Source organism: Trachurus trachurus (assembly GCF_905171665.1).
Source record: "Trachurus trachurus genome assembly, chromosome: 7".
Lineage (NCBI taxonomy): Eukaryota > Metazoa > Chordata > Actinopteri > Carangiformes > Carangidae > Trachurus > Trachurus trachurus.
Window position 1 is genome coordinate 29,100,463 of NC_139901.1, and position 144,179 is coordinate 29,244,641.

The window sequence follows — 144,179 nt, forward strand, 5'->3', positions numbered from 1 at the left end:
CAGGTCAGGACTTGGTACAGGAAGAGGCGGCGGGGTCGGAGCTCGCTGCACACAGACAGACAGACAAGGCAGACAGACAGGTGGACAGACAGGTGGACAAGTGGAGCAGTGTGATGATCAATCAGAGGCACAGCGTCCTCCTCAGCGAAGGTGCTTCAGCACATCGTCTCACAGCAGAGACGAGCCTTCAACATGCATGATTACTTATGGCAGCTAGAACCGAAACATCACACCCACCCAGATGTGGAGGTAAATCACTCTGTACACTATCATTTAAAGGGATACGCCAAGGCCACCATTTTTTTTTTCATGTCTTGCCTCACTCCCGAGTCCATGACCAGCAGATAGACACCATCCTTTCGACTGTGCGTGCAGTAACAAGGGAGATACGGGCAGAGCTGGCGCACCGCTAATTAGCTTAGCTCAAACACTGGAAGAGTATAGGTAGTGTTAGCCTGCCTTCACCTAAAGTCATCAGAGAAACTCTTCAGCAACTCTAAACAGAAACCGGCGGGCCGATCTTCGTCTCAGAGCTGACAAAACTCTCCGGTAAGGCATCTTGAGCGGTCAAATGCCGCTAACGGGACGAGATCGGTCAAAACGGAGGGTTCAAGCAAAGACGGTTTATTTTGGTTCAAGCTAGCTACATCGAGGGTAGGTTAGCTTCCTATTTCAAAGTAAAAGCACAAATTCTATCGTCATGGTTTTCTGGATGTAAAGGGCAACGGGTGTTTTATTTTGTGAAAGTAACCCGAAGTGCGTTGGTCACAACGGCTAGCTTGAGTAGCGCCGAATTTGTCCGAACATAATTGTAAACAGCTGGTATTTAGACAAATTAACGACACACTGCTAAACGGCTACTTTCTCGCCTAAAAATGTTTGAAATGTTGATAAAGTGATATACATTTACAGAGTTTAGAGCTAAAATTAAATCAGCTTCTAACTGCTGATTTCGGCTCGGGTAGGAGGCAGGCTAGCACTACCCATACACTTCCAGCGTTTGAGCTAAGCTAATTAGCGGTGCGCCAGCTCTGCCCGTATCTCCCTTGTTACTGCACGCACAGTCGAAAGGATGGTGTCTATCTGCTGGTCATGGACTCGGGAGTGAGGCAAGACACGAAAAAAAAATGTTGGCCTATCCCTTTAAAACAACAATAACCACAGCACAGGTTCCTGATCATCATAATAAATCCTAATCAATACCCATAGCTATTCACTCATGTTGAAGGAGTCTCCTCTGCAAACGCTGCTTCTAAACCTGAAGGTGCAGGTCACAAGCAACAAACGTTTGAGTTGAATGTAAAAAAAAAAAGAAAAAGAAAAAAAAAAAGAAACAGTTGAAAATGTGATTATTATTATTATTATCATTTGTGACGAGGCTTCGGGCATTTTCATGCTGTTAGTGGGATTTTACAACATTCCTGTGGTTCTATATTTGTTTTCTGAGGTAAAAGCTAGAACAAAAAAAAAAAAAAGCAGAAAAACAGAAGAAAAAAAAAGAGATTTGTGTGTGTTTACAAGCGATCTGTTGTTGTTTTCGGGGACATGCCATCAACTCTTCTTTACTCTAACCAGAATGTTTATGTGCTGAACAAAAGCAACAGTTATGATTTTCCAATTTCCACCACCAGATGTGTTTTACACCGAACAGCTGTATTTTTCATACATGATGCGCCCACGTCACGGAGCAAAAAAGAGAAGAAAAAGGGCAACAGGACAGATGTGTAAATGAAAAATGAAACTGTACAATGATGTGGAAGTGACAGAGGGACAGCGCTGTCTGTCTGTAGTTGTACTGTATCCATACTTTGTTGTCTGAAAAATGTAAAATAGAAAAAGAAAAGAAAGAAGAATAGAATTAGCTGCAGAGTCCAGATTTCCTATAACAGAAGAGCTTTGATTGATTATTGATGGTACAGGCATGTGGCTCATTCTGGTAAAACTTTATTTTACTGGTCCATTGTTTCCTCAAAACATCCTCAGAGATAAATCTGTCATTTTGGTTCAAATATTATTATTATTATTATTATTATTATTATTGATATTATTATTAAGAGTTTATGTTACAGTCACTTTGCTTTTAGAGGTGAAATAATGTAATGAAAAATGATCTGCAGTTATCTTGATTTCAGTCATTTTTAATCAAAAATTGTGAGGGAAAATTAAAAAAAAATAGAAAAAGATGCATCATAAATCATTGTAAACTGAATATTTGCAGGATGTGGGGCGTCAATATCAGCTCAGTGACAATGTTTGACGATTTTTTTGATGTTTCATCGAGTAAACGATTGATCAATAATCAAATTTTTAAGAATAATCCTCAATTGCAGCCCAAACTGGAGCTGATTATTCAGTAGTAGTGTATTTTTTGTTTTATTTTATTTTGTTTTGTTACCTAATATGATACTAGGTGACAGATTTCTTTCTGATGAGGCGTTCATGGACCAATGAGATGAAGCTTTACCATAATTTATTTTATCAGGGTTGTTTTTCTATAGAATAGTCACAAGAGGAAAAATCAGATGTGTGTGTGTATGTGAGTGTGTATGTGTGTGAGGTCACATACCAGCATGTGTATGGGTGTGTGTCTGTCTGTGTGTGTGTGTGGGAGGTAAGTTTTGCGTTTTGCCATGTGTGTTGAAGTTAATTTAGAAGTTGTGTCACTGAGAAACGACAGTTTTGTTGTAAACTCTGTCCGTTCAGCTTTTTTTTTTTTTTTTTCTTTCCCAGATGACACTGAGATCAATGACAAGCCCACAGAGCACCGTCACCGCCCTGTCACACACACAACAAAAGGCCAAAGAGGCTTCGATTATGGTGCTAACTGTCTTGAGTCCATCACACAACAACAACAACAACCACACAGTTACGAACCATAACATGAGCTCGTGGTGGCAGGAGTCGGTCGGGGGCTGTACCTCAAACAAAGCTAGAATCAAAAAGCCTTAAACTGGTCGTGCCAGACTGTTTGCTGTTCAGAGCAAGAAAAAAAAAGCTACAAGAAAGTGAAGACAATTTCATTATGTTGGTGTTGCTACAATAAAGAGCAAAGTGTTTATCTGATGTTTCCTGTTTGCGTCTGTGAGAGTTCAGATAGCAACACTGAACTGACTGAACTGTGTCCACAAAGGCAGGGGCGGGTCCAGAGTATTTTCTGGTGGGGGGACACAAGGGGTAACAACAAACAACAGTGAATCTGGGTGGGCCGCCCAAAAGTAACAAAAATGAAGGCTGCCATTGACCGCTCTCTTGAATATTTATATTGTACAGTTACACACTGTTTACAGTATGTCTTCATCTTGCTTTTATTGGCCACATTGAATCTTTCACCTTGTAAGGAAGATGCCTATGACCTTTCCATTTTCCACTTGTAAATATTAAAATGATAACCAATCAATAATCAACCTTATCTTTATAAATAAGAAGTCTTATCAGAATAAGCAACACAATAAATTCTCAAAGTGAACATCAATATACTCTTACCCAGTAGTTAGTAGCAGTTTGTACTGTACAAACTTCTCAGTGTTTTGTGCAAGAGTCAGTCAGTTATGCAGAATAACCAGAAGAAGCATCACTCAAATGGTCAAATTGAGAACAATAACAATCTTACACAATCTCCTTTATTTCCTACACAGAACACTGGCATGTTTGCTGTACAGAGTTGAGCCGTAGTCAGAAGTTTGTGCTTATAGCTCTTTACAGTGAACATAGCAGTGGGAAAGAGCTTTACACAATGATTGACATTGCCACAAGTTAATGACCATTGGGGGGGCACACAGGGTGGCCAATCAGATTGCAGGGTGGGCAGGTGGCCCCCTGTGCCACCATGGAAGACCCGCCCCTGCACAAAGGTCAGTGATGAACTCATTGATTATCTCCAATTCCTTTTTTAAACTGTGAAGGAATTAATTACTGTACAGGAGCAGGGTTTTCTATTGATCGCTCCCAGTCAGGAGGAGAAAGAAGAATTCACACCTCAGAGAAACAAAACGCAGCCGAGCTTCGTGTTTACAAGTCAATGAAGTGTGAAACGAAAATGGAAATGTGAAAACTGTCCTGTTAACTCCTGCTGCAGTGGTGAAACGAGAAGAAGAACAAGAAGCAGCCGAGTTGTTTGTTTGCATGAGCCAGTCGTCTTTGATCACTCAGTTTCACACAGATTTGTTCTCAAATGCTAAACAGATCGCTGGTGCAGTTTTCTGGAAAGGAAAACACCCTGATGTAGAAACCACCAGAGTTTTAGGACGAATGGTGATTCAGTTGAATACAGTGAGATGAATATAAGTAGATATATAAACAACATTTATCATGTAGCATTCTGTTACAGTGCATAATTGTTAATAATGTGTCGCTAAAAATGTTCAGTATTTCACACAAGTGTTTTTTTTTTTTAAACTTCCTCTTTGAAAGACAGAGGGTGGAAAGGATTTAGAAATAGAAATGCCTAATTAGTGGTTCTTTACAACTCTGGATTCTTTGATCCATTTGTTTTTGATCAAATTCATCAAATAGTCTCTTCAAACAAGCTGTTGCAGAGTGGTTTTTGGACTAAAATTCATAAATTAAGACCTTCTCATCAATGACAACTGAGTGGATTGTTGTTTTTAAAAATAACTATCAAAGTGAGAAACCCAAAAGCTTTATTTATGAACATATAATGAACGACTGCATTATTACCAAATACAAAGTAGAAACATCAGCCAAACTGGAAACCAGAACATGACCTTATTAATGTCTTATATGTAGCCTATAAAACATTAATAAGTGATTCATTAACTGTAATAGTGTAGCACACACGCACACATATGACAAAGCTGGAGAACCCATATAACTCCGTATAAAGAATTATTGTGTTATTGATTAATAAACACAACTGACAGAAAGCCCTTCTCTTGAATCACGTTTGTTTTGCAGAACTAACGTGAATCAGTGAAGTTACTGGTTTTAAACAGGTTTTAAATGTCTCTTTGTTTCCAGGGCACCGCCCACGTCTCCCACTCAACCAATCAAATGCTGTAACCAATAATATATTTGCATATATGCCTCTTATCCAATCGCCTGCGAGTATTTACAAGGCAAGAACGTTATTCCCCGCATAATTACCACGGCAGCCAATCAGAACGCAGACGGGGCGGGGCCAACGCTCTGGTACCGGTCGCTAGTTGCCTTCGCGTTCAACAGCCACATTTCAAACTAGAATGGCGACCGCTCTCTGCGGTCTGCAGTCCACCGGCAGCAGCAGTAAACCGGCCAAGATTCACCGAGAGCAGCGGAGGAAAGCGAAGGACTCCCGGAGGAGACAGGCGGCTCTTTTATTCCTCAACAATATCTCACTAGACGGACGCCCCCAGTGTCAGTTTATCGATGGAAACGCCGACCAAACAGCGACCGAGGAGAACCGACTGCGGGACAGAGACGTTGGCGGCGGCTCGACAACGGTCGTGCTCGTGCCCCCGGCGGCGGAGAGCCACGGACCGGTCGCCGAGGTGACGGAGCCCCCCGCGGCGGCCGGTGGGGGCGGCGGCGGCGGCTCGGCGTCCAGCTGCCCCGGGGGGCTGGGGGTGGTGAGCCCGGCTCGACCTTCTTTGGTCATGTCTCCGGGGGGACCTGCCGCCGCCGCCGCCGGGGCCAGTGCTGTCGGAGCCAACGAGGTATTTTTGGAGGCCGAGACGCTGCTCACCCCGGACACCCCCCTGTCCCCGGCCCCCGGTACCGGACAGCACCAGCCCTGCGCCCGAGTCCGGTCCACACCGGCCGCCCTGAGCCCGGCCACCACGGCCGCCGGGAACCCCCAGGATTCACGGCAGAGGTGAGCCACGGTCTGTGGGCGGTGTGTCACTACCGTCACCGTGGGCCTTTAGCCGACTTCCGCATAAAATGAAAGCACCAGTTATCATCAGACAAACCCACTTTCGTTCTCTTATAGCGATATATATGTGTATTTTAAGCGAAAATATTACACACATGAACAGTTTTCTGTGGATTTACAATAAGGGATGAACACTGCTCATTTATGTTATGTATTATTACTGTTTCATTGATGAATTATTGTATTTTAAGCGAAAATATTACATATATAAACAGTTTTCTGTCGATTTACAATAAGGGATGAACACTGCTCCTTTATGTCCTCTATTATTACTGTTTCATTGATGAATTAGTGTCGTTTCCCTGCTTCAAAATCAGTAACACACCTCTCAGCAGTTGTCATATTGGTGGTGTCACTTATTAGGCAAAGCAAGGCAATTTTATTTGTATAGCCCGTTTTTACAAACAGTTTGTCTCAAAGGGCTTTACATGGCATCATAACAACATCCTCTGCCCTTAGACCCTCACATCGACTGAGGAAAAACTTGATGAAAAACCCTTTAAACAAATATTGTTTCTCTTTGATTGGCATGATTGGATTTGATCTTCTACTTTGTCCTTTACCTCCAAACCTGTGATGCTAAAGAGCAGATTTGAGATCCTTTCATTTGGTTTATGTTGTTAATGTTTTTGTTATTCTTACTCTTCACCCAGGCTGAGAAACGTGTCTGGATCTCCTGGACCCAAGGTGCCAAAGAAAGTCCACTTCATCAAGAGCATGAGGCAGTACGACACCAGAGGATGCAGGTGAGTCTCCAACATCCATCCATTCATCTATACACATACACAAACACATTTACATACAGACTGCAGAGGCTGAATACATGAATAACTCTTGAATTATTATACCAATCTTCCCACCACCCCCTGCCAAAAAAAAACAAACAAAAGGGGCTGTTTTTACTCTGGACTCTGAAACGGGCCCCTCTCTCTCTTAGCTGTGTTACACACACACACACGCACACACACACAGTCCTCTCGCTAGTATTGTAATAAGCTGCTTAACAGAGTCTTGGCAGAGACTTAGTTTGGCCTGCAGACGAATAACAGCGCTACAGCTGCTGAGTGGCGATTGCTACAGTGAAATTAATCACCCTTGGAAGCTTAGCAAAAGCCCAAAGAGGCGCAGTGTGTGGAAATGTAACACCCCTATTGCACCAACAGTGAGGTAACCCCCCCCCCCCCCCCCCCCCCCCCTACTCCCCCTCTGCAAGACTGGACTGAAATATCATCATCATCATCACACTTCTGGGTATTTGTGGAGCTTGAAGTTCGAGTGAAACAGAAAACAACAGAGTTTATTGGGATTCTTCTTGTTTTCTTCTGGAAAATCTTCCTGTGCAGAGTTTGTTATTGATGAAAACACGTCATCGATGGATTTTATTTGTTTTTTCCCCACTAGTTCTTTCTTTTTTTTTCATTTCCCCTCCACATCTCATCCTGTGATGTGACACGGCTCCATGTTCATAACCCACCCACCTACACGCTGCTGTGTGTCGATGAGTGTGTGTGTGTGTTGTGTGTATGTTCTCTGCTGGTATGTGTCAAACAATGATGTCGGGTCGACTGTCGCACAGGTGTGGCCCTCTGTTTCTATTTGAGTCACACACACACACACACACACACACATAGCTTGTGTTTGAGGCAAAGCTAACAGAGTTACATAACTAAGCTAATTAACAGCAGTAGATTATGTGTTGAGATATTGTCCCCGGTAAGAGATGTGATGTCTTTTTCCTCCAGGCCTGACCTGGATGTTTGCTGCTGCTGCTGCTGACTGGAGGTTATTGATCGGTGTTTTTGTGTAGATGATGAAGCCTCCGGTGTTTGTGCAGTCAGTGCGCTCCTCTGTAGCGGTGTTGTGTTGTTCACTGCTGGTTGTGTTGTGGTGGTGCAGCAGCAGCAGAGTTTAGTCGTTGTGTTGTAGAGTAGTGTTGTAGAGTTTTTTCTGCCAGGTCTAGTTGAATGTTTAGTTTACAGCGTTTGGCAGCAGCCGCCTGCTCCTGGTTTTTATGTGGTCCAGCCCCCGAGTCTGGGCCTCTCTCCTCTCTCTCTCTCTCTCTGTCTTGTTTTAACGCTGCAGACAAGTGGCTGAGACAAGTATCTGTGAGTTTTCTAAATAAAAACCTGTGATCACTGTGAAGGAGGCGTTTGTAGAAACCTCAAAAACTCTTACAAACTGTTCTGCATTAAAAACAAACAATCCGTCCCGTGGAAAGTAACCTTCATCCATCACATCAGTCAGTTTATCTTTTCATCCACAGAAAAAACTATTTGGATCTGGATTTTAAATTATTTATGAAGGAAAAATGGACAAAACATTAGAGCTCCAACAATAAATAAACTTGATTTTACATAACAAACTTATCAACTAATCAAGAAACAATGAGCGAATCAAACTGATATTGAAAACCTTTACATTTTATACGATATTACTCATTTATATTTTGTATTTTGATCAGTAGTCATCCATCAACCTGGATTATGAGAATCTATTTCATGATCTAGATGATTTCAACTATTTTCTGACATTATTAGACCAAATAATAGATGTTTTAGAAAAACATTAAATGTTGGCAAGAAGTCATCTTTTTCTTAAATTTGAAAGACTGGAGAAAATAGTTTTTTATTGAGTGATTTACAGAATATTATTTTGGATCCAGAGAGTATTTGAGGATCCTGGAAACACTTCCTCCTCAAGAGCAACAATCATCTGGCTGATCAAAGAGATCAATGGTTATTATTGTTGCTACTTTCTGAAATAATCAGTTTGGTGTTTATTCTTCCAAAACCTCAGGAAATGGTGAAAATTGTCAGTTTAGTTTATTCGATCTTTTGCACAAATTATTTACAGTCAATCACAATCAATTGAAGCTTCAATAACACATTCCTTAGTTCAAACTTAGTTCATAAATATTACAATGTCCCAGTTTCTTCTATCAAACTCCTGGTCCAGCAGCAGCTACAGTCAATCATCATAGAAAAAGCTCTATAAATAAAATATTCACATTTGGAATCAGAATAAAACCAACAGACATGAAAGAATATTTCATTTTTACTGTATTGTTTCATTTTCAGATGATTATCATTATTTATATCAGTCCGTCTCCTTGTCTCAGTGACTTTGCTGTGGAGATAAAACCCGAGCAGCCTTCAGGTTCCTCTCCCTCTCGTCGGTGGAAGCTGCTCAGTCGTCCATCTTTGGTAGCGACATGAACAGAAGTGGCTCTGTGACTGATTTCGCTGTCACTGCAGCTCCGGCACTGATGCATGTCGTCTCAGCGTGTGTGTTTATGTGTGTTTATGTGTATGTGTGTGTGTGAGAGAGCAGAGCAGCAGTGACGGCCCCTTGTTGCTTGTAGACTGACACACCATCTGTTTTGTCTGCCTGTACTTGCTGTGTCCTGCAGGATCATGCTGATTTGTGCCAAGCGGTCGCTATACGCTGCTTTCTCAGTGCTGCCGTATGGAGAGAGTGCACACCTCAGGTACAAAGAAGCACCGTCCCTGGCAGAGAGCACCCACCCACCCACCCACCCACCACCCACATCCACATCCACCCACCACCACCACCACTTTGCTTTATGTTTTCATGTTCCATGTTTCCTTTATGATCCATGTCATTCTCAGCAGAGGTTACTGTGTGTGTTAGTTTGTGTGTGTGTGTGTGAGTGGCTGCAGGTGAACATGACATCAATGTGACTCTTTCTGAACAGTGATCCTAAACTGGAGGCTCAGAGACAGCGGCTGTCCTCGGTGGTGACGGCCGACCTGCTGCCCTGCCTGGAGGGCGTGGAGCTGGGCGCCAGCGGCAAGGTAAATACCTCATACACTCACCTACAGGGGGTCTATCACAATTACTCTGGAGCTTTTTAATTAAGGTAAAAATGTAGCATAGCCACAGGAGAAATCCTGCTTAGTTACTCTTTAAAGGGATAGTAGCATTTTTTAAAGTGGGGTTGTATGATCTACAAATAGCCCCTAAGTACTTTAATTGCAGTAGAAGACTCTCTGCACTCCTCCCGTTAGCAACGCCAGCCCATAGCCCTGCCCAGAACAACAGACTCAAAGAAACGGCCTTTTTTCACGGTCTAAAAGAGGTTTTACCTAGGTCCAAATAAAAACTGTGTTTTTCCTGCACTTTGAAGGGCTGGAAAAAAATGTATGATAGCGAACAATGGAACTGTGTATTTTTTTTTCAGGTAAAACCTCTTTTAGGCCGCCAAAATAGGCCGTTTCTTTGGGTCTGTCAGGGATGCAAACAGCGCGCCGAAAAGCGAAACTCGCTTTTTTCATGACCAATTAGGTGACTTGTGTGAATCGTTCAGATCCGAAGAGTTTTTGTTTTGAGAGGGCCCCCCCCCTCTCAAAACAAAAAAACAAAAAAATAGGCCGTTTCTTTGGGTCTGTTGTTCTGGGCAGGACTATGGGCTGGCGTTCTCAGCGTCTCAGCTGGGGTCAGTAAAATGTTTTTCTAACAGGCTGACAGTGACAATCACGTGAAACTGAGGCGAACTCATTCATGGTTGTCTCTGATTATACTGATAACAGCCTACCTCCACTGTGGACGCGCGACATGCGCGCTCATTAAAGCGGCGCGTAGCCGCGTGCATTCGGTGCGACGGCGACGCCGTTTTTCCCCCCGTGCACCGTGGAGCTGTGCGCCGCGGACATGCACGGTTCCCTACGTTGCTGTGTCAGGCAGGTGTTTCCTACGGCGCTCTGCCCCGTTTCAGAGGTGAAGGAAGCCCTATAAAGTGGAAAGACGTCGCCTCCGCGATGTAGAATGTGTTCAATTCAAAAAGTGAAACTAACACATTATATAGGCCTATATGTCCATTACACACTGAATGACACATCCCATGTCTTTTATTTGTTCTGTTTATTTTTATAGTAATAATTATGACTAACATTCAGTGAAGTCCTAAAAATCAGTATCTCCAAAATTGAAATATTGCAAAGGAAATTTTTTTTTTTATAAGCATTTTTAATATAGAAATGTAAAAGCCTTCTGAAAACTATGTCCATCTATATGCACTCAATACTTGGTTGGGGTTGAACTACTGGGAATTGACTTTTCCGTGATATTGTAATGTACTTATTTGTTAATGGTGAGCACCCGCCCCCCCCCCCCTCGGAAATTCCTCTCTTTTTTGGTCCTGACCCGTTTGCATCCCTGGTCTGTTCACAACACTGTATGTTGTAAATCTCTGGGCAGGGCTATTATGGGCTGGCGTTGCTAACGGGAGGAGTGCAGAGAGTCTTCTGCTGCAATTAAAATACTTAGGGGCTATTTGTAGATCATACAACCCCACTTTAAAAAAATGATACTATCCCTTTAAAGAGGAACTAAGCAGGATTTCTCCCGTGGCTATGCTACATTTTTTACCTTCATTAAAAAGCTCTGGAGTAATTGTGATCGTTAACTACATGACTTGTGACTTGTTACGAGTGAGAACGGAGCCTCTCTGCCTTCACCTGGCGTCTCACGGCTGAAAACCAACCTTGCAACATCAGTACAGTAGGCTACCTGGTCGCCGCCCCGTAGTCCCAGCTCTCGTCTCTGCACTCTGAGACACAAACGCGCTCCGTAACCCGTAATCTTTTGTTCATGACGGTTAAGACTACACAAACACACACGTCGTAACATCGTATATGTTATATAACGTTATCCGGTCGCTCCTAGGGCTGTCACTTTTTATTCGACATTCGAATATTCGTTCGAATGTGGGGGGAAAAGTTCGTATTCGAGCATTAATGACCTGCTCGATATGCAGGCTGCAGCAAAGATACTCTATTTACCGTCTTTGGCTGCAGTGCCCAGTGCCTGCATAGCGCCGCGGAACGTCCACCGGACGCGGAAGGGCCGCGAAGAGCCGAGAAACGGAGCCAGTTTACTTTCTGTGCCCATATTAACCGCTGGTGTGGTGTCGCGGCGTGCACCTCCGCGGCCGGCTCGCGCCGTGCAGCGTCTGGTCTATTTTGTGTGAGAGCCGCGAGCAATCGCGTCAAGCTGGGCAGGAAGTCAAACATGAAACAACGAGAGTATCCGGTCAATTTTCAAAATAAAACACCGCGACTGTGTGTGCTGCGGCTGCGGCGGCGCGCGGGGGGGGGGGGGGGGGGGGGGGTAATAATCGAATATATCCGAACGAATTACGGGTCATTCAATAATCGTTCGAATGTCATTTTTCTAAAAACTGACAGCCCTAGTCGCTCCATGTATTGATTTTTCGCCGGCTTCGTTGTAAACAAATGCACATGGAGGAGAGGAGCGTAACCGAAACAGCGGAAAACCGAGCGGACTTCCCCTTTAAAGGACAGTTCCAGGTAATTTCAACCTGGGGCTCTAGTTTCCTAATATTTTAGGTCTAAAAAAATGAATCTGAAGCTTTTCTTTTTAATGTCTCCTGTTCTGCAGTAGTTCTGTCTGTCCCTGCGTCGCCACAGCAGCCTTGACGGTTCACTGTGTTTACAGGTAGAATAAACAACAGACAGACTTACCGGTACTCTTAGTGCTAAGTATTTATAAAGTCAGCTGACCTGTCTTCACTCTTAGAAACAGGCTCAATACTCTGAGGCATGAACTTGTTAACAAGACGTTGTTGGTCTGAATGTGACATGAGGTGATGGAACAATATTATAATAATGCTGATAATACACCAAGACACTGTGGCAGTGTCGTTAAACCACAATTAATTAATGTTCAGGCCCAGAGAGCTTAAAGATAAACACTCCACACAGTATCTGACCGTCAGTCTGGCCCGTGGTCAAGAGGCCGCTCGGTTCCTGTGGATTCATGCTGTCGACTCCACGTTCCTCCGACTCGACCATCTGCCGCCTCAGCGCCGATCCAGACTCGTACCGGCCGTCGTCTGTCCACCGGCGACGAGCCTCAGGTTTCTGTTCTCTGCTCAGGGAAACTGAAACCTGACGTGGTCTTAGGCTGCTGTGGCTCGTCTACATGTTGATGAAGTTTTGGAGGTTATTACACCTGTAAAGAGAGTTATCTGAGTTACTGCAGCCTGACTACTGCAGTCACTGCTGTATGAGGTTGGGTATCGCTACGGATTTACTGAATCAATTTGATTCTATATTGATTCACTCGGAGATATTTCGGTTTTGATTCCAGTTTTGCTTGGTTATGAAAGAGATTTTCACAGAACTGATGCTGCAAATTGTACAAAGTTGGAACTCTAACCTGGTGCATTAGTAGAAATAATAATGTTGTTTAAGTTTAACAGTCGATCGCACGGGACTAACAGAGGAAATAGGAGATGACATGCGATAAAAGATCGATCTAAGGATTTTATGAATCGATATTGGATCTTTCAAATCAAGAGTGATATGAATCGGAAAATCGATCTTTTAAACCCAGTGCTAGCGTATGATTGGCTGTTTACACGAATAATTAGGTGTGTGGACGTTCCTAATAAATTGCTCAGCGAGAGGACGACATTGCTGTTATGATTAGAGCTGTGTTGATTTTTAGATTTAAACTCTCATAGTGTAAAGACTTCATTCACAATGAAGTTTATTGTTACAAATACAAATTACTTTATTAATCCCCAAAAGGAAATTAATTCGTCTGTCAGCTCATTTACCACTTGCAGAAGAATTAAAACGCCTGATGGCTGAAGGTACGAAGGATCTTCTATAACTGTTCAGACTCAGAGCAGTTGCATCACAGCTCCTATAATGTGACATCACAGTTCAGACTTCTTGTACGTCCTAAACATCGGTCAGAGGATAAAAATTCAACGTAAAACCGCTGTAAACTGTTGATAAAACACTGTTACGAACCTCCGATACAGTGTCACATGATAAATTATCATCATCATATTGTCTCACTTAGGGATGTCACGATTATAGATTTTCTTGGTACGATTATTGTCAGAGAAATAATCACGGTATTACGATTATCATGATTATTATGCATCAATAAATTTCACAACACTATGAATGTGTAAAATCAAATATAGTCAAAATATAATTACATGACTAATCTCTTAATATAGGACCAGTTATTAATCCACCGGGGGAAGTGTTTGAAATATTTAAGTCATTAATTGTCACCTATATCAAATGTTTATGTTTATTTTAATGATTTTTTCACAATACAAATGACACACTAACATTTAAATTCCTACTAATTCAGTGTTACTTTAGAGATAAATGGACCAGTATCTGTGCATTTACCTTTACTTTGGCGCACATCTGCAGATATGGTTCCAACATAATCTTTTTCGGAAAGTGACGGTATTTAGGAATCTTTACGATCAATTAATTGTGGCGTTTAATACCACGATTAATTGTGAAAACAAGTAATCGTGACATCCCTAGTCTCACTCCTTCTCTGACCGTCTTCTTCCTCCTCAGACGGTGTCCTACGCTCAGTTCCTGTATCCGACCAACGCCTTGGTGAGGCAGAAGGGCGGTGGCGGTGGCAGTGGCGGCGGTGGGAGTGGAGTTCCCGAGAGCTGCACGACGACTCAGACCCCGGCTCAGTCGCGTTTACGTGGCAACGGGCAGAGGAACTTCACCCTGGCTCGATCCAACAACACCGCTGCAGTGCCGGACCCTAGTGCGTCTTTAATTGAACCATAAACACACACATAAACACACACAAACACACCTGGTGCGTCACCTGTCGCTACGCTCGCTGTTTCTCACCGTGTTGTTGTTGTTTCCAGGCGCGGAGGAGGTGACGGAGTACGACCCCAACATGCTCAGCGACCCTCAGTGGCCGTGTGGGAGACACAAGAGGGTCCTGATCTTTGCATCATATGTGGTGAGAATCCATTTATTACACACAAAGTTAAAGGGATAGTTCAACATTTTGGCAAATCCATTGGTCCATTGCCATAATCCCTATAGTCATATATCAGTAGGTTCGTTACCGTTAATTGTCGGTGCAAGCTGTTTTTAGAACGGCGGAGCAGAGCCGCGAGCTGCTCAGAGCTATGCTACGGAGGCTAATGGGATTTCTTGGTTTCCCTCATCAAACTCATCAAATACACAATCCAACAACTCCAAAACGCTCTGGTGGACAAGTTGTGACCTGCACATTCACCACGCTATGAGATAATAACACAACGTTACCAGACAGAGTTGTTTTAGAGGTAAATACAGAGACTGCTTGATGAAAAACTGTGCCCCGACGGGAACGCGCATCAGTGGTTTTGCATGAATTTACCTCTAAAACAACAACTCTGTCTGGTAACGTTCTGTTATTATATATTATAATATCATATTATATTATATCAGATGAAACCTACAAACAACCTGAAGTCTCTTGATTTTTATCTGTCGGTCTAAATAATAATAAAACAGATATTTACATGAAAACAGTTCCATTTAAAACACTGAGTTTAACACTGTGATCACTGCTGCTGCTGCTGCTGTAACAACTTGGCTCATTGTCTCATAATGAGTTTGGCAAAAAATGCTAAATTAATTCAAATGAATCATTAATTTTAGCAGAATTACCCATCCATCATTCATTTAGTTAATTATATTCTCTGTATTCCCGTTATTATATTATTATGCTCGCAGGCACTGAAAAATTATCTACCGTAGATACCTGATTTTACTGAATTTTACATTCGTCAGGTGTTAGATTGTGATTCACATTTGCAGGTGTTAGTCCTGAAAGTGGCGTCAAGAAGTTTGTTTACACTGTAAAACATTTGACTGTTAAATCCAGACACGTCAACCTGAGGTTAAAACAACAGAGCCGTGTTTCCACAGTGAAGGTTGAAGCTGTGTGTGTAAACACTTTAAACCACGGCGGATCCACCTGAGCTCTGACTTCTCCCGGTCTCACTCACTCATCGTCTCTCACGTCAGGAATCAGGAGCAGGACAAGTTAATTTCACTCGTACATTGTAGTACATTGTTCTCCGGCCTCGTCTCAGAGAGAAAAATAAGTCCATTATGTTGCGTTCACATGATTTTATTGCTGCTCAGTAGATCACATCACAAGACACGAGTGTCTGTGTGTGTGTGAAATGAGCTTCATCAAAACAGTTTAGAAACAACACTGCAGGGTTCGAACCTGGATTTTTCAATGAGGGAGAAATAGTAGACGTTGAAAAAAACTCTCAAAGAGGCTAAAAACACAACTTTTCTTGTGGGAAAGCTATTCTAATAGTTTAGGCCTCTTATTAATAACAGCCTATTATTATAAAATGGATGAATAAAAACATCATATCTGAAAGTACAACTGTCAAGATGATTCTTTTTTTGTTATTAAACTCTTCATTTAAGGAAAAATAGATAGAACAATAAAAATGTTGCTCTTAAATGTGTATAGGTGTCATTAAATCTTATTATCCAAGCAGGTAATATAAGAAAAATTGATAAATAGGTAAAAAAAAAAAAATTATAGAAAGAAAGGAAAAATTCACATCATTACATCATAGTTTTATTCCTATATTTCACGCTACACTGACGGTTTAGGGGTCATGTATTCTCATGAAAACTTGCTGCCAAGTCACGGAAAATTGTTAAAATGTATTTGAACCCTGACTGTGGATCTTTATGGAGCAATAATTCACTATAATTAACTATAATTCACGCTGACACTTCTTCTCCTCCTCTCCCTCTTCTCTCCAGACGACTGTTATCGAGTACGTGAAGCCGTCGGACCTGAAGAAGGACATGAACGAGACCTTCAGGGAGAAGTTTCCTCACATTAAGCTGACGCTGAGCAAGATAAGAAGGTACACGTGGATTAAATTCAGCTCTGACTTTCAAACTTTGCTCCGAGAGACGTCTGAAGGTTGAAGCCTTCCACCTCCTCCTCCTCCTCCTCCTCCTCCTGTTTCTGTTTCCTCGTGACTTCAGTGGTCGTCATGACTTGATTTGACCTGACAAGCGTTTGTATTGTGCTGCTGTTGCTGTTGTTGTCGTGTTGTTCTGAGTCATGTCTTGTCTTGTTGATTTAATAATGTTTGTTGTGCGCCTCTTTCTAATGTTCTTTCTCTCTGCAGACAGAGCCACTTGTGTGTTTTATAACATAAACACTGTAAATATTAACTAGTTTAAAGGGATAGTTCAACATTTTGGCAAATTGGCCCATTGTCATAATCCCTATAGTCATAGCAGTGGGTTCGTTACCTTTAATTGTCGGTGCAAGCTGTTTTTAGAACGACGGAGCAGAGCCACGAGCTGCTCAGAGTTGTTTTAGAGGGAAATACATATAAAACCGCTGATGCGCGTTGCCTTCAGGGACAGTTTTTCAGCAAGCAGTCTCTGCATTTACCTCTAAAACAACTCTGTCTGGTAACGTTGTGTTATTATCTCATAGCGTGGTGAATGTGCAGGTCACAACTTGTCCACCAGAGCCTTTTGGAGTTGTTGGATTGTGTATTTGATGAGTTTGATGAGGGAAACCAAGAAATCCCATTAGCCTCCGTAGCGTAGCCCTGAGCATCCTGCTGCTCTGCTCTGCCGTTCTAAAAACAGCTTGCACCGACAAATAAAGGTAACGAACCTACTGCTATGACTATAGGGGTTATGGCAATGGGCCATTTTGCCAAAATGTTGAACTATCCCTTTAAACCTTTAACTGCTATTTGTGTTGAAAACAAGATATTCTCACAGTCGGCTCCTTCTTATCTGATCACTAACTCCTCCTCCTCCTCCTCCTCCTCCTCCTCGTCTTGCAGCCTGAAGAGGGAGATGCGGGCCGTGAGCGAGGAGTGCGGCCTGCAGCCGGTCACCATAGCGATGGCCTTTGTTTACTTTGAGAAGCTGGTGCTGCAGGGTCGCCTCAACAAGCAGAACAGGAAGCTGGTGGCGGCGGCGTGCGTGCTGCTGGCGGCGAAGATCAGCAGCGATCTGAGGAAGCCTGAAGTCAAACAGCTCATCGACGTGAGTGAAGTTTACACACAAACACAGACACACAAAAACACAGACACACAACACACTGATCTGAACAAGACGCGTCGACTTTTAACTTTGAAGTCGACCGAGTGGAAAAACCTGTAGCGCTCGCAGCATCATGTTTACCCAGAATCCTCCTCTCAACCGCCCGAGTTATACAAGATTAGAAACAGGTTCTTTGTTGTTGTTGTTCTGCAAAGTGAGAAGAGTCGGGATTAAAGCTGAATTATTCAAGATGGTTAATGAAATGAAATCTCCTGAAAAATTTAACCACACGTTTTAAATTTTAACAGTGTTTCCAGTCAACAGTTCACAACATGTCACCAAACAAAAAACATTTACTGTGAAACAAAGCTGCTCTTTACTTTAATTACTTTAATTGCAGTAGAAGACTCTCTGCACTCCTCCCGTTAGCAACGCCAGCCCGATAGCCCTGCCCAGAGATTTACAACATACAGTGTTGTGAAAGGACCCAAAGAAACGGCCTATTTTCGCGGCCTAAAAGAGGTTTTACGTGAAAAAAATACACAGTTCCATTGTTCGCTATAATATAATTTTTTCCAGCCCTTCAAAGTGCAGGAAAAACACAGTTTTTATTTGGACCTAACCAACTCACGTATTCCTCCGCCCAGGGTTAGCGCCCACCGATCAGCAGTTGGTTAGCTCCAAATAAAAACTGCGTTTTTCCTGCACTTTGAGGGGCTGGAAAAAATTATATTATAGCGAACAATGAAACTGTGTATTTTTTTCCCCTCTTTTAGGCCACAAAAATAGGCTGTTTCTTTGGGTCCATTCACAACACTGTATGTTGTAAATCTCTGAGCAGGGCTATGGGCTGGCGTTGCTAACGGGAGGAGTGCAGAGAGTCTTCTACTGCAATTATAGTACTTAGGGGCTATTTGTAGATCATACAACCCCACTTTAAAAAAATTATACTATCCCTTTAAACTCCTCATCATCACCATCAGTTTAGTTTACACACAGCAGCTCGTGGTGCCAGCGCAGGTTTATCAACTCTCTCCATCAGTTTCCTGTTGCTGCTCAACCTGTCAATCAATCACACACACACACACAAACACACACACACACACACACACACACACACACACACACACACACACACACACACACACACACACACACACACACACACACACACACACACACACACGGACCACAGACAGACACACACTGGAAAAAAACCAAACTGTTGCTCTTTGAAAACAAAACATGTTGACATTATTTTTGGCTGCAAAACAGGATGAATTCATGTGATGTAACGTCGCATAACCGCAGCTGAGCAGGTGGAGCTGCAGCATTTCCTCCTGTCTGCTTCACAATAAAAGTCCCAGCCCCACATGTTGAATAGGAATTAGAAGTGGCTTAATATTCAAGATTCAAACATATACACATAATACATAATCTTTTATAACTATAGGAGTGAACGATAAACACTGAGGCTGTTGTGTGTTGTATCAGTGAGATATAATGAGATACAGAGAGAAAGCTGGATTAAAACCACTAACTTTGGAAACTGCTACATAGAATAGATAGAAAAACCCTTTAATTTAAAGGCCGCTAATTACATGATAATGCCAAGAAATAGTCAAGAAATAACAATTAATTGTGTAGATATATCAAGAAATAGCCTAGAAATAATGGTCAATTTCATAGTAATGTCATGTTTTTCATAAAGGCAAAAGACTACACATGCTTTTCATGCTTTGAATCTTTTGAGAAAAGACCTGAATTTTTCTCCACCAAGTCCTTGCAATTGACCATTATTTCTGGTCTATTTCTAGACATTATAATGCAATTAGTTGTTATTTCTAGGCTATTTCTTGACATTATCACCTAATGAGCGGCCTGTAAATTAAAGAGTTACCAAAAATGAATAAATACTTTGAATATCTAGTATTGAATAGTATTAGAATCAGATTTACTGACAATATAACTTCAACATGAGCTGGTTCACTTCAGTCAGCAGAGACCCTGAGGTATTAGACACTGATCATTTATAATAAATAGTTGTTAAAGGTATGTACGTAGGAATTACCCCCATCTAGCGGTGCGGTTGCATATATTCTTGATGTTGCATTCACGTGAAATCGGGCAGACGTCAGACAACAGACGCTGCATCGATTTTGGGTGAAGTATCCCTACTTAATATTAGATATAATGTACATAAGTTACGTATACATATCAACACAAACTACTACATACGGAGGAGTGAGGCAGGAATTAACACCGACAGACTTGGATTATAATGTGTCGTACCACAGCTGGACATGAGACAGTTGATATGAAGCTAAAACTGTAAACGACAACTAATGCAAGAGTGACGTCAGAGCCTGAACTGAAGTCCTGCTTCATATTCACTCAGCTACAGAACTGATCATTAGTATTGATAAACTGATAAACCTTTCTCTCTGCAGGAGCATCTGAGAAACAAAACCCACTTAAACACTTAAAACATTTCACTTTGCGCGTTTCTTACTGAGTCGTAATGATCCTCTCTCCCTCTCTCTCTCTGTGTCTGTCTCTCTCTCTCCATCGATGAGCAGAAGCTGGAGGAGCGTTTCCGTATCAACAGACGGGAGCTGATTCCTCTGGAGTTCCCGGTGCTCGTTGCCTTGGAGATGGGACTTTACCTCCCGGAGAGCAAGGTCATGCCGCACTACCGCCGCCTGGTGCAGCAGGGTTAGACCGACCGACGGACCGACCGACCGACACGCCGCTGGTTTCATTAATAACACCAGCAGAGTGTGAGTGTGTACGTATGTGTGTGCATGTGTGTGTGCATAAAGGTTAATAAAAAGAAACTGTGTGTGTGTGTTGGATTGACCAGTTTATAAGCTGTCGTGTTTCAAAACCAATAATTCTGGTACTATATTTATTTCCTGTCAGTCGTGGCCGCTGTGGCGTCTATGAAGGATAAGTGGTTTACACTTGTTGGCTTGTGTGTGTGTGTGTGTGTGTGTATGTGTGTGTGTGTTTGACGTTTGTCCATGTGACGTCCTGATGTCGAGCTCTACGTTAGAGATGGTTCAATGAGCACGTTTATTGTGCTTTTTATTTCGGCTCCTTGTGAAACCTGGTATGTTTGTTTGTTTTGTTTTTTTGTACGTCCTCCTTCACTTGTTGAAATGAGTTGAAACTCTTCACGTGCACCTTCCTCTTCACTATACACACACACTCTGTATAGTTTTTATTATTACAAATGACAAAAAAAGAAAGAAAAAAAGAAAGATAGAAAAAGCACCACCACTGTTGATTTCTCTGTGAATGCCTTTCAAACCCACTGTGACATCGAAGCATTTCTAGCCATCGGACAGAAACATGAAACTGTAGAGACTGTCGGGGTTTTGAGTCTTTGTCTGTTTATAGAGGAGAAAGTGGCCTTTTTTTATTTGTTCGTAATGTAAAATTCAGCCGTTTATGTGTTTTTATATCGGTCGACAAAACAAAGAAAACGTTCATGTGGCAGCAGTGTGTGTTCAGACTTTGGTGTTGGTTGAAAAATTATGAATTTAGGAGATTTTATTTATAGTAATGTTTTTTTTGTTGTTGTTCGTTGTTATGTTTCCTTATCCAGGGAGATTTTTGTGTTTTAAAACACTGGAATTAGTTGTTTTTCAGTTCTCAGGAATTTTGCGTTTGCATCTTTTTTCAATAAGTCGTAAAATCAAAACCCAAAGAAAGTTAAAAGAAAAAAAATCTGTTTTTTTTTTTACCATAGCGATCATTGCCGAAATCACCAGTAGAAGGTAAAAACAGACAGGAAATCAAACTGTTTAATGTAATCAGTGTAAAGACCAGCTGGTATTTCTCCTAAACATTAGTGCCATTAGGTGAACGAGTGATGGAGGAGGAGGAAGAGGAGGAGAAGAAGTGCCTGGAACTACAGTGGCAGTGAAATGGTTAACCACGTCATCACATGTGATATTTAAACGTTGACATTTCTCCGTCTCGCTGCTGTAATGATTTTTTTGGGGGGTTTTTGCTCCTGTTGTGGAGACGATAATGACAAACTCTTTGTGGACGAGTCTTTGTAGTCGTGGTGATGATGATGACTCGGTTTAGTTTGTGTGTTTGATTAAAAAAAAAAAGAAAAGTGTCATAATAAACGTCCAATCAGAGCTGTGTAATTATACAAGATGGGATTTGTATGGTTGATGTCAAAAATGTCAAATTGTTCATTGTTTTCATACTGTGACATGAATGTTTCTCAAATATATTTTCACTGAAAAGAGACGAGTCTGTTTTCATTAATCAATCATTTAAAACCGTTTCCATTGATCTGTTTAAAAACAGCTGGATGAAACCAACAGAAATCTCATATTTCCATCATTATTTCTATGTCGTTTTCCATCGTTAGAGGTTTGATTGATCCTGTATTTAATCTTCTATGGTTTCATGGAGCTTCATTTCTAATATTCAATGAGCGTCTATTGACATTAGCACCATGGATTTAGTTGCAAAGCCTTAAGGCAAACAGAAATGTCATTTTTATTTATACTATGTTCCAATGTTTGAAGCCAATACATGGCTCTTCTTCTTCATCATAAGGTGTATGTGTATTATTAAAGGGATAGTTCAACATTTTGGCAAATTTGCCTATTGCCATAAGTCACAGCAGTAGGTTCATTCAATTTTAATTATCGGTGCATGTTGTTTTTAGATCCTCGGGGCAGAGATGTGAGCTGCACATTCACCACGCTATGAGATAATCACGTAACATACCTACATTACACATGAAGCAAATACTCAGAACTACTTGTGCTTTTGAAATCCCTCCGCCCAGCAGCCGCGTCTGGAATGTAGTCCCGGCTGCATTTACCTCTAAAACAACTCCGTCTTGTAATGTTACATGATTATTTCATAGCATTTCCCTCATCAAACTCATCAAATACACAATCCAACAACTCCAAAACGCTCTGGTGGACAAGTTGTGACCTGCACATTCACCACGCTATGAGATAATAACGAAATATTATGAGACAGAGTTGTTTTAGAGGCAAAAGCGCAAGTAGTTCTGAGTATTTGTGTCTTAATGTTACATAACGTTACATGATTATTTCATAGCGTGGTGAATGTGCAGGTCACAACTTGTCCACCAGAGCGTTTTGGAGTTGTTGGATTGTGTATTTGATGAGTTTGATGAGGGAAACCAAGAAATCCCATGAGCCTCCGTAGCGTAGCTCTGAGCAGCTCACAACTCTGCTCTGCCGTTCTAAAAACCACATGCACCAATAATTAATAAAGGTAATGAACCTACTGCTATGACTATAGGGATTATGGCGATATGAGTATTGGCCAAAATGTTGAACTATCCCTTTAAACTCTGTTCAGTGGCACAAAATGATCAGAAAAAGACAATTAAATCGCTAATGGCAGTAATTTGTTTGCCAATTAGTCGTCAGCTAAAATTTCATGACTGTGACACACATGTAAAAAGAAAACCCAGCAGCACACTGTTCAACTTGCAACACCCAAGCAAGTTGAACATTGTGCAGGATTTTCTTTTTACGAAGGTTTTTTTTTCTCTATGATTGTAACTGCAGCAGGTTTTTCACCAGGTGTTGAGAGACGTCTGTTAAAATGAAGCCAGAGTCGAGCGTTTGTTTCAGTCATCACTTTACTGTTCCCTCGTCATGTCAGGACAGGACGGGCTGCGAGCCGACATGCAGGAGGTTACAGGTTCATTCAGGTAAATCAGTAGATATTAAATCATCAACACACTGTGGTTGGATGAACACGGCACAATCAGCGCGGAGGAGGAGTCTTAGTCTTAGTCACAGTTTCTACATTATTAACCACAATCCTAGTCCTCAGTGTGTGAGAGAGTTACAAAACACAGGAAGCAGCTAAAACACGTTAAATAATAATCAGCGGAAACACTTTCTTATATATTAGTCCAAACTCATGTCTTCGTCGTCGTCCTTCTTGTCTTTGGAGTCTCCGTCCTGGTCGGACTTTGTCTCCGTCTCCATGGCTTTGGCAAAAGCCTCCACATCTGCAGAGAGGAAGAATAACGGTCGTGAGTTTCAGTTGTCGATTAATTGCCGTACAAATAATTGCGATTAACGATTTAATTGTCTTTTTCTGATAATTTCATGCCACTATTATAGTATAAGCCCCAAACATAGTTTAATTATACACAAACATTGGAACATGTACATAAAAATTATTTCTGTTAGTTTCATCCAGCTGTTTTTATGTAGATGGTTGGAAACGATTCTAACGATTATGCTAAATAATTGAGGTCATCTTAAAAGGGATAGTTCAACATTTTGGCAAATTGGCCCATTGCCATAATCCCTATAGTCATAGCAGTAGGTTTGTTACCTTTAATTGTCGGTGCAAGCTATTTTTAGAACGGCGGAGCAGAGCCGCAAGCTGCTCGGAGCTACGCTACGGAGGCTAATGGGATTTCTTGGTTTCCCTCATCAAACTCATCAAATATGCAGAGACTGCTTGCCGAAAGACTCCCTGAAGGCAACGTGTATCTGCGGTTTTGCATGAATTTCCCTCTAAAACAACTCTGTCTGGTAACGTTCTGTTATTATCTCATAGCGTGGTGAATGTGCAGGTCACGACTTGTCCACCAGAGCGTTTTGGAGTTGTTGGATTGTGTATTTGATGAGTTTGATGAGGAAAAACCAAGAAATCCCATGAGCCTCCGTAGCGTAGCTCTGAGCAGCTCACGGCTCTGCTCCGCCGTTCTAAAAATAGCTTGCACCGACAATTAAAGGTAACGAACCTACTGCTATGACTATAGGGATTATGGCAATGGGCCAATTTGCCAAAATGTTGAACTATCCCTTTAAATGACTGTGATCAGGCGATTATGTAATAATTGTGACAGGCCTAACGACTGTCTCCCCTATCATTTATTCCCTCAATAAAGCATCAATGGATCAGACTGATATAGTTTAAGTTGTGATAGCAAGTCAACAATTATTCTCTGGAGTCTTAATCGATAGTAAGTAACTACAAACTACAAACTGTCAATGTAGTGGATTAAAAAATTGTCAAATTCCCCGGTGCATAACGACATCTTGACTAAATCTTCTTAACACACACAGTGGCAGTGTTTTCAGCCTGACGTGGGTAAAACACTGACCTCCTTTGTTGGCGGCGTCCACGGCCTCCGCAGGCAAACCGAACTGGTTCATCAGAGGCCCCAACTGCCCCGACGCCAGGGCGCTGCTGAACATGCTCATGGCCTGAAGACGACGAGACAGGAAACACACAGAAAGACAGAGAGAAAGAGACATTAAATACCAAACAGACGATGGAAGAACGGATAATCTGATGATCCACACGCTGCTGCTGCTGCATCAGAGCTGGAGGAAAACTACAAGAACATGTTTAATGTCAAATTGCAGCAGCTGACTGGATATGAGAGCCAGAGGGGATAGTGTTTACTGTAAATGTAGAGACTGAGACTGATGCACATGAGATAACTACAGATACAGATATAATGGAGCTGTTGAATAGTTGTTTGACTTTGAATCTCATGAAGGGATAGTTCAACATTTTTGGCAAATTGGCCCATTGCCATAATCCCTATAGTCATAGCAGTAGGTTCCTTTATTACCTTTAATTGTCGGTGCAAGCTATTTTTAGAACGGCGGAGCAGAGCCGTGAGCTGTTCAGAGCTACGCTACGGAGGCTCATGGGATTTCTTGGTTTCCCTCATCAAACTCAGCAAATACACAATCCAACAACTCCACAACGCTCTGGTGGACAAGTTGTGACCTGCACATTCACCACGCTATGAGATAATAACACAACGTTACCAGACAGAGTTGTTTTAGAGGGAAATACAGAGACTGCTTGATGAAAAACTGCCCCTGATGGGACCAAGAAATCCCATGAGCCTCCGTAGCGTAGCTCTGAGCAGCTCACGGCTCTGCTCCGCCGTTCTAAAAATAGCTTGCACCGACAATTAAAGGTAACGAACCTACTGCTATGACTATAGGGGTTATGGCAATGGGCCAATTTACCAAAAATGTTGAACTATCCCTTTAAGTGAGGAATGGAAACATTTAGAAACCAAGAAAGGAAGAAACTCTGAGTATCTTAAGTTAAAATCACCAGTTTTCACATGCTCTAACTCAGTGTTTCTCAACCAGGGATACTTAAAACAATAAAATACCATTTTATTAAGTTACCTTTCAGATGTTTTTTGCCATTTTACTAAAATAGTGACTGGACCCATCCTTATTGCCTACACTGCATCACAACGTTTCTACAAATTCAACACATCCTGTGTGTTAATTTCTTAATCGGGCTTTTATTGTGAAATATCGCACAGGAAGATAGTTTAAAACTCAATAAAATGCTAAGTCCAGTGTACAGCGATACACTTTTCAATTTACATTTGTTGAAATTTGTATTTAAGGAGAGGCCATCATAAATTAACTGTTTGTGACACATCTGAATTATTTCCCTTCAGAACCGTTAATAAATATGTGATGATGTAATTAAAAAGGTGACTTCTACTTTCTGTCAAATTGATTTGGGACTTTCTTGTTTGCCTGAGAACCACTGATCTGAGTGAGCGTGAACGACATCGGGAGTCGAACTCTTCACCTGCTGGAACTGCGGAGAGCTGAGCGTGTTCTGCAGCTCCTCCGAGCTCTGAGGCAGCGACTCTCCGGACGGCAGGTACGGCATCAGCCGCTGCTGCACCTCGGGGTTGGCCAGGATGGGCGCCATGACCTCGGGGGTCAGGACGCTCGCCAGGTCGACTGCCGGCGACGGGAAACACAGAGAGAGAGAGAGAGACGGGTGAGACGAAGGGACAAAAAAACACAAACTCAGCTTCTTAGAGCTGTAAAAGCATCACTTTGTGTTTCTGTTTGAGGTTTGGCAGCTTCATTTTCACAAACACCAGTGTAATCAATCGATATTTCTAAGATACAGAACTTTAAACATATTATTTGATACAGATTTCTTTTCTATTTACACATATGGATGCACTTAGTTTATATGGATGTATATATATTTCCTTCTATCTGTGTTATATTGCTTTTTTATGCCCTTATATCATATGTCTTCGATACTGGATACTTCAATTTCCCTTGGGATCTATAAAGCACCTCCAAGTCTGAGTCTAAAACAATAAAATAGTTTCAGGAATTCACACTGACATAACTGCTCCAAACATCCACCTGTTTTTAACTTCATTAATTCACAACACATTTGCATATGCAAAAAGAAAAGCTAATACCAGAGGAACTTAGTATTTATTGTATTTTCTTGTCCTTGTCGTATTTAATACACATTACTGATATACAATATGACAAGTGAGTAAACAGCTGTAACATTAGTATTAATTTTCCTCTGTATCTAAACTCTAAATGCTCAACATTTCCCGCGCCAGCCAACACATCAAATCTCTGACACTCTGGTGTTAAATGAGCTCATTGAAGCTTTTCTCCACTGAAACCAGCTGCTGCAGAGTTTTACAGCCGTGAAACTATAATAAGACGCACGGAGCTGCGGAGTCAGGTGACGAATCTCTGTGGTTTCGTTCCCGTCCACATAACAACACAGAAACAAAGATGGCAGCACCTTTAAAGGGATAGTTCAATATTTAGTCAGATTCTCCTCTCACCATAATCTCTATAGTCATAGCAGTAGGTTCGTCACCTTTAATTATCGGTGCATGTTGTTTTGAGATCAGCGGGGCAGAGACGTGAGCTGCTCAGAACACAATGGGGGTGAACGGTACAGGTCCCTCATCAAACTCATCAAACTCATCAAATACACAATCCAACAACTCCACAACGCTCTGGTGGACAAGTTGTGACCTGCACATTCACCACGCTATGAGATAATAACAGAACGTTATGTAACATTAAGACACAAATACTAATAATAATAACTAATAAACTACTTGCGCTTTTGCCTCTAAAACGACTCTGTCTCATAATATTTCGTTATTATCTCATAGCGTGGTGAATGTGCAGGTCACAACTTGTCCACCAGAGCGTTTTGGAGTTGTTGGATTGTGTATCTGATGAGTTTGATGAGGGACAGGGGACCTGTACCGTTCACCTCCATTGTGTTCACTGAGCAGCTCACGTCTCTGCCCCGCCGATCTCAAAACAACATGCACCGATAATTAAAGGTAATGAACCTCCTGCTACGACTATAGGGATTATGGTGATAGGCAAAATGTTGAACTATCCCTTTAACTTTATCTATCTATCTATCTATCTATCTATCTATCTATCTATCTATCTATCTATCTATCTATCTATCTATCTATCTATCTATCTATCTATCTATCTATCTATCTATCTATCTATCTATCTATCACCTCCATTCATTTTGCACAGTCTTCACCTCCTCCAGCCTCCTGCTCTCTCTCTCTCTCTGTTAAACAGTTTAAATAACGCTGAGCTTCATGTCGTGAGCCACAGCGACAGACAGACGGCGGTGTGTCGGTGTCGGTGTTTTTTCAGGCAGTTTTTCTGCTTCTGTAACTCACCGACTCTGTTCTTACAGAAACTGCCGTGTTCACAGTTTTTAATTATTCGCTGCATAATTACTCCAATTTACACTAATTAGACCCTAATTATGCTCGTTTGCCTCTGGTGCTGGTTTTCAGTTCTTTGGACTTGTCTCAGCTCTGAGGCCGGAGGCGGCTTTCTCTCTCTCTCTCTCTCTCCTTTAGCATATGGCTACAGTTTCTTATTCTGAAACAGAGGAGACACAGCATTCAATTGCACGCACCAATATTGTGGCTTTAGGTAGTAAAATAATACGAAAGCTTTTATCACAGATGAAAAAAATATCCATAATATCACTGGAAATGCACAGTTTTAGATCATAATGAACTCTTCACTTCAGCCCTGTCGCTAGAAAAGCAGGGGGAATCAAAACTGGAGAGGAAGAGGGAATCTAATATCTATTGAGTGATTATGATGATGATATTAGTTACATGTCTTTTGTGAGATAATAACAGAACGTTACGAGACAGAGTTGTTTTAGAGGTAAATTCAGAGACTGCTTGATGAAAAACTGTCCCTGAAGGCAACGCACATCAGTGGTTTTGCATGAATTTACCTCTAAAACAACTCTGTCTGGTAACGTTGTGTTATTATCTCATAGCGTGGTGAATGTGCAGCTCACAACTTGTCCACCAGAGCGTTTTGGAGTTGTTGGATTGTGTATTTGATGAGTTTGATGAGGGAAACCAAGAAATCCCATGAGCCTCCGTTCATAGCGTAGCTCTGAGCAGCTCGCGGCTCTGCTCCGCCGTTCTAAAAATAGCTTGCACCGACAATTAAAGGTAACGAACCTACTGCTATGACTATAGGGATTATGGCAATGGGCCAATTTGCCAAAATGTTGAACTATCCCTTTAAAAACTATAGGTATTTCTTGTAATTTGTGACAAAAATTGTGTTAAAGGACGAACCCGTAATAAATGTATATTTTAAAAACATCTCTCACCTCCCTGCCCGCTGGCCGGTACGTTCATCGTGGCCAGGATGCTCTGCAGGTCTCGGAGCTGGATCGGCTGCGTGGGATTGGCCGCCGCCGCTGCCGCTGTTCCCCCCGAAGCCGCCGCCGCTGCAGCCCCTCCTCCTGTTCCTGTTCCTGCTCCTGCTCCAGCTCCAGCTCCCCCTGAAGCCGTCACCGCGGCCAGGGAGGTGACGGCCGGGGTGGAGGGGGTGGTGGCGGTGGGGGAGGCGGCCGAGGCGGCGGACGGCGTGATGGGGGTGGTGGGGACCTGGGAGGAGCTGAGGCGCGTGGCGGAGGAGGAGGTGGAGGTCGGGGTGACGGCGGTGGACGGGCTGAGAGGAGGAGACAGAGATAAAACACAAACACACTTCCTGTCAGTCGTTGGTCATGAAGCAAAAGGAAACTTCTGTTGGAACAAAACCTCAGAGAGGGAAGAGCGAACTTCACATTACTGAATAAATGAGGATGTGATGAACAAATAATAATTGTAACGACTTGCCTGTCATTAAAGTCGTTTGAGCACGCTGAGTCCAGGTAAGTTTCATCATCTAATAACTTAAAACAATCACAGCTACTTCAGCGGCTAGATTACACTCGCATAAAGGATGGAAAACGTGCACTGATGGCGAATATGTAACGAACCAAAACTGAACAAATGCGGTCAACAAAAATTGCGACTACCTACACTCCTCTCTCCTCCCCCAGTGCAGGTGATCCAGTTCCCTATATCACCTACGGCAATCATCCCCAGTGCCCACGTGACCCAAGCCCCGTGTATCACCGTGGCAACCAGACCAAACAAATCAAAAGACGAATAATCCGCCAGTGAAACAATACGGCTCCTACACTGAATAAATGAGGATGTGAAGAACAAATAATAATAAACAGGTTTTTCCAGTCATCTCTTGTGAAAACAACGAGACAATCAGCAGAGAAACAACATGTAAACGCTGCCCCCCCGAGGTCAAACACAGGAACTACAGGTGTGTTTGGTCAAAGCTAAGTTTTAACCTTTTTATTCATTTATTTAACCCTTCTGTTGTCAAACTGACCCAGTCTGTTTCCAATGGTCCTTCTTTCCTCCCTTCCTTCTGTCTCTCCATCCCTCCCTTCCTTCTGTCTCTCCATCCCTCCCTTCCTTCTGTCTCTCCATCCCTCCTTCCTCCCTCCCTCCTTTCTCCACTCCTTTCCTTTCTTTGTTCCTCCCTTCCTCCATCCTTCTTTCCCTCCTTTCTAACTTCCTCCCACCATCATTTCCCTTCCTTCCTTCTTCCTTCCTTCCTTGACCCAATCTGTCCCCTTTCTTTCTTTCTTTCTTTCTTTCTTTCTTTCTTTCTTTCTTTCTTTCTTTCTTTCTTTCTTTCTTTCTTTCTTTCTTTCTTTCTTTCCTCCCTCCCTTATTTCTCTCCATCCTTCCTTCTTCTTCCTTCCTTGACCCAATCTGTTCCCTTTGCCCATCCTTTTCACTTCCTTCCTCCCTTCTTTCCCTTCTTTCCCTCCATCCTTCCTTCTTCTTCCTTACTTGACCCAATCTGTTCCCTTTCTTTCTTTCTTTCTTTCTTTCTTTCTTTCTTTCTTTTTCTTTCCTCTTCTCTTCTCCCTCCCTTCTTTCCCTCCATCCTTCCTTCTTCTTCCTTCCTTGACCAAATCCGTTCCCTTTGCCCATCCTTCTTTTCCTTCCTTTCTCCCTTCCTTCTTCCACCATCCTTTTCACTTCCTTCCTCCCTTCTTTCCCTTCCTTCTTCTTCCTTCCCTGATCCAATCTGTTCCCTTCCTCCATCTTTCTTTCTTTCCTTCCTTCCTTTCTTGACCCAGGAGAGTTAATTTCCTAAAAAAATCTTATGATTTGTGTCATTTACTTTGCAGCTACTGAGAGAGAAATTTGTATTAGGCTATATTAAATTATATCAACAACTTCTTCTCTTTGTAATATGTAATGTAATCATATCATGTTGGAATAAGTGGAGAAAATGATCAATAAACTAATTGATACCAGTAGCTGCTGTGTCTCTGAGCTGACCCGTCCCAGTTTCTGCTCAGTATTTGTTTTGGTTTTAAAGGATCGATGCTGAACCCTGAGGCTCCAGATCGACTCCCTGTTGCACCGACACTAAAACGAAACGTCGACCGTCCGCGTCTGAGACAGATGATTCAGCTTATGTTCGCCCACTTTCTGTCTGTCAGAGCTGAACCTCAAACCGTTTTTGGCAGCATCTCATCTTCAAGTGTTTGGCTATTTACCAGCTGTGATGAGGAAAAAAATAAAAAAGCAGGCTCAGAAATAGAAGGTATCGTCTGTGTGCTGTGAAAACACGGTACAGAAAGTACAGAAGTGTCCGCTTTAAAACAACAAGACTGCTCAACGGTTTCTGGCTTTTTACTGCCATTTTTACTTGCACTTTAGAAGAAAATGCTCTTCATATGCTCCATCTTATACCTCATATGTATTTTATTTAGATTATTGGGTGTCTGTCACTTATTTTATATTGTAAATAAGTCTGTAATTCTTTAGATAGATAGATTTTTCTGTTGTTACAATGAATGAATGATTGAGTGCACAGCTGCTGTAACATTTGCAATTTCCTGTGAAGGATTATTAAAGTATCTATCTATCTATCTTATCTATCTATCTATCTATCTATCTATCTATCTATCTATCTATCTATCTATCTATCTATCTATCTATCTATCTATCTATCTATGAGCATATATTTTCAGCATATCTATTTATTTAGCTAATATTACAGGTGCATCTCAATAAATTATAATATCATACAAAAGTTTATTTATGTCAGTAGTTCAAGTCTGAAAAGTGAAACTAAAACTTTATATAGATCCATTAAACATTTTGTGTCTGTATTTATTTAATTTCTTTTAATTGTAATGATTATGGCTTATATGTAATGAAGACCTAAAATTCAGTATCTCAAAAAATGTGAATATTTCAAAGGACACATTATAAAAACAGCATTTTTAATATGGTAATGTTGACCTTCTGAAAAGTTTAAGTGCATTTATATGCACACCATAACTTGGTTGGGACTATTTGACTTTAACTACTGGAAATTGACTTGTCCATGATATTCTAATTTATTGAGATGCACCTGTAGTAAATCTAGCTTTGTATCCTCTTTATTCTCTCGTTTTTGGGTTTTTTTTTCCCTTTTAAGCGAAGCATTATCTCATTTTCATGTCTGCAAATGTGTAAAAATGACTATTAATCTGAGTGTGACTCTGCGTTACCTAGTTGAGGAGTTGCTGGCTGCCGGGACGCTGCTGCTGCTGCTGCTGCTGCCCAGCAGGTTGGCCAGACCGGGACCGGCCAGCGCCCCGAGGCCGCCTGAGCATCACCGAAACAGGAAACAAAGACGTCAAACAAGATATTATTTTATCACTTCAGAGTAAATACATCAGATCAGGTTTTGATGCTTCTTAATCTTCATGTTTTTATACGTACCGATCCCGCCCAGTCCGGTCGGTCCAATGAGCTGCATGAGCTGGTTGTGGCTCATGTTTCCCAGAAGGCTTTGCAGACCGCCCTCGCCTTTACATGAAAACAGAAGACATAAACATTTTCACACAGAAATTATAGTTTTGTTTTTGGTAAACCTTTAATTTACAGGCGTTAATTACGTCATAATGTCCAGAAATAGCCAAGAAATAACGGCCAATTTCATAGTAATGTCATGTTTTTCATAAAGGCAAAAGATTACACATGCTTCTCATGCTTTGAATTTTTTGCAAAAGGTGAGAATTTTTCTATTTCTACGCAATCAGTCTTTATTTCTTGGCGATATTTCTCGACATTACTATGAAATTGACCGTTATTTCTAGACATTATGATGCAATTAATTGTTATTTCTTGGCTATTTCTTGACATTTCTTAACGGCCTGTAAATTAAAGGGCTACTGTCTCTTTTCTATGTTATAAATCTGGTGCTTTAAGTGTAATGAGGAGAAGAGGAGCATGTGTCACCGCCCAGCGCCGACAGGTCGTGTCCTCCGCTGCTGCCGCTGCCCAGAGCGCCGGGCATCGGCGGGTTGTTCAAGTACTCGTTCACTTTACGGCAGAACTCCTCGTCCTTGTCGGTCTTCGGCTCCTGAGCTCAGGAAACAGAAAACACAGTCTCAGCACACAAACACTGAGCTTCGATAAACTCACCTACATGGTTATTTACAGTTTCAATGAACAAGGAAGATACAATATGAGTTGGTTATTGAAGTGTTTAAAGGATAAAGTTTAGTTATTCCACATTTTTCCTATTGTCAACTATTTTTGTTTGTCCTCCCTAGTCCCTTCACATCCTGTGTTTTATTTCATTATAAATGTCACATTTTGAGCCTGTGTTGGCTCTTGTGAACTCGTCGCTGGAGAAAATGATTTTTTGTTCACTTTCAATGATCAATGAATCAACAAATGACAAGTGAAAGGAATAATACCAACATTGTGTCTCTCAGTCCTTCTTCCCTCTCCTGCCTGTGGACGTCAGACGCCCTTTAGTTGCTACTAAAGATGCAAATACCTTAAACACTGTTCACAAATATAAAGATTTATGTTTAAAAATGCAAAAACAAAAAAGGAAGAGGACTCGTTTTTAGCACAGTGAATTTTGTCAGGGACTATTTTCAGCAGTGGATTGATGCAAATGTGGTGCTTCAGTGAGTCTATTTTCAGGAGGACAGTGTCTTTGGGCCTGAAAATAAACCACAGTTCATTGTTCATTATAATTAAGTAAGTTGTTGTTAACACTAATATTATATCTGTATTGAACTCTATTGTATCAACAGTAATAACACCGTTTGGCACAGATGAGATGATTTAGCTATGAAGTATCAGTCAGCAGATAGGAAATTCATAGTTGTTTGTTTCTGTCTTTGTTGACAGTAAGAAAAATATTGAATTTCACCAAATGTATCTGTTAATGTCTGATGTAGTAAAGTTTCTGACATAATAAAACTCATATAATGAACTTTTTAGTGGCTATACTGTTTAAAACAACCTGTCAAGACTCCTGTGAGACACACAAGTGACAATAAAAGCCACAAAAAAGACAAAGATGTCTGTATAAACCAAATGTTCATCTCCTGTAAATGAGCCTTCTATACCTGTGTCTCTTTAATTAAACATCTTAAACATCCGGCTGTTTACCTGCATCCAGAAGAAGAGTCTTTTGGAGCCGGCTTTGAACTTCAACACATAGACTCGTCCGGTGGTGCACTGGTTCACGCGTTTGAACTCACAGTCGTCAGGGAAGATGATCAGGTCCTGAGTTAAAGCGATAAAGTAAATGGTTAATATCAAAAACTCAAACACACACAGAGTCTGAGTCGCAGCTACTGCAAAAACTCAAAATCTTTCCAAGAGTATTTGTCTTATTTCTTGTCAAAAATGTCTAATTTCTAGTCAAATCTAATTAAAGTAAGACTCAACACCTAAGAATTGACTTGTTTTTAGATCATTTTCACTTGTTTCAAACAAATATTCACTTGAAATAAGTAGAATAATCTGCCAGTGAAAGCAAGTTTTTTGTGCTTGTAATAAGGAAGAAAAACTGGCTCCACTATCAGATTTTTCTACTTATTTCAAGTGAAAATATGCTTGAAAGAAGTAAAAAGTGTTTAAAAACAAGCTACTTTTTATGTTATGAGTCTTATTTTAAGTATAATGATATTTGTTTTGACTAGAAATGACATTTTGACTAGAAATTAGACATATTCTTGGTAAGATGTTTGAGTTTTTGCAGTGCACCTACATCGTCCACGTTCCCGGAGGTCCGGTCCTTCCAGCAGAAGTGGATGAGGGAGTCGTCGGTCTGCTGGATGTAGACTTGACCTTTACGCTTGTCGGGCGTCACCGTGGCGCCCTTCATGGTCATCTTACCGGCCCGAAACTCCACCAGGTATTTACTGGAGGAGCCGCGGGAGCCGGACACCATGCTGGGGAACAGAGCTCCAGACGCCATGACGATGATGAGTAGGAGGAGGAGGACGAGGAGGAAGAAGAAGAAGAAGACACAGTGCTGCAGGGAGAGAGAGAGAGGAGGAGGAGGAGGTTTGTCTGTTATTGTACCGACCTGCAAACACAAAATGCTACAAAAGAATAACTGAGATCTGAGCAAATAGATACAATTATAAACATTACACATCATGTGTCAACATTTTATGCCAATAATGCATCATAGATAAGAAAATTTACATATTTTAGTTCAGATTCTATATCTTATGAACAGCTGCATGTGTAGAGTCAACCTTTACTTTACAGTCATTTACATTGTGGAGACACAGGAAACAATAATGTTGGATTTCATGCCAAGAGGACCAGAAATAAACCAATTAAAGCCACAAAAACATGATAAAAACCTTAATATTATTAGAATATTAAAATAAAGGTGCACAGTTCAGCTTATACAGAGACATCTGGATATAAAGTGTGATGTGATTAAAGATTTAACTAGATCTGAGGGTGAAGTTGAACAAAGTTTCATGTTATTCTGCAGAAGAACTGGCTGATAAGAGCCATCATGTTATGTATTTATTTATTTCACAGCAAATCTGGTATTTGCTTCTCTCCACAGCTCGAAATCCTTTTCTTCAGTCAATAAATGAATAATTAAATAAATAAATCTAATGAATCATCAGTCACAGTTGAAGCCATCTGTCATTCTTCATCTTTCATAACAGATTAAATGACCTGTTTTTCCATCTTTACAGTCTGTACTGATGAAGCCCTGTCTCTACTGTGTCTAATGATAAATACCTGAACCACTGACCACTGACATCACCACCTTACATATGAAGCTACCCCCATTTTTTCATGTGAATTCATAAAATTAATTTACATTTCCAGGCTTATTTAACTCATTTATATTATTTTGTAACATCCTCCACATATAACGAGTCTCCTCTGAGTAGAAAATGACCGAGAAGCCGATTTTAACATGTGAAATGTAACTGGAACCAGCCTCATCCCATTGCTCCCATAATAAACCAGCTAGTGGGGCAGAGCGGAGCCGCAGACGCACCACAGATGACTGTGCATCCCGCAGCCTGCGGCCTCTTTCCGGCTCCAAACCAACACGACCGAACCGCAAAATTAACATTTTCTGATCAGCGACTAAACCCGCAGCAGATTTCTACATTTACAACCCGAAACAATTAGAAAATAACGTGTTTATACTCACATTTCGCTCTGACTTAGCACTCAGCCGCAGGACGGTCGAACACGCTGCAGATGATTCTGATTGGCTGAGCGGCGCCGGTGCTGCGCTGTGATTGGTCGAGGCGCCTGTCAGTCACGTGGCCTTTAAAGCCCCCTGCGCATGTTCGGTAGAGATGACACAGCACTGCTGGTGCTGATGAACCTGCGTGTCCTGATAGTGGACACACTTGTATATTTATATAGACAAGACTTTTAAAACAACGAGATAATAATTAAAGCAATACTTACCTTTCTGGCACTTTTGCACATTTCTTTGTCTAAGTTAAAATGCTATTAATAATCTGATGATACATTAAAATGTAAGAGAAACCCAACAGGGTTAAAAACTCATAATTTTTTCATTCTCATATAATTCTGAGAAAAGTCTGACCAATAATATTATTCGGTCCGATTAATAAGATTTGAAGAGCGACCGAACCTACTTAATATGTAATCACTTTGTGCACCCCTCTCCTCCTCTCCCCCCTCCCGACCAGGAAGAACGCTTATTGACAGAGCAGTAGCAGGACACAGAGAGCAGAGGAGACTAGAGTCACAACACACACTAGAAAGAAGGTTTTTGGAAATAAATCGTTTTTTAAAAGACCAATAACTGCAGCCGCAGCTGGTCGTGGAGTTTCATGTCTGATATTGTAACGTTGATAGTGATCAGCCCCGAGTGATACGTAAACACAGGAAGTCACATGTGTCTATAAAGCATCCAGTGCTAACGGCTAGGGGGCTAGGCTACTGTTAGCTCTGTGCTAACGGCTAGGCTACTGTTAGCTCCCTTAGCTCTGTGAGTTCTCAGCGGTCCGGACCCGGTTGAACTCCGGACCGGTGCGGCTCGACTCGGCTCGGTCTGGATTTATTTTCGGCCTGAACCAGCGCATCAGGTGGCGCTGGTACGGCCGCCAGCCCGGCTCGTTGAGAACTGTAATCTGTAACAATCACTTCCCCTGCTTCTCCAGTAGCAGTAGGCTAACAACAGTTTATTATAAAACTCATCAGTCATCATCACTGAGTCCGTTTATACGGTTTAAAACTCCGGTGTTGTGTTTGTTTGTGTTGTTCCCGTTTCACTCGCGTTCCTGTTCTGTTTACCGTTGCCATGCCAACGCATGCAGCAGGGAGGGAGGGGGCTCGTGGAGATGCGGCAGGAGTGAGAGGTGGGTGGGACTTGTGAGGGAGGTGGAGCTGTTGATTTTCAAATGTTTGTGCTGTGCTGAGTGAAATGCCAGATCGGTAAGTATTGCTTTAACCTGATAATTTATCAAATCAAATCCAAAATTATTTAAGTTAAAACACAGAAAAAAGGATTAAAATCAGTTTAAAAAAAAAAGAGTCAGTGTTTTTTCTGTGACAGTTTTGTGTCTTTATAGTTTCTGTTCATTGCGAATCTATTTAAAGGAGGTCTGTGTCTCTCTGTGGTTATTTTGTGCATCTTATTTAGTTTAGTTTAACTGTGAACTATAGGATTAGAGTCAGACCAGCCTTGAAACTAAAACAATCACTGATGTTTTTTTTCTCATTGTCAACAAAGTTTCCAAAACCGACCATTAAACAGTGATGGGAATAACGGCGTTAAAATAAACGGCGTTACTAACGGCGTTATCTTTTTCAGTAACGAGTAATCTAACTAATTACTATTTCCACCGTTACAACGCCGTTACCGTTACCGACAATTAAATGAGGCGCGTTACAAACTACTTTGAAGCCGTTGTCCTCCGACTTGGCTCATCTCAGACACAGAAGCTGCTAAACTGTTGTTGTTTTTTCCTCCTCTCCTTTGGTGAGGGGAGGGGGGAGGAGGGAGGGACGAGACAACCGCATAAGTGATGATGATTGGTTGAGGCAGAGTAAGGTTTCATGCTAAGCCAATCAGAGGCAGTGTTCAGTTTGTACACAAACCACACACGCACGCAGTTTAGCCTCAAACACGATGAAAAGGACGAAGACGCGAAGGTCCCGTCGCCATAAAAGAATCGCGTGTAGCGTCGCAAAAAAAAAAAAGTCGCGTATACCGCGTCTCGCGCCTAATCGCGTCTCGCGCCTAATCGCGTCTTTGCGTCACGGCCTTTTACACCGCGGACGTAACGAATAAACGGTGACGGTGTGAACGAACAACATAGAACAGGACCAGACGTGGCGTTGTTTCCTCTTTTCACCGACAGCTCCACTCTCCCTTACTTACACTAACTACTGTTATTGTTGAGAGCAGAGAATTGTGGGATTTGTAGTTTTTGACCAATCGTGTGCTCTTTCTTTTTGTGATTTTTCCGGTTCACACATGTTTGTTTTTTGTAGGGGCAAATGCGAGTGAAATGCTCGCCCATGGTGGGCATAAGAAAATGTAAGACCTGTCTAAAATTATTTAAGACTTGAACACAATAATTCAACAAATTTAAGACATTTTAAGACCTAAAATTTAGATTTTCACATTTTAGACTTTTTAAGACCCCGCGCGCATACCCTGTTATTTCATATAAAAGTTTAAGTGCATACATATTTTATGATGCTGTGTATTATATATTTAAGACCATCTTAGAATTTTCTAATAAATGTAATACTTTTTAAGGCCTTAATTTTAGATACATGAATTTAAGACTTTTTAAGGATCCGCAGATACCCTGTTGTGCGCTCGCAGCAGGACAGATAATCAGATGGATAATCGGTAAAGTTAATAATTTCACTTAATGTGGCCATGAATAAATTAATTTCGATGTTTCGCCTGTTATTAAACGCAAATCTTGAATAGGTCTCTGCTGTTTTCACATTTAAAAAGGTCTTTGTTGTCTTTGTACAGAGACAATATGAGATTTGCATGTAGCCACAGCACTTAAAAAACCCACTGTAACCTATTTTCATAGGCACACCAGCCTCGCTTTCAATAAAACACACACTCGCATTCCATAATTGCGATCAGTGAAATATATGAAAACAATAAAATACAATTTAAAAATGAGAGAAAAAAAATCCAAATTCTTCGACATATTTAAACTTAAAAAAAAGAAACACAATAGTTACTTTCCCTGGTAACTAGTTACTATTATAGTGAAGTAGTGGAGTTACTAACTCAGTTACTTTTTGGGAGAAGTAATTAGTAACTATAACTAATTACTTTTTAAAAGTAACGTTCCCAACACTGCCATTAAATAAATGATTACTGTTTGTCTTAGTAGCCACTCCAAGACCAGTGCATCTTATTTCTTTTAAATTTAAAGACACATACACGTCACTGCTGCACAAAGTGGGTTAATATCTAAAATCATCACAGAGAATGAAGTTTTATTTCCAGTCAGTCCCACATACACAAACCCGAGGCCGTAAATACTCAACAAAAATGGTTCACAGGAAATTCAGTTGTGTAAAAAACTTTCCGTTTGTTGTGGGAAAAATTTCAACCTGTTTAAAATGTGACCTTTTATGATTTTCGTCTATTCAAAGATCGACCAACAATGTACAATGTTTTTTTCATGATGAGAACCATAAATAAAACTCCAGCTTTATAATTCCATGCTACCATCATTTCAATTAATAGATTAAATAATTTAGTTTCTAAAATGTAAAATAAATTTCCCACTGAGCCGTAGGTGACGTTTCATGTTCTTTCATTTTGAAGTAAATCTTCACTTTTGAGAGGCTGAAATCTGCAAATACGTTTTATTTTAATCATTTAATTACCCTGAAAAAAAAAAAAAAACAGCTGGAGATCATTTCTGTATTAATTAATAATAGTTTACGCTATGCTTCTGGCTGTTCACCTGCGACCTCCTCTCACACGTTGCAACATGTCAATAAACAGAGCCATTATTCCTTATTAAACATGAATATATTCAGAGACCTAAAACAACATATTTTATTTCATTTCCTACAAATCCAAGTTGTAGAGAAGTGAATCACAGTGGAGTCGTGATGAGATGATGATTCAAACAGTGACATGATGTCTGTAATTTCAATAGCCCATAATTTATTTCTTAAATACACCTTGTTGTATGCATATGGTTATGTGTGGATAAACAGTTATGAAGAGGAGGAGCAAAAAAAAACAGATCAATGAACAAACATACAATGTAAACATTTTCAAACGGATGCCAGACAGAGAGAGAGAGAGAGAGAGAGATGGGAGGATGAAGAGGAGGAGAAACCATCAGACTGAACCTGCGCACTGCAAAAACTCAAAATCTTTCCAAGAATATTCATCTTATTTCTTGTCAAAATGTCTCAATTTTAGTCAAAACTAATCTCTTTCCACTTAAAATAAGACTCATCACCTAAAAATTAACTTGTTTTTAGACAGTTTTCACCTGAAATAAGTAGAAAAATCTGCCAGTGAAAGCAAGTTTTTTATGCTTGTAATAAGAAAGAAAAACTTGCTCCACTGTCAGATTTTTCTACTTATTTCAAATGAAAATAGACTTGAAAAAAGTAAAAAGTGTCTAAAAACAAGCTACTTTTTAATGTGATGAGTCTTATTTGAAGTATAATTAGATTTATTTTGACTAGAAATGACATTTTGACTAGAAATAAGACAAATATTCTTGGTAAGATTTTGAATTTTTGCAGTGCGTCGTCTGCAGGCGTCACAAAGTGCTTTGAATTCAGAGTAAAGTCGGAGAGGAAGAGGAGGAAGAGGGAGCAGCTGTGGGGAAGACAAGATGTCGGACATTTCACTAGACAGTATGTGCATAGGGACTGTGAGCGGTCAAATGTGCAGTTTAATGCAAAAGTTAGTGCTCAGAAACAAAGAAGGAACACGTCGTCACTGCTGCACAGAGTGAACGAAGCTTCATCACATCATCATCAGCACAACATTCATCATCATCATCATCATCAGCTGCTGCTGCCTCTGTAGTGTCTCAAGCACACGGCGGCTGCAGCGGCTCGTTCAAGAGGAATTAAGTGTTTTTATTTCTTTATTTTTCACATTTCAGGAGGGCAGACTGGATGGATCAGTTTGCATAGGTTCATGGTGTTTTTTTTTTTGTCTGTTTTGTTCGTTTTTTCTCAGCGTCCTGTCTTATTCGTTGTCTTGATTTGGTTTGGGAAAAAGAAAAAAAAATGACAGAGGAATTCAAACTGGACACGGTGGAAACAGGCAAAGTCACTCGTCCACGTGTGTGAAGACAGTCGCTGTAAGTAGGAGTCAATATGACGCAGCTTCTCTTTAACTCAGAGGTTTTCATAGTGAACCTCCACAAAGAAGGAGGAGAAACAAATAGATGCAGAGAAGAACTATTATAATTCTGCATAAATTGGCGCCAATTTGCCAAATTAGATAGATAGTTCAACATTTTGAGTTTTGCAAAATGTTGAACTATCCCTTTAAACAAAAAAACAAAGGGGAACAAGCTGTAACAACTGGAGCTGCAATGCCCCCAAAAAATCAGAGCATTATAAATGTTATTCCCCCAAATCCAAATAAGACAAGAACAATAATTAGAATTATATATATAAAAAAACAAACATTAATATGAACTATTTTCATGTTTTTCTTTATCAGACATTTCTAAAAAGGCTCAGAATATTTCACCATCATGATTCTTATATAGTGGAAACAGCGTCAGACTGTGAAAACCTCTGATTTAAACCGTTTCGCTCTGTTTTTTTTAAGTTTCATGTGAATGTATGTTACAGTATCATACTCAGTGCAGAAGGAGTTCTTATGGCTTTAAAGTGTGTGTGTGTGTGTGTGTGTGTTGTGTTGTGTAAATAATCATCTCGGTGACCATGCATGCACCAGTTATTATTATACACGTTTTTTGTTTTGTGTGTTTTTCACTATGTTACAGCGGACGACAACATAACGCACCGACAACATCAGTTTACTGTGGCAGTAAATAAGCAGCTTTACTGTTTGTCTCTAAATTCACAGAAAAAAAGTTTATCACACTTTGTGATGGTTTAGGGACGTTTTTTTTAAGTTTAGTGCTAAACTAACTAAAAAATAGACATCTAATATTCAAATAGGTTATATTTATATTATAAAAGTAGCAGATGTGTTTAAATAACCCCTGATATCTGAATGCAACTTGACAGAAGTGTGTGTGTGGAGTGTCTGCAGGTAGGATTGTGGCTGAGTACCTGAACTACACCGGGACATTTATCCTGTAGATAGAAGTCGGAGCTTTGTGACCTGCAGAGAAACATACACGTGGATTATCTAATATTATTATTATTATTATTATTATTATCATCATCAGAACATGTCTAGGGAAGATAAAGATGAAGATGTTTTGATGCACAGTAAGTAAACTTCTAAAAGTAAAATTCTCCTTATATCGCTTGTTTTTTGTTTCGTTTTGTTCCTGTGGACGACGACGACGACGACGTTCAGTCAGTTGTCAGGTAATCTGATAATAATAATAAACTGTCTGATCACATTTTTGATATCAGCGTTTCATCGATTCGACGCGGTACCAGTGAGCGTCTGAGAGATGCGACTGAGAGAAACGGTGGATCGGTGAGAGAGATGTCGACGTCGCCGCCGAGCAGCTCCTGCGTCAATAAATGTTGGGACAGTCGGTGTAGTTCCTGTCGAAGTATCCGCCGGTGTAGAGCCAGTCCTCGGCGCCCGTGTGGGGGTTCGTCCCCGCCTGGAACCACCTGCGGAGACGAGGGGACGACAAGAAGGAAGACAGGTTTTTAATGAGCACGTTGCACAACGGAGGCGCCGTAACGCTGCGGAGACTTGTTTAAATTACAGTGAGTGTGTAGGAATGTTTTCTGCCTTTAGTCAGATTGAAAATGGGAGTTATTTTTCCTTTTCCATGTCAATGTCAACTTTATTTATATAGCACTTTTCATCTGACGAGCATAAACTCAATGTGCTTCAGGATTAAAGCAAGATGGCCAATACATGTAGAGTGCATGTTAAACCAAAAGGCCAATATGTGTAAAAAAACAAAAAACAAAACAGCAACAATTAAATGCTTGAGAACAGATATGTTTTTAGTTTACATATAAAGGAACAGGGATGCAAACGGGTCAGGACCAAAAAAGAGAGGAATGTCCCGGGGGGGGGGAACGGGGCAGAGCTCCGTGGGAACACCTGCCTGACACAGCAACGTAGGGAACCGTGCGTGTCCGCGGTGCACAGCTCCACATGCACGGGGGGAAAAACGGCGTCGCCGTCGCACCGATGTACGCGGATACGCGCCGCTTTAATGAGCGCGCACGTCGCGCGTCTACATTGGAGGTAGGCTGTTATCAGTATAATCAGAGACAACCATGAATGAGTTCGCCTCAGTTTCACGTGATTGTCACTGTCAGCCTGTTAGAAAAACATTTTACTGACCCCAGCTGAGACGCTGAGACCCCCCCCCCTCTCCCAAAAACAAAAACTCTTCGGATCTGAACGATTCACACAAGTCACCTAATTGGTCATGAAAAAAGCGAGTTTCGCTTTTCGGCGCGCTGTTTGCATCCATGAAGGAAGACATTGTTGGAGTTCAATAGGCAATGTGTCGGACCAAAATAACTAAAAGCACCCTGAGCTGATGTTGAATATATGTGTGGTGCATTGAGGAGAGCTTTACATGAAGATCTTAGGTCTTACAGATGTTTTAGCACTTTTAAATTAATAAATGTTGCTGGTTTTATGTATCTATTCAAATAAAGACTCAAAATGTTCCCTATGGCTTTATTGAGATTTGACAAACCTTTATGTAAACAGAAATAATACTCGTGCAATATTTCTCTGTCTGTATACATCAATACATCTCTGTCACCACTGGTTTTGTTTTCATTCAGCCGGCAAAAACTCATTTGTAAGTCGATGATACAAGTAAATAACAGTCCGTGATTTGATAAGTGAAGAGTTAACATCACTTTATAAACTTAAGTCAACATCTTACCACTTAAAATTGATCTAAACTTATATATTCACCCATGATTTTGGTGTTAATTCAACACGAGACTGACATGTAGGCAAGGCAATTTTATTTGTACAGCCCATTTTTACCAACAGTTCGTCTCAAAGGGCTTCACATGGCATCATGACAACATCCTCTGCCCTCACATCGGCTGAGGAAAAATGTAGGGCTGCAACTAACGATTATTTTCATTATAAATTAATCTGTTGATTATTTAAATGATTAATCTATTAGTTGTTTGGTCAATAAAATGTTAAGAAATGTTGAAAAATATCAATCGGTGTTTCTCAAACCACCAGACGACGTCCTCAAATGTCTTGTTTTGTTCACAAACCAAAGAGAGACTCAGTTTATCGTCATAATGGAACAAAGAAACCAGAAATATTCACATTTAAGAAGCTGAAATCAGAGAATTTTGACTTTTTTTTCTCTAAAAACTACTCAAAATAGTTGGCGATTAATTTAATATTGGATTATTGTTTGATTAACTGATTAATTGTTGCGGCTCTACTGACATGTTTAATCACCACCACAGTTTGTAATGGGCTCTAGTTTTATGGTTTCTGACCGACACTCACCTGGTCGACCAGTCCTCGTTGTCCGTGGATCGTTCCCGACGCGACGACCGCTGTTTCTCCTCTAACCGCTCCTTCTCTAAACTCGCCGTGTCTGTAAAACACAGACGTCAGGGTCCTGGCGATGCAGTCAGGTGTGTGTGTGGATCAAACCTTTGTGTTTCTGTGACGCTGGTCTCACCCGTGTCTCCGTTCTCCATGGCTCTGATGTCGGGCCGCAGCCGGCAGTCTGTCGGCGCCATCAGCCGCTCCATGCCGGGCTCCAGCTCGTTCAGCGTCATGGCGAAGCTGGTGAAGTTGTACATCTACACACAAGATAACAGACAACGTGAAGGTGCTTTCATGAATAGTTTTTGTTTATTGATTCACTTCATTCACAGTTCAACAGAAGAAACCTAAATAAGACACTTTGCCTTTCTCCTCCAGATACCTGTGCACAGTTTTCCCAGGTTCTTGACTGGCAGGTTGTTGAATGGGATTTATTTTGGAAAAACGGGAGCGGCACAGCTATTGCCCTCTAAAAGCAGAAATCCGGCCGAACCTGCTATAGTTCTTCTGTGGATTGAGGCTCAGGTCTCAGTGTCTCTGTCTCTTCGTGTAAAGCCAGACTGACTCCATGATGTTGAGATCAGGACTCAGTCTTCGTCTTGTGGATTTAAAATAGTTATTTTTGACTCTGGCTGTCATTTTTGGGTCGTTGTCACGCTGCAGAATAAATGTGGGACCGATCAGAGGGCTCTCGGATGGTATTAGAAATAAGGATCCAAACATCTGAAGGGCCTTAAACTTTTGCAAAGTGCTGTAAATATATATATATAAAAAAAACTCTTTCTCTCTCTCTTGATTTTGCTATGTTTGGTGTTTGCTGGAAGTTTCACTGTGTAACTGGTCAGTTAAAAAGAGTTGTGTTGCCTTCACTGGGACACTGAGCTATGAATAAGAGCTATACATTATGTACTACTTATATACTATGTCGAAGGTCCTGTTTACTCTTTACCTCATGAATAAATGGAGTTTAATTTGTAATGTCCGGCGATATATTGCAAAAAAAACTCTCATAGTATAAACACAATGTTTTATGCACAAACATTATTATGGTATAAGTTAAATTCAACCTTTTCAACCACACTGTACAGCCTACACATGACACGACACATAAGTCAAGTCCTAATTGTTTTCAATTAAATATTATGTTTTCTTCTAATCATGAAATTCTACCGACAGAAATTAGCTTGGACACTTTATTGTAGTGTATCAGTATTTTCTTACACCCTGCCTGATGAAACTGAGCAAAAAACCTCGACAAGAGTCATTTAGATTCCAGCTGTACCATCATGAACCGTGTGTGTGTGTGTGTGTGTGTGTGTATGCGGTGTGTGTGTATACGGTGTGTGTGTGTTTGTGTGTATATATGCGGTATGTGTGTGTGTGTATCAGCCTCTGACCTGTGCTGACTGAGCCGGCCGCGGCGTTATCCTCCACAGTAAGGCACTTCCTGGTATCACAGTCACGGTTTCCTGAACCTCCGGCATCTCATCTGCTTCTTCACCTTCACAACTATGTTCCTACACACACACACACACGTGTATGCGCACAAAAACACGAACACAAACAACACAGAAACAGGAAACATTATCAGTCACAGACCGACAGACCGACTGACCAGATAAACCTTTAAGAGTACGTAGAGTTCAAGTGCAAACAGGTGCTTCACATAAAATACAGTCGCCACAAGTTCAACACGTCTTTCAAGCAACAATGCAAGTCATTGCAAGACATCATGGACTAGTGCTGGCAATGATCTAATCATACACTGCACTTAACATAACTCCAACTAGACAACAGCAGTAGCACACTACACAGATCAAATACACTGTCACCTTACCTTCGACTAAGCCACTGCATGTTATTGTGAAAGGAAAAGATACCGTTTTAGAGTGATGAGTAAAAAAAATAAAAAGGCACAGATTTACTTCACACGCTGTAAGACAGATAAAACATGTCAAACACAAACGTGAGAAGAACAACAGACTCCAAGCAGCGTTTCATCGTCTCAGAGCGTCGGCCGCTTCGTGTTCGGGTGAGTTTTCACCCTCACAAACCGGAGCGTCGCTCACCTGCTTCAGCTTTTTTGAGTCTCCTCCCGTCTTCTTGTCCGACTTCTTGTACGTGTCGTAAACCTTCGGGTCGACGCTGTACATGCACTCCGTCCACTTCCCGTAGATCACTCGTCGCTTCTTCTTACTGGTTCCACAGACGAGACCAGAGACAAGATGATTCATCGTGGAGAGAAGGATTCAGACAATCAGTAGGTTTACATTGCACAGCTAAATCGAGCTTATAGTTCAAGTCTTCGTTCCGTCCTTGTCCCAGTTTACTGTACATGCAACAGAGACAAAGTTGCATGTAATTATGTAATTAAAGTCCCCCTAAAATCAAATCTTAAAAGCTCAGTTATGGCGTGCATTAGCAACTTCACTGTTGAAATGTCTTGTAGCAGAACCCAAACACGACACTGGCACGTTAATCATTTCAAATAATCAATTTTTGGTTTAAGGGGACTTCAATAATTGACTGTGTTCGCCTCCTCAGGTGGCGTATGCGTCGTTTCAGAGGGTTAACACGGACCCCTGTCCAGTTCACTTTTTTGTCACCGAGTGAAAAACTGGATATAAATAACTTAGTGTTCAGGTTCAGGCTGAAAATAAATACAAATGATTCAGGTCGGGGGATGCACTGTATGAAATGCACCGACGCATCAGTGCTATTATTTTTTAGCCGGATTCAGGCCAACTTCTATCCTACACTTTGTGCCGTCTCTACTGTTGTTAAGCAAGAAGGCGTATATACGTACATGCAGGAGAAAAACAGTTTCCAATCGCATTATCTGGACATTTTAGTTAGGTTTGGGTTTAGGGATGCGGGATTCGAACTCTCTCACCTTTTGTCCTGGATATATCCTTCTACTTTGTGCAGCTCCTTCCCAAACATCCCACATGGTTTGAAGGTCAACACACACTTATCGCCCGTGCTGAAACAAAAAGGAAGAGACGTGGATGTTAATCAAATAACGCTGCTAACTGTTACACCACAGATATCACTGCATCTCACTTTAATGAACCTAACATTCATATTTAAATTTCTGTGTATATCATACATTTTGGCAGCTTTATCTGTGTTTTCTTCTTCAATGTAATTTATCTATGTTATATATTGATGTTTTCTTTGTATTTTTTGCTTTGACTTATTCCTTTTAAATTCTTTTTAAACTTTTTTAACTCAGAGATTGTCTTGTCTGTGCACAAAATAGCGAAATAAACATCTTGAATCTTGAATCTGGGTCCTAATTGTTTAAAATCCTATAATAAACTGTGTGTTTACCTGTGGTTGACGATCTCCACAGTCCCGTACTGCTCGATCCACAGTTTCCCCAGGATGATGTTATGCACGCAGCAGAACGGATTCGTCCACGTGTACGCCTCTTTATGTCTGGAAGAAGAATCAGCCTCCTCAACAAACCGTTGGACATTTTGAGACATTTTGTGCTAATTTTCTCCATCATCATCACTGACAGACAGAGCACCTTTTTTAACGCAGCGAAACTCAGCTTCAGCCGCCGCGATCCTCTAGTCTGGGGAGAGAGAACAACGACCTATCCAGGCTGAAAGGAAGAACTCTTTCTCCTTTTGTCTTTGTTTTGTGGACGGAAAAGAAAACTCACTACTTGTGGGATTGTGTTTTATAGTATACTGGTGACTTCAGTCGTTTAGTTTAAATTAAAAAGACCTGACTCCACCGACATGTGAAGATTGTGACAAGTGGAGAAATCCACATGTGCAAGATGTTGCTGCTGATGCGAGAGTCCTTTCTTTTACCCTGTGGACTGTTTCTAAGCTGCACAGAGAAGACATTTAGTTTCCCTCTATGCCAAGTAAATGTGTGTGTAAAAGGTTTTAAACACAAGTTTAAACAAAAACAGACTGGTTTGGCTCCGTCTAAAGCTAATGAAACCCTCCTAGATTTATTTATTGTATGCTTATATTTTCTTTTGTATATACTGTTGAAATGGGGGGAGCGGGAGGGGCAAATTTAGGGGGTTTATTCTTGTAGTTTTTAACTTTTGTAATTCTGGTAATATTTAACTTTGTAATTTTTTGTAATATTTAATTTGTAATTTATCTTACGTTGTTGTATTGTATCATTCTGCTATAATATTCTTCACCTTTGTACACTGGAGCGCTGTGACGAAAGAATTTCCTGCAAGGGATTAATAAAGTATATTCTATTCTATTCTAATCTATTCTATTATTTTCTATTCAATTCTACTGCTTTAAAGCTCACAAACAAATCAATTATCATTTTTACATTTACGTTTTAGGTCAAAAAAAGCTTTAACTGTGCTGGATGTACAGTAGCTTCTATCTAACAGTATTGGTATTGATCCTCTCATCTAACTCCTGCTAAGAAACCAAATAAGCGTCTTAATTAAAATGTGGAACTGTTCCTTTAACTGTTGTTGGCTCCTTTACTCTTCACATTTCCACATTTCCATGCAAAACCAACCAAGCGAGCATGAATGCAACACCTAACTTTCAGGAGATATTCCCACATGCAGACACACTGAGCGCTAACAACAAACCATCCACTAAACACACAAACCAAGAATCAAATGCAGTTACAAGTGTGTGGCCATGCAGAAAACTACACACACACTCACTTCAGTAGCTCCAGTGTCATGGTGCCTTTGGGCTCAGCCTCCACGCTCTTGCCCCAGAACTTGAGTTTCGGGTAGATGGAGCCGTGAAACTCGAACTCTTGCTTCAGCGACTGAGCGTGGAAGGCACTGACGGGCGGATGGTGGCTCACCTGCTCCGAGATCAATCTGTAGCCCTCGTCCTCCCTGGGAAGAAAAAAAACAAAACAAACATTTAAAAACTCACATGAATTAAAGAAGAGACAATAATTACTGCTTCAAAACTGCACTTTGCAACCACAACTTTGCACAGGCTTTGGCTCACAGTTTTCTCTGGTACCTTATGAGCTCAAACGTCTCGCCCAGTAAAGGGTTAAAAGGCTTTCCAGTCCGTTCCCATTGAGATGCGACAGCTGAGACAGCGAACGCAGCAACAACCTGCCACAGAGACACGAGTTTATTTATCAACTGACAGAAGATTCATCTTTAAAGGGATAGTTCAACATTTTGGCAAATTGGCCCATTGCCATAATCCCTATAGTCTTAGCAGTAGTTTGTTACCTTTAATTGTCGGTGCAGGCTATTTTTAGAACGGCGGAGCAGAGCTGCGAGCTGCTCAGAGCTACGCTACGGAGGCTCATGGGATTTCTTGGTTTCCCTCATCAAACTCATCAAATACACAATCCAACAACTCCACAACGCTCTGGTGGACAAGTTGTGACCTGCACATTCATCACGCTATGAGATAATAACACAACGTTACCAGACAGAGTTGTTTTAGAGGTAAATGCAGAGACTAATTGCTGAAAAACTGCCCCTGAAGGCAACACGCATCAACGGTTTTGCATGAATTTACCTGTAAAGCAACTCTGTCTGGTAATGTTCTGTTACATAATTATACGTGATTATCTCATAGCGTGGTGAATGTGCAGGTCACAACTTGTCCACCAGAGCGTTTTGCAACATTATGTTATTTGACAAATTTTACATAATTTGTCACATTATTTAGAAAAAAAGTGGTGTTTTTAGGATAAGTCCTGCCTGGTGTTGCTAAAATAGTAAAACTGTATTTCAATTCAATGTTTTTAGAAGAAAGTATACTTTTTATAAGTACACTTAAATCTACTGTAGGTGGATAAGATATTTAATATTAATTATTCTTTTGTGATAACAACATTTGACATTTCTAGGGGCTTCAGTTTTACTCTTGTTAAAAACCTTAAAAAAGGTTCAAATGTCGTTGAAATGACATAAAACCAATGTGAATACAAAGTGTACATTTTAACAAATCCAATGCTTTTAAAACAATAATTTATTCATTTTCATTGATCTAAAACAATTTTTATATTTATATACACTACAGTAAGAGCGTGTAAGGACTGATTTCAAAATAAAGTTGACCTTCCAAAATGGATTCAATTGCATAGTTTGCAAGGTGATGTAGATTTTCAAAGGAAAAGCCCACTAATATTTCTTATTTTCACTGTGTTCCCTGTAAATTTAGATTGACATTAAGAGGAAACTAACTGTTTTACAGAACAACACCTCATGATGTAGCACTTTTATTCTGAAATCAGTCCTCACGTTACTTGCAGGTGGGAGATTCTTACGGGATTTTGAAATCTTGTTAATTCAGGAAAAACAGAAAAATAAATTACTCTGAAAAAGCTGATTTTCTAATATTTAACATATACTACATAACATCGGAGCGGTGTTTACCTGCATGCGGTCTATGGAGTCTGATAAACCGCAGGCTCTGTGGATCAGGTGAGTGTGCTCCATGTACTCCGAGATTCTCTGGAGGAAGCTCAGCGGCTCATTAAACACGACCGGCATCGCTATTTTGGACAGCTCCTGTTAACACCACCAGAAATAAAGTACATGAATAAATAAATAAATAAAAGTCATACAAATTCAGAGCAGAAAAAAAACAAGCGGGAACTAAATGCACAGAGTTAAAACAGAAATGTAGTGTGCAGGAGAACGGAGCTCATGCATCATTATTATGTCACGTCTGAGCAACAAAAATGTAACCGTGGCGATGATAACCTGCGTTTACTGTCTGCAGCTGTTTATTCAAGGTGCAGCTCTGGAAAAAAACATAAAAGACCACTTTCACAAATGTTTCTTAAAAGCATCTCTACATGTATGACAGTCATTCTTTTCTTTTTCTTTTCTTTTTTAAACACCAACACAAACACAACTCATTCTAGTGTCCTTGGGCAAGACACCTTACCCACCTTGCTCCTGATGGGTCGTGGTTAGCGCCATCAGTGTGTGAATGTGTGTGTGAATGGGTGAATGTGATGTACTGTAAAGCGCTTTGGGTATCGTTTCAGGTAGAAAAGCGCTATATAAATACAGACCATTTACCATTTTTGCCTTTAATTGACAGGACAGTTGAGAGAGAGACAGGAAACGGGAGGCAGAGAGAGGGGGAATGACACGCAGGATAGGGCCGCTCGATGCGGGATTCGAACCGAGGCCGCCTGCAGTGAGGACTATAGCCTCAACACATGGGGCGGGTGCTCTACCAACTGAGCTAAACACCGCCCCTAAATATGATATGAACATGTTTTCTTTGCATTATTATTATTATTCAAGGTCTGAAAAGACTTAATATTTTTTTGTTATTTAGACTAGTTTAGTCATTTTCAGCCAATAAAAGCTCTAAATGGCAATTTTTTTATTTCAATTTTGGGAGAAATGTTGTCAGTAGTTGATAGAATACACATACAGTACCTATAAATAGTAAAACCAGAGAAACTGATCATTTTGGGAGTGGTCTCTTAATTTATTCCAGAGCTGCATTTTGGATCTTTAATGGTGCATTTCCCCAAAACCAACAACTACGTACAGCCACCAGAGCATTAATAAAAACAGAACAGTGAGTTCAGTCAAGACTCATCTTGTAGCAGCGAGTTCAGAGCTGACGTGTGTTACTGTAGTTACTCAATTATTTAACAACATGCACGCTACACCACCTCCGAATCCGACAACTACTGCTGCTGCTGCTGCTGCTGCTGCTGCTTGTTCAGAAAAATGTGAAGGACTCACCATGCCGATGCATTTCTTCAGTATGCTCCACACACTGTAATTGTTTCTGGAGATCATCTCCGCAGGCAGGGTTTTCCTGGAACACATTTTTGGATCAGTTTTATTATTTTTTTTAAAGTTCTTGTGAAATCAGACCATGTGTCGTTAACAGCTGCTTCCGAACGGCTGAGAACTGTTCAGTGAATGAAACAACCGAGGATCGAGGCGGCTGCTCTGATAGGAGGCGTTCGTTGTGCTGGTTAAAATCTTAAAAATGTGGTTCTCCCGCCTTGTCAGCCGCCTCCATGCGGGAGTGAGGCATGATGAACGTTAAAAAACGAACTTTAACGTGGTCGTGTGGTGACATGCAAACATACGTTCTCACATACTTACATACATGCAGTTGTATGACTGAATCCAGCTCTGACAGTCGTGTTCATTAGGAGGTATTTGGTTCATTTTTCATTTTAAATAAAGCGACTGCAGCAAACGAGACATTTAAAAGAGCCGTTCTTCAATTGTTAATGAGCTGTTACTTTTTTATTTCGTGAACCTGTAAAAGTTTGAGCTCCACACTCACTCAGTTTTTTTTTAAAGTAACGTCCCCTTTGGCACTTTTTTTTTTTTTTTTTTGCAGCCGTCGTCTTACAGTCTCTCCATTATTTAAGGACTTCTCAGCCACTCTTCCTTCCTGCAGATCATTTTGAGTTATGATATTTTTAGGCCGTCTCAGGCGCAGGCAGAATGTGTTTGATCAGCCTCCGATCTCTCACTGATCTCTCAGAAGCTTCTGGTTCTTAAAATCCTGTTTCCTCCAGTTTCAGTCGCGTTAAACTTTGTGCAAAATCAGAAACGTCTCGTCAAGAATCTCAATCAAGTTTAACTCTTAAATCCTGTTGTTCTCCTGGGTCAAGGAAGAAGGGAAGGAAGGAAGGAAGGAAGGAAGGAAGGAAGGAAGGAAGGAAGGAAGGAAGGAAGGAAGAAGGGGAAGATGGGAGGAGAGAAGGGAGGGAAAAACGAAGGAAAGATAGAAGGAGGGAAGGAACAGATTGGGTCAATTGGTTCAAAAAGGAAGGAAGAAGTAACGACGAAGGGAAGGAAGGAAGGGAGGGAAAAGGAAGGAAAGAAAAGTGGAGGGAGGGAACAGATTTGTTCAAGGAAGGAAGAAAAAAGGAAGGAAGAAGGAAGGAAGGGGAAAGGATTGTGGAAAGAAGGAAGGGAAAGATGGAGGGATAGGGAACAGATTTGTTCAAGGAAGGAAGAAGGGAAAGAAGGAAGGAAGGAAGGAAGGAAGGAAGGAAGGAAGGAAGGAAGGAAGGAAGGAAGGAAGGAAGGAAGGAAGGAAGGAAGGAAGGGAAAAGGAAGGAAAGAAAAGTGGAGGGAGGGAACAGATTTGTTCAAGGAAGGAAGAAAAAAGGAAGGAAGGAAGGAAGGAAGGAAGGAAGGAAGGAAGGAAGGAAGGAAGGAAGGAAGGAAGGAAGGAAGGAAGGGGAGGAAATAAAAATGGAGGGATAGGGAACAGATTTGTTCAGGGAAGGAAGAAGGGAAAGAAGGGAGGTCTGAAGGAAGGGGAAAAGATTGTGGAAAGAAGGAAGGGAAAGATGGAGGGATAGGGAACAAATTTGTTCAAGGGAGAAAGAAGGGAAAGAAGGGAGGAAATAAGGAAGGGGAGGAAATAAAGATGGAGGGATAGGGAACAGATTTGTTCAAGGAAGGAAGAAAGAAGGAAGGAAGGGAAGGGGAAAGGATTGTGGAAAGAAGGAAGGGAAAGATGGAGGGAGGGAACTGATTTGTTCATGGAAGGAAGAAGGGAAAGAAGGGAAGAAAGAAGGAAGGGGAAAGGGAAGGAAATAAAGACGGAGGGATAGGGAACAGATCAGGTCAATTGGATCAAAAGAGGAAGGAAGAAAAAGTAAGGATGAAGGGAAGGAATGAAGGGGAAAAGGACTGTGGAAAGAAGAAAGGGAGAAAGGAAGGAAAGAAGGAGGAAGGGAACAGATTGGGTCAATTTGACCCAGAAGGACGACGTCGGGTTAATCAATAACCTTCATGAAGCTCTAAGAGTTTCAATGACAGATTTTCATTGATGTTTATGTGAGGGAACGGTGAACTAGGTCACAGTGGAGTTTGAGGTTTGAATCCCGTCAGAAGAAGAGACACCGGCCTCTTTTCACTTCCTGCTTCCCGCCTGCAGCACATGTGAGTTTTCACTCTGAGTTTTCTCATATATACTGGAATACATTCTTCCTTTGCAATGTTTTCCTGTGTCGCTGATCGCCACATCGCCCCAAAGCAGAACATTTCCCACTCACATGATTAACAGATGGTAAATTGTTCTTTTTCCTCAAATGCTGTTCCCTTTTTCTTTTCCTTTCTTTTCTACAAAACACACCTTTACTGTAGTTTTTTTTCAGCATCCAGGCAGTTGCTTTTTATATTTTAAGATTTTATTCTTGCATGTATAGTGTCGGTCGGTGCATCAGCGCCACCGCCACCTCCTTTATCAGCTGAACTCTCCAGCAGGTCCCTTTCCTTTGTGACTTCACAGCGGGTTTGTTTTGTTCTTTCTACTCTGCATCTGTGTCGTCTCATCTGAACATTTTCTCCATCTTTCACATCTCATCTTGATTTCCATAGCTGTCATTTCTTCGTGACAGTTTAGAGACAGCTGGAATTTCAAACACGAAATACTTTGATATCTTTTTAAAACATCTCGTCTAGTTATTTAGGCATCGGTTTTTTAGATCTTCAGTATCAGTTACGACCAAGTGAGTTAATGATACCCTGAATGTTTCACCAGCAGTGACGGTGCATTAACATCTGAAGAAAGGCCGGATTGTCATGTTGTTAATGTTTGCTGCAGGGGGGTCATTCTTACTTCTTTTCACTTTATTAAAACAACTAAATAAAATAGTTTTTTTATCCAAACATATGAACATCTGTGTTATTCCTCACCTGCGCTCCCACACGCCGTTCTCCTGCGTGCTGCTGCCATCGGTCGCCTGCTTGCCGTCAAACACCAGGGCGTCTTTAAAACTGACCTCACAGGAATCATCTGACTCCAGCCCTGTCGAGGGGGAAAAGACACAGTGAAGACAAGTCAGTCGGCACAGATACAAGAGAGAAAACTATATTTAAAGGGATAGTTCAACTTTTTGGGAAAATTCTCCTATCACCATAGTCATAGCGGTAGGTTCATTACCTTTAATTATTGGTGCATGTTGTTTTTGAGATCGGTGGGGCAGAGACATGAGCTGCTCAGTGAACGGTACAGGTCCCGTGTCCCTCATCAAACTCATCAAATACACAATCCAACAACTCCACAACGCTCTGGTGGACAAGTTGTGACCTGCACGTTCACCACGCTATGAGATAATCAAGTAACATTACGAGACAGAGTTGTTTTAGAGGCAAATGCAGCCACGACTGCAGAGTAGTTCAGAGTATTTGCTTCCTGTGTCGTAATGATACATAATTATACGTGATTATCTCATAGCGTGGTGAATGTGCAGGTCACAACTTGTCCACCAGAGCGTTGTGGAGTTGTTGGATTGTGTATTTGATGAGTTTGATGAGGGACAGGGGACCTGTACCGTTCACCTCCATTGTGTTCACTGAGCAGCTCACGTCTCTGCTCCGCTGATCTCAAAACAACATGCACCAATAATTAAAGGTAACGAAACTTTTGCTTTTTTTAAAAGCAAAAAAAAAAGGTCAGTGTTTATGTGTCCTAATGCGAGAGAGAGTGCAAATTTACCTCTTTACGTTGCCATTCCCATATTCGTTACAGCAGTAAAAGGTGTTTCACTCATTCACCATGATTATTTAACAAAATGCATTTTATTTTGTTGTTGATCTATGATGACGATTAACGCATTTATTCCAACAGGACTAATGCTTATTATTAAATTATCACATCACCACTTGCCACCACTTGTGTAGCTATTTCTTAACATTTGATTTACAAGAGAAAAGGACAACAATTCACTTGCTAACTCTATTATATGACCATTACCTTTGGACAGTTGTTTCCCCCCTTTAACATATGTCAAACCAACTATTTACAATTGTTTGTTGGCCTTGTTTGTGGCTCTTTTCCTTATGTTTTTGACCAATTAAGACCAGTGTCATTGGCTGGATTACTTTTTTTTTTTGAGGGGGGTTAATAACCTCCCTAACCCCCCCTCATAAATTACGCCCTTGGTACACTACAACTACAAAAAATGAAATATAGACGCGGGCTCACCTGTCTCAGCGTCGTAAAACTCCTCCTCGCTGTTCATACTGAGCAGAGAAAGTAACTTGAGCGTTACTCAGTCAGAACAGAAGCCATGTTTCCACCACCATCGGCCTGTCCCTGCAGCCCAGCCGCTCTCCAAGCATCACAGACAGCCACACACACAGACACTACCTGCAACACGGACAGCTCGTTACACCACCGAGCAGGGCCAAAGCCACACGTTGTTCTCAGTAAATGCATGCTATGAATGAATAAAAACGAGAAAACTAAGTTAACAAAAACAACAACAAGAGCAGCTGTCAGTTAAACAGTTAACAGTTAGTTTAGTTAGTTAGTTAGTTAGTTAGCCACCTAGCCGTTAGCATCGCTGCTGCCACTGAGTTAACGTTACATTAAATCGTCAGGTTTTGAGAGTCAACAGCAGAGATTAGGTAACGTTGTCAGAACAGACAGCGACACAAACAGACGCCGACACAAAACACGGAGGTTTAAAAACACGAGTCAGTCAAATGTACCTGTGAATTAAGGTCAAATTTTAAAGCGCTACCGACATAAACAATCGAAGGAGAAGGAGGAGAAGAGATAGAAGCAGCGAGCACCAACTGACTCTGAAGCGGAGCGGAAGTGGGCGGGAAGGACACCGTGATTGACAGGCGCGTCGGCCAATCAGAGCGCAGCCAAGGACACCGTGATTGACAGGCGCGTCGGCCAATCAGAGCGCAGCCAGCAGCGTTCTAGAAATAGAAGGTAGGTAAAGCAGAGTCCAGCAGCTATTTTCAAAAGAGATTTAATAAATGTGACATTAAACAAGGACCACACAGGAGCTCAACATAAGTGTGGTTTGGCAGGTTGAAGTTAAAGAGCTTGAAAAGACCAGAAATCTAAAAAACAAAACAACAATACAGACAGAATTTGTAAAAAAGGTCAACCAAAGATTATGCAGTGCCCGTCCACCAAGTCACCACTTGATTGAACTAAACTAATAGGTAAGAGCCTCCCATTGGATAATTAGGCTACTGCATGGATGATTATGTTTCAGCTGGCAACAACTTATTTTAACATTTAACCCTATTTCTTAAATGACCATATTGGAAGACACATCCTGTGGTCGTGGAAAAAAATCTTAATCAGAAGGGTCAAATTATTGGCATGCATCAAGCAAATAAAACATCTAAAAACTGGGTTAAGAACTAACTGGAAGGATAGTGGGGAACTACCATCTTCAAGGAAGAAATGTGGTCTAATGTGACCACAGAGTCCAGACCTGAACCACATGGAGAGTCATTGAAAAATTAATGCAAATCTAGTCGGCAATAAATGTTTGGCATTGCAGAAGCTTATTGAAATGATGCCACAGCAAATGCCGTAATCAAAGCTAAAGGCGGTCCAACAAAATATTAGTGTTGTGACTTTATTTTTTGGACGGCAGTGTATTTAAGGAAGCTGAGGACTTACTCATGAACAGTGTTGGGAACGTTACTTTTAAAAAGTAATTAGTTATAGTTACTAATTACTTCTCCCAAAAAGTAACTGAGTTAGTAACTCCACTACTTCACTATAATAGTAACTAGTTACCAGGGAAAGTAACTATTGCGTTTCTTTTTTTTAAAGTTTAAATATGTCGAAGAATTTGGATTTTTTTTCTCTCATTTTTAAATTGTATTTTATTGTTTTCATATATTTCACTGATCGCAATTATGGAATGCGAGTGTGTGTTTTATTGAAAGCGAGGCTGGTGTGCCTATGAAAATAGGTTACAGTGGGTTTTTTAAGTGCTGTGGCTACATGCAAATCTCATATTGTCTCTGTACAAAGACAACAAAGACCTTTTTAAATGTGAAAACAGCGGAGACCTATTCAAGATTTGCGTTTAATAACAGGCGAAACATCGAAATTAATTTATTCATGGCCACATTAAGTGAAATTATTAACTTTACCGATTATCCATCTGATTATCTGTCCTGCTGCGAGCGCACAACAGGGTATCTGCGGATCCTTAAAAAGTCTTAAATTCATGTATCTAAAATGAAGGCCTTAAAAAGTATTACATTTATTAGAAAATTCTAAGATGGTCTTAAATATATAATACACAGCATCATAAAATATGTATGCACTTAAACTTTTATATGAAATAACAGGGTATGCGCGCGGGGTCTTAAAAAGTCTAAAATGTGAAAATCTAAATTTTAGGTCTTAAAATGTCTTAAATTTGTTGAATTATTGTGTTCAAGTCTTAAATAATTTTAGACAGGTCTTACATTTTCTTATGCCCACCATGGGCGAGCATTTCACTCGCATTTGCCCCTACAAAAAACAAACATGTGTGAACCGGAAAAATCACAAAAAGAAAGAGCACACGATTGGTCAAAAACTACAAATCCCACAATTCTCTGGCCTCAACAATAACAGTAGTTAGTGTAAGTAAGGGAGAGTGGAGCTGTAGGTGAAAAGAGGAAACAACGCCACGTCTGGTCCTGTTCTATGTTGTTCGTTCACACCGTCACCGTTTATTCGTTACGTCCGCGGTGTAAAAGGCCGTGACGCAAAAACGCGATTAGGCGCGAGACGCGATTAGGCGCGAGACGCGGTAGACGCGACTTTTTTTTTTTTTGCGACGCTACACCCGATTCTTTTATGGCGACGGGACCTTCGCGTCTTCGTCCTTTTCATCGTGTTTTTCACACGAGGAACGCTTTTTTTTCGCTCGAGTTTATACGCGCGACCAAACGCGAGATACGCGAGAAATGCGATTTATCGCTCGTTTTGACTTTGTGTAAATTCGCGTCTTCACGAGCCCGCCCATTTTCACTACAACAACAACATTTCTGCTCTCACCAACCATGGTTGAGGTCACAACGCTGCTGTAGCTGCTCTGGAAGAGTTCCAGCTGATGAGCTACAGAGACTTTAGAGGCAAAGAGGAGCAGTGCGTCGCTGTGTCGGACTGTTTGGATTTAATGAAGAAGCTGCACAGAGTCAGGTGAGCAGAAGCTCAGGACAAACACTTCGCTCCGGGACATAATGTAGCTACACCTCACATGTTCTTGTCTTTTACCTCAGGGAGATTAAAGTAGTGTCTGTTTCCACTTTCCCTCCGATCTCGGCAGCTTCCCTCTGCTAGTCTGTGTGTGTGAGGCTAAACTGCGTGCGTGTGTGGTTTGTGTACAAACTGAACACTGCCTCTGATTGGCTTAACATGAAACCTTACTCTGCCTCAACCAATCATCATCAATTATGCGGTTGTCTCGTCCCTCCCTCCTCCCCCCTCCCCTCACCAAAGGAGAGGAGGAAAAAACAACAACAGTTTAGCAGCTTCTGTGGCTGAGATGAGATGAGCCAAGTCGGAGGACAACGGCTTCAAATTAGTTTGTAACGCGCCTCATTTAATTGTCGGTAACGGTAACGGCGTTGTAACGGTGGAAATAGTAATTAGTTAGATTACTCGTTACTGAAAAAGATAACGCCGTTAGTAACGCCGTTTATTTTAACGCCGTTATTCCCATCACTGCTCATGAAAATGTTTTACTAGTCATTTGTTGAGTTCTATTCTCTATGATCTGTTGGTTTGGCAATCTCAGCCTAGTTAATAAAAACTGGCCTCGAAGTGTTGTTAGTCAGTGCCGAAGGATCATCGGTGTAAATCTAAATGATCTTAGTCAGGTCTGTCAGGTCAGGTGTATTCAGAGGGCTAAGGCCATCCTGGCAGACCCCCAGCATCCTTTAGGCCTTTGCCATCAGGAAGGAAGTTGGCCTTAGGAGGGCAAGGTCCAACAAATATCTAAGATCATTTGTTCCATCAGCTGTTAAATATCTTAATCAACTGTAGTTGTATATTATCTTAAATTATTGATGACATCTATTCATAAGCTATTTATGTTTACTGTTCTTTATGAAGATCATTTTTTGAAAAAAACCAAACAAAACCAAACAAGAGTTTTTGTGAGGTAAATTGTGAGTTTTTTGAGTTTTTATTAAGTTGTAATGGCCCTTTAACTTGCCTTAAACCATGTTTATAATCCAGATGTTGAGTCCAGCAGCTATTTTGAACACTGGCTTAATAAGGTGACATTGAAATAGGCTGGAGGGCCATGGCCATGGGCTAGATAGACAGAGTAATCTGAGTACATGTATTTTACCTTCAAATTAGATAAGCATTTTGTATGAAAATGTAAATATGAAATTATTTAAATGGCTGTGTGCTATTTTTCTCTCAGTCGACTGTTTCTACTTTTTTCATATAAAGACTCACATAGTTGAGCAGTTGGCTAAAGGATCTTTTTTTAAATATATATATATATATATATATATATATATATATATATATATATATATATATATATATATATATATATATATATATATATATATATATAACATTACACACATTTCCAGTGGGTTGAGCCTCAAGCTGTTATTGTGGCCACAGAGAAATGCATGCTCAAGCTCAAGTTATCCACAAGGTGGCAGCTTCTTCTCTCTGTGATGAGTCAAGTGAGTGAACTAAAGTTAGATAGTGGCATTTCTTTCACACATGTGATAAATACATAAACAAACCTTATAACCAAGAAGAATCCCATCCCAGTAAAGTGATATATGTGTGAATTTTCAGTGTGTTGTCATCAGAATCTATTAATCTGCAAAGAGCATAAAGTTGATCATAATGTTGTCATAATCACTAAATCAAACTGGTAAATAAACAAATAATGACTCAATAAAATATTTAATTGTGCACCAGGTTTGCAGAGCAGTGAGGGATGGAGGATGAGGATGGATCGACTCATGCTTTACAGTAAATGAGTCACAGCAAATCCGGGAAAACTGCGAGTTGTAAAATAAAAGCTTATAAATTCCCTGTGTCTCCTCGTCCACTGAGTCATGAACAGCTAATATGGGACAAAGTGGCCTTACCAAGGTAAATGGTGCTTTGAAAATACATACAATATTTAATCTCTATAATAACTTCAATCAAATAGATAAGAAATAACAGAGCATTTCCATCTAGTGCGGGTATATGGGGCTTTTATTTTGGAAATGGTGACCGGAAGTCATAGTTAAACAGCAGTTAGTCAGACGCTGGTCATAGTCTGTGGCTGTGCGTGCGTAATGGCAAAGTTTCAGTCTTCAGGATGAGGAGAGCAGCCAGTCAGATCTCTGCATGGAGTCAGTGAGTGAGCAGTGAAGGACGGACTCTGTGCTGTGAAAACATCATGGTCATCTTGAATCACAAAGCTGCATCCGCCTGAAACAAAAAAGGGTTAGGGTTAAGGTTAGAAAGAGAAAGTCAGGATGAACAGAGACGGAGACAAGAGCCTAAAGTCCGCGCTCCGGAGCCAGAAACAGCCCAAGACGCAGCAGCAGCAGCAGCAGCAGCAGCAACAAGTTTCTACCCAGAAGAAAAAGACGAAGGACCCGCCTGTTAAAGATGCTCGAAGCGGCTCCTTCTCCAAGGAGGCGCAGCCGGGTCAGACCGACTCAGAGAAGGAGCAGAAAGTCACCGGATCGCAGGGGAAACGTGCAGGGAAAGTGTCATCCAACGCCGCCGCAGCAGCAGCAGCAGCAGCAGCAGCAGAGTGCCAGAGGAGCCCTACTGGTGCTGCTGCTGCTGGTGGCGCGCAGAGGAAACTCTCCGACGCCAGCAACGCGTCGGAGGACCTGAGCAAAGACTCCGGCTGCTGCATCTCCTCCGGGAAACTCTCCACGTCGGACAGCAGCTCGGAAATATCCGACTGCCCCTCGGAGGGAAGCAATAAGCGCGACTCTCAAAGTAGCGACAATGATTTAAGCTGGATAGACGGCAAAGCTTACGTGAACCCGAGCGGCGGCGGCGAGGCGGGGAAAGCCGACGGCAGCAGACCGAGCAGCGCGCAGACAGCCGGCTGCGCTCTGCAGGCTGCTGCTGCTGCTGCTGCCGGAGGAGCAAACCCCGCGCTGTTCAGCTCCTCGGAGACGTTCATGCAGCTCATGATGGGGGAGACGACCGAGGACCTCGTCAGGGAGGTGGACGACCTGAGATCAGAGAACGAGTATCTGAAAGTAAGTTTTAATTTGATTTAATCTAAGTGCACTTGATTCAATCTGGGTGTATAATGTAATTTGCGGTTTTAATTTGGTTTGCATGATATCCTGTCCTCCTTCCAGATTTCCTCCTTACAGTACATCTCTAATGTTGGCTTTATGAGGTCTATAAGAGGGAGCACACGAGTCCCAGTGGGAGTTCATCCAGACTCACCAGAGCCGATTTTCTGTAAATGCGCTTGTCAGTCTTCATTAGTGAGCTCTCGTGCTAGAAGCAAAAGTCAAGAGTCTCTGCAGACTCAAATGACCAGTGGCATTATCAGTGGCTTTTTTCAAAGCATATTTCCAAACTTCTTCTTATTAGAAACTTTTTTTTTTATTAGAAAAAGAGGAAATATGTGGGGAAAACTAGGTCAAACTAAATCTGATATTTTCTCAGAAGTCATTGCTGACTGCCATGTTGCAGTTGAAAAAATGTGCAAAACACATGATCCATCTATACTTTTTTTTTTTTGCCAGTCATTTGAGCAGTAGATCTGATTTAGTTTATGAACTGTGAGTGCTGCTGGACACTGCTGTGCCTTTCATGTAGCCGGCTGTATGGCATGCCTTATGAATAGACAGTGGGCCAAGTATTCAGCTTCATGACTCAAGTAGAATGGATTAGGCTTTGTAATATTATAATGCATTTTTCAATAATGGATCAAAGGAATGATCCATTATACCATTCGTTGTTTGGTTTGTAAAATGTAAAATGTAAGACTTTAAATACCTTGTAAACATTTACAGACACAGAGGCAAAAAAGCAACAACAACAAAAACTTGCTGACCAGAAAGTGGGTCAGTGTTGCCCAAGACGATGGTGTTGGTCGGTTTAATAACTAGCGTGAACAAGATTTAACCCCCCATTAGCACGGCCCAGTGAAAGGCTAACCTGAGGCCTAAATTTGTTCTCTCTCTTGGGGCTACAAGAAAAGAATGAGTCATTATTTTCTTGCAGCTCTGGTTTGGGAGTTCTTGCAGCTTGCAAGACCTGGGCAGAACTTTCTTCTTGTATGGTGTCTGACAACTAGTGTGTGATTGGTCAGAAACTTGAAGTTCTGCACTTGAGTAGCAGAAGTAAGCGATCCGGTCGTTTTGGCTAACTTCTTGTCAGCAGATGGAGTTAGCAGTCCCCGCCCTCGTCCCTACGTCACCACATTCACGCGCATCCCTTGGCTGCACACACAGAGAGGACCGCCCCTTTATGCCGTTCTCTCTCCTCATTGGATAAAGGTCGTAGGATACAAGGAAAGTTTTCTCCTCGGCTTACAGCAGAGCAGAGTGACTGACAGACCCGTGTTTCAGACCAAACACTCTATATAAGTGATTGCCGTCGGAAGATATAACTATTTAAGACTTATATTAACACAAATATTCCGCTTACTTTTGCTTTAAGTATGAAATGTGTCCTGGTCAGAACTAACTTTGTTCTTGTTCTTGCCATCCCGAGAAAACCACAAACACATTTCTCTGTTCTTGCAGAGTAGCAGGCCTTAAGGCTATAATTCAGATGGTGGCCCATTAGTTAGTTAACAAGCTAAGCTAACAAGTCAGGTGAGTTTCCTGCTAATTAGCATGACATCTGCGTTCAAAACAACTCGGAAGTCGGAATTCCCAACTCAGAAATCCGACATCATTGCGTTCACACTGCAGGAATTCGGAAGAGAAAAAACATGGATACCCGAAGTTTGGCATATTGTGGCTCATCGCTGAATACGAAAAAAACATGCAGCAGCAAATTATATTTATTTTTGAGGCAAATGAAGAGGAGAGGAGACGCCGCAGATGAGTGCACATACTGTAGCCTTGATAATCGTTACACAATACACAAAAAATATGCATTAAAACCTCAACAAATAACTACAAATTTTTAAATTCTAAGGCAAGGCAAGGCAAGGCAAGGCAATTTTATTTGTATAGCCCGTTTTTACAAACAGTTTGTCTCAAAGGGCTTTACATGGCATCATAACAACATCCTCTGTCCTTAGACCCTCACATCGACTAAAGCCTGCCACACACATAAAGATAATCGGGCTGATTTTGCCCCGATTTTCCCCCTTCCGACCACGGACAGACACCGCCCGATTATCTTAAGGTCTTAAGATTATCTTATAAGATTCTCTTGTAGTGTGTGGTGTGTTAAGAGTCAAAATTCCCCCGACAATCGGCTCGGAAAACGTTCGGCGCCGATAATCGTAAGTATTAAACATGTTCAATATTTACGATTATCGGGGCCGACTTCGGTGGCCGTTTCAATCAAAAGTCATCTTGTGTGTGGAGAACCGGTGTTGTGTGGAGAAGCGCCTGCTTGCCGAGCTCTGCTGGCCGAGCTCTGCATGCTGCTCGCGGCAACAAGCCACTTCTCCACACAGCACCGGCAACCTCACAGAGAGCCACGGTGCAGCCCTGGTGTTACATGAGGTTCACACAGACATTCACGCATACACAGGAGGTTTCCTGATAGCCGATAGCAAAGACAGTAGCGCTCGTAGCCGGCAACAGCCGGCAATACAGCAGCCATGTTTAAACGATCATGTGACCGCCGCTCACAGCCCGTCATGTGACAGCGCACGGCTCCCTATTGGACAGCCGCTTGACTGCTCGGTGTCCAGAGCCACAGACACACAGACACACACAGATGGTATCGTTGTAAAGGCTGAAGTGTCCCGCTTTCATTTAAAAAAAAATTACGTCGCTCTCATTGTCCATTCTGGAAATAGACCCGAAAGAGTAGCTGCAACGATACCCCTTGTATCGCTGCTGATGCCGGATTGTTTTATGACCAGAGGGTCAAGATTCTGAAAAATCTTAATGTGTGTGGTGTGCTGTGTTTGGAATATCGCAGCACACCACACACAATACGATCAAAACTGTTCAATCACAGATTTTTTATCTTCATGTGTGGGGTCTCTCACAGATAATAAATCGGTTGAGATTTATAAAATCTTTATGTGTGTGGCAGGCATAAGATGAAGGCCGCCATGTTTTGATGTTGTTGTGAGTCAATGGGAAGGAGGGAGGGACCTGGCCGCACTCAGAGACTCGCAGTTTAAATTCTGTAAGTCTCTCTGCTTTTCCGAGCACATTGTTAGAGAGAGGACAAGTTCATCTACAACTGTGGAAAAACTCATGTGTGTAGAGTGTAAGTTGTGGCCGGGAGCAGCGTGGAAAGAAAAAAATTCAGACAATTTCAGACAACTTCTTCCACTCTAGCTGATGATGTCACCCACTCTAGCCCGAACATTCCGCGCAATACACACCCATTCAAAATTTCAAAATTTCTCCAAAAAATGATCATGGTCACTGAACAGTGATTGATCAAAAACTATAATACCTATTAAAACTTGGATTCATACAGCAATAGATGAGACTTGTGTCTACATTTTAAAGTTTAAATGGCGTCTCTAGGTGAAAGTATGCCGTAGTAGTAGATGTTTGAAAAAGTCCAATAATTTGTTCATTTTTTGACCTCCTCCCATTCATTCTCTATGGGAAATTTGAAAAATTCGTATGAGAAAAGTAAAAGCACTCTGATCCCAATCGAACCAGAGTTGCAGGACAAGTCGCAAATCGAAAACTGACATGGAAGATTAAAAATGAGAAGAAGAAAAAGAAGAAATCCACACAATAACAATGGTGCCTCACACTAATGAAATCAATGAGTTATATAACAACTTATAACAAAGGGGATTTATGGATTTTAGCCACAGGGATCAATTTGTTTCTTGGACCAGGCTGTAAACATTAGCGGTGTGTATTGGCAAGAATCTGAGGATATGATACGTATCATTAAATTAAACACAATAATAAACCACTGCTGTGAAGTTTACATGAATGTAAATCGATACAGTGCTTTTTGAATATCGATACAGCGATATTTCAGTATATAGTAGGCTACATCCTTGGTCTTCAAAGTTGTGTTTCTGTGTGGTCTGAGCCAGGATGAGGTGGAGGAGCTCCGCTGTGAGATGCTGGAGATGCGTGACATGTTCCAGGAGGAGGAGGTGTACCAGCTGCAGGATCTCCGGCAGCAGCTGGAGCAGGCCAACAAGATGTGCCGCATCCTGCACTACCGCCTCCGCAAGGCCGAGCGCCGCAGCATCCGCGTGGCTCAGACGGGGCAGGTGGACGGCGAGCTGGTGAGGGGCCTGGAGCACGACATCAAGGTCAGACATGGGGAATCTGTATGTGTATGTGTGTGTGCGTGACTATGTGGTCTTGTTTAAACTCACTTATGGCTTGATTCACTGCCATCCATCCCAGTTGCTGACATCAAAGTGAACATTTTCTGTTGGGTCCCACAAAGCATTTTTCTCATTGCAGCACACTAAACAGTGATCAGCTTATTCATACACACTGAAGGACTGTAATCAGCTGACAGCGCCATGAGTCACGACTGTTGCCTGTGCTGTTAAGTACTTCCTGCTGTTGGGTGCACACCGCAAGAAATTCATTAGGTTGAAACGTTTTCATCATCATGCGTCCTGTTTATATTTTTAACATACCATGGTGTAATTATGTGGCGGGTTGTTCGTCCACGAGCAGGAAACATAAAAAAAAGCACAGTAATCTCTATCAGAATCATGGCAGGTCAATCGCTCTGTTGTTAAAGGGAGACTCTGCGGTGCGGTGCGGCGGTGGCAGTCTGACTCTGTTTTCCTCTGAACCAACGTATTGCTGATGATGGTTTCCCAGCAGCCTCATACACTAACGTGGTGAAATTCCTGTCAGAAACGTTTCCCGGTAAAGTTTCTCACACTTAACTGCTGCAGAGAAAATGCTGCATTTGAGCCGTGGGTGGATTACGTACGGATCAGGCCTTTAGAGCACAGACCCAGTCTAGTTGAGATGCCTGTTTACATTTATTTATGTTAGAAAGTCAATCAAACAACTACAGAGAGACACAAAAACACACAGGCAATTCTCTGAATTTGGTGCATTTTACATCTATCAGGTTTACCTCAAAGATTTTCAACTAAAATAACTTTTTTATTTGCATTTTAAAGCCATATAATTGATAGATCCATGTGTCTTTGGATTATAAAACACAGAAAAACAGTAAAATCTGTTAGATTTTTTTAATGAGTCACTAAGGAGTAGATGACAGCCGAATTTGTATGTCCCTGCTAAGCAGAGCCACTTTTTCATTGAATTTAAAACAAATAAAATCTGCAATAAACATCATTTTCTTTGTTAATATAATAATTTCTCAGACTACAGAATACAAAAATCTGAAAAAATATATGAATCATTTATGAAATAGTAATATTTGATCATGTTCCCCAGTTTTTTTCAGCCCTTGTAACAATAGCCTACTTATTCCTTATGGTTAGAACAAAACCAAACAATGTTGTTGAAAAGTATTATAATTTCATGATTTCCTAAAGTCATGCGGTGCTACATGCCTTGCCTAATTATGGACTTATGGCTACTTTTCAACCCTGTAACAAAAAACACTGAGTCTTTGTTACAGGACAACCCAAAATGCAACAAATTCAGAGAATCACCACACACATAGAGGTGCAAAATGTCAACGAAGACAAAAAAAAAAGACCCAAAAGAAACACAAAGTGACTATAAAGACCCACAACCACCTTGTTTTTGTATCGTTTTCAATCTTGTTATTCTATAGGAAGGGTGGGAGCCTTTTATGTGTCTGTGCCCGGGGAGCCTTTCTCACAGTGACCCGGCCTTTGTTCTGCTTACAGGTTGCAAAGAGCGTCTCTCTGCGGCTGTACAATGAGCTGGAGGTGGTGCAGAAGAAGAATTCCCAGTTGGAGTGGGAAAACGAGGCGCTGCGTGAGAAAACGCAGGAACTGGAAGTGGCCAAGCAGGTCTTACAGACGGAGATGGAGAAAGCCCGAGAGGTGCGGCATTAAAGTTGAACATTTTTACTTGAAAACAGGTCCAGGATCAGTTTGGGGAAGGATCAGAGGCCGTATTCATCAAGCTTCTTAGAATTACTTCTAAAAACACTGCTAAGAGTTCAACTTTGAGTTAAAAAAAATCTTCGCTGAAAGCTGCACTTACAAGTTAGTTATCAAACGTCTTACTCACACTTTTAGTGAAGTGTAGGACTGAATCTTAAAGTGATAGTTCAACATTTTGGCAAATTCTCCCATTGCCATAATCCCTAGTCTTAGAAGTAGGTTTGTTACCTTTAATTGTCGGTGCAAGCTATTTTTAGATCAACGGAGCAGAGTTGTGAGCTGCTCAGAGCTACGAAAAAAATGTCAAGGTAAATGCAGAGACTGCTTGCTGAAAAACTGCCCCCGACGGGAACGCGCATCAGTGGTTTTGCATGAATTTTTGTAACGTTCTGTTATTATCTCATAGCGTGGTGAATGTGCAGGTCACAACTTGTCCACCAGAGCGTTTTGGAGTTGTTGGATTGTGTATTTGATGAGTTTGATGAGGGAAACTAAGAAATCCCATTTTAAAAATAGCTTGCACCGACAATTAAAGGTAAGGAACCGACTCCTAGGGATTATGGCAATTGGCCAATTTGCCAAAATGTTGAAGTATCCCTTTAACCATTGAGTAAAAAAAAAAATCTTCACAGAAAGCTGCATTTACAAGTTAGTTATCAAGTGTCTTAGGCCCCGTCCAGACGAATACGCGGCTTCACCAAATCCGATCTTTTTCTTAATCGTTTTGAAAAAAATCTCCGTAAACACGGCATCGTTTTCAGAAATACCTGCGTCCACACTGATCCAGTGAAAACGACCCAAAACGCTGTAGTACCTACATACTCCAGGCGTGTGTGGAGCGGGTGGAGTGTGTGTGGCGCTGTAGCGCTGCCACACACAAACACTTCAGACAGAGAAGAAGACGGGAAGTCCCCGCTGTAATTCAATAGAAGAAAAAGTCCCCCGCTGTATTCAAACTCAAACATGGATTAAATGTTGACAGGGAGTCGTGTCAGAGTAAATATTACGATCAGTGATGATTAAACAGGCGCGATTCAGCCGCAGCAGCGACCCGACGGCAGTCGGCCGTTGTTGTTGTTACGTGCATAGACTGTCAGTTTGTAGCTGCTGCAGCGGTGTGTGTGTGTGTGTGTGTGTGTGTGTGTGTGTGTGTGTGTGTCTCAGGTTACAGGTAGAGCAGCGGGGGGCATGACATCATCGTTTCTGAAAAAGTCCGTATTGGCCGTCCAGACGGATACGCTGGGGCGGCGTTTTCAAATTTTCCCACTCTGGGACCCGTTTTCAAAAAATACCGTTTTCACCCCCTGAAAACGCCGGATTCGTGTGGACGCGAGGCCAATCCGATAAAGTATTTATCCGGATTCGAAAAAAACGGATTCGTCTGGACGGGGCCTTACTCACACTTTTTGTGACTGAATCTTAAAGCAGATATCAGCTTCGCGGCCGTTTCGGCTAATGCTGCGTTCAAGGCAGGCTTTTGAAACCGTAAGTTACAGCTTCAAGTCACAACTACGACTTGGTAGCGTTCCAGGTAACCCGTAGCTCGTGTTTTTACCATCCTGTTGTCTGTGAAAGTTCCCTATAACGGCCACTCGTAACTTCCGACCCGTGAACTCGTACCAGATCGAACTGGTATGACTTCACAGGAAGGAACAACACAAAGTACGAGTTTCTTTGAACGCACCATGAGTTAGCAGCCCCCGCCCTTGTCAGGCATCAATTGGTCCTCGTGCTACGTCACCACATTCACGCGCATCCCTTGGCTGCACACACAGCCCTTCATGCCGTTCTCTCTCCTCATTGGATAACACTTGTATCCCACAAGGAAAATTTTCTCCTCGGGTTACAGCAGAGCAGAGTGACGGAGAGACTCGTGTTTAGGCTGAAATACTTCATGTAAGTGATTGCTGACGGAAAATAGGACTATTTAGGACTTATATTAACAAAAACATTCCACTGATATCTGCTTTAAGTGTCAGTCTCAGAGCTGAGTGACAACAGTACTTTGTGCCGTAAACTGAATTTTAGATGACGTCACTTCCAAATTTATAGGAATGACCAATCACTCTCAGTGAATAGTTAAATGGTCAATGGGAGTGTATATTCAACCGTATTTTGACAATAATCTACAAAATAATACTAATTAATATATAGTAGTTCACGAATTGAGCGTTATATTGTTGCATTTTTCCAGTGGCAAGAAATCGAGCCACTGTGATGACCTGTAATTCTGCCGTAAAAAGCTCTGCTGCTGCATTGAGGTTATTGGTGAGATGACGTCCCTTATTCAGTCTGTGACGAAGGATGATACCCGTTATTGTCTAAATTATATCATTTGATCAGCTGCTCGTCATCAAACAAAGCCAGTTTCATCCCCTTCTGGCAACTCGTAACCCCTTAGGAACCTCTGGAGGTCTCTTTAATAATCTGGGGGAGTAGGAGTGATTCTTAGACTTGAGAAAGTTGAGAGTACCACTGCAAAAACTCAAAATCTTTCCAAGAATATTTGTCTTATTTCTTGTCAAAATGTCTTTTTTCTTGTCAAAACTGATCTCTTTCCACTTCAAATAAGACTCATCACCTAAAAATTAACTTGTTTTTAGATAATTTTCACTTGTTTCAAACAAATTCTCACTTGAAATAAGTAGAAGAATCTGCCAGTGAAAGCAAGTTTTTTGTGCTTGTAATAAGGAAGAAAAAATTGATCCACTATCAGATTTTTCTACTTATTTCAAGTGAAAATATGCTTGAAAGAAGTTAAAAAGTGTCTAAAACAAGCTACTTTTTGTGTGACGAGTCTTATTTTAAGTATAATGAGATTAGTTTTGACTAGAAATAAGACAAATATTCTTGGTAAGATTTTTAGTTTTTGTGGCGAAGGATTAAATTCCACAAATTCTCAGCACTTAAGACTAAAATGTCACTCTAAGACGCTTGGTAAATTCGGCCCCTGATCTCATCTCAACACTCAACAGCCTAAAAACCATCGACAGAAACTTTAGCTTCTTCGACACCCACGAGGCTCCATCCCCTCTGGTGCAGGAATCCTCCTCTCCATTACATTACATTACATTACAAACCCCGACACAGCTGCACCCATCCCAGCCAGTTGTCCCCCTGATGTCAGGCGACACATGACTCTGCTGCAAGATCAGTGATATGAGCAGCGGAGAGAGAGGGCTCGGCTCGGCTCGGCTCGGCTGGGCGGCTGCAGCTGCTGGTGGGGAGAGAGAGACGCAGGCTGTGGTATGCCGAAGCCTGAACTCCTGAGGCACAGCTGACATCCTCACAGCCGAGAGAGAAGAGAAGGGAGAGGAGAGGGTGCGAGAGATTACAGAAATAGACTCTCTCTTGCTTTCTCTCTCTTTCTGCTTCTATTAAGCTAAAGCTAAATCTGGATCAGCGTGTATTATGGTATTCATAAAGGCGGCCGGGCGGGCGTTGGTACGCTGACATACTGACCTACAGTGCAACCTCACACAGTGACACATACCTCCATCACACTGAACCCACCACCACACCCTCATGCTGATTGGATTTCTGCTCCACCTTTTTTTTCTTTTTATTATTTATTCTTGCAGCCCTTTCCTAACTCTTCTCTGTTGCTTCTTGTGTTTGATGATGTTGTTGTGCGCGCTCCAGAGACACGTGTTGTTCGGTTTAATCCAGGATTCGGTGCTTTGGCACGAGCTCAGTCTGGTTGGTCCGCCCTGCTGAACCAGCTGCTAGTCCCTTTGATCCCGACCAGGAAATCCACTTAGATTACCTAATCTAGGAGGAGCGCAAAACACCGTCTAGATAGATGTGAAGGAGGATGAGTCACACACTGGTGCTGCTCGCCGTCCACGAACCTGTGTGTGGGATTGAATGTTAACTTAAAGGGATACGCCAAAATTTTTTTCGTGTCTTGCCTCACTCCCGAGTCCATGACCAGCAGATAGACACCATCCTTTCAACTGTGCGTGCAGTAACAAGGGAGATAGAGCTGTATCACCCGTACTTTGATTAGCTCAAAAGCTGGAAGTGTATAGGTAGTGTTAGCCTGCCTCCTACCCAAGACGAAATCAGCAGTCAGAAGCTGATTTAATTTTACCTCTAAACTCTGTAAATATATCACTTTATCAGCATTTCAAACATTTTTAGGCAAGAAAGTAGCCGTTTAGATCAGCAGTGTGTCATTAATTTGTCTAAATACCAGCTGTTTACAATTTTGTTCGGACGAATTCGGCGCTACTCAAGCTAGCCGTTGTGACCAACGCACTTCCGGTTACTTTCACAAAATAAAGCCCTTTACATACAGAAAACCATGACCATAGAATTTGTGCTTTTACTTTGAAATAGGAAGCTAACCTACCCTCGATGTAGCTAGCTTGAACCAAAATAAACCGTCTTTGCTTGAACTCTCCGTTTTGACCGATCTCGTCCCGTTACCGGCATTTGACCGCTCAAGATGCCTTACCGGAGAGTTTTGTCAGCTCTGAGACGAAGATCGGCCCGCCGGTTTCCGTTTAGAGTTGCTGAAGAGTTCCTCTAATGAGTTTAGGTGGAGGCAGGCTAACACTACCCATACACTTCCAGTGTTTGAGCTAAGCTAATTAGCAGTACGCCAGCTCTGCCCGTATCTCCCTTGTTACTGCACGCACAGTCAAAAGGATGGTGTCTATCTGCTGGTCATGGACTCGGGAGTGAGGCAAGACACGAAAAAAAAAGTTGGCATATCCCTTTAAGACAGCGAACACATAAGCACAAGCAAAAAGACCAAAGTTGCACATTAATTTTGAAATGCATTTATCATTTATATTCCATCTCCACAGCCTGCAGGCCCACTGACCTTGAATTGAAAAGACCACATCCATTAGCTTTGCTGCTTCTAGCCCGACTAAAAGATGACTATTATTAACACGCAGACATCCTGTCTAGTGTCTAAGAGTGAGACAATGCAGCGAGCCAGGAGCTCACATTCCTCCCATGCTCAGACTTTTACAATAAACTCACACATGTAGAGAAAGGAGGTGAGAAAAACAATGGATCTAAACACACTGTGTGTTTGTAAAAGCTGCCGAGCATTAAAATGTTGATTTATTTATTAATTTAAATGAAAAACTGTTTTTCCAAGAGTTATAATAAAATAAAGACACCACTCTCACGTCTGTCCGTCAGATATAATGCAACAGCTAACGTCCATTATCTTAGCTTTGCAAAAACCATGTAACATTGAGTTTTGTTTAAAACCGTAGAGAAACCACGACAATCATTTGTGGTCAGTTGAGGCTCCAGGGAGTCACTGCGCTCGGCCAAGAAATACTCCGCTATGTAACTTTGTAAGACCACAAATTGTTTGTATTAAACAAACGACATCTAACATTTTTATTAGTGAGCGATAGAAACGCTGCCCGGTCGGTTTTGTTTCCTCTGGACAACGACTGGCTCAGCGTTCGCCACCGTTTACAGGCTTCGTGTTAAACTGTGTTGTCCAAGATCCTGTGGTTGGTTTTTAACAGTGATGAGAATAATGTCGATCGTTTTATTGTACTCTCAGGAAGAAATGTCCAACTATTTATTTTAAAGTGAAAGTGACCAGCTGAACTTTAAAGGCATAGTTCAACATTTTGGCCAATTCTCCTCTCACCATAATCCCTATAGTCATAGCAGTAGGTTCATTATCTTTAATTATTGGTGCATGTTGTTTTGAGATCAGCGGGGCAGAGACATGAGCTGCTCAGTGAACACAATGGAGGTGAACGGTACAGGTCCCCTGTCCCTCATCAAACTCATCAAATACACAATCCAACAACTCCAAAACGCTATGGTGGACAAGTTGTGACCTGCACATTCACCACACTATGAGATAATCATGTAACGTTACGAGACAGAGTTGTTTTAGAGGGAAATGCAGCCGGAACTACATTCAGACATGGCTGCTAGGCGGATTGATTTCAAAAGCAAAAGTAGTTCAGAGTATTTGCTTCATGTGTCATAATGTTGCATACATTATACATGATTATAGAGAGCCTAAGCGGAAGCAGGAAGTGGCGCTCGCCATGGGACCTCAATTTCAAGAAAATCTCCATGTAAGTGAACGGGAGTCAAAATTTTATTTCTTGATCCAATTGAATTGTGCCATGAGAAAACTATCTGACCTCTATCTGTTTAAAACATCACGTTTCATGCAGAGAAATCAGCAGTTTGTTGTAAAACTATTATAAAATAAAATTCCGAAGAATCCATAACCAGAAAGACTACAGGTCGCGTAGGTGACGTCACACACCACATGCCGCCCTTTCCCGTGTCAGTTGGTGACGTATTTTTTGTGGGACACCAGATCTGAAGTCCGTAGAGCGTCTTCACACAAAATACATTCTTCTGCTGCCGTTTTACGACAAACTGCTGATTTTTTGGCATGAAATGTGATGTTTTAAGTAGGTTAAGGTCATATATTTTTCTCATGACACAATTTAATTGGATCACAAAATAACATTTTGACTCCTGTTCACTTACATGGAGATTTTTTCCGAATTGAGGTCCCATGGCGAGTGTCTTGCTTCTGCTTAGGCTCTCTATTTCATAGGGTGGTGAATGTGCAGGTCACAGAGCGTTTTGTAGTTGTTGGATTGTGGATTGTGCATTTGCCAAAATGTTGAACTATCCCTTTAAAGGAGATTTCAGTGAGGGAAAGTTTTTTTTTTTATGTTTGTAACCCAAACAATGTATGTAAACTAATGTGTGAGTCCCTGCTGACATTTCTTTGCCATGTTTTTAACTCTCAGATGTCTCTGAGGAAGAAAAGCATCAGATCAACGTCCAGTCGGTCGGAGAAGAGGCTCAGTCAACAAACTGAGGTTTGATGTTTTCATAATTCACGGCTGCACTCATGAAGAACATGCACGTAGGGAAATATGGAGGCTAGGGGGAAATTTACCCAGTACAAACTAATACATAGGTTTTATTTCACCCCATCTAAACTCTACAGAATGGGCCTGTTAGCTAATAATTTATGTTGGAAATGTCAAGAAGAAACAGGAACTATTTGGGAGTGTAAATTCATTAACCCATTCTGGGAAAAAGTGCTTGAATATATAGGGAAACGGGTGGGATTAACAATACCGATATCACCAAGATTGTGCCTACTGGGAGACCAAACAGAACTGCCCAATATACCAAAATGTAACCTTGTAGTGATAAAGTTAGGGGTTGTTACAGCTGCTCGAATGATTCTCCGAGTATGGAAAAGTACATCCTCTCCAGATGTTAAAAAATGGATAGAGGTAATGTTGGAGGTTGTATCATATGAACACATATTAGCCAGAATCAATGATGATGTGGATAATTTCAAGAGGTCATGGGACCGCTTTCTCAAATGTAATGATGTGACAATGTGATGACTGACTGCACTGATGTGAATGTAACTGATGAATGTTTAGATTGGTTGTTTCAAATATGAGCATTTATCATGGGCCGTTATATACCTGAAAACAATACTGTCTGTATATGTTTACATAAAAAATAAAATAAAAAACTTTAATGACAAAAAAAAAAAGAACATGCACGTTGCCGTATCCTTGGTTGTAATTGTCATTGCCGTTGTTGTTGTCCGTTTGCCCACAGGATGACAGCGCTGATCTCAAGTGCCAACTCCACTTTGCCAAAGAGGAATTAGCTCTGATGTGCAAGAAGCTCACCAAGTTGGTCTCAGAGAGCGAAGGCATGCGCGAGGAGCTCGCCAAATACCGCTCAGCCTACGGCGACGTCGACGCCACCCAATCGCCGGAAGGCAAACACAACTCCGCCCACGCCAGGGAGGCCGAGGTCAAAGTTCACCTGAAGCTGGTGGAAGAGGAGGCCACACTGCTGAGCCGGCGCATCGTGGAGCTGGAGGTGGAGAACCGAGGACTGAGAGCGGAGATGAGCGACCTGAGGGAGAAAGTAGGAGGAGGAGGAGAAGGAGGAGGAGGAGGAGAAGAGGAAGAGGAAGAGAATCGGGAAGTTGTGGAGGAGGAGAAGAAGTCGGCGATGAAGGACGAGGAGGGAAGAGCAGAGCAGCTTCAGGGCGAGGAGGCGGAAAAAGATAAAAGCGACGTCGTTGGCACATCTCTGCTTTGCAACAACACGGCACAAAGCGAAGCGATGATGATGATGACGGCAGCATGTCACATCACCAGGGAGGGTCCCGTCGGCGGCGAGTGGGACCCGGCGACGGACGCTCAGGAGGGGAAGGACAGCAACAAACCGGACAGAGGGCTGAAGGGAATGACAGTGAAGGACTTGGAGACTCTCCTCGCCCTCAGAGATCACTCCTGCATCCTGAGCTCGGCCATCCAGCTGCTGACGACTCCTGCAAAAAAACGACATTGCTCCTCCCCTTCCTGTGTGTTTAACTCCTCCTCCTCCTCCTCTTCCTGCTGCTGCAGCTCAGATGGTAAAACGCCACCGGGACCTTTAATAAACGAGGCGTTGGAGCTTCTGAAGGCCATGCTGTTGGCTTTCATCGGCCGGGTGGAGCTGCTTCTCACCGGCGGAGAGGAACTGGGCAAAAAGGACGGCCGTGTCGTTTGGTGTGACGACGCTTCTTCTCGCGCTTCTCTCTCCTCCTCCTCCTTCCTCTCTGTGAATAGTATGAAAGCAGCGCCGAAGTCACCGGGTGAGCAGGAGTGCGTGGAAGACCTGCGCACCACGGAGGTCAAGGAGAGAGCGAGGCGAGCCCCATCCCCCTCCTCCTCCTCCGTCCAGTGGGACCCGACCGACGGCTGCAGAGACCCGAAGATGCAACTTTCCCTGCAGATTCTGTGGATCCTCCATCAGTGGTGTCAAGTTAAAGGACCCGAGCTGGAGGCGAAAGAGGTAAATTAGTGACCACTAGTGCCCCCAAAGAGCAATTAGTAACTGTTTTAAAGGGATAGTTCAACATTTTTGGCAAATTGGCCCATTGCCATAATCCCTATAGTCATAGCAGTAGGTTTGTTACCTTTAATTGTCGGTGCAAGTTGTTTTTAGAACAGCGGAGCAGAGCCGCAAGCTGCTCAGAGCTACGCTACGGAGGCTCATGGGATTTCTTGGGTTTTTTTCTCATCAAACTCATCAAATACACAATCCAACAACTCCAAAACGCTCTGGTGGACAAGTTGTGACCTGCACATTCACCACACTATGAGATAATAACAGAACGTTACCAGACAGAGTTGTTTTAGAGGTAAATTCATGCAAAACCGCTGATGCGCGTTGCCTTCAGGGGCAGTTTTTCAGCAAGCAGTCTCTGTATTTACCTCTAAAACAAACAACGTCCACCAGAGCGTTTTGGAGTTGTTGGATTGTGTATTTGATGAGTTTGATGAGGGAAACCAAGAAATCCCATGAGCCTCCATAGCGTAGCTCTGAGCAGCTCACGGCTCTGCTCCACTGTTCTATAAATAGCTTGCATCGACAATTAAAGGTAACGAACCTACTGCTATGACTATAGGGATTATGGCAATGGGCCAATTTGCCAAAATGTTGAACTATCCCTTTAAAGCTATATGGTGCATAATTTCTGTCAATCCCACGAGAAATGCATTGTCTATTGTTTCTCTTAGTAGCCTATAGGTGACATTCGGTATCCCACTTAGTACTCGGCTCTATCACTTTGACGATTGAGTGTAGATCAACCCCAGGCTGCACAGATGGAGAAAAACATGCCAGGCTCGGACGATGATTCATAAAGACAGATTATAAAAATGAAATACATTAATACTAGGTGTGTAAATAATCAATAAATATATCTAAAATATCCATCTGCGTCTCTCTGACTAACTCAGGGTAAAGACAAAACCCTGAGCGTGCTGCGAGGTTTGCTGCAGGACCTCGGCGCAGAGCTTCGAGATGAGCGGATTGACTTCAGCAACGAGGCCAAGGCCGCGCTGGGCAAGGCAGCCGAGGTAAGGACGGCGCTTTTACCCTTCAGGCATGTTTCCCCCCCTGCTGTGCGTTAGATCTCTGTGTGTGTGTGTGTGCCCAGTCATCTCGGCCACGCGTCGTCCCGACTTTGGGTTCAGCGGGCATCATGAAAATACTCAATGCCAGTAGAGTATTTAGGCTAATCTCCTGCAGGGACGACGGCCAAACAGGACAGGACGGTTCAAATCCACTGCAGCAAAACCTCAGTTTTTCCTGCAGAAGCCGAGCGTTCTCCGTCCTCGGCTCCTGTTTCCACCTGATGATCAGACAAATACAAACAGAAACAGAGTTAAAATGCATTGGATAGGAAATCTAATCTAGCGTTTGACTCTTTGCCAATGAGCTGTTGGTGCATCCTCTGCACAGCATGAGGTGAGATCTGCTCTGTCGGAGCTGGATGGATTTATTCCCCCTTTTTTTTTTTTTTTTCCTCCTCCTCCTCCTCCTTACTCCACAGGGTTAGACTACTGTAATCCCTCATTTCCTCAGAGGAACATTTAGTTTGCTGTTTGGAAAACAAGACGAGGAGTCGACTGTTGCAGTAACACACAGATACCACACATAAGAGATGTTTCCCACCGGCACCGTCCATGACACATGAACATTAAGCTGCAGAGTCACAGGAGGAGAAATCTATAAAAGAAGAGAATTAGTAGAAATAACACTTGCAAAATCAGGTGTTTTTTTTCCTGCTCCTGTTTGGGAAGTGTAATGCCAGGCCATGTTTGTTTAATATGGTGCATATTGAATCTTAAAGGGATACTTCTCCCAAAATCGATAATTCACCAATTTTCTACTCACCGTCATGCCAAGGAAGAGTTTGGAGAACTTTCAGAGTCATCAAAACGCTTTAGGAGTTCCAGGGGGGGTCCGGCTGGCAACGGGTTTTCATATAATGGCGGCGGGTAGAGTTCACTTTTGAATCGTCCAAAACACACACTATGAAACATCCAGATACCTCCATACTGCTCGTCTGTACTGACCCAAGTGTCCTGAAGCCGCCACATGGAAAAGTTGTTCATAAAAAATGAACTTGATCTCTGTCTTTATCCTTATTGTAGCAGTAGCTCCCAGTGGCTCTGTTGATGTTTGTGCGAGATGTTGGTTTGTCGTTGTAAACCATTGGATGTTTCATGTAAACACTCTCACGCAGCAAATCACTGGGAGCTACTGCTAGAACAAGGCTAAAAACAGAGATCACGTTATTTTTTTCCAACAACCTTTTCATGTGGCGGCTTCAGGACACTTGGGTCAGTACAGACGAGCAGTATGGAGGTATCTGGATGTTTCATAGTGTGTGTTTTGGACCATTCAAAAGTGAACTCTATCCGCCGCCATTATATGAAAATCCGTTGCCAGCCGGACCCCCCCTGGAACTCCTAAAGCGTTTTGGTGACTCTGAAAGTTCTCCAAACACTTCCTTGGCATGACAGTGAGTAGATGATTGGTGAATTATCGATTTTGGGTGAAGTAACCCTTTAATAACATGTTTTTTTTTAGTGCATAATGCAGAAAACAGCAGGTATTTGGTCGCAAACCGAACAATCCAACCAAATATTACTGAGTTGTTTCAGTGGTGGGTTTATCTAACCCTGGAGCCTCGGTGTATTGTGGGTAAAACTTCTCAGAAGCAACACAAGTTGATTTACAAGTAAACTGTCTGTCTCTCTCTCTCTCTCTCTGCTCAGTTTGCCGTCAGCGACGTCTTTGATGATGACAGGTCAGTGTTTTCTCGCCCTAATCCTTTTTTATTCATGAGGTCCTTGAAGTTGAAAACTCATCATGCGTAGGAATGTCACGATTACACATTTTCTTGGTACGTCAAAGAAATAATCACAGTGTTACAATTATCACGATTATTATGTATTAATTAATTTCACAACACTATGAATGTGTAAAATCAAATATAGTCAAAATATAACTACATTACTCATTGTTTACACAAAATATTTCAAGTATCTATTAATATATGACCAATTATTAACCCACCAGGGGAAGTGTTTGCAATATTCAGGTCATAAATTGTCATCTACACTAAGTGTTTACGTTTCTTTTAGTCGTTTTTTGTTTTGTTTTGTTTGTTTGTTTTTAAATACAAATGACACACTAACATTTAAATTCCTACCAATTCAATGTTACAAATTCAATGTTACGTTAAATGGACCAGTATCTGAGCATTAACCTTTATTTTGGCGCACATCTGCCAATATGGTTCCGACTAGGGATGTCACAATTACTTGTTTTCACAATTAATCGTAGTATTAAACACCACAATTAATTGATCGTAAAGATTCCTAAATACCGTCACTTTCCAAAAAAGATTATGTATGAACCGTGTCGGGAGATGTGGCGCCAAAGTAAAGGTGAATGCACAGATACTGCTCCATTTAACGTAACATTGAATTGGTAGGAATTTAAATGCTAGAGTGTCATTTGTAATTTAAAAAAAAAGAGATTAAAATTAACTTGAACATTTGGTATCGATGACAATAATGACTTGAATATTTCAAACACTTCCCCTGGGGATTAATAATTGGTCATATTTTAATAGATTTTGTAATGCCGTGATTATTTCTCTGACAATAATGTGACGGTATTTAGGAATCTTTACGATTAATTAATAGTGGCATTTAATACCGCGATTAATTGTGAACACAAGTAATCGTGACATCCCTACTTATGCGTCTTCTGCTGTTCTCCAACCTGCAGCTCGAAGGAGAAAAGCCTGAGGCGACAGTTTTCCCCTCGAGGCTCCGAGAGGAAGAAGAACTGGTGCTACGTGAGCGAGGACGCGGCCGAGCTGGACCGCGACGACCCCGTCAAGACCTGGGACCATCCCATCATGCCGCTCAGCTTCCCGCATCTGGACTTGGAGCGGATGTCGGCGGAGAGAAGCCACACGGCGCCGGAGAGGTCGTCGGTCCGCATCTACTACAGCCCGCCGTCGGCTCGCCGCGTGCAGCTGGCTCAGGCGAAGCAGAGCAACAGCAGAAGCAAAAGCAAAAGCAACGTGTTCTTCGTGGACGCGAGAGAGTCGGTGAGCACGATGTCCCCCTGGTGCACGCCGCCCAGCTCCTTCTCCGCGCTCTGCCTGGTCTCGTCGGCGGCCAACCTGAGCGACGACGTGAAGGAGCTGGCGGCGGTGGCGGCGGCCGGCTGGCGGCGGGCGTCTCACAGCTCCGGGACTCAGACCCAACAGACGCGGCCGCCGCAGATGGTGAGCGTCGGGCTGCAGACGGACGGGGCGCCGCCGGCGAGGAGCAGCCCGTCCCGAGGCCCGAGCTCCTCGCTGGTCTCCGCTCGCTCCCACACACACATCTCCACCTCGCTGGACGGAGTGACGGGCCGACTGGAGAGGAGCCGAGCCGCCAGCGCCGCCGCCGCCTCCTCGCCTAAACTCTACCGCCGACACTCTGCGTCGGGCGTGTCGCCGATCCCCTCCTCCTCGGTGGGATCTGGATCGACGACCTCCAGAGACCGAGCGCTGTGGAACCTGAACCACCAGAACCACACGGCGTCCGGCCTCAGCTGGTCCCGACAGCCCAGTCCCAGAGCAGCCGGCGGCGGTGGCGGCGGCGGGCAGAACAACCACGGTCCTCTGAACGGCGCCAAACCCCCAACAAAAGGTACCTAGGCGTCCATATGGACAATACGCTTACATGGCAGGTGCACATTGACAAGCTCTGTTCCCGACTGCAGCAAAGAATGTACTTCTTGAGAAGACTCAGGCTGTATGGTGTGAACGGGAGCGTACCTACAGTATGTTCCCAGGGTCCTATGTTCCCCCATAGGGAAACATAGGACCCTCTTTTTCAACTTGGTCTCGCGCGAGACTTTGAATTAGATCTAGTTTTACAAACATGTCGGCTTGCTTGAAGTAAACAAACTTCTCGGTGCATGTTTGAGTAGCCATCTGACGCTGTCTGTGGAAAAAAATTGCAGCTTTGAGGGATGTAAACAGCCTAAGCAGCGGAACTTACATCCGTTCCCATTCATCGCTGCCGTGGCGATGCGGGGACAGACACAACTACCGCAAAACAGGAGCAATTAAACTGAAAATGTTCAGATTCCTTCTTTTAGACCTAAAATGTTAGGAAAATACAGCCCTGAGTTGAATTTGCCCAGAATTGTCCTTTAAACTACTTTTAAAATGGATTGATTAGTAAAGCTTTAACCGGGGAACATAGGACCTTATTTTAGAAAAAGGGTCTTATGTTCCCCGTTTTCCCCAAAAAGGGTCTTATGTTCCCCGGTCGCAATACATACTGGGGAACATAGGACTCTTTTTCTGAAAAAGGGTCCTATGTTCCCCACTGTTGCTGGGGAACATAGGACCTTTTTAAAAAAAAAAAAGAGTCCCCGCTGTTGCTGGTTGATGGACTCTCTCTACTTATCTGGCTTGTCTAGCCTCTATCTGGTCTTTTTACTAAACTTAACCAACTTCTTTCTTCATTGCCTAAACCCAACCAATGGTACAATTACACTTCTCACTCAAAGTCACAACTCAACTTCTCACTCAAAAATAGGCAAAAATCTGCAAAGTCACAACTCCACTTCCAGGTATGGCAAAAATTGCATATTCCCCTGGTCCTTTTGGGGGAAAGCGGGGAACATAGGACCCTTTTTCTAAAATAAGGGTCCTATGTTCCCCGGTCCCATACAAAGTGGGGAACATAGGACCCGGGGAACATAGGGATGACCCCGGTGTGAACAACAAGATTATGTTTTTATTTTACCAGCCGATTTTTGAGAGTGTCATTCGATACAGTATACAGGTTATGGTATGGCAATACCTCGGCACCGGCATGCCTGGCTCAAACCGCCATGAAAATCATAGGGAGGGAGGAGCAGAACTATCTTAAGTTGCTATATGAGAAATCACTGCTCAGAGAAGCACAAAAGATTTTTAACAACCCGACACACATCCTCAACCCAGAATTTGATGTGCTGCTCTCAGGTCGAAGGCTCAGAGTTACAAAAAGTCGACTGAATAGATATAGGAACTCATTTATCCCTTCCGCCATTAAGGCATTAAACAGTAATATGTAGCACTTTATTTCAGAACTGTAGGTTTTATTAATTTGACCAGTTTTACAATTTTTGTATGGTTTTATTGTTTTATTATTCCTATACGCAAACTGTGAATGTAGCACTTTAGTTTATTTATGAACCGTTGGTTTTATTCTATTGGTTTAGTTTTTTTTTCCCGTATTGATCCAATCCAGGTGCAGGCACCAACCGTTACGGCTTGGTCACTGAGTTCCTGCGCAGGGTGAGCGGTCGAGCAGAGAAACCGGTGCCGGCGTCGTCCGGAGGACCGAAGACGACGAAGAGCGGCCTGAAGAACCTGGAGCGCGTCCCGACGAGGCCGCCCGTCGCCTCGCTGCACCGGACCGACTCCGTGACGAGGATCGTCAACCAGAGGTTCATGAAGCAGCGGGAGGAGGCGAGCCGAGCGCAGAGGGAGGAGAGGGGCGGCGGCGTGAACCAGGGGGCGAGACAGGGAGCGACCGCCACCGCAGAGGTGAGACGACCACAGAGAAACTCTGATACCGCTTTCCAAAAAAACTGTTTAAACCCGCGAACAATCGGCTTTTGGTGGCAGCAGGGCCGTGGTATAGGGGAGAAAGGTGATGATAATTATAGGGCCCCACAAAAAACCCCAGTGGTCTAATCTTTGTATGACTGAATTATTCTGCATTAGACCCTGACTGATACTCATAGTAATGCTGCATTAGCATCAAAACAAAGTAGGCTAAATAAAAAATGATGATACGTATGTAGTCTAAGAAAAACTGGTCAGGGGCCCACTTTAGTGTTCTTTAAGGGGGCCCAGAATTCCTAGCAACGGCCCTGGGTGGCAGTGGGAACGGCAAGCAACGCGGGTTAAAGGACAATTCCGGGCAAATTCAACTGAGGGCTGTATTTTCCTAACATTTTAGGTCTAAAAGAAGGAATCTGAAGATTTTCAGTTTAATTGCTCCTGTTTTGTGGTAGTTGTGTCTGTCCCCGCATCGCCACGGCAGTAATGAATGGGAGCGGATGCAAGTTCTGCTGCTTAGGCTGTTTTCATCCTACTCAAACATGCACCGAGAAGTTTATTTACTTCAAGCAAGCCGACGACATGTTTGTAAAACTAGATCTAATTCAAAGTCTCGCACGAGACCGAAGTTGACGCTCAGTGTGTTCACGTGCAGTCGGAAGCTCCCGTTTGTGTCATAAACACAGGAATATCAACTCTTGACTTGCTTGAAGTAAACAGCAGAACTTCCATCCGCTCCCATTCATCGCTGCCGTGGCGATGCGGGGACAGACACAACTACCGCAAAACAGGAGCAATTAAAACTGAAAATCCTCAGATTCCTTCTTTTAGACCTAAAATGTTAGGAAAATACAGCCCAGAGTTGAATTTGCCTGGAATTGTCCTTTAAACTCCTTTTAAAATGGACTGATGGATTGATTAGTGAAGCTTTAATCATCTTCATCCCTCTCTCTTCTCTCTCTCTTCTCTTCTCTCTCTGGTCAGGAGGGAAACTACGACTGCAGCTCCGGCAGCACTTTGACCTTCTGCTTCGCGCGTCCGTCTCGCTCCAACCAGAGACAAACACCGAACCAGAGCAAACTCCACCGGCACCGACTCTCTCCGCCGGTGAGCGCAGACTCCTCCACCTGCGACTGAGAGAGAGAGAGAGAGAGAGAGGGAGTGGAGGAGGAGAAGCAGCAGCAGCTCTGATGATTCCTCTGGACAGCTGAGGGTTGAAGGTTGAAGAGCTGAGGAATCTGACGTGTAACATTTAACTGTAAAGCTGTTTGAAATAGGAGAAGAGTTGGAGTGTATGTGGAGTGTGTAGCTGTGAGTTAACCGGTTGATGTTTTGTTTTGGTGTTTTGGTAACCCCTTTAATTCACAGGCCGTTAATTACATGGTATAGTGTCAAGAAATAGCCTAGAAATAACGGTCGATTTCATAGTAAATTCATGTTTTACACTAAGGGCAAAAGATTACACATGCTTTTCATGCTTTGAAATTTTTGGGAAAGGCCAGAATTTTTATCCGCAAAGTCCTTGAAATACCGAAATTTCCAGCAATTATTGGCTATATTTCCAGCAATTATTGGCTATATTTCTTGTCATTACTATGAAATTTACCGTTATTTATTGAATAGAAAATACTTTATTAATACTTAATTAATCCCTAGGAGGGAAATTCAGATCGTCCAGCGGTTTACATAACAATGATATGACATAAATGACATAAAATGACAATTATGAGGCACTTAATTGTTATTTCTTGACATTATCACCTAATTAACGGCCTGTAAATAAATTAAAAGGTTACCTGTTTTTTCTGTTGGTGCAATTAATTAAAAACACTCTTGTCCTTTTGATAAATTTATGTTTATTTCATTTACTAAACGACAACAGTCCTGCAAATGTTGAATACTTTACTTTATAATTTACAATTTAAAGCTAAACTAAAACAGAATTTTGCACTTACTATATTGTGATTTAATTTTATATTATCTCTATGCTATTTTGTAGAGAATAACATGTTTTATTGAATAAACTGAGATCTGACCAAGATGCTGTGACTCTCTGACTTTTAATCATCTACATGTTTCTGTCACTGGTCCATACACTGCAAAAACTCAAAATCTTACCAAGAATATTTGTCTTATTTCTAGTCAAAATGTCATTTTGAGTCTAAACAAATCTAATTCTACTTAAAATAAGACTCATCACATAAAAAGTAGCTTGTTTTTAGACACTTTTTACTTCTTTCAAGCAGATTTTCACTTGAAACAAGTAGAAAAATCTGATAGTGGAGCAAGTTTTTCTTATTACAAGCACAAAAAACTTGCTTTCACTGGCAGATTTTTCTACTTATTTCAATTGAAAGTTTGTTTGAAACAAGTGAAAATGATCTAAAAACAAGTACATTTTTAGGTGATGAGTCTTATTTTAAGTGGAGAGAGATTAGTTTTGACTAGAAATGAGACAAATGTTCTTGGAAAGATTTTGAGTTTTTGCAGTGTAGGTTTATTTAATCTGTAGAAACGTGTTTACTGTGCAGGAATCAGCTGAATCAGGACGAGGTTTTACGTCACATGCTCAAAAAAGAAAGAGTAACTGCTAAGTAGTTAATGAGATAAGATTTCCTCGCCCTCTCTCCTTAAATCCTTCACAAATTGTGTGACTGTTTCACTGTCTGACTGACAAACTGCAGCCACATTGTGTCCTGCTCTGTGGTTTAAATAATATTAGATTTAAATCCGCTGTCGGAGGAGGAAGCTCAGATTTTCTCAGATAAAGATGAGTTTTTTTTGGTTTTTTTTACAGACAGCAGCTGCTTGAGGTCGTAGTGAAGGTCAGAGCGGGTGGAGTCGAGTCACACAATGACCAGGTGTCACGTTTCTCACAACATGTCTGCACATACTACACATTACACACACATGACAATGTAGGTTACTGCCCAGCAATTCACTGTAACCTAGTTTCACACAGGTCATCACACAAAATAGAAAAGTAGAACAAGAACAATAGGAAATGTGACTAAAGAAGTAAAAAAGATTGTAGATAATAGTGTAATTTGTTAGGAGATAAATCGATAGAAAAGTGGGACATTAATTTTCCTGCAGTGCAAAAGAAAAATAGCTAACAAACAAAGTCACAAATTGATGATCACAGTAAATTCACATTTATAACATCAGCGGTTCACTTCTAATAAAGCATTAATCTACACAGTGGCCCTGAGGTGTCAAAACTCTGCAACTTAATAGAAAACACACAAAGACACAATGGTGCTAGACATTCAGAAATAAAAAGAAACTCCCACGTACATCATATTATTCACATGTTATTACTAAAATGTACCGTCAGCCTATAGCATTATAGCCAGGTCAAGTCTTTGCAGCTCAAGTGTCGTCAAATTGATGAAGATGTTTTCTGAATTTGTGTCTTTGTGTGTATTGGCACTGTATATATTGTATATTATGTATCTTATCCTGATGGTATGGTTAAAAAAAAGTAGAAAATATAAAACATGTTTATTGAACTGAACCAAAAACCATCATGAACTGAACCGTACATTTTGTGAACTTTTCCATCCCGAGCAGAGTCAGTGGCCTTCTTAAAAAAAAAATGAAGCTGTATAAAAACTGTTCTATTTGTGATTTATTTTAAAAATGATCAACACTTGTGTAGTACATAAATATTATAGCATTTTTTATGTTCTTTCTCTTTTTTTTTGAATTAACTTAATGTAGACTATTAAACATCTTAACACCTTCACCAAACACTGCTTAGTGAATGTGAGAGCAAACTCCTCTATTCCTCCAAAACTGAGGCTATTCTCTGTTTTGTTCAGACATGCAATATATTTTTCCATGTTGATTGATATTAATATCTACATTGATATCAATCAACATGGAAAAATAGATCATGATCGCGTTTTGTTTGTACAGTGAACTGCTAAAAAAAAAGAAAGAAGTGACACTGATTAGATGAAACATCATAAGTTAACAGCTAGTTCAAAAGTTCTTGTTGAATTAATGAATACTTGCTCACAATGCATGTTTTTTTTTTTTTTTCTTTTTTTAATAATAATAATAATAATTGGTGGGAGAACCAACACACGCAGAGTTAACTGGTGTATTGATTTCCCGTTTGGTTGGAGGAATTAATCGCCTCCCTGGTTGAATCTTACTCGCTTCTTCACCGTGCCGTTAGCGGGGCGTGAGATGAGCGAGGACTGAGGTGGATGTGACTCAACAGACGTTCCAGATGTGGCTGGTAAACGTAAGAGACGTCTTGTGCGTTCAGATGCCTGGTTGACCGTAGGAGCCGATGATGTGTGCGTGTTCGTCGAGCTCTTCGCTGCCTCGGTGCAACCTGCGGTGAGTTGGCTTTCTGCAGGCTGAGACTTCCCAGATGGTAAACGTAACAGACGCCTTGTGCGCTCAGATGCCTGGTTCTTCTTGGTCAGAGCTGTTGGTGTCTGAGTTGTTTTCAGTGAGCTCTTCGCTGGCTCAGCCGTTGGGCGTTGGGTCTGAGGTTGATGTGGGTCAGTCTGAGTCGGGCCGCCGTTGGTGGTGGTGGGCTCGACCTTTGTACCAGCTGATTCCTGCATGTGCAGCGAGTTCTTTGTTTCTGCGGTGTGTCGGGGCGAAGGAGGCAGCGGCTGCAGCGGATCGTTGGGACCGACTATTTGAGGGAATCGTGGTGTTCTTGGACGAGGTGGGAAAGTGCGTTTGAGCGCGGGCAGACCATATTTGTCCTTGTGCCAGGTCATTTCTGGGTAAACGGAGCACTCTTTTGTGGGACTTTTGCTCTCAGGCAAGTGTGGCTTCTTGAAGGCCTGGCGACGTGGAGCAGGAGCTGCGGGCGTTGAAAGTTGTTCCTCACCGTCCCTTTTGGAATAGTTGTCCAAGTTAACCAGACATTTATTCACCCGCTTCTCTAAGACGCGGATGTCGCGCATTTTTAGTGGTTTGTCGTCGTCATCGTAGGGTTCGTCTTCAGATCTCTTGACTGAGAAATATATTGTTGGGCTGGGCGGTGACTCTGGTCGACCGGGAGAGAACAGTAAATGAAGCATTGATTCCTGTTCTTCGGGTTTGCCCGGTTCCTCTTGAGCCACCACTTGATCTTCCTCCTCTTCCTCTTGGGGAGGTGCTTCGGTGCCCCAAAGGTCTCTCCCAAAGAGGCCTTTGTTGCAGCCTTCATTCGTCCACAGCTGGACATTGTTGTCCAAACCTGCAGTTATGATTTCATTACAAAGGGGGTCACAAGCAACGCTCACCACCTCTGAGGGACAAGCTTTCCAACAGCCCAACAGTGGAGGTTGACACAAAGATACTTGCCAACCATCTATATTCTCAAATGGACCTTCGTCTTCCTTCGTTCTGAATCCGAATTCCTGAATGTCCCACAGATAAACCTTTCCCGTAGTGTCTCCCACCACTAGTATCGTCTCTTCGGCATCGGTTGTCATGGTGGTAATGACTGCATCTTCATCCTGAACTGCCCTGAACTTTGCAAGCAGACCTCCCTTCAACTTAGCAGACCAGGCGCTGACGTAGTCCTCTGCAAAAATCAGTATTGTGGCCGTGTTGAAGTCGACCTCCCTGGTCTTCAGACATTTTACAAAAAGACTGTTTTTATTCAGGTTTTTCAGTGAGCTTTTGGTCTTAACAGGCAAATCCCCAACCTTAACTTGGCCATTTCTGAATGCCATCATTGTTTGAGGCTTCTCTTTGGTGTTTATGTAGTATATAGCCTCTTCATTTTCTGTATTCCAGATAATGACATTGCCATTGCTGGATGCAGTAATCAATGTCTCTCCATGCACATCCATTGAGGCAATGTCATCCAGATATTCGTGCTGTAAGAATCTGTGCTCGTCTCCATCAGTGTCGAGGTTGAAAATCATCTTTGACGTCTTTGTTGACACAAAGACCCTGTCCTCGATGCAGACGATGCCGGTCACCTGCTTTGCCACGGTCGCCGAAAGCACAGAAAGCTCTTTTCCGCTGTTGAAGTTCCACAGTCTCACTTTGCCATCTTGGGAAATCGTGATTAGTATGCGCTGTGCTTCGTCGAACGTGATGGCGGTGTGTCCAACTTGCTGATCCTCAGTGGCCTTAAAGTGCGAGGTGGGGTTTCCCGTTAAGACGTCCCACACTGTCACGTCACCGTTCTGGCAGACCGAGACGACCTGCTTGAAGATGTTGTGGTAGAGTACGCCGCACAGGGGCATGTCGTGGGAGGTCAGCATATTTTCACAAAGGTTGGTTCCTCTTCCAAGAACTTTTCCAATGTTTGCATTAGCCAAGACTAACTCGTTGTTGTATATGTTGTAATACATACTGGTGATACGTCCATGTCCCATTCCATGAATCTGGAACGTTTGCCTACATTGCCAATCGCCTTCAGACCACACACAAACGTTCATGTCCTCGGATATACTGAGAAGTATTTTGTCGATATGATTGAACGTCATGTGGGTGATGGGTTTGACGTGCCTCTTCACTGCAAGTTCGCAGCATGTGGTGTTGTGCCTGAACCACACCCGCAGGATGCCGTCGGTACCACCGGTGAGCAGGCGGTCGGCCGAAGGGCAGTAGGCGACGCACGAGAAATAGTCTTGGTCTCCTTTGCTGTGAAAGGATTTCAGGCCTTTGAGGATTTTCTTCGTTTTGTGGAGATCACTCGTCAACTTGGGGAGCGGGACCACCGCCATGGTCTTGCTTCTACAGCCACAGATAGCGTACGAGTCGATGGACGGGATGTACTGGATCTGACGGCATACATCTCTCAGGACAGGGAGTCGGACACATATGTTGCCTTCTACGTGGGTCCTCAACAAGGTAGAGAGATAAACAACTGGGTACGGGTGCAGAGATAAGTCCTCAAATGCCGTCGAGCAGAAGATCCTCGTCTTGGAAACGTTCTGGGAGTAAAACACGAAGAAATTGCCTTTCGTATCCCCAAGGGAGAGCATCGCTTTTGTGCCATTGGACCAGTAGTTCATCACATTTATGATACTGTTCTCCAAGACTAAGGCGTGAGAGATGCCCATTTCTGTAGGGATGTCCTTGAAATGATAGAAAACCAGTTCCCTGCCGGTAGTGGAGACGGCCACCTCGCTGAGCTCGTAGATGTACACCATGTCAGTAACGTGGATCGTCTTCTTGTGCCCATAAGGGAGAGCGTTTGGTTTCTTGTACAATGGGATTCTATGTGGCTTGTCGAAGCCGTCGTTCCAGATGTTGAAGACGCCATCGGAGCTGATTGAGAAGTAGTGACCCTCCGTGTACATCCTGACTTTCTTCTTTTTGGGGATCTTGACCGCCTCTTTGGGGTGGAAAGCCAGAGCGGCGGTCGTTTTGTAGTGACCCACAGGTATCACTTGGAAAGCCAGAGGGAAGGGTTCGTTTCCACAGTGCTCTGACGCCGTCTGTCGGTCGATCAGGAAGCCCAGCAGCTCGCCGAGGTCCACGCTCAGGTCACAGTTGGCGTCGATCTGCATGTGGAGGACTTCGAGATGTTCGGTTTTCACAGAACCGTAGATTTCTTGCATCGCTCCAGCAAATTCGTCCACATCCAGACCTCCAGAGCCGTCCGAGTCGTACTTTTTGAATACCCGGACAATCTCTGTGATATCTGCGGCAGAAAACATTTTATCTTGTCTTTCACCCTCGGTTCTTTTCTCCATGGGAACCTCTTCGGTGACGTTTTCCGCCATGTCTGTGCTTTCCTCCATTATAACACGTATCCGTTGTCAAAATACTGTGAAAATGTTGTCCAAATTTTGTCAAAAACTTGTTCAACTTTTGTCAAAACGTTGTCCAAATATCAACACATCAACAAACTCTGGCGATTTAACTGGCAGAATGAATCCACGAGTCTCTGTGACGTCGTTTTCCTTTCAAACATCAAAGCCACAGATGGTGATGTCACAGCTATCAAAGGAAACGATGACACATCACAGAAAAGAATGGTGTGATGTCACACATCCAAACGGCTCTAAATGATGATGTCACACATCCAAACGGCTCTAAATGATGATGTCACACATCCAAACGGCTCTAAATGATGATGTCACACATCTGATGATTCTCTAGTGTGTTGACCCCTCAGAGCCACCGTAGAAAACTGTCATATGGGCAATTCTGTAGCATATGTGATGGCTTCAATATATGTATGAATGAATGAATTTATTTATTTCAGTATATCAAGCTTATATAACTGAAAGGGTGTAGGTTGAAGCCAAAGCTTATATACCCCTACCCCTTTTACCTTAAAAAAAAAATAAATAAATAAATAAAAATAATATATATATATACACATTAGCATAATACAATAGGATCAGATCACAGACATTTGAAATTAATCAGTACACTTACATTTCTGATCACAACAAAATAAAGAATTGTACACAGCGCATAACCCAAAATAGTACAAAATCATTGAACTTAATTTTCCATACTGTAACGAGAAATTATGTTGTTCTTATAAAGTTTTTTAAAGCTGACTAGAGTACAGCATAATTTAATATTTTCAGGACAATTATTCCAGATGTTAACCCCTCTAACAGAAAGACAGTGATTTTTTACAGTAGTTTGAGTCTTTGGTTTCTCAAATAATAGTGGTCTTCTCAGGTTAGAACTGGAATCCTTCATTTTAAACAGATTCTGGATATCTTGAGGAAGAAGTTTATTTTTTGCTTTGTACATGGTTTGTATTGTAATGTAATCAACTAAGTCCCTGAATTTCAAAATGTTCAGGCGACTAAATAGTGAGTTGGTCGGCTCACGGAAAGGTTTATTACTGATGATTCTTATAGCCTTTTTTTTGCAATAAAAAAATAGAATTTGTATTTGTTCTTATTTGTATCTTTAAAGATGTCATTTATTCATCTAATTTTTATTAATTTTTTTCATGGCTTTCCTGTTCCATTAGTTACTGTGTTATAATATAGCCTGTTGAAACGCTGACATGTTTTACTCAGTCCTATAATTTATTTGTTTATTTCTAGGATCCCCAATAGCTGATGTCATGACATTAGGTATTCTTCCTGGGGTCCCCAATGCAATTAAAAAAATAACATAGTACATACTGGGTAGTCACAATCATTGCTGTTACAGATCACTGTAACATCTCATCATATACAGTACACAAACAGCAAACGGTCTAGTCTAAACTACATTATTATTTACAAAGAATACATCGTACATCACATTACATTACCAAAGCAATTCAACCCACAAATAATTCCTACAATAAATTATTATGCGTTATATATTTTAATTAATTGAATTTACAATTAATTTAAATAGTCTATTACTACCTTTTTAAAAATGTGTTTTGATTTAATATTTTTTTTATGTTATTAGGTAATGTGTTCCATCCTATGGCTCTGTATATTACAGTAGGCTATGTTTTAAAAAGTTTGTTCTTGGTTTAGGTGTCAGTAAATTATCATATCTTCATTGTCTGGTTGCATATTTGTTGACATTTCTGGTGAACGCTATCTGATCTGAGAAATATTGTGGTTTTGTATTGAAAATTTGTATTGAAAATGATTCTGCTTGTTAGATTTGTATGACTAAAAAATAATTTAAAAAGGGGGGAAAAAGGAGAGTATTTTATCTGTCACCGTTTTATCTCTACTCCATAGACCAAGTGGTTCTCAACTGGTGGGTCGGGACCCAAAAGTGGGTCGCGGACCGTTCTGGATGGGTCGCGGACAGCTGGTCAAAAAAGTTAATAATATTTATATTTTGAAAAATAACTTATTTTGAAAGGCACACGAGACACGCGAACACATGCAGTTGTAATGGTCCTCCTCAGTTTCTTATTATTTGCTCCATTTGCTCTGAATGCAAAGATATCAGTTTCTTATTAATGTGGCCTGAATGCAGTGAAAATACCTTGTTTTGTGGGTCTTTATTTTGTGCAATTTGATATTTATTCACTTTTGTGAATATGCTCTGAATGCAGAGATGCATTAGAAGTCAAATATATCATTTTGCTGGTCTCCATTTTGTGCAGTTTGATATTTTTTTATTCACTTCCGTACATGCAGTTGTCATGGTCCTCCTCAGTTTCATTCATGTGCTCTGAAATGCACTTTGCTCAATAAAGAGCAAAATTAGTTTTTAACAGCTTTAAAAAAAAATCTTGGTTTGAATTCTATAAAAGTGGGCCCCGACTTAATGACCATGGGAAAATGTGGGTCCCAGAGTGAAACTAGTTGAGAACCCCTGCCATAGACTACTACTCACAGTGCCAGGCTGCAGTACCACATGCGACCTGAGGTGGCGCTGCAGCCGCCGCTCCGCGCGCTCAGTCCGGCCTGGACCTTCTTTCTTTAACAGTCGTTGTCGCCAAATACGGAAACAAACCTGGAACAAACATGTCGGACGTGTGTGTGTTTACCATGGTGTTTACATTTGTGAGTGAGTCTGTGAAGTCAAACTGAGACCTGAGGCTTCATGGAGGAGGCGGCCGTTTTCTCCCGGTTCGACTCCTACGACTTCGCCGCCGACCGGAGGTTTCAGGACGGACTGAAGGTTTTACAGCAGCGGCCGGAGAGCAGCGGCGACAGAGAGAGAGAGCTGGAGATGAAGCTGTTCTTCTACAACAGGTGAGTCTGAAAGATTACAATGTTGTGGAAGCAAGAACGATTAGAAAGCGATATTTGTCTTATCCTGTCCCTCAGAAAACAAAAGAGATCACATTTAAAATACTGAATGACATTTATCCATCAAACCACTTCCTACATATTAGATTTAATTTGGATAATAATATGTGTGGTTTTTGTGAGAATGATATTGAAATAGTAGAACATATTTTCTTTGAATGCGAGTATGTTGTACAATTTTGGACTTAATTTCAAAACGGGTTGTTATCTAAACACATTATTTTGCACCCATTAAATTGGATGTCGATCAAGGTTGGACTACATTTAAAGGAAAATAACTTGGACTTTTTGGTGAACATTTTAATTTCCCTTGGGAAACATTTCATCAACAGATGCAACCCCACTTCAATGGATGGATAAACGAACTCAGAATGTATAAAAAAATCTTTGCATTACATGAAAAGCAAAAATGCCCTAAAGTTATTTTCTTTGCTGGACTTATTTACTATTGTGGACTGAGACCCTCACGTTCTCTTTTCTTTTTGTTCTTGATTGATCAAGATAGCTGATTCAGCACTGTGAATTTATCCATTACCAATGTGCCTTTAATGTTTGTATTTGAAGTTACTTATAAAAAACAACAACAGGTGAGTCTGTCTCACTCTGCTGCTGTATATATACTGTATGTGTCTTATTGTAAAACTCTTAATAGCAAAAAAAAAAAGCAAACACCCTGACTGAACTGATTTCTCATCAACTAGATCAATAACGTTACTTTATAGTATTTCAGTTTTTATTATTTGTGTCAGTGCTGTTCCTACATTTCACAGTGCAGTTTAGGCGAAAATAGTGGGGTAATAGACCGCAGTGAAGTTTAAGTTGGATATTTGACAGACATTCGGCTCCTTCTCAATACATTAAACATTCATATAAAATATAACATGTGTTCAAATGCAATAAAAACAAGTGTGTGTCATGTGACCTGTTGGCTCAAAATCAACACAGGATGGTAGGGCTAAGCCTCCTCTATGACACACAGCTGTTTTTATTCCATTTGAACACATGCAGTGATGGGAATAACGGCGTTCAGTAACGAGTAATCTAACTAATTACTATTTCCACCGTTACAACGCCGTTACCGTTACCGACAATTAAATGAGGCGCGTTACAAACTACTCAGTGAAGCCGTTGTCCTCCGACTTGGCTCATCTCAGACACAGAAGCTGCTAAACTGTTTTTGTTTTTCTCCCTCCTCTCCTTTGGTGAGGGGAGGGGGGAGGAGGGAGGGACGAGACAACAGAGAAATGAGCAGAAATGTTGTTGTTGTAGTGAAAATGGGCGGGCTCGTGAAGACGCGAATTTACACAAAGTCAAAACGAGCGATAAATCGCATTTCTCGCGTATCTCGCGTTTGGCCGCGCGTATAAACTCGAGCGAAAAAAAAGCGTTCCTCGTGTTTGGGTGAAAAGGACGAAGACGCGAAGGTCCCGTCGCCATAAAAGAATCGCGTGTAGCGTCGCAAAAAAAAAAAAGTCGCGTCTACCGCGTCTCGCGCCTAATCGCGTCTTTGCGTCACGGCCTTTTACACCGCGGACGTAACGAATAAACGGTGACGGTGTGAACGAACAACATAGAACAGGACCAGACGTGGCGTTGTTTCCTCTTTTCACCTACAGCTCCACTCTCCCTTACTCACACTAACTACTGTTATTGTTGAGAGCAGAGGATTGTGGGATTTGTAGTTTTTGACCAATCGTGTGCTCTTTCTTTTTGTGATTTTTCCGGTTCACACATGTTTGTTTTTTTTAGGGGCAAATGCGAGTGAAATGCTCGCCCATGGCGGGCATAAGAAAATGTAAGACCTGTCTAAAATTATTTAAGACTTGAACACAATAATTCAACAAATTTAAGACATTTTAAGACCTAAAATTTAGATTTTCACATTTTAGACTTTTTAAGACCCTGCGCACATACCCTGTTATTTCATATAAAAGTTTAAGTGCATACATATTTTATGATGCTGTGTATTATATATTTAAGACCATCTTAGAATTTTCTAATAAATTTAATACTTTTTAAGGCCTTAATTTTAGATACATGAATTTAAGACTTTTTAAGGATCCGCAGATACCCTGTTGTGCGCTCGCAGCAGGACAGATAATCAGATGGATAATCGGTAAAGTTAATAATTTCACTTAATGTGGCCATGAATAAATTAATTTCGATGTTTCGCCTGTTATTAAACGCAAATCTTGAATAGGTCTCCGCTGTTTTCACATTTAAAAAGGTCTTTGTTGTCTTTGTACAGAGACAATATGAGATTTGCTTGTAGCCACAGCACTTAAAAAACCCACTGTAACCTATTTTCATAGGCACACCAGCCTCGCTTTCAATAAAACACACACTCGCATTCCATAATTGCGATCAGTGAAATATATGAAAACAATAAAATACAATTTAAAAATGAGAGAAAAAAAAATCCAAATTCTTCGACATATTTAAACTTAAAAAAAAGAAAGAAAAAGTAACGCAATAGTTACTTTCCCTGGTAACTAGTTACTATTATAGTGAAGTAGTGGAGTTACTAACTCAGTTACTTTTTGGGAGAAGTAATTAGTAACTATAACTAATTACTTTTTAAAAGTAACGTTCCCAACACTGAACACATGTAATATTTTATATGATTTTTTAATATAAAGGAGCGAATGTCTGTCAAATATCCAATTTAAAACTAACTTCACTGCGGTGAAAAGTAGTTGTTTAGACAGATTGACCTTTGATCATGTGACCTTAATATATCTTTTATTTTATTTTATTTTATTTAAAAAAAAAAAACTAGGTCTAAATGAAAGCTAGGATTGTACACTTTAAAATGCTACCAAACATTCCTTCATAATAACATATGAGTAAAAGTCTGAAAATGAGCACAAAACAGGACATGCCCCCTGCGTTTAGAGGCCTATTTATTGCAGGGGGTGGATAATAACTTTATGTGCTGATAACTGTCATAAAGCTAACACTTAGGATGGATTATTATCATACAAAAGCATAGCATCTATGGACATGTAACTTTTCAAAAAATGTTACTAGATTTTGCCACCTTGACTTGAATGGTACCAAAGTCTGGTTCGGCCCATGGACTAGGCCTATTGCTGTTTACCACCTGACACATGTTTCCTTCTCTCTGAATATCTGTGACTATTGTATTGTTACAGCTTTTGCAAATTTGAAAAAGTTCCAGCAACAGTAACATTTATATTATAACTTATATTTCAAAATGAGTCCTCACTGCAACGAATTAAGTCATAATTGTGTGATATTTTCTAACTCATTGTATGGTAGAAAAGTGATAAAAATGCATAGCCTATATTGAATGTGATGCAGCAGGAATGAAAGGTTGTTTATTTCTCAGTTGCCAAATGTAAGGTTTTATGCATTTGATTAATTAGAATTAGAATTAGAAAAACTTTATTGTCCCGTCGAGGCAGGAAATTCATCTTTGGTCTCACTTATAGACAAAACAGTCAGAACACAAACGCTTGCCAGCAAGGCTTACATGAGACAAAACAAAGTCAACAGCGGTCACATCACATACAGATAGTAAAAATAAGAATAAAATAAAATAAAATAAAATCCCCTTTACTGTGTCTTGTTTATTATGCAGATGGCATTGATTAAACTGATTTGATCAATGCTGAACATCTGCCTCAACCAGGAACAAACTCAAAACTAATACAGGAAGTTTATCAAGATTTTACCTTGGCACAAATGTTTTATATTCCTAACTTTTACCTCACTATATTTAAAGCAGAAGTGAGTGATATATTTGTGTTAATATAAGTCTTAAATAGTTATATCTTCCGACAGCAATCACTTACATAGAGTGTTTGGACTGAAACACGGGTCTCTCAGTCCCTCTGCTCTGCTCTGAGCCGAAGAGAAAACATTTATCGTATCCTACAGTTTTTATCCAATGAGGAGAGAGAACGGCATGCAGGGCTGTGTGTGCAGCCAAGGGACGCCGTGAATGTGGTGACGTAGCGACGAGGACTGTTATGGTGCGTTCAAGGAAACTCGTATTTTTCCGACCGTGAAGTCGTACCAGTTCGATCTGGTGCGAGTTCACCGGTCGGAAGTTACGAGTGGCCGTTATAGTGACTTTCACCGGTAAAACAGGTCGGAAAAACACGAGTGGGTTGCCTGGAACGCTACAAAGTCGTAAGTTGTGACTTGAAGCTGTAATTTACGATTTCAAAAGCCTGCCTGGAACGCAGCATTAGCGAAAACGACCGGATCACTCACTTCTGCTTTAATCAACAGCTATTTATTTTACATTTTGCAGACAAAGACATGTGGTCCACACTGAAAGTTGTATAAACACTTTTACTTCTGATACTTAAAATAGTTTGCAGTTGATACTTTTATTCTTAAATAATGAATGTTTTCACGCCACAGAAAATTAATTAATTTACCATTACCACCTTCTCCAGGTTTGTTGAGCCCATCGACGGTTTGAGCTACAAACAACGGAGCTCAGCGTCTCTTCAGGTGACAACGCCTTCATCCGGTCCAGGCTCTGACGTCAGTGAACATCTGGCGGCTGCTGCTGCTGCTGATGAAACGCCCTCAGAAACAGAGACCGAGGTAACGCAGCTTTCCTTTGCAGAGGTGATGCGGCTCATCCAGGAGGGAAAGGAAGTGCCCGGGGCCTTAAAACTGGACATTAAACCGAGCAACCAGAGTGCGACCCCCTCTCAGATGCAGAGGCTGCTGAAACCCTGGGAGTCTAAGTGACCTTCACCTCTTTATGACAACATGTGTATATATATATATATATAAATCATCATTTTTAATAAAAGAGAAGAAAAAAGTCCAACTAGAGCACGCCTTGACCTGTTGTCTGGTCATTAATCAGGGATGCAAACGGGTCAGGACCAAAAAAGAGAGGAATTGTCTGGCCGGGGGGGGGGGGGGGGGGCTCACCATTAACAATATCACAGAAAAGTCTATTTCCAGTAGTTCAACCCCAACCAAGTATTGAGTGCATATAGATGGACAGTTTTCAGAAGGCCAACATTTCTATATTAAAAATGCTTTAAAAAAATAAAAACCATTGCAATATTTCAATTTTGGAGATACAGATTTTTAGGTCTTCACTGAATGTTAGTCATAATTATTACTATTAAAATAAACAGAAGAAATAAAGACATGGAATTTAACATCCCATTCAGTGTGTAATGGACATATAGGCCTATATAATGTGTTAGTTTCACTTTAATTGAACACATTCTACATCGCGGAGGCGACGTCTCTCCTTCACCTCTGAAACGGGGCAGAGCTCCGTGGGAGACACCTGCCTGACACAGCAACGGACATGCACGGGGGGAAAAACGGCAGCGCCGTCGCACCGAATGCACGCGGATACGTCGCGCGTCAACATTGGAGGTCGGCAGTTATCAGTATAACCAGAGACAACCATGAATGAGTTCGCCTCAGTTTCACGTGATTGTCACTGTCAGCCTGTTAGAAAAACATTTTACTGACCCCAGCTGAGACCTAGCCTGATGCATCAGCCGCTTATTTCATTACATTTCATATAGCGTCTGAACACGAGCCATAGGGATTCGTTTGCTTCCGGGAGGCGGTTGCTTCCGTTTGCTTCGACTAATCGCTGCTGCTTGGCGGTGACGTATGCTAAAAACGTCTTTGCCCTCCAAAAAATTCGTCAAACATGCTTCTTGTTCTGGCTTTAAGTCTTCAATATCCGGAATAGTTTCAAGCACAGAGCGTATAGCTTCGCCGACATCCATCTCGTCAACTGTTTACCGCAGCTTGGGAACTACACCGGTATTTAAGTTTGGGCGCTTCAGTTCAACGTCATCGCCCGTCATCGCCACATCTGCTCGCTGATTGGTCCTACCGTTTTGGCGGACGGAGCAAACCGAAACGCATTGCTAGTTTCCTGACTACATGGTTGAGGCAAATGAAATTCGCCGGAACCAGTAGGCGGTGCCAGCCTGGCTAGCTGAGACCCCCCCCCCTCCCAAAAACAAAAACTCTTCGGATCTGAACGATTCACACAAGTCACCTAATTGGTCATGAAAAAAGCGAGTTTCGCTTTTCGGCGCGCTGTTTGCATCCCTGATTAATATTGAACCCATCTCATTTCATTCATTTGTTTATTTGTAACGGGACTCTGCATATTCATAAACACACAAAAATAGCTTGTTGTAAATATGTCAGATAAAGCTCAAGAGCTCATTTCTATCCGTAGTCTCATTGTCCCTCCATCTCTAACAGATATATGACTGTGGCAAAGGTGTTAAATTTACTTCTATGAGGTAGTAAAAAGTAGGGGTGGGAATCTTTTACTGTCTCACGATTAGATTCGATTTTGATTTTTGGGGCTATGATTCGATTCAAAATCGATTTTCGATTCAAAACGATTTGATTCATAATGATTTCTGCTTCAGTCTATCGGTGTGCAAAGGATCCTCATGATCTACTCCAGTCTGCTTTGCAAGACAGAATGAATAAAGTGTCTTTTTCACATTTATTGAGTTTTAAACATGTATCCATGCTTGTTGAAACGGTTGCATAAAAGCAATATAATGTATTGCTTAAGTAACAAAGTGCAGTTAAACATACAGCCTTTTAAATTCTAAGGAAATGGAGGCCTACAGCCAGCAGATTTGTTTCTTTTTTCTTTTAATTGATTTTGGGACATTTTATATCGATTCTGAATTGTATTAAATGAGAATTGCGATTCTTACGGGAATTGATTTTTTGGCACACCCCTAGTAAAAAGCTTTTAATCTGAAGAGCGGAGGAGAACTTCCTGTGTTTGGTTCAGTTTCACCATTTTGTCTCATGTTCACATCAGAGGCTTTAGAGAGGAAAGACCTGAGCTGCGTTCAAGAGATGTTGAACTGTGTCTGGAATCGGTTATCAACAGGTTCTTTACAGCAGTGGTTCTCAAACTTTTTTACATCAAGGATCCCTAAACTGACACAAATTAGACAACGGACCCACATTGGACAAAATTTCGAAGCAAACACACAAATATTTGTTCTGAGAATGAAGAACATTACTTTTTTTTTAGTCAATGTACGTTCAAATTGGGGCCAATGCGTGATTTTTTTGTGAATATTGAAAGAATTTTCTGGAAAAAATGGTAAGATTTCTAGAAAAAAAAGTTAAAGGTGTACAGAAAAGAAAATTGAATTTGAGCCCACTTTGGGTCATAAAATTAATGTGATAACTCATCTTTCAGACGTTGTAGGCCAAACTTTGTGCAAAATTCTATTTTTGAGTAAATCCGGGATGAAAGTGTGTATTTTTTTTTTCGCATTGGATAATGCAGGCGCACGGATTATACGTCAGCCTGTACACGATTCACCAGCCACTGATATTGGATCCGTCATCCGTCATTCAAACGTCTGAGACACACACACACACAGGGAGCTCGGTCTCGCCCCAAGCTTTGAATATCCCGCCCGCTCGATAACGACCAATCAAATTCGTTTTCCTCACTCGGGTAAACTCGTGGTGCAGCTCGTGACAACTCGTCGCGACACACAGGACAAACGGCCATTTCTGTACACCTTTAACAATTTTCTAGAAAAAAGTGGAAAAGATTCTCAAAAAAAAGTTTTTAAACAATTGTAGAAAAAGTGGTAATTTCTTAAAGAAAAAAAAAAGTTAAAAATCTTTTAGAAAATAGTGGTGAAATTTCTCAAAAACAATCCTCGAAAGAAGTGGAAAAATTTCTCCCCCCCAAAAAGAGGTTTTTTTTTTATTCTAGAAAAAGTGGTAAAAATTTCTCAAAAAAAAAAAGGAGTTTAAAATTATAGAAAAAAGTGGTAAAATTTCAAGAAAAAGTTGGAGATCCCCGTGAACCCTCTCAAGGACCCCCCCACTTTGAGAACCACTGCTTTACAGGAACAAACTGGACACCAAAACGTTTGATCAATGTATTGGATTGATTTTTTTTTTTTAATATATACTGTATATTAAGTTTTTGGTTCTTTTTTATAGACAAAGAAGGTTTCTTTACCTTGCCGACTAGTAAAGAAACCGCCTTAAAAAGAACCAAACAATAAGTATTCAGTAGACATAATGATTTTTTACAATATAAAATGTTTTCTTTCAATGTTTTTTTTTAATAAATGTGGATCAACTAATCCTGGTTAATTAATTCACTGTTGCCTTCACACTAACACCCGTTCATGTAACTGAGACAGGATGAAGCTCATTCTCTCTCTGCAGGTATCAATAGATTTACCGCAGCACAGTTGTGATCAATGTTTCCCTCTGGTGGTGAAATATGAGTTTGTGTCAGTTTTATAACATGTTCAGTGTAACTTGATTAAAAAACACCAGGAGTAACAGAAGAAACACAGTGTAGAGTTTATTCCAACAAAAAATGTTGCAGCTCCAGAACAACGTTAAACTGTCGACTACATTAGAAACAAAGTCTGTTCAGTCATGTAGATGTTTTTTAGTTTTTGACTCAGTAAATTAATCTTTTTTTTTTTTCTTTTTTTTTTTACAAAATTATTCAGAACATAATAGAAATTCAATGATTAAACACACACACACACACACCTGCTGATAGTGTGTGTGTGTGTGTGTGTGTCTATTCATTGTTTCCTGACCTGCTACTTGTTCTCACTTCCCTCGGTCACTTTTTCATTTAATTGAAAAACACATCCAACATGACAGAACATCTGGCGCCTTTCAAGAGTACAGGTTAAAAAAAAAACATAAAAAACAAAACCAAAGACACATACAGTACATGCAAAGTTAGCACCGTTAGCGTAGCACCATGAGGAAACCGAGCCCTAAAAACCGTCGTTGAGGTAAAAAGACGTCGACCACGTCTGAACAGTCTGATCCTTCACACACGGACACACAGACACGACGCACTAGTGTGAACAGGAACCAACGGTCGACTACAGGAAAGTAAACTCACACCTAAAGGCAGCACCACGATCATGAAGCTTTAAGGTAAAGTCAGACATCGCCTGTTTGAAAAATAGAAACCTGACTTCACCTGAACAGTACTGATGGTTAAACAAACTAATATAAAAAAGTATAAAGAAAAATAAAACACATGCAAAAATAACCTTGAGTTTGAGATGTGCGTGTGTGCACCTATAGTTATATATACATACAATAAACAATTAACAATAAACATCACTGCTGCTTAAAGGGATAGTTCAGCCAAAATTAAAATTTCAATCATTATCTACTCACCCTCATGTCGACTAAGGGGTGGGAGAAGTTTCAGAGTCCTCCGTGCCTTCTCGGAGTTACGGGGGGGGGGGGGGGGGGTCCGTGCAGCAGTATTTGTCCATATAATGGTTGTGAATGGTGCTCCCTTTTCTTCGTCCAAAAAGACACACCAAAAAACATCCAAATACCTCCATGCTGCTCGTTTGTAATGCACTGACACAGGCAAAGCAGTGAACTGAGACACTGGGAGCTTTCGCTACAAACAAGCTTCCAAACTGAAGGGAAAGATCTCCGCACACTTGGATCTATGCAATTTCACTTAAAAAAAAAAACTTTAAAGTGAAATTGCATAGATCCAAGTGTGCGGAGATCTTTCCCTTCAGTTTGGACACTTTTTGATACCTCCAGCACCTTGGCAGAGAGCCAGCCGGGTGAAGCGGCAGCCCCCTTTTTGCTACAAACAAGCTTAAAATATAGAGTTATTTAATTTTTTTCGGAACAATTTCTCATGTCGGGGCTTCAATACAAGAGGGACATTACAGACGAGCACTATGGAGGTATTTGGATGTTTTTTGGTGTCTTTTTGGACGAAGAAAAGTGAGCTCCGTTCGCTACCGTCATATGGACAAATACTGCTGCGCGGAGCCCCACTGTAACTCTGGAATTTGAATTTTGGGTGAACTATCCCTTTAATGTTTGTAACACTTTCTTTCCTACTGGTGGCACAGCGGGGCTAAAAATCACTATTATTATTCTCATTTCTCATTAATTTTCTGGTGCTTATAAAATATCAGGGCAGAATTAAATATTTCCATATTTTCATTACAATGTCTGGAAGCATTGAGGATCATAATCTAAAACATATTTTAATTTTAATCAACAGTCTAACATCCAATAAGGTTAAGGCTTAAAAAATTGAATCAAGGTTAACAATTTTTAATCATCTATTCTTCTAAAATTAATTTCAAATAATCCCATTATTTATTTGGTTCATGAAATGTGATAAAATACATATGCTCATCACATGAACCTGAACACGTTCAATTGAAAGCAAATCCTAAATATTCAAATTACAGTCAGTGGGTTAAAAAACAGAAAAGCAGCAAATTCTCACAACGAGAAACTGGAATCATCGGATTTTTGGTCTGTTTAGCAAACAATTGATCATTGATTATTATTGATGTAGCTGCAGATTGATTTCAGCTCAGGGCTCAGTGCTTTGTTAAAAGTGTAAAGAGTACAAACGTTTTGAAGCTTTTATCGTTACAGAGTCGGTGTGTTTGTGTTGTTGTTTGACCCTGAGGAAGACGAGTTCTTGTCTCGTGTTAAAGACACAATAATGAACGCTTTTTTAACTGTTGAACTTCAACAAAGAACTGAACCTTGAATTGTTCGACCCGGAGCTTTGAGCACACTGTGAAATATGGCTGCTTTGTTATTTCCTAGAAAACACACGTTATTATTGTTATTAAAAGGGACTGAATGTGCAAAACCATTGTTGTGTCCTGTGGCAGGAACATGTGTCCTGATATTGTATAAATAGAAACAGATAAAATGTTTGCAAAACCAGTGACGTGATTCAGACAAAGTCACTGGAGCACCACGGTAACATTAGTGTAATTTGGTTTTAAAAAAAATATTTTAAAAACCTGTTGAGTTGATTCACTGTCGAAGTAAAAAAAACACACAAAACTATTCACAGCTAAAGACAAACATGATTATTAGATCGGACTTCTGTGGTGAGATTACACAATCAAGAAATATAAAAAATCTGGTTTAAAAAAAAATTAAAGTTTTTTTTTTTTTCATTTATCATAAATTAATAAAAGATTAAAAAAGTGTAACTGCAGATTCTTAACCAGTAAGTCAGTGTTTGAGGTAGAAACCTGGAGCCTGTGACGCGAAGCAGCTGCAGCAGCTGGACGACCTGAGTCTAACGTGGCGATCCTGAATAAACCCGTTATCACGAGGCTGGTTATCAATACAGTACATATTAATATGGATTTAATATTAAACCGTTAATCAATAAAATAAATACAGTACAGAAAACAGTTGCGTCACAAAGAGATAAAAGATGCTAAAATGTTCCACCGAGCTGATGATGATTGATGACTTTCACATCCTAGGTCTTAAGTTTGATCAATTGTTAATCTCGAAATATTGATTATAGCAGATTTTTGACTTCATAAAAACGCTGTTTGTTCAGTCTCTAACGTAATTATCTATAAAATCATGATCGATAAAAACGTGTCTGTTTTGTTACGTGTCGCTTCACTGTTAGCGAATCATCATCATGATTTGAAGTGAACCAGCCTCTTGATACTGGAGGAGTGAGCTGGCGACTGTCTGAGCTGCTTCACGCTACAGGCCCGCTACTGTTTGATCACAGCACCGTCGTTTATCAAAGGAAACCTGTAAAAAAATACAAAAAAACTGAAAAGTGTCTGTGCCTGCTGGTGGTAGTTGGTGGTAGTTGTGGTGTTGGAGGGGGGATTAAAAGACGAAACGTTTCTACAAGTCAAAAAAACAGTAAAAATCCTACATGACGTCTGAACCAGCCGGTGATACGAGGAGGCAGGAGGAGAGGAGTGAGTGGATTACCGCCGACGTGACGTGACGCTGACGTGACGCTTCACCTCACAGTTGTTCACATTCACATTCGAAGTAATCCTTCAGCGGAGCGAAGAGGTGCCGGATGACGGGGACGCTCCAGGATCGGCCCAGGACTCGCTGCCGCTGCATCCGACCCATGTTGTTCACGTCCGTGTAGTGTTTGGGGAAGCCGAAGACCCTGGAAGAGGAGACAAAGGAAAAAGTTAACATACGAGTGATAAGGTAAGAGTGTGTTGAAACGTTACTCCAAAATGTTTCTCGGCATATTGTTTTAGAGAAGAGAAGAGAACAAGAGACATGAACTAACGACCCTTTTCCGCTGTACAGTGCGAGCATTTAACTCAAATATGCGCCCAAAAATAGAATAGAAAAAATAAAAAGGAGCACATGTGCGAGTACAGACTTCAACCCTTTCATTCGCATTTTGCTCCATACAAAGTGGATCAAACTAGAGAACGAAAACACAGAACTCTTGTGGAGAAAAAAACAAAAAGGTTAATTTAATCCAGAGAAACAACTGCTGATGCTGGTGCTGAATATGTTGATCTGCCTATTTTGTGATTTTTACAATCGGCCTGAGCCCATTACCTACGACGCTTTCAAGTTGTAGTGCGGGAAATTTGTTTGTGTATTTTATTTTGAAAATCAACCGGGTGTTTTATTTTGTATTTTATATTTTGTTCCAGCACATTTTCAGCTGCTACAGTCTGACGGACACGTTTATCACGCCACACACTAACACCCTCCCCGTCCCATTCATGCTTTGGAGAAGTCTTTTCGACAGCTGTAGCTTATTTTGTACATTTAACCAGTTTGTTTCTATGTTTATTCCTCTCTCATTCTCTCTCCCAGAAGTCTGATTTATTATGGCTCCAACTTATCTATGAAATAATATCTTACATGCTTAAAAACGAAGACAATTTATCATAGAACAACGCAAAAAAATGTTGTTTTCGTTTTTAAACCACGCGTAAAACAGCTCTCTGTCACTATCCATCTGGTCCAATACTGGAAACACTCATCGACTCAATGTCGCTAGTTTTCTCGTTAGGAACTTATTTGGTAAAGAAAACCCCTTAGTGGGGTCTGAAAAAGTCAAACAGATCTCTGGTAGCTGGTGTCATGATGGGATAAATAATTTTTCAGGACAACTCAAGCTTTTCCAGGACATTTGACGCACGACACAAGAATCAAACCCGCTATTTTTAAAAACACACTGATCTGTTATTATTGTTTCAGTGGGTTAAACGGCTGCTGTGTAGAAAATAACACTGTGATCTGTCGCGGAGGTGCAGATGAGAGAGTTTTTGGAGGCTGAAGAGAGGATCCAAAAAAAAAAGAGAGGTAGACGGAGCGACCCCGCCCACGTTGAGGAGGAACTATGAAGTACTCAGCTGTAATTGAAAATGACCAAAACCGAGTCGAGCTGCAACTGAAATGGAAAACATCTATACATGTGGAAATCAGCAGCAATTTTCTGTTCAGAGAAAATGTCAGCGCCGTCTGCCCCAGACTATTTCTCTTTTCTCTGTTTTGCATTTTTTCCATAAGTAGATACCAGCAGCAGCAGCAGCAGCAGCAGCAGCAGCAGCAGCAGCAGCAGCGTTCAGACAGACGGACCTGGTCTGCATATTAAACACCGACCGACCAGAGCTGCTCTGTCTGTGTTTTAGAGTCTGTTCCATTCATTCGATTATGTTTGCAAAGAAAATATTGTTTGTAGAGAAACAGAGGAGTCACCATCTGAACTTTCCTATTAGTCCTCTGCTCAGAACAGCTGCTGTCGGAGCAGGTGCTGCTGGCGGAGCGAGTGCGACCAGAACGTTTACAAGACTCTGCTCAGCTTTTTAAATATGTGACTAATTAGGCCAAACAGTTTCACACCGCCAGCTTTCATTTCGGCGTCTTTGTAGTAATTTCCGCTGGCTGTGGGTGGGGACTGTGGAGCGCAGCGGTTTGCAGACACAAAGCTTGACTTAATGAATACTAAACACGAGATTATACAAACAGTTATGTTTGCAAGAAAAATGTTAATTTCTGGAATAATTACTGTTCCATCTCGGTGCACCACAGGTAGTCCTCTTTGCCATTCATGGAGACGGGTAGTGGGCCGCTCTTCCCCTGTCGGATGGAGTTGGTCTTTGTTGTGATGGTGCGGACTTTGTCGAACTGCAGGAAGAGACGACAAATCAGACTCAGGGAGCTTCAGTTTTCACACAGTTGCTTTAACGACTTCTTGGGGCCTTTTTTTTTATTCCATGTAAAACGTTATTTAATACATGTTTAATGATCATACTGGCAAAAAGTATGATGGAAAGCCACAGGGGTGTAAAAGCCTCTGGGTTATTTGTAATTATACAGTTTTCCAGCACTTTCCAGTGATCATTTGCTAATTTTTAAGAAAATATTTTTTACATTAAAGGAATAGTTCAAGATTTTGGCAAATTGGCCCATTGCCATAATCTCTGTAGTCATAGCAGTAGGTTTGTTACCTTTATTTGTTGGTGTAAGCTATTTTTAGAACGGCGGAGCAGAGCCGTGAGCTGCTCAGAGCTACGCTACGGAGGCTCATGGAATTTCTTGGTTTCCCTCATCAAACTCATCAAATACACAATCCAACAACTCCACAACGCTCTGGTGGACAAGTTGTGACCTGCACATTCACCACGCTATGAGATAATAACACAACGTTACGAGACAAAGTCGTTTTAGAGGTAAATTCATGCAAAACCGCTGATGCACGTTGCCTTCAGGGACAGTTTTTCAGCAAGGAGTCTCTGTATTCACCTCTAAAACAACTCTGTCTGGTAACGTTCCGTTATTATCTCATAGCGTGGTGAATGTGCAGGTCACAACTTGTCCACCAGAGCGTTTTGGAGTTGTCGGATTGTGTATTTGATGAGTTTGATGAGGGAAACCAAGAAATCCCATCAGCCGACAATTACAGGTAACGAATCTACTGCTATGACTACAGCGATTATGGCAATGGGCCAATTTGACAAAATGTTGAACTATCCCTTTAACACAACTTAAACCCAAATAAAAGCATAAAAAATGAATGGCTGGATCAAAATAAAAGCTTTTACCTTTGCCATGCGCCCGACCTCCAAACAATCCTGCAGAGCCACTTTGTCGTCCAGTGACGTCGATAGAGGCCTGAAGAGAAATGTAGACAAGAAGCTGAGTGTATACTGTGTGTTTCAAAGTGAGAATCTGCAGTAATAGAGGAGAACAACAGTGTGTTAGTGTGTTAGTGTGTACCTGTTCATGCCGGGGACGTTTCCCCAGAAGTAGCGCGCTCTGTGAGCAGGACTGACTTTCACCGCATCAATAAGAATCGGATTACACTGGGGGGAAAAAAACAAAAACAAAACAAAGGGTTTAAATAACGGGCAGTAAAACCTAACGCAGCCTGATCCCTCCCACCGGGCCCCGACACGATAACACTCATCATAAATAATCAATCACCTCGAGGAACCGGCAGATGTCCGACTTGTCGTTGGCGCTCATGAAGACCACGTTCTCAAAGAGCCAGAAGAACGGACGGTCGTCGCCCTCCTTCGGCTTCAACATGGTCAGGATGCGGTAGAACTCGAAGAAAAGCCTCCCGGTTCCCTCTGCAGCACAAACAAACACAGACAAACAGAGGCAGCGACGATTATTAAAGAAGATGAATTAATTGTGTGGAGCAGAGACGCTGCGACCTGCGGTGACCTCTGATTTTATGTAGCGTGGAAGATGCATACCAAATAATCCTTTTCGAAGCGGGTTGACCATGGACAGGTCGTTACATGGGCTGCCTCCAATCAGAAGATCGAATGGACCCCACTCAGCCAGCTGCAACACACACACACACACAGCTCATTTATAGTCTCTTTGACAAACAAACTTAAAGGGATACTTCACCCAAAATCGATAATTCACCAATTTTCTATTCACCGTCATGCCAAGGAAGGGTTTGGAGAACTTTCAGAGTCATCAAAACGCTTTAGGAGTTCCAGGGGGGGTCCAGCTGGCGACGGGTTTTCATATAATGGCGGCGGACAGAGTTCACTTTTGAATCGTCCAAAACACACACTATGAAACATCCAGATACCTCCATACTGCTCGTCTGTACTGACCCAAGTGTCCTGAAGCCGTGGCATGAAATTAATTAATCTCTGTTTTTATCCTTGTTGTAGCAGCAGCTCCCAGTGGCTCTGTTGATGTTTGTGCTCATTGCTGTGAGATGTTCGTTCGTCGTTGTAAACCACTGGATGTATGATGTAAACACGGAAGAACATCTCGCAGGAAATCCACCGGGCAGCCACTGGGAGCTACTGCTACACCACCATTGGGCGGCACGGTGGCACAGTGGTTAGCACTGTTGCCTCACAGCAAGAAGGTCCTGGGTTCGAATCCCTGGCCGCCCAGGGCCTTTCTGTGTGGAGTTTGCATGTTCTCCCCGTGTCTGCGTGGGTTTCCTCCGGGTGCTCCGGTTTCCCCCACCACTAAAAACATGCCAGCTAGGTTAATCCTCCAGTCAGTGCCCCTGACCAAAGGCACTGGCTCATAATCTGGAGTTGGTCCCCGGGCGCCGCACCGTGGCTGCCCACTGCTCCTCAGGGATGGGTTAAATGCAGAGAAAGAATTTCACTGTACTAGCTGTATATGTGACAAATAAAGTACCTTTACCTTACCTTACCTTACACCAAGGATAAAAACAGAGATCAAATACATTTTTTCCGAACACCTTTTCCATGCCACGGCTTCAGGACACTTGGGTCAGTACAGACGAGCAGTATGGAGGTATCTGGATGTTTCATAGTGTGTGTTTTGGACGATTCAAAAGTGAACTCTATCCGCCACCATTATACGAAAATCCGTTACCAACCGGACCCCCCCCTGGAACTCCTAAAGCGTTTTGATGACTCTGAAAGTTCTCCAAACCCCATGACGGTGAGTAGAAAATTGGTCAATTATCGATTTTGAGTGAAATATCCCTTTAACAAGATGGGTGCAGAGTGCAGATTACTTTCAAGTAGTGTGTGTGTGTTAATATGCACGGATCAACATCAGCTTGTACTCACGTGTTTCCTCGTGATGGTGCGAACGTCGTTGACGTATTCGATCTTCCCCACGTGCTTGATCATCCCCACGGCGATCGAATCCTCACAAATCTCCGACGCGACGTAGCGCTGCATCTTGAAGCCCAGGTCTCTGAGCACCAGGTATCCTGTTGACGATGTCACAGGAGTTATAGGTTATGGATCGAAGGAATTCTGTGCACGTTTTGTACAGACAAAGCAGCACAACGACTGAAGGAGTCTTGTCTTGAACACGACGAACTAACCTGTTGCAATCCCATCAAAGAGGGAGAGCACTTTCATTGGCCGGCGCTGGTCAGCCGGGATGGAGGGATAAATTCTGTGAGGCTCCTGTTATGAAAATGTAGAGAGCAAGCAATTAATCAATCCAGAAAATAATCAGTAAATGAATCAACAATAAAAATTGAAGAAGCTTCAATTAACCCTTTAAACTTCTGATACAAGTAGGAAAAAAATGCTGCTTCGTCTCTTGCGGCTTGACGCACAGACCTCCTGAAAACACTGGCAGCTTAGCTTTATTTCAATTTGATGTAAACAACTCATTTTAACTGTAATTGGGATTTTTATCTGATATTAATATTAGATAATAATACTAATATTTTGTTAGTGACATCAACTGTCCTTACTCGGCTCCATCACTGTGGCTTCCTCATTTAGCTGTGACTGAGTTTCCAACTTATTGCAATTTTTAACAAAGTTCAGCCTCAAAATGACAGCGGAGTTGAATCAACATTTCTCTGACAATCAAGAAGACGAAGAAAGGAGTATCTAATAAACAAACAACTGAGTCTATCCCTGCTGCAGCTTTTTCAGTTACTCCAATCCAATCCATTTTATTTATAAAGCACAATTTTGCTGTACAGTAAACTAAAAACCATAACAAAAAGACAAAATACTGAAGATAAAAGACACAATAAAACATTATCTGTTCACCCCAGATAAATTATCTGTGCACAGAAAATCAACAGCCTGCGTAGTGTGAAAAGCCAAATAAAAGAGGTGAGTTTTAAGAAGAGTTTTAAAATTAGACAATGAGGAGTCCTGTCTAATGTGCAGCAGAAGTTCATTCCACAGTTTTGGAGCTGCAACAGAAACTGCAGGGATTTGTTTCTTAAAGATGAGTACAGCTGATCTAAATCTAACCTGAGCTGTCCAACATGTGAACTAGAAATATGGAGGAGGAGGAGGAGAATCATACGTACAAACTCCATGGCGCTGTTGTTGACGAACAAGTCTTGAACCTTGATGCTCCAGTCCGGTCTCAGTTTGAGGTTTCCTTCGCACTGTGCCGGGCGACACATGTAGCAGTTCCAGGGATCGATGTCTTTCATCTTGTCGAAGGTTCCCGGGCCGACCAGGATCTCCAGGCAGTCCTTACAGAAACATCTGGGAGAGACGGAGGAGGAGGACCATCACATGAATCAGGGTAAATACAGAAATCTTGAAGTTAATTCTAAGACCTTTTTAAGACTTTTTCAAGACCTTCTCAATATTTTTTTAATACCTCACCGCCACTTCAAGCTGTAACCATTTACATCAGTGACACTTTAACGTAACAGTTTTAGTTTGTGATAAAGACTACAGACCACTATGATACAACAGAATTCAAAATAGGCTAGGATAAGAAATCAAAGGCAAAGTTTATAAAAAAAACATTGCTCCACTCTCAAAAAACAAAAACAACAATCATCTTTTCTTTTTTATGTACCGGTTCATCTATGTTTTTTAATAAAATGAATAAATTCACACACTTTTCACAATGTTTTTTAGGACTCAACCTCTTGGACAGCTAATTCAGAAAAAACACCTTCAAAATGTAAGACTTTATAAAGTCGTGAAAAGACTTTTTAATACTTTTTAAGGGTCTTAATTTTCCCAAAATTGATTTATCACCTTTTAATACTTTTCAAGACCCCGCGGATACCCTGTGAATACGTGTTGTCATGGATAAAGAATGGCGCTCTGTGAGAGACCATCGGTGTTTACCTGCAGCAGCTGGCGTTGCCACACAGAATGACCTCCTGGCCGCCGCAGCACACGGTGCAGTACGACTGGTAGCCGTCTTCGTCGTAGCGATACAGCGTTTCCGTGAAGTTTCCCTGCAAACAGTGACAATGCCGTTTCGCAGCGTTGGTGGTGTTAATGGCTGCTGTGTTTTCGGATGGAGGTTAGACATTTACAAACTGGGCTGGGATGGAGTAAAGCACACGTTGATGTAGAGAAAGATAAATCATAGATTAGATTACCTTGCACCTAAGACACAGACCGCCTTCAAACAGTGGATGCGGCACTTCGATCTCGGTTGATCCACAAGACAAACAAAAATCTGAAATAACAAACCATTACCTTAGAAATCAGACATTTCTCTTTAGAAATATAAACTTTTCCCATAGTTTTGGCACAAAACATACCTTCAATCTTTCTGCCTTTCTCCTTGACCTTTGTTCTTATTGTTTCTGTGAAGGGAAATGTTAAAACAAATCACACACGGGAAAATAACAAGTGTTCACTCTCCTGCGAGTTTCTTTCCAAAATAACACTTACCTCTGTTGTAGACGATAGCGGCTTGTTGCGCCTTATTTTTTAAAACGTATTTTCTTTTAGGCGGCGGCTGGTAGTCGGACTGGGTCGAGTCAGATGTGTCCTGATGTGCAGCAGAATCTGAAAGATTGGGAAGAAAAAAACCCACATTTTTTAGAAGTAATAACACAACAGCCTCAAACGTGCAGCTCTCAACTGTCCAGATACATACAGTATGTTATTATCATCATCACAGTAAATTATGTCTCGGTAGGTGGCTGGCCTTAGCTAATAAGCATTTACCTTTGCTTTGATAACGTATCCCTAGGTTGTTGTAGGGCTTATATGATGTGGGGGTGGATGGGGTTTATTTTATATTAGTTTATTGTCCTAACGTAGACCGATTCACTATGAACTGTATGTTTTATGAGGAGCAACAGCAGGTCAGAGGAGCCAGCTAACTATCTTACCAGTTAACAGTGAATCATTAAGTTTGCTTTTCTGAACTGACACATGCTGAGAGAAGGACGAACAACATTTGTTTGTAGAAGGATGATGATTTCCGACTTGAGTAAGTGTTATAAATATGTGGAAAACCCTACTACGTTCACCTCCCAAATGACAGCTGTACTTTTAAAGCTTTTACCTGGGCTTTTAGGCGAGAGATCCTCCAGACAGGGACTGTTTTCACTGACTGATACAGCGGCGACAAAAAAAACAGCGGCGAGAGCTGTATATGGTTCACAATCGCCAAAAACTTGCAGTTTGACAACGTATCTTATTTCATGATCAGCGGGGAAATGACCAGCCCTTATTGCTGCTCTGTACAGAGTCCAGTCGTGTCGTTGAACCGATGTTTTAACCTCCAGCTGCACTGAAAACTAGGAACAATCTCTCCGACTGCTTCTCTCTGATATCTCTGAACAGTTCATCCAGAAATTGGCTGATATTTGCTTTGATATTTGCTTCAATATTGCTGAAAACTCCATATTTCTTATGCCAGGAGCTTGTCAGGCATAGCAACAGTAACCAAAGGAGGCGGGGCTTAGCATGCACTGGATCAATATGCTCATTTGGGTTCATTAACGTGTATTTACCACGAGGTGTGAATCCTTCAGGTCCTGTCGGCAGAAATCCCCCGAAAGCCCAGTCCAGCATCAACTTGAGCTCTTTTTCCTTATTTCCTTCACCGGCAGCAAAAGACTTCCCACATCGCTCGCCGGCCAACTGCACAACACAAGCGTTGGTGAAACATTTCTCTCAAGTGACTCTGAACAATCTGCTTCACACCATGATACAAGAAACGCCTTCAATGTTCGGCCCTAATCGACAAAAGCCTCTGATACCATCATGTTTAAAAGGCTTTAACACGGTCAGACAGACTTCACACCTTATTTTGTTTGTTGTCTAATGAAGCTGGAATTACCTTTGGCAAAAGATATAAAAACTGTGACATAAGATCTGATTAATACATTGTAGTTGAACAGACTGAACAGTGGAAAAGGGAAATTATATCTAAGATAATATTTTCTTGCTGAATTGATAAAAATCCCCATAGAAAGAAGTAAAAGGAGATTGAAAGACTTTGAAGAAAATTACAGGAAGAGAAACTGCACAGATAAGCAGATGTGTAAATGTATCCTGAGGTGCTGCGAGATGGTTTGATTTTTGTGACACGGTCTCTTACCTCCATAATTTGGAAGATGGCGTCCTTGTAGACGGGCAAGCTGGCAAATGAATTTTTGCAGAAGCACTTGGTAAAGGCACTGAACGAGAGGACGCCTTCTGTGTAGACCTGCAACACAAAACAATGATGATTAGGGGTGTCACGATTCTCCAAATCCTCGATTCGATTTGATTTTCGATTTTAGGGTCACGATTCGATTCGATTCTCGATTTTTTTTATTTTTCTTACAGCACAGACGCCTATGCTATTTTCAGACTAGTCTAGTCTACGATCATTGGTTTTATTCATCAAATTTTGTACAGTAAATCTTATTTCAAAAGATGGGATACATATAAGTGATTCAATTTCCATAATGTATCACATTAGGCACTAATGGTCACATTTAAATAATTTCTTTACAATATAAAGGTAACATGCCCCCAAAAATCATGATCCAAGGGCCAAAATTGCCCCCAAGGTTTTGAAACAAATATATTTATATCTGTACATTATCATAGTTTTATTTTCATTAATTTACCGTCGTGTCTCATTATTCTCCTGATGTCGGCTTAATGTAATGTAAACGAGATTGCGCTGATACGCGAGAGTCATGTGACAGCGGGGCAGAGCTGCAGCTGCTGTGCTGCCATGGACCTGATGATCAGGTCCTGATCAGACTGGCGGTGGCCCACAGTCAATCAGTCCCGGATCCTCCACCGTCACCAGATCCCCCGAAAGCCCCCGCAAATAATAGGCTACATCGACAAAAAGTGGCAAGTTGCACCTTTTCGTCGGCTTATTATTTGCGGGTTGTTTTTTTTTTTTTTTAATCTTATAACGTCACTGCAACATGCGGCTCTCAGTGCTGATCGGTGTTGTGCAGTTAGAGCTGTGTCTCCCTCCTGTTCCCCAGGTAGGAGGGGACAATAGCCCACCAGGGCTGGGTGATAAAACGCTATACATTGTGAAATAACTTTTCTTCGATAGAAATATGAGACGTGGTGGATAGTTTTCATTCATCCATGTTTTGGCAAATAGCCAATGATATTGAGAGTTGCGCCGTGCCGAACCAATCATGTGGCTGGAATAGAGCCGGTCAACATGTGCATTTGTTTGGGTTGCTGCAGACGTGCACATCAGCTGACACCGCCGGTAAAAAAAAAAAAAAAGAGAGAGAGGGAGAGAGAATGAGTGAGTGTTGTCTCGAAATAAAAAGTAAAGGAGAACTCGGACCAGTGACTGACAAGACGCTTGGTGCACAATGGGGACAACAGGCAGTTGTAGCTTTGCGGGCGGGCGGCGGGGGGGGGGGGGGGTCGTCGATCCTCTGTTTGACTTCGATGCTCGAGATCGTGACGTAATTTCGATCGATTTCGATAAAAAATCGAAATCGTGACACCCCTAATGATGATGTAAGAAAGAAAGAAACAAACCACAACTAGGGATGTGCTCGGGTACCCGAGTACCCGGGTACCCGAGTAGGCAATCTGCTACTCGGTTATGAATTTATTATCCGGTTAACCTAGGATTAAAAAAACGGCACGTTAGAGCGCAGTCTAGTGTCGGATCAAACTACATTATCATGCCGTGGTTCGGCTTTTTGTAGTGTTAAACAGTTTCGGATCAAGCAACGTGATTTTCTGCTGTGTACAAGCGTTTTTGGATCGAGCCTCGGACTTTCAAACCTTTTACAATAATCTGTGGTGGTTCCCTCGGCGTAAGGCGTCGGGAGGGAGACGACAGGTGTCATCAAGTCTGTTAGAAAATCTGCTTTCAGTTTACAAACATTCTGAAACCTTCCCAGTTATTTCCTGAAACGATGCGAGGCAGAGAGAACCGAAGGCACTAAAATGTAGTGTGGACTAATAAATAAGCACTGCTAATGATTTAAAAAAGAAAAAAGAAAAAAAAGTTTCTCCTCCTCCTCCGAGGCAGCCGCGGCATAAATGCGCTGCGCTCAGCACTCAGAGCGCATGCAGCGCCTTTGTTCCCCGGCATAAAGATGCACATCTGCCCCATATGTGCATCTTAAACTCCAGTCTCTACTCTTATTATCCACCTGATATTTAGTCTGACGACGCTGTGTGTCAGTAATGCGGACTGTCTGACGGACAGAGCGCATTTATGCACCGGTTGCGCTCTGTCCATCAGACATGACGTAATTATTCGAAATGCCCATCCCTAACCACAACTTCGAACATGTGACGTGTTTTCCAGTCATCCTCACCTCTGAGAACATCCCATCTCCGAACCACTCCACCTTGCGTATGCCGGGAGGAGACGACTTGGTTTTCCAGGGCATCACCATGCCGGGCCACCAGGAGAAGCCCTTCACTTTGCCCCAGATCAGCTCCCCCGTCAGAAAACCTTTCCCGTCCTGCAGACATCCAAACACAAGACAACCAGTCATGACACAGAACTACATTCTCACCTATAGACACAGAAGATGAACTCCTGTGACACGACGTTGAATCGTGAGCTTCTCCCTTCACCTGGTAGGCGCGCTGTTTCCTCTGTCGTCCTCTCGGTGTGGATTTACTGGACGGTGGCGACTCTTCTGGCTGAAAGGCGACCACAATTCAAACACAATGAAGGTTTAAAAAAAAATAAAGAGCTTGTGTGTGTTTATCAGTGAACAGACAGGTACGTAACCTCATTGGATGGTAAGTTTAGGGTAAAGGTTTACAAATGCGCCACCAATCACTTATCAGCAAATCATCACCGTGCATGATAATTAATTTCAGATGACATGGAGGTGAGAATTTATTAAAAACAAAAAGCAAGGCAGGGCCTCATCACTGTGAAGGAATTAACATTCACTTTGTTCACAGAGGCAAATTGGAAAAATCCAATAACAAACAAGAAAACGTCTTTTTAAACTGATTGAATTTAAACATAGACGCCAGTGTATTGTTTCTGACTTGTAGAACTTTTTTTTTGTTATTTCTAATCTGATTTGGCGCCAGGTGAACAAAGCCAATGATTAATCTGGAGTGAAGGTGTGTTAGAGTTAAGACCGGATTCTGATAGCTGGTTCAGTTTTTCGTTTTTTATGCATTGAACTTGAAGGGAACTCTCACACAAAGTGTTTTTGTCAAAGCATTTTTGACAGCTGCCACTCAGTCGACTCACACAATAGATGTGCTTCGACTGTGAATGTAAGATTAACTGTAAGAAATGCAACTAGAGGTGCCAGTAAATATTATTTTCTTTATTTAAATTAATTTTCAGATTAATATTCTGATTTGCCTGGAAAGGAAAAGTGTGAATACTCCTGTTAGAGCTTCACACATTCACACCGTTGTGCAGGAGGTTGTTTCAGAAGGCAAAGAGGCCTGTCTCGTGACAGAGTATTTTGGCAGTAAGTATACGCGAGTACACCTACCACCTCATCTTGAGACTCCCGATCATTTTTGCCGTCCTTATCAAGTACAGGTTTGGACCAGGTGTTAGCACCAGCCTGATACACTGTACGGGCCTGTGGCTTCTGGCGCAAGCTGCTCTCCCAGCCATAACATCCCCTACTGGTCCCCTGAGAGAAACACACTCCCATTACACACTGGAATACCATGCACGTGCAAATGTTACTCTAAAACACTCACATACCTCCATAAAGGCAAACTGCACCTCATCATAGCACGGGTGCAAAGAGTAAAGAAGCGAGGAAAAAGGGCTGTTAGTAGGTGGGAAGGGTGGAAGAGTGGAGGATTCATTTCACGAAAGCAGCAACTTAGAACTTTTTATGAAGCCAAATTATGATTTACGCTGGTCCCGGCTCTCAAGTCTTTAACTTTTTTAACCAAGTTGCTTGTTTTCAGTGAAGATGTAGAAGATCGAGAGACTAAAACAAAGACAGAGAGGAAAGTTTGGGAAGACTCTTACCTCTTTGGAAAGGGCACCGTTCTCTCCAGATGTACCATCATATCCATTCGGTAAATCTTTGGGGAGAGAGAGAGAGGAAACAAAGAAGCAGAGAGTAGCGTAGTGAGTTTTAGTGTAAAGAATGATAAAACTGACAGCATTTTTTTTTTAAATACAGCAAGATTTATTAAATTCATTTACAGAATGAATGAAAAAAGTACACTTCAATTGTATAAATTCTGGAAATAAAACATTGTAATAGTTTTTCTTACCTTTGATCTTTACAAGGCGAACTTCACATGGCTTCACGATATCAAGGCCGTTAAGCTCTGCAGAAGACGGATGTCAAAATAACAGTATATTATTACACAGTAGAGTGTATCATATGAAAAATAATTCATCAGATTATTACTTTAGATCAACATTTAGGGGGAACTATGCAAGTCTGGTCGCTTTTCCTCTGTTTTGCTAACCCTCCTCTCGGCCATGTGCATTTGTTTACAACGAAGCCGGAGAAAAATCAATCAATAGAGCGGTAGATAATGTTATTTATTATGTTACCATGTGTATATTTGTGTAGTCTTATCTGTCATAAACAAGAGATTGCGGGTTACGGGGCGTGTTTGCCACAGAGACGAGAGCTGGGACACCGGGGCAGCAGCTCTGATCTTACAAGGTTGGTTTTAAGCCAAGAGGTGGAAGGCAGAGAGCCGCCATTCTCCCTCGTAAAAAGTTACATGCCATTTATTAAACCATCACAATTACTCCAAAGCTGTTTAATTAAGCTAAAAATCCTGCATAGTTCCTCTTTAACTTGTTTTATTTTCTTGGTGAACCATCTCTCTTCTTCTTACCTATAGTGTCAGAGTGATTGCTGTCAGATGTGGCTTCGCCCTCACTTTCTGTTAAGGCTTCACTCTCAGACAAAAGCGCAGGGCCCTTATTCTCTAAGGCCTGACCAAACAAAATACAGAAAGTAGACAAAAATTAATTAAACATGAAACAAAAACCTGAATGCGATATAATACTCTCATCTGCTGTTGTATTTACATACCTGAGTAAAAACTTGCTGAGCGTCAAGCGAAGGACAGGGGAGCGCCAGCAGGGTCAAAACAAGCTTCCTGAAGGCTGTCGGCTTGGTGTCCTTCAGTACGCTGGACCAGTGTTTTTCCAGTGAAGCCTCTGCTGGTTGGTCCTTCTCTCCATCTCCATCTCCATCTTCACCTTCACCTTTTCCCTCCCCAGCCAGCTGATACTCAAGGAATTCCTGTGTGAGCTGTTTGACCTCCTCGGGGGAGCTGCAGATTCCCAGCTTGGCTCCGAGTTCCCCTACTGCTTTCCCTGTCACTTTGAGCCTGCTCTGGGGATTCAGCAGCTGAGCTATGCTACTCAGCAACCTGCAGTCGCTCAGAGGCAGCTCCTCTGAAATGCAACATGTGAGTGCGATGTAGAAAGGCAGCACCTCCTCTTTTAACAGTGACAGTACCTCTGCAGCCTCAGACTCCTTCATCAGGTTTTCCACTGCTTCCCCGCCCAGATAGAGTTCGGGGCTTGACAGGTGGAATTTCTTGTTCCTAAGGATTTTGGCGTCGCGTTCCTTGAGGAAGCGAGCAGCAGCTTGAGGATGTAGGAAGTATGAGGTGTACGTGCCAACCAGTTTACTGGCTTCCTCTAAGATGTGTAGCAATTCAGCTCGGGAGCCTCCCTCCTGTGTTTCCAGATGCTTTTGGAGACCTAGCAGCGGCTTTAAGGCCTGCTCCAGGAACATAAACGTTGCCCTGACTTTGGGATCCTGCAGCTGGGAGCAGATTAATTTGGCTTTGTCGTCATCCTTCTCACAAGATCTGAAGTACGATATAAGATCTGTCCATATTTCCAAGATTTTCGTCACTAATTTGCAAAAGTTAAGGCAACTGGTGTTGATAGAAAATGCCGGACTGTCCGCGGTGGTGACATCCGAGCCAAAAAGTGCCTTGAGGTTGTCATTCTTCGTGGAGCAGGAGGAGTAGTGGGCATGGATGTCTGCCATCAGCTCTTGGGCCTGATTGGAGAGTTGCTTAACCCCTGCATGGCAAGCAGCGTCGGCGGTGGTGTAAAGCCCTCCTAAGACTGTTATGTTTGGGTTGAGTTCCCTGAGCTGTGAGCAGATCTCCTCCGAGGCCACACCAGGACCGCTGAAATGTGCAGCGACCAGGTTGTCTGCTGGTAACCCAAATTTCTTCAGGGTCTCCACCACTTTTCTGGCAGTTTGGTCTCCTGCACCGTCCACTGACTGAAAAGCATCCAGAAACTGGATGCGGTGCTTGCAGGCTGCGACATCAAAAAACCCAACAAGGACCACAGAGACGGTCTCGTCCTTCCCTCCGGTTACCCCACCATAAACGTATACGCAGTAAGGAGTGTGCCGGCATACAGATGTAATATTTTTGGGGTACTGCATCCCCAGCTTGCGACGTGCAAAAAATCTAGTCACCTGTTGAACTTTGGCGGAGCCATTGTGACAGTGTTTGTGGATAAATCGAACGGCTGCATCACTACAGGACACCGGTTCAGCGCGCCGTTTTTGCTTTTTTGCTTTCTTGGCAATTTGAGAATTCTTCTTGTGTTTCTTCGTTACCCCGTGTCGCCTAACTTCTACCAGGCCTTTGTGATATGTGTTCAAGTTTCTGGCACAAGTGCGGCAGTAGGTGAAGGTATCTCCAAGGGTACTACGTTCAGCCCAGCTAAAAATGTCCTTCCACTCATCACTGTATGGGAATTTGTTGTTTGCTCCAGTGCCGTTCTCTTCCGTTTCTGAATCCAATTTAGAGCTCACTGACAAACAGAGACAAAGAGAAAAGATAATCAGTACACAAGTGCAGTAGGTGTGATGACTGACACACACTACATGGCAATATGTTGGCAGCAAATTAAGGAGGATGAGAAGTAAAACTTACCTGCTAATGAAGGAATAAAACCTGGGCTGATACCACGGCCGTTCCGAGCTTTCACAGGGTCGTATTCTGGGCTTGTCGTGTTTTCATTGCAGAAAACTTTGAACCACTTGAGCATTTCAAAGTTGCTTTTAAAATCCCCGTTTACAAGCTCCTCAACTGGGATGGTCTAAATCAAGAGATAAAGAAGAGAGAAGTTAATAAGACAACTCTGATAAACAGGAAAACAGCATTTGGATCCCAAAGGAGAAATCCACCACTTGAAAATAATACATAAATAAATAAATACACTTTCACTTGAATACACATTCTTATAGTGAAGAAGGTATCTGTGATTCAAAGGAACAGAGAGCTTTGCAATCATTTTGTTGCCATGTAAATCAGCTGATGCACCAGGAAGTCACTGCTCCTGGCACTACATTTGCATTACATCATATATCACTGTGATGTACAATTTAGTCTAAGATGTGCATGCAAAAAACATTTGACAACCCTTTTACTGCTCATCATAAATAAGACTTTGGAAACGCCTTTCTTTTTCCTAGAGAAATGTAACAGAGGTAAAACAAAATAAGAGAGCATACCCTTGTGATGCCACTCTTGCTGAAGGCTTCTTGGAGGAGACTGTAGTTGTGCTTGTAGTCATCCTCACCTTGTGCATCAAACTTCACCTTGGTCATGTCGACAGAGCCTGGTATGACCCAGTCCATAAACTGACAGTGGCATGCACCTGTGGGATCATACATACATTAAAAACCATTAAGCATGTGTGAAAATAGTTTTGTTTTTCTTTTTGCAATGGTTTTTTTTTAGTAACAGTGGGAATAATGTGAGCTGTGAGCAGCCATGGCCGTTCTAACCAAGTCCTCATTTTACAGATTACTATGGTTTTGCTTGTACAAATCATTCCTGGATTTGCTGTCTGTTGTGTCAATCATTTTACCTTGCTGCTTCACAATAAAAGTGTACTGTTTAAACACAGCTGTGTAGCCCCATATAAATTTTTTTACAGTGACTCACCTGAACCCATCTCCCGTACATCTTTGAAGTCTGTCTTCAGGGTGCTGTTAATCCAGCTCACCAAAGAAAAGCGACTAGTTTTATCCCGGGAGGAGTTTGGAGTCACAACTACTGTTGTTTCCATCTTATAGCTCTCTGGGAAAGAAAACAATAATAATCAAGTTTTTTATAAATGATGGTTAAGTTATGGTTACTTTATTCAACACTACCATGTTATTATACATTTAACACATTTTAAACACATTCCTTTGAATGTACAACAAATATAAAATCTGGATGCTTTTGTTCTGTGACTCAGGGCACAGAACAAAACAGCATTGGCTTTTGATCATCCTGTCCACACCCTGTCCACACCCAAATACACTTACTTTGAACTTCTTTGCTCAAGTGTTTTGCGTTGTAGAGCTCACGGTCACATTTTGAAGACACACAAGTCAAAAGTCCCAGACCCTTTCCTCAGACTGCTCTTGAAGCCACGCATCCCGATCCAATTGACTACGTGACATTGTACGTGATTGGATGGTGTTTTTTGATGCTTGTTCATTCCCCAGGCAAGTGATTTATTTACTTTACTTTCTAGCAGATTAGTATAAAAAATGCTCCAGAATAAGATCTCCAACCCAACCTTTAATGTTTTTATTCTGTAATGTCAGATTTATTTGTCAAAGAGCTTTGCTGGACCTTGGGTTGCAGATGTTTTCCACACCTTATGCTCTGTGACCCATTGCCACCACCACCATCACTGTAGTTATTTCACTAGTGCCTTGACAGAATTTTTCACATTTTTACTCAGGAGAAAAACACTCGTGTGTAGTAGCCCATGGCTGACTCTTCTAGGGGTGGGGGGTGGTGGATGACACCCTGCCTAATCCGCCTATTGTTTTACTGACTGTGTTGGGTCGAAGCTGGGTGTTCCCCGTCTGTCAAAATAATCTTTAGCTTTGTTTGTGTTGTTTGTGTCCAAGCGTTTTCTGATCATCAATACACGAAGACAACGAGCTGTGCTAAAGCTGACTTGCTGCAGGACACTTGCCGAGCCATGCTGCTTGCTGTCTGTCTCTCCTCCCCTTCTTCCTCTAATGTATAGAGAGAGAGTCTCAGTGAAATCTCGCGTTGCCTACATTTTTTGCCGCGAACAACTTTCACTGCAACTCCTTTAACACGCGACCCGGTTGATTAAGTAACAGGGAAACACATACTACACACACAACACGAGCGAAGTTACACCTTGACAAACTCGCACCGACCGGCATGTGCATTTTTAATATTTAATTTTCTCGGTTTACTCCAGTTTTGTCTCATTTATCATGCACCGAGCAGCAGCTGTAGCCTGTGGTTGCACATGTGGGACGCTTGCTTGCTTTCTTCTTTTTATGTGTTAATATTTGCAAAAGGAGCTATATGTCAAAGCGATACAATCACGTCGTTCGGGGGGGAAATGTAATAATTACGGTCGACTACCAGCGCATATGCACGTTATTACAATAGCCGGCAAAAAAAAACACACACACTGGAGTCAAATGCTCTGGTTACAATAGCATAGATCGGAAGCCAGACCCTATGGGGTTAGCCGAGGGTTTGTATGAGCCGGTCTTTCTCTCTCTCTCTTTGTGTTTTGCTGTATTGTGTACGGGTGCAGAGGGGTTGGTTGCATCCAACAAACCGGGATAATCACAACAGTAATAACAGATACCATCGATATCAAGTGCTATAATATGGAAAAAAAAAAAAAAAAAGTCTCGGCAGGAATATGTCAGCAGCTGGTGTTGTTGTGTAATAGTATATATACATTATGAGCGACTCACCTCGGCACAGCCGTCCCCCCTGAACAAATGAGCGTCCTGACTCTGTTCTCTTCGCTCGCTCCTTCATCAGAAAGGCAGGCCGGTTCGTGACGCCAGCGACAGTCATTGGACGACCACGCTGGGAGGCTGCCTATCCCGAAACGAGGGACTGTGTTAGCTAGTTACAGAAATATACGGTACACCAAACCCGCACGTCCTGCCGAAGAGTACAAGCACTAAAGCTGCGAATAAAAACAAAACATATATTGACGAGAAATATAGTTGCTAGCTATTCGGGTTTACCCTTAAAGTTAGCTTCATACTGATACTGAATCCCCGACCATATGACATAGCTATAAATATTATGTACATCGGCCGTATTTCATAACAACCTACAGTGTATTTGAGTAAATGCACCCATACCACTGTTTAAATGAGTATAGATACAACGATCGGTATCGATGAATAAAATCACATAAATGATATAAAAACAACAACTTGCTGCTGTTTATCGCCAATATGGCGGCGGGGAAGACGACAGCGGTGCGAACCTAAAATGGAATCAACGCCGCCGATGTTCAGTTGGCCGAATTAGCATTAACTTACACTAGTTCAGTCGAGTTAAGTTTCTTTGGGGGGAAAAATGCGAGGGGTGACTTACATGAGTAGAACATAACTTCTAGTTCGAGTTATTAATTTTATTTTTTTCCCCAGTCCATATCACTTTAGAGCCGCATAGCAGACACGGGAGGTGCCCAACTTTCACAGTTTCAGCTGGGCGACAACTTCGGGCGTTGACGCAATGCTGTCACAACAACAACAACAACATATCAGCGGTATTCCTAAACCAACCTACAGTATAATTGAGTAAACGCACCCGTGCCACTGTTTAAATTGGTGTAATATAGATATTACGATCTTTATCGACGAGTAAAATTAGATAAATTATATAAAAACAACAGCAACTTGGCTCCTGATCTTACGTTTGTCGCCAATATGGCGGCGGGTAGACTGCGGCACTGCGAACCTAAAATGGAACCAACGCCGTCGACGTTCAGTTGGCCGAATAATTAGCATTACACTAACCCAGTTCGTACACGAGTCGAAAATTAACCCGGGTTTGTCGTTTTTTTTTTTTTTTTTTTTTTATCCCAAATCACCTTAGAGCCACATTGCAGGCAGGGAAGATGCCCACCTGTCGGCCGTTAATGCAAAGCTAACGTTACTGTAGCTTGCCACGTACGCATTCTAAATCCGTTTCAACACGTCACGTTGCCACGGTGACACGTTAAATGTAACCGTTAAAATGAATATCCTCCTGTATCGAGGCGATTAAAATTTGGACATAAAACACCAACGCCACCGTAATGACATGGGAGCACCACGTTATAGGTAAGCTACCATGTACACCGGGACAATCTTAAGTTTTTATGCCAACATTTTCGTATCGTTGATAATAAGCACTGTAGAGGAAAACTGAACTTTCATTGCACTCGGTCGGTAATGGCGGCCGTATCTAAACGGCCCATGCCTGTTGGTTTCGGGCATGGTTTCGGGCCTACTTCTCCACTCCCTCTCCCACACGGTGCTATAACAGTGTAATGGCGGCTCGAGTCGGCAAACCGGCAGGTGGGAGGGGTTAGAGCACGAAATGGCTCGCAACAAAAACGAATTTGTTTCAATTAAACCGAAATGAGATCAACCACTGATGGGAACATCGCCTTGAAACCAAGTAGAGTAAATAAGTAGCAAGTACAGTTGATATCGGCCATATTGTGGCGATTTGTGAAGTTGTCTGCAGGCACCGTGAAGCGAGCCACTTCAACATAGTAGAAGGGAATAAGTGACTCTGAAGCAAAATGTTTGTCCGCCGATAAAAGCGGAAGTTCGACATAATAGTTTGCGCAAACGCAACTGTCTTTTAAAACTTCACAATTCCTCCTCAGTTGACAGAATTAATTAGACATGTCTTGTTGACATGTTTCATGACATGAAAACGACCGAGTTACAACAAATGGGCTATAACCAATGTTCCCTCTAATTTTCAAAACTCCTGAGCAGAAATTCAACTCCCCTGATGACCTGCTTGAACGACTGTGAGCGACGGCTTGAGCATACACAGTACGTCCACATGCTGGTGCTATGGCCTCTCTCCAACTCCAAATATCAATACAATTGGCTATTACTATAATGATTAATAACAGATTATTTTGACAACATTACCTATAGGCTACTCCATATCTAGATGAGTTACAGTTAATGATAACAAAATACAATATTGTTTTGGCAAAATAGAGTGCATAATTTGCATGTATTGCCATATGAACAATTATGTCAAAAAATAACTAACATCAAGTTGGTGTCATCAACTCTTGGCACTGAAGTATTCTTGATATGAACAGTAATAATAATTCTCAAGCAAAAACTTAAATCGTAGTTGCACTACAGAGTGTGCAACTTTTTTGTCTTCTGAGCAAAGAGGTGGGGAGCAGTGTGCAATTGCACAGTAAAACACCTTAGAGGGAACAGTGGCTATAACAATGCGTTGCATCTCACATTAATTGACACACATTAATGGAAAGGACAATAGCCTATTCCAATGCCCCCCAGTACCGAACTACTTGAGATCTGAGTCAGGAATTCTTGATCAGTCTCAACTGCTCGATACCAAAACACTCACACAATCAAATTATCCTCAAGTAGGAAACCACCCCACATTTAGGCCTATATGAAAAATAACAAACTTATCCCTGTGTCCTCATAAAGATTTTAACTTTATCGATTAACAGGAACAACACTCCCAATTAATAGTAGTCTTCGGCACATTCCGGCATCGGCACATCCCGGCATCGGCTCATTCTGGCATCGGCTCATTCCGGCATCGGGCACATTCCCGGTATTAAAATGTCCTTATGAATTTTAGAAGACAACCTTTAGAGGTTTTCCATGCAAGTGATGAGTTTTGCGTCTTCCAAAAACAGCTGGGCTTGGACACTTACATATTATATAAGTGTTAAAGACAACCCTTAGTGGTTTTCCATTCAAGTAATGAGTTTTACGTCTTCCAAAAACAGCTAGGCTAGGACAGTTACATATGATATAAGTTTTAAAAGACAACCCTTAGTGGTCTTAAAAACTAGGCTAGGACACTTGTTCACCATCCCTCATGTGAGGCTGTGTGTTTTAAAGGGGACATATTATCCAAAACTCTCTTTTTCATTGTTTTAGTATGTGTATTTGCGTATCCAGAGTTCCTCCTCACCCCTTAAACGTCAGTTTTGACAATACGTCAATATTTTGTAAACTGCCATAGTAAGAAAATGTGTCTCTTAACAAGCCGTTTTAATTTCACCCGGCTTATTACATCACAAGCCGGGTGATGTGAATATTCCAGCCCTGCTCCCATGGTTACCATGGTTACCTCAGCTACCAGAGCGAAGATTCTGAACCGACCGTTTAGAGCAGGGCTGTGAAACTGGTGTGTAGAGAACCAGCTGTGCTCAATCTTTTGGTTTTTCTGGCCAAAGCATGTTACTAACATTACTTATAGACATCAAGGTACCATGTCAAGAAGCAGAAATGAGCAGAATGTCCCCTTTAATACTTTATATGTGACCATTCAGTATACAACAAGACGATTCTCTTAATGGTATGAAACACAGTTTTTTTTTTTTTTTCAAAATAGTTTTAGGGATGTTAGGATTACCTTATTCAGACAATTTAATTTAGTAGTCTCCAATGTGCAGAAATTTGATAGAAAAGGTTTCCTACTTACCCTTCGTTTAGCCGGCTTGGAATTGTCTGAAAAAGTTTTCCTTCGATCCACTCTGGTGGTCCCCAGTCAGACACGGTCTCAGAGTCAACCAATCCGGGAATCCAGGAAATGGTTCATATTTATCTTCTTGGTCTGGGCCTGCCCTGTACAGAGGTTGGGTCTCATCCGACAGAATATAATTAGCCAGTTACCGGTGATGTGGACAGGCCACTGTCCACGCATGTTCTCAGAATGTGATAAGCAACATGTGTGTGTGTTGTTGTTCAGGTGTGTATCTAATGCAACAAACCTAACTGACAGACTAAGAGAACTCAGCAGTTACATTATGTCCTTGTTTATCAGGCTAGAGTCACACTATCTGGCTTCATGTTCACACACATCAGGTTATGTGCGTTCAAGTACTAAAATAGAATACGTGATATCTCAAAACATAGGCCTACATCACGTCATTCAAGTATAAAAACAGAGTCCATAACGTCCCAGAACATATCCAATTGTAACAGTTACATGCACCCCGGCTTTTTATTGTGATGAATACCCTGCAAATTTGGGTCTATTGGTAAATACATTATTAACCAATAGGTTATAGGTCATAAACCATATTAATGGGAACAGTCTGGGTTGCCAGGTAGCCTATATCCAAAGCTCTTGGCCTAACCCTCTTAATAATGTTTATTTTCTTTTATTTGTAATATATAGGCTATGTGTTAACATATAGACCCTTATGCACTTTAAGTATAATATATTGTAAAAAGAGTAATCTTCATGGCACTGTCTGATGTTTGACTGTTGATATAAAACAGCTCTTACAATGTGATTACTGTAATAGGCCTACTGAAAATCACAGACTGTCCCTGCCTGTTTTTGAATGACAACACCATTAGTTCAAGCATTTTTGATGCATGTGGTCTGTAGTCTTGTGAGTGTTCAGCCACACCAGTAGTAGCCAGCAGTGGGGTCACAGGGGTCAGGGGAGTCTTCTTTTGTCTGACCACCTCTCCCACCAGCCCTTCCTCCCAAAGCACAGAGTCACCAGATTGGAGAGAAATAAAACAAAGACGCTGGACGTTCGCTTTTCTTAGTGTCATCAATATCTAGGGATGGGTTATAGCGTTAGGGTTAGAACATGTGAATATAATATGTGGGCTCTGATCAAAAAAGTTGGGCTATTTCAGAAGAGATTGAAAGTTGATGTTGAGGTTTTTTTTTGTTTGCTTTTTTTAGGTTAAAAGGTCAGACAAAGGAATTCAGGAGTCTTAACTGCAACCATACTTTCAAAAGGAGAAAGAAACCCACCATAAATTCCACTGGTGAAAAGCTTGAATGACGGGTTTTAGTGAAGTCCAATAAGAAAGCACTGGTTCAATGCAAGTGGTGTAGGCTATACATTTTCTAGCCTGTTGTAACATTTCTTCAGGTGTTAATCTCATCATGGATAACACCTCCGATCTGAATACACTGACATGAGGCCATGAGCAAGTTGTTGGGGTTCAACTATTGCAGACATAGTTTAGCCATTTCTGTGAATAATTAACTCTGAGTAGAGAGCACATGACCCCCCAACTCAAAACACTGGAGCACTTTCATTTCTTCTTTGCTATTTGATCTGGTGTGACCGCCTATCTGGATTTGTGATTGAGTCAGTAATTGATTTTAGCTTTGCAAGTTTGCATCTCCCGACTTGATGGAAATTGGATGGAAATAGCAGCACAGTTGAGTTAATCCTATAATATCAAGGTGTAGGAAGGGAAACTGTCACTGTTTTGACATGTGGGCACAGAGGAAAGAATGAAAAGGTGGTGTAACAACAAGAAAGAGAAGTGTGAAAGGAGGAAGAAGAGAGAGATTTCTGTGATGTGTAGAAACAATGGACTGAGTGTTTGTTGTCCAGATGTTATAAGGATAAAGCTTTATTTATTTTTTACCATGAATATGAGACATTCAGTTCTTTCTAGTAAAGAAACAACAAAAAACGTGAGACCAACATTGGCCATGGAGCATTTCTACATCATCCAATGAGAGCAGTCATGTGAGTCCTGTTTCTGTTTACCTCAGAGTCAATCGGGACGAAAGACATAATATTACAAAAACCACCGTACAGTGGTTTTTGCACAAGCTTTTAAACTCGCTTGTTTGAATGGACTGTGTTTAACATTTCATTGTTGTCTGAAATACCAAGGCCACATCAGTGCAGCTCTTTGAATCTTGTCTCATTCTCTGTAGTGACTCTTTCTCTCTCCAAAAAAAAGAAAAAGAAGAAGGAATCACAGTGGCTGATCACTGGTGTTTTAATGACACATGCACATAAAACGACACGAGTGTCCAAATGAAGTTTCCACTGAAAACCTAGGTTTATTTCTTTGACTTTCTATTGTTGAAAACCAAACAAAAGACGAAATTCTTTGCAAACAAAAAGAAAACAAACACATTTCTCAAAACAATTAACAAAAAACAATACACCATGGCACAGCATAGTCAAAAACTGTGTGCTTCTGATCAGCAACATCTGCAATAGCCTACACACTGCAAACACTCAAAATCTTTCCAAGAATATTTGTCTTATTTCTTGTCAAAATGTCAAATTTCTAGTCAAAACTAAACTCTTTTCACTTAAAATAAGACTCATCACCTAAAAATGAACCTGTTTTTAGATAATTTTCATTTGTTTCAAACATATTTTCACTTGAAATAAGTAGAAAAATCTGCCAGTGAAAGCAAGATTTTTGTGCTTGTAATAAGAAAGAAAATCTTGCTCCACTATCATCATCATCATCATCATCATCATCATCATCTTTATTCATATAGAAAAGGTATTAAAATCATTAAAATATTTGTAATTTCATAGTTTCAAGTGAAAATATGCTTGAAAGAAGTAAAAAAGTGTCTAAAAACAAGCTACTTTTAATGTGGTGAGTCTTATTTTAAGTAGCCTATAATGAGATTTGTTTTGACTATAGAAATTACATTTTGACTAGAAATAAGACAAATATTCTTGGTAAGATGTTGAGTTTTTGCAGTGCACTTCACGCTAATTGTGTATGAACTCACATCATGGGAAGCTCACCAAACACAACACAAATAATGATAAATGCAAAAATGTCTCATACATTCTTAAAATCCACAAAACAGTCTCAAATTGAGTGTGTTTGCTCAAACCTGTATGGTGTGAAATGCTAAAGTATTTTAAATGAAAAAAACAAAACAAAACTAAAGGTAGGTTGTTAAGCAGTTTTTGCAGTAACATCGTGAAGACTTTTCTCTTTCTCGTCTTTGAAAACAGTGACCTAGCACTCAGAAACTCCTACTCCCAATTAGCACAAGCAGTTAAATCGCCAACACCCATCACAACAGCAATCATTTTATTCCAACATATGTTGAGAGGAGCGGCTAAAAATAAGTTTTCTTAAACCACTTCTGTGTCATGTGGTGTGGGCAGAGAGAGCACAGTGCAACAAGTACTGTAGGTAGTAGATCAAGAACAAGGAAGGAAAGTCTGAGGAGAAGGAGAAGGAGAAGAAAAACAGAGGCAAAGGTCAGTGGGAGTATTTTAGAGGGTAAGGCTTAGAGAGGACAGAGCCTGACAGGTGCAATCAAATGTGTCACACAGCCATGGCGAAGTGGATGTCAGTGCAGCCGTGGGGGGCCACAATAAGCATGTCACAGTCAATCAGGGAGGTGGGATAAAAGCTTGCAGCAGGGTCTTAAGGGGAGTGAGCAGAGTGTTTGTGTCTGCTCATTATTGCCGTCGAGAGTGAGTAGTATTGGCATGATGGAGGCCGCAAACACAGGTGGCACTGACAGGACCGGCGCTATAGTGTTCGGGGTGTTGATTAAGAACATTAGCTACATGCAAATGAGCTATTTATGAATGGACAGATGAGGTAGTTCGTCACGCCTCGGTGCGCTAATGTCAGCAGTTGACTTTCTGACGACGTGTACTTGTTTATCACTCGACTATATCAGAATTCAAAGCCACTTAACTTCATGCCTGTCGGTTCAATAAACAGATGTTGTGTCAAAGATAAAGCTTTGGTAATGTGGAGTGCAGGTCACCGGGGTCACGCACACAATCTGCCTTTGTGTGTGGGGTAACAGGCTTCCTCTTGGGCCCCTCGCAAACTACCCCAGACCACAGAGGAGCGTTCAAGAGCCTGGGCTGACAGACATGCTACTTCTCCAGGGTCGTTGCGAAATAGGAACATGATTATTTAAAAAAAAAAAAAAAACACACACACACACACACCACACAGTTTTCACTCGCATGCACATTCATGTTTAAACCTGCAATGACAGTTTGTTAGTTTTTTTTTTTAAGGCAACAGCACTGACACATCATGACTTTATTTATGGATTTTTTCCATTTAAACTGTCTGGTGTTTTACCATCTGATAAGTTTTTATTTTCATTCTGGACATCCACAAAATCCACAGCTGACAGTTAGGTGTACTTAAATCTACAGTGTCCAGTCAGTCGTGGGAATTATTTTTTACCTTTTATTAAAATGAAACTAAACTTTTGTGACCTGTTTTAAAATGTTAACAACAAGGGTAGTAGCACAGTCAAACGTCAAATGCAATAGTGACACATTCGCACCTTTTAATTAGATTGTGGTGAACCTTTTGGCAAAGCAGTTGCATATTTATGTGACCATCCAATACAGAGCAGCAGCGTTATCATTCATTTGGATCAATGCTTCTCTTCACCTGAGCGCTGTAAATCCAATATTCACTCTGTACTTATAGGTCTGTTTGGTACCAGTTCCTGAGGGAAATATCTTCTTTAGCTTCTACATAGTTAATCTTTGATCTTTCTTTCTTTTTTAAACAATGAGATGAATTCACTGTGCCTTGAAGTGAAGGAAGTTGCAGATTCAGGTGATAATTCTCTTAAGTTTACAGAACAAATAGTTTCACTTTTGATAATACAGTAAATGACTGCATGCAATGTACAGATTCCCAGAGGGCCAACGAGGAAGCTGCCTGTTGGGTTTTGTTTACAGTAGCTTCCTCTTTACTGAGACTGAGACCAACCACAAAATAGGCTATATAACACACACATTACAGTGCATGAGCAACATGGAATTATTATATCTGAGAACAGTTTTGTACTTTTTACTTTACTGATCTGGATGCAGAAACAAGCAGCATTTATTGATCCCAGAGGAGTAATTCTTTTGTTACAGAGCTCCGAATAGAAATGAAAATATGAAATGTATTGTGGTTAGTTTTTTTTTTAGAAAAACTTAAGGAAACACCTGCAAATACACAAATGTGCTTCAAAAACTCACAGTACAACAGAAGTGTTGATGTTTGTTCAATGCATCTTGGCATTGAGAAGTTGTGCAGATGGCTACCTGTTAGTGGTGTTTGAAAATAACTTTTTTTTTCATTTATTATAGCAAAGTAAATATCCCATAATTCAGATGTGATGTTAGTTTACCATTAATGACATTTATTTAATGAAATTTAATGAAAATACATCTGATACAGGATATAAATCCTCTACATCAGACTCAAAATAATGACAACATACAAAAAATGAACAGAAACTTCAATAACCCATAATATCACTTAAATAACAGAATAATCCAAGTCTACAAATTCATCCTTTTTTGACCATGATTTGATTAGTCTTCATTTCACTTTTGTGTGTTTGTGTCATGCTGCAGTCAGTGACAAGATTTTGGTAATAATACAGTAACATTCATGAGTTTTGCTTGAGACATGAGACAATGAAAGACACAGTCACAGAGCATCAAGGTAACCATAGTAACACACATCACAGGAACTCATTCACAACCTACAGTAAACAAAGTGAAACTTACTTTTACATTCACGCACAACAGACACACAGGCTGACGACTCTGCTGAACCTTTTGAGTGTGTTGGACCTGTGTGTGCTCCCCATGAATTATTCATTTCCCGGAACGACTCGGCTCCTCCCGAACAAGGTGGAGCAGGGAACTTTACACACATTTACAAGTAGAGTGTGGTATTCAACTTATTTAGAGTCGTCTGCAATAAACAAACCACTTTTCTCACACACTACACACACTCACAACTTAACAACACTGCCCTTGTGCCACAACAACAGGTAGAACTACACTACTGAAAACCCACAAATAATGAATGAAAACTTCTTCTTTTCACTTCAGAGTTTATCAAAGCATGCACTTCTGTAACTAATGAATCATTGATTAATTCATGAAGTTATTCTTATGTTATGGAAATTATTCAGACATTTTAACTGTGAAAGATGTGCTGATTTTTCCTTTGTCTTAAATTTGGACTATTGATCAGGAAAAGTGTCGCTGAACGTGTTATTTTCAACCGTGGGCATTTCAGAATCAGAATCAGAAAAACCTTTATTGTCCCCTGCAAAAAGCAGTGGAAATTTTTCTTAGACGTGTGCATAAAAGAAACATAAGTTAAGAAAAACACAATTTAACATAACATAAAACAAACAACAGATAGATACAGAATGACACAGGTAAATACAGAATAAAACCTTAAAAGAACATAAAAAAAAAGATTTCACACAGTTTTCAACCAAACAGAATGAGGTGAGTGCAATATGATGCCATTGAGTCACGTCAAACCAGCTAAAACAGTAAAAATGCTGCTTAGGCCACATGAATGCATGAATACTACAGTAATAATCTAATTTTACAGTCACACTTTTTCTGCACCTAGAGCACATTTATTATAACTCACTCAACATTTGTAACTTGTAATATGTATTTTTTGAGTTTTATTTGGCTAATTCTACTTGATCTCAATACAGACACACACACACGCGACACACGTGTACGCGCATGCGGGGCACAGGGGGGCTCGGTTTAATGGCTGCACTCCAGCTCGACGTTTCTCCCCTCTCTTCTCGCAGTGTGTGTGCTTATTACACCCCCTCATGGATTTACAAAGAAAATGATGGTGTGTGTGTGTGTGTGGGGAGGAGGGAGGAGGCTGCCGCTCCAGCTCACTAATCCAGTGTCAATCCAGTGCACATGGTGGAGGGAGGGAGAGAGGGAGGGAAGGGAGGGAGGGAGGGGAGGGAGAGCACGCGCACGCACTCTGACTCTGGAGGGGGGGTCTTCTGCTCGTGAGCCGGATCCATGTGGCCCCTTATCTCCCTGTCATTGTCCCTCAGTGCTCCCCCTCCACCCTTCTCTCTCTCTCTTCATGATTAACCAGCAGACTCATCGCCCCTCTATGGTCCATCGTTTCCTGTTACTTAGTTACCAGTTGCCATGATTTGCCTGGGCCGCTTGTGTTTCCATGGCGACCGTGTGCCCAGTCTCTGTCGTCTCCTCCTCCTCCTCCTCCTCCTCCTCCTCCTGCTCCTGCCGGCTGCCTCTCTCTTGGCTGTGGCTGTCCCGAGGGCCTGCAGCCACCCCGGGCCCTGACCCACGCAGCTCTCTGCCTCTCTGCCTCTCTGCCTCTCTGCCTCTCTCTCTGCCTCATGGTCCCATACGGCTGTCAGTGTGAGTCCGTGTCGCACTGCAGCCGCTCGCCACGCCAGACTGGTAATGCAACTTCTGGCTCGGTCCATGTTGTGGTGGCTGATATGAGCGGCAGCAGACAAAGACTGAGTTTATGTAACAGACATGGAGAAGTAGTAGTAGTCGGGCCTATACAAATACATGTTCCCGTCTCATCACACATCAACTTCGACATCAGTGTAACAAGAAAACAACACAACACTGTGTCTTAAATAGAGTGAAATAAACATCTTGCATAATCCGGGATGGGATAAATCGCTATAAGACGATAGAAACTGAACGTGCGTTGTAAGTTTTCAATGGGATTCTTTTAAAAAATTCACTTTAATCCTTATGTATTATTTATGTGCTCAATCTCTCAGTGAATAAATGTTCACAGAAAAGCAATTTAGTAAATGCAAATACATCCGTTTTGTCTTCATGTTCAACGATAAACTTAACCTGATTGAACCCAGGTTCATAAAGCCAGTCACTTTAGTACAGTGCAAAACTCATGGGTATCATTGGGATGTGCATTCACTACAGTGAGGAATTTAATTATTATAAATAAATACCTGCAGGTAAATATAATCCAAGACAGTTTAACGCAATATAATACGTGCTTTAGAAGTGTTTTAATTTTAGTACATGTCATTATCAGTGCACCTTATGCTTTAAATGTCACATTTGTTCAGCAAAACTCATTAGAAACTTTAGCAAAACACCAACTTTTTCAAATGGACTCGTTACCTTAGGAACTGTGGTTGGTTAAGTAGACTAATCTTAGTAAGGCACCAAAAAATAAAACCTACCTTTAAGATCAAATCAATATTAAATCTGCTAAATTTTTGCTGGAGTGGATGGTTCAATCCCCAAAGTATGAATGAATACCCGATAGAAGCTCTTTTCTTAGTATTAAGTATTGATAATAATGGGAGATGGAGATGGAGCTGAAAAAGTGGATCCATTTAAAGCACTTCAAGTACAGCAGCACTAATCTGTATGAGAGTTGGCAGATGGATGTGAATGGAAAACATTACAAAATGATATTAAAAAAAAAAAAATCAATGTCCCCCTTCAAGAAAACATGTACTCACACTAAACTGTTGGCTGTTTTCTACAGAGAAGAGCTGTCGAGTTGTGTATATTTAGCCTGAAGGGCAGTGTGAGAACACAGACCTTGGGGTTGAGTGGATGTTATAATACAATTGTATTTTATATTTATATGCCAGCAATCTAAGTCTCAGTGGTTACTTGATACCAGAACATTTTTTATGTAAAAATGGATGCAATGCCCCTTTATAAACACATATTATCTTATTTTTTTAGGTTTAAAATATGAATATCACAACGCGCCACAACCATATCCTGCAGCTGATTGGTGGTATCCTGGTTCAGGACGGGTCTGGCCCAGGATGGGTGACACAAAGGAGGGAGGTGCAGTTTCCAGCTCCGCCATCGGGAGGTAGTAGTTCATCATCATGCCTCTGTGTGTGTGTGTGTGTGTGTGTGTGTGTGTGTGTGTGTGTGTGTGTGTGTGTGTGTGTAGGCCTGTAGTGTATCCTCTGCCTCTATCGCCCTGTGAGATCGCCAGCACCAGACTGGCAGGGTATAAACTTGTCACCGTGACTGAAGCTGATTCACCATCACTCCCCCTCAGTGTGTGTCTGCCTCTCATGCAGCTTATTCAGTCTAACACTCACAGCTCTGTGTCACTGTCTGTGTTTGCCCCTCTCCTTTCACCCTCTGTTTTGGACTGTTGCCCCCCAGCTCAGGTAGATTTTTGTTAGTTTACACAACAACTAAGACAGGAATCATCTCCACAACAAGGTCTGTACACATCCACTGTGTTGGCAGTGAAAACAGCCCGAGGAGACCGGAGGAGCCTGTACGAGTGTGAGTGTTAAGTACATACTGTAAATATATTGATGTAGGCGACTCCTCTCATTTCATTTTATAGGCTACTAATACGCAAATATTTCTACTCTGACTCATTTAATTGACTCTAGCTATATGGCTTCACCCACTTCATAGATTGATACGTAATAAAACATATAAGGAAAACTACAGTGCATGGGATATCTAATCCAGATGTTTTTGGTCTGTGGTTTCAAGGAGGAGTGGATAGAATATGGATGTATGGCAGATTTTTCTGTAAATTAGTCCAATTATATAACTTAAAATGTCAACACAAGCAACAATAAACTGAGTTAAATTAAGCTGATTTACACTTTATTTATGCATCTGCTTTAGGAATTTAATAAAACATAATATAATAAACATTCAAAACCAAATAACTGATGTAACATCAACCACAGAGTTTAAAATACAGATGTTTGGGCTTATATACAGTAACTTCTGGGTGGTTAATGAGATAATAGATGATTTGCAGGCATGTATTTATGATGCATTATGTTCTTATAATTAAACTATTATAAAGTTCCCATAACAACATACAACATTAAAACACTGATTTTACACTAACACAACTATACTCACAAAAAGTTAGGGATATTCAACTTTTGGGTGAAATTGATGGAAAATGTAAAAAAAAAAAAAAAAAAAAAAAGTTCATGCTACAGTGACATTATATAATTTAAGTGGAAGTATGTAATGGTATGGTTTCTTCATGTCCAACAATGTATTGAAACCAAAGTTAACAACAGTGGTTGGTACTATACATGATTAGATTAGATACTGTATCTTTATTGTCATCATACAAAGCATGACGAAATTATTGCCACCCATGAACGCCGCATAAATAGATAAAAACATAAAGTACGAAAATGTACACAATTTAAATAAAACAATAAAACACAACACATCAATAGCACTCTTAGAGTGCACTATCTGGCCTAATCAGCCCGACGTTGGCTCCAAGTGAGCCCTCGTGCTCAATGTGATCCATGAGGACCAGACTCGCTCAGTGACAGGTTCAGAGTTCTGACAGCCCACGGATAGAAGCTGTTCTTTAGCCAAATACTGAAACACTGAACAGTTGGACATGTACATTCAAAAGTTTAGAGAAAGTCAAATTAAGCTCACGTTTTCATGTGAGTGGTAATATATGTGTTAATTTATAGTGATTTTTAACACAAAAACAAAAATATTTACAGAATTTAAGTATTATTGGAAAAATATGAATGGTTGGCAGTTGTTAAAAACATCCTCAGTGGTTCAACTACAGACTCAGAGTCAGTTGTTTCCCAGTAACAAAACAACATGTGTAGTTTCATAATACTCTATAATAATCCATCTCTTATACAGTTAATCATGCATAACAAGCACTTTTACTTTTAATAGTTAGCGCACAGTTGGATATATGACACTGGTGAATGAACAGGTTAATTTAAAGGAACATTAACTGTACTTGAAGCAGCAGAGGCTCTGGCGTCCACAGATTAAATATCGTGTGTATGAATCAAACTCTGAGTCACATGTTTCTACCGCTCGGTTCTGTATCTGATGAGACTTCTCCTGACGGGTGTTTGTCCAAGTCTGTGTCCCAGGGTGCACAGCGGGGTCACTGTCATCAATCTGCCATCAACTTTCCCTTTTTCACAGCAACATCATCAGTGTTAAATAACATGTAGCTGGTTGATCAATGTTAATGACCACATATAGATTCACTTTATTATGTCATAAACACAATTTCAATTGTTTCCAACTTCCTCACTGGAAAGCCATGTTGTCATGGTGACACTCAATACCATGCAAAACAATACCCATGAGCCTCAGCTGCTGTTATTCCAACACTACGAATATTATTCAAAGATGGTTAAAGGGATAATTCAAAGTTTTTGGCAAATTGGCCCATTGCCATAATCCCTATAGTCATAGCAGTAGGTTCGTTACCTTTAATTGTCGGTGCAAGCTGTTTTTAGAACGGCAGAGCAGAGCCGTGAGCTGCTCAGAGCTACGCTATACGGAGGCTCATGGGATTTTTTGGTTTCCCTCATCAAACTCATCAAATACACAATCCAACAACTCCAAAACGCTCTGGTGGACAAGTTGTGACCTGCACATTCACCACGCTATGAGATAATAACAGAACGTTACCAGACAGAGTTGTTCTAGAAGTAAATTCATGCAAAACTGCTGATGTGCGTTCCCGTCGGAGGCAGTTTTCCAGCCAGCAGTCTCTGAATTTACCTCTAAAACAACTCTGTCTGGTAACGTTCTGTTATTATCTCATAGCGTGGTGAATGTGCAGGTCACAACTTGTCCACCAGAGCGTTTTGGAGTTGTTGGATTGTGTATTTGATGAGTTTGATGAGGGAAACCAAGAAATCCCATTAGCCTCCATAGCATAGCTCTGAGCAGCTTGCAGCTCTGCTCTGCCATTCTGAAAACAGCTTGCACCGACAATTAAAGGTAACAAACCTACTGCTAAAACTATAGGGATTATGGCAATAGGCCAATTTGCCAAAATGTTGAACTATCCCTTTAAACCAGTTCTTATCCTTCATTTTCACAGGATGAACAACCTAAATGTATCTGTGTGTGTTATGTATTTGTTACCAACCAGGTACAAACTGAGTTTCTATAAAACAAACTGAATATCTAATGTTATTGTTTCTATTCGGTTTCATTTTGAAGTAGCTGCCATTGGTGCTTTCCATCAATTTGGAGATGTTGTTGCATGATGCTGATCACTTCCTTGGAGCCAGAGCTCTATTGTTTTGTTTTGTTTTGTTTTGTTTTTCACCCCCAATAGCCCAGAAATCCTCCAGTACAGATGTTCATCTTTTCTCCTGATGGTTTTTAATCCAAAGCTGCAGTCAGAGGAGCCTCAGCTGCTCACGTAGCCTAACACACACACACTGTCTGTGGGAAATATTAATGGGACCTTAACTTCCAGAACCAGGGGCACCTGAAATTAATTCTCCCACTTGACAACCAGACTCACTCAGACTTTATAGGAAGTCCCCCCTCCACAGCCTGGAGAGATATTACACAACAGTTCATCCAGCTGGAGTGGAGGGAAGGGAACCATGATTTGAATATACATACGTACGTACATCTATGTTCATAACGATGGGAGGAGAGTTGCTCCGCAGGTATTGTGAATGTGCTGTCATCAGCCCTGTGTTTATAAGTGAGGCAGGTTTTTATTTTTGAACGTGGGGGTATTTCAGTGTGAGACTCGAGGCTCCAGGACAGAGGAGAGGAGTTGTGTCCACCTCGCACTGGAGAAAGAAAGGAAGTGCTGCTGCTCAGTGGGGGACTGGGAGCATAATTACAGCAGTTTTGCCTCATTAGGATTGAGGAGGCGTGACCCTGCCTACAGGTCCGACAGCTGAACCGCTCGGATGGTGGTGGTGGTGCCGCTGAGAAATGATCTCTGCTCAGCTCAGAGGAGGGGAGGGAGAGGGGGAGGAGGAGGAGGAGGAGGAGGAGGAGGAGAGGGGCCGGTGTGGTTCAGTGTGAGCCTCCAGTGTGTCGTCTTGAACAGTGGTGGAGGATGTCAGCTTCCATGGGGCCCAATGAGCAAGATTTTATTTTTGGGCCCTCTATTACTGCCAATATTACTGATTATTAATCATTTACACACCTACTACAAACTTATATAATTTTTCTAATCTGTCATTACAAATCATCATCCTAGCCTGGCATTTTTTTAAATCAGAAATGGTACCAAATTCAGCTAAAAGTGCAGCCTGGGTTGATTTACACTTGTAAATTGGGGATAGGTCAACATTTTGGCAAATTGGCCCATTGCCATAATCCCTATAGTCATAGCAGTAGATTTGACCTTTAATTGTCGGTGCAAGCTATTTTTAGAACGGTGGAGCAGAGCCGCGAGCTGCTCAGAGCTACGCTATACGGAGGCCAATTCTTGGTTTCCCCCATCAAACTCATCAAATACACAATCCAACAACTCCAAAATGCTCTGGTGGACAAGTTGTGACCTGCACATTCACAACGCTATGAGATAATAACACAACGTTACCAGACAGAGTTGTTTTAGAGGTAAATGCAGAGACTGCTTGCTGAAAAACTGCCCCCGACGGGAACACGCATCAGCGGTTTTGCATGAATTTACCTCTAAAACAACTCTGTCTCACAGGTGCTTCGTTCGGATGTACTCAGATTTCTCAGTTAAAGTCCTGCAGCAGAAGTTTACAGTAGTAGATGTGTCATTACATCGAAAAACAGCTGCAGAGAGTGTGAGTGTTGTGGGGGTCGCAACCTCTTGGAAATGTCCTGAGATACGTCAATAAGAGCAAAAATTTACATAGAAAACTGGATGAGCTTTTCTTTCCTTTCTCGAATTTTTGCTTTTTTCTTGTGAAGTCTCTTGGGCAACTAGTTTGATAATTCACTAATTATCCCTGTACTTTCTTTTTTGTTTTTAAAAAGCATAAATGCCAAATTCCTGCTGTTCTTACTTTTAAAATGTCAAAATTTGATGCATTTTTTTTCTGGCCTTGATAGAAAACTGAGCATCTGTGGTAGTTTTTCCAGCTCAGTGGTTGGACAGACGCAGATCTGTGACACTTTATAGACCCAATGATTAATGGAGTTGTGTTAATCAATATCGTAAATAAGTGTTAGTTACTTGAAGCCCCATAAAGGACCATTAAATCACAATACCAAGTCATAACATAGGTCAAATAGTTCACTGGGGTGAGCAGGCGTCCCATTTACAGAGACTTCAGTCCGCCCTGCACTCACTGGTGTTAAAGACATAAAAAATAAATAAATAATGTAGAAACTAATGAGTCAAAACTGAATTATTATCAGAATCTGACCTTTTGATGATGCTGTAAAAAAAAACATTATAACACAAAAATCTATTATTTAGTTAGTGTTAAAAAAACAGAGAATAATTCAAAAGAACTTATAAAAATTGTTAATAATAATAAAGAAATTACATTATGGGTTTTTTTCTTTTTTCTTTTACAGCCAAGACGGTGTTAAAATGTTAAATCACCTTCATCTAGTTAATATCTAACTAGTCGGAGACGTTTGGCAAAGTGGGATTCATCTCATCTTCTGTGGTTGAACCTCTTTAACTCAACATATTCTAACGTGCTTAATGCAGCTGATTTATTAAACCAGGTCCTGCTGCAGGTTTTTTTTTCTTTGTTGAAACTCTCTCTCCATCTCCGTCTGAACATCGACTGCAGTTGTCGATGTCATGTAAATGTTATTTAGTTTTGATAATGGAAGGTATAAGTGATGATTATTAAAGAGATAGTTCAGCATTTTGGCAAATTGGCCCATTGATCCCTATAGTCATAGCAGTAGATTCGTTACCTTTAGAACGGCGGAGCAGAG

The 144,179-nt window shown here is 41.5% G+C and overlaps 4 protein-coding genes across 6 annotated transcripts; 2 read left to right on the forward strand and 2 right to left on the reverse strand.

The window, feature by feature from the left end:
• Positions 1-5,198: 5,198 nt before the first annotated feature.
• Positions 5,199-92,192, forward strand: cables2a (Cdk5 and Abl enzyme substrate 2a; the record flags this gene model as incomplete). Of its 2 annotated transcripts, XR_014595497.1 has the most annotated exons (10): positions 5,199-5,809; positions 6,523-6,615; positions 9,279-9,356; positions 9,585-9,684; positions 14,248-14,452; positions 14,562-14,659; positions 16,486-16,592; positions 17,541-17,745; positions 20,322-20,744; positions 92,180-92,192. XR_014595497.1 is itself a non-coding variant. In XM_083975318.1 (9 exons), 9 exons carry the CDS (start codon positions 5,199-5,201, stop codon positions 20,460-20,462), a joined length of 1,638 nt encoding a protein of 545 aa, XP_083831444.1. In that variant the 3' UTR covers positions 20,463-22,062. The 2 variants fall into 2 exon arrangements, 1 of the variants encoding a protein (XP_083831444.1); XM_083975318.1 differs by lacking the exon at positions 92,180-92,192 and having other exon boundaries at positions 20,322-22,062.
• On the reverse strand, positions 23,368-36,550 carry LOC310988399 (proteasomal ubiquitin receptor ADRM1-like). Its single transcript, XM_083974979.1, has 10 exons — positions 36,426-36,550; positions 34,998-35,264; positions 34,394-34,510; positions 33,221-33,344; positions 32,702-32,788; positions 32,488-32,584; positions 29,233-29,576; positions 26,359-26,516; positions 24,884-24,986; positions 23,368-23,773 (listed from the first exon to the last, which is right to left on the reverse strand). The coding sequence occupies exons 2-10, from the start codon at positions 35,205-35,207 to the stop codon at positions 23,670-23,672; spliced, it is 1,344 nt and encodes a 447-aa protein (XP_083831105.1). The 5' UTR covers positions 35,208-35,264; positions 36,426-36,550; the 3' UTR covers positions 23,368-23,669.
• Positions 42,888-57,476, reverse strand: LOC310988867 (oxysterol-binding protein-related protein 2-like). Of its 2 annotated transcripts, none has more exons than XM_083975670.1 (14): positions 57,376-57,476; positions 56,867-56,904; positions 55,576-55,687; positions 52,642-52,717; positions 51,304-51,438; positions 49,925-50,022; positions 49,609-49,791; positions 48,273-48,380; positions 47,833-47,922; positions 47,009-47,135; positions 46,337-46,456; positions 45,073-45,196; positions 44,895-44,985; positions 42,888-43,048 (listed from the first exon to the last, which is right to left on the reverse strand). In XM_083975670.1, the coding sequence occupies exons 2-14, from the start codon at positions 56,901-56,903 to the stop codon at positions 42,946-42,948; spliced, it is 1,404 nt and encodes a 467-aa protein (XP_083831796.1). In that variant the 5' UTR covers position 56,904; positions 57,376-57,476; the 3' UTR covers positions 42,888-42,945. The 2 variants fall into 2 exon arrangements, with proteins under 2 accessions (XP_083831796.1, XP_083831795.1); XM_083975669.1 differs by having other exon boundaries at positions 56,867-57,031; positions 57,376-57,443.
• A 2,518-nt stretch (positions 92,193-94,710) lies between the features above and the next one.
• LOC310988282 (uncharacterized protein) lies at positions 94,711-99,876 on the forward strand. Its single transcript, XM_083974814.1, has 2 exons — positions 94,711-94,922; positions 99,410-99,876. The coding sequence occupies exons 1-2, from the start codon at positions 94,771-94,773 to the stop codon at positions 99,711-99,713; spliced, it is 456 nt and encodes a 151-aa protein (XP_083830940.1). The 5' UTR covers positions 94,711-94,770; the 3' UTR covers positions 99,714-99,876.
• The last annotated feature ends 44,303 nt before the right edge of the window (positions 99,877-144,179 follow it).

Coding starts and splice junctions, on each gene's coding strand:
- LOC310988282 (XM_083974814.1), top strand. CDS start 94,771: ATGGAGGAGGCGGCCGTTTTCTCCCGGTTCGACTCCTACGACTTCGCC. Junction 94,923..99,409: donor AAGCTGTTCTTCTACAACAG/GTGAGTCTGAAA, acceptor CACCTTCTCCAG/GTTTGTTGAGCCCATCGACG.
- LOC310988399 (XM_083974979.1), bottom strand. CDS start 35,207: ATGGCGTCTGGAGCTCTGTTCCCCAGCATGGTGTCCGGCTCCCGCGGC. Junction 32,789..33,220: donor CGACCTGTCGGCGCTGGGCG/GTGACACATGCT, acceptor TTTCATGTAAAG/GCGAGGGCGGTCTGCAAAGC. Junction 23,774..24,883: donor GGACGCCGCCAACAAAGGAG/GTCAGTGTTTTA, acceptor TCCTCTCTGCAG/ATGTGGAGGCTTTTGCCAAA.
- LOC310988867 (XM_083975670.1), bottom strand. CDS start 56,903: ATGAACAGCGAGGAGGAGTTTTACGACGCTGAGACAG. Junction 47,136..47,832: donor GGATATATCCAGGACAAAAG/GTGAGAGAGTTC, acceptor CTGTGGAACCAG/TAAGAAGAAGCGACGAGTGA. Junction 45,197..46,336: donor GGCCGGCTCAGTCAGCACAG/GTCAGAGGCTGA, acceptor TCTTGTGTGTAG/ATGTACAACTTCACCAGCTT.